This window comes from Elaeis guineensis, chromosome 3 (genome assembly GCF_000442705.2).
Source record: "Elaeis guineensis isolate ETL-2024a chromosome 3, EG11, whole genome shotgun sequence".
NCBI classification, from domain to species: Eukaryota; Viridiplantae; Streptophyta; class Magnoliopsida; order Arecales; family Arecaceae; genus Elaeis; species Elaeis guineensis.
This window is the reverse complement of record NC_025995.2, coordinates 77,656,710-77,800,888: the sequence shown is the minus strand read 5'-3', so window position 1 is coordinate 77,800,888 and position 144,179 is coordinate 77,656,710. Positions and strand designations below refer to the sequence as shown.

Below are 144,179 nucleotides of genomic sequence, written 5' to 3'. Positions count from 1 at the left end.
TTGGACGGCACAGGGACGGATCTCCGTGAAGAAATTTTCGGCGATTGCCGCCGTTTTGCCCTGGGATTCTTTGGTAGGAAGAAGGGAGAAGGGTCTCCCCTTTAAATAGAACCAAAGGAGAGGAGTTTGACTCCTCTCCGATGAGGTTTCCAACTCCGATTAGGAGCCGGTCGGGAGAAGAAGACTCCCTGCGGGAGTCTTCATCGTTTTTTTTTTTTTTGGTTTGTTTGGGCTGACTGGGCTATCACATTCTTCCCCTCTAAAAGAAATTTCGTCCTCGAAATTTTTTTGCTTGATTCTTCATAGTTTCTTACTTGAATCTCATCCACAATTATTCTAATTCTTGATATAAATTCATTCTTAAATCATTTCATAAGAAAAAGTTGGTACATCAAATATCTATCTGAAACGGAACCTTCATTTTCTTATTTATCAAGATTCACGTCTCAAAGATTTTCAATATTTCAAGATTTCGAAATTATGATCTTATTTCCTGTAAAAATTAATATTCAATATCTCATGACTCAAATTAAAATCAAATCTATCTCTTGTGAATAGAAAAAGGTCAATGTCTCTATTCTTGCATAAGAGCTTCATTCATCATCATTCATTCATTTATTTATTTATTTCAAAATATTAACCACCCTTAATTTTAACCCATCATAAGATAGGAAAATATACTTCTATGAATCATATGATGACATCTCAATCAATCAAAATTTTAAAATATTTTCTCTTATTCGTACTTTCAAAGGTTGAAGATTTATCATTTCAATCTCATTCTCAAACTTTTGATATTTTATTTCTTGATGCAACTTTATCATTAAGTCATTTCATAAAGATCAGTATCACCATTGTTGATTGAATCAATATCACTATTTCTAGTCATCGAAATTTTCTTACTCAAATCCTCAAACTCTTAAATATTCTAATTCTTGAAGTAAATTTTATCATTAAGTCATTCCATAATGAAAATCAATAACTCAAAAATTGATCTAAATCAAAACTATATTTTTCTTATAATCAAAATCAATGTCTCTATTTTAAGTAAGTATATCAATTTTCTTTATCTAAACATTAACAACTCTTAATTAATCAATTCATTATCAAATTAAATTATAAATAACTCCAATCCATCTTTTGTAGAATAATCGTCAATATCAATAGATAATCTCAATCTTTTTCATTTAGTCAGAGAAATAATAATAATCAAAAGAGTTCTAACTTCAAATTTCATTATACCCTGAAGATAATTATTTGAGTATACTAATCTAAGATCGAAATCATCATTCGATAAACAATCTCAAATTCTTCCTAAATAATAGAGGATTGTAAAATTCAATTTTAGGATAGAAAAAATTTATCTCTAAATATTCTAAATCTAAAATAAAAAAATCAAAAGTCCACTCATCCTAGAATTAGGATGCTAACTATTTTTGTAGCACAGTAAGTGGAAGCACCGCTTTTAAAAATTATATTAGGATATCTAAAATAATTCAAAATTTTAAAATATTATTCTTTCTAATATCAATAAATTTCTCATATCAAACCATATCATCTATCATAATTTTTTGACTCAAAGAATCAACATTCTTGACTTACTCAAAATAATCTAGATTACCATGCTTCCGCTGCGCACTCTGATCTAACAATCAAAATTTCTTAGGTTCACCAAAAAAAGTTGGATCAAATTATTTTTTTATCCTAAAATTTCAAATTTCAATTGAAATCAAAGATTAACTTTCGATTCTCATTCATACCTTTACTGGTGTACAATAATCTTGATTAACCCTTGAGTCCAATATCATATTTAAACCATCATATAGATTTACTATAATCAATATGAATCAAATCTCAATTCTCATATCAATTCAATTCGATAAATTTTCAAACCAAAAATCCTTATAAGTCAAATTAATGAAGAAAAAAATACTTCGATGCTCCACCAAATTTGGACATAATCTTAATATATAAGAACTTCAAATCATTATTTTTTTTTCTAAAATTTCTATCATCAGGATCTTCAATATCTATCAAATATCCTTTCATAAAAATCATACAAGCTTCAAAAATCAAATCTCCATTTAATAGTAGATTCAATTAGGGATCTCGTTAACAAAAGTAAAAGAACTTCATATCAATTTCTAAATCCAAAAATTCTGAATTGTAAATTCACATGGATCCCTTAATCTGAAATAAATATAAATCAGATATTTTATCTTAATCTAAAGATATCAATTTTTCATTAACAACCTCAACAATAACATTAGAAAATCTCTTGATCAATTTAGATACGAAATTTTTAAATTGAAATTTCATACACATCATGTAGTCTCCAAGAGACATAATAAGATCCATTATTTAGATCTAAGGATGATGATTAAAGATTCCAGTACGATGAATATTCTACAACCTCATAATCGATTTCATCAATAAGAAATAGATTTCTTTGCAATATCCTCAAATATGCATTCATCCTAATATGCCACTTTATATATAATCCACATACCAAGTTCACTTTTGATAAATATTCCAATCAATCACCATAAAAAAAAACTTTCTTAGCCCATTCTGGAACAATATTTTATCATCAAATCTTTATCTTGCCAATAATAGTCAACTTCTCAACTAGAAGTAATATCATAGTATTATTTTCACATCGAATTTGAACTTACGATTCACTTGAATAATCAATAATCAAATTAATAACCACAATGCATAATAAAATTTTATGTCAACCCTTTTGTGATTACTTTCGATCAAGATCTAACTAATCATATTATGATCAATAGATTATCCATCATATTTCAAATGCTATATGTCATAATCTCTTGTGATCCTTTTATACATAATCTCAATATTTAATCAAAATTTATAAATATTTCTCCCACTACAATCATCAAAGATCTACACTATAATGTCCCTGGTGTCTATCCACTTACACCCATTCTATCTCTGATTCTATGTTTCATAATTCATCCACTTATGCTCTGATACCACTTTAATTGTCACGCCCCCGACCCGAGATTTGTGAATCGAGGGTCATGGCAACCGCCGCATACTCATAGAAGACTCTTCTCATAAGCATGCAAGGCATCTTATCATGTTATCTTAAAACAACAGCGGAATAATTAGCCAATAATTTAAATCCAAACATAACTACCTAAATTTCTTTCTTTAATATCTCAATAAATTTAACAATGATTCATGGCCGTACATCAAATTCAATAAGACTTTCCACCTAAAATAAAAGTATAGAAATTCTGCTTCTGATCACTCTTCCATTCATATCTTGTATCATCTTAATTCCTCAACATCTGTAAAAACAGTAAAATAGAAGGTAATGAGCTAGACAGCCCAGTAAGCAATGATCACTTTCCGACAGATTTCATCAGGCATTTAAGTAAATAATCATTTATAGAAAATAAGCATATAGAGTTCATCAATTCGAAATCAATTTCAATTATGCAATATAATTCATGTCAAGTTCATTTCTTTTTCGAAAATTCAAGTTTCTTTCGGGATTTCAATTTCTTTTGTTCTTCAATTCTTTTCGTCAACCATGAGCTATGACCATATTTTCCCTGTGGCAGGGTCATAATACCACGTATCTGCTTGCGGTAAGCTGCAATCATCTGGCAGCCATGTCCTTTGGAACCGCTGGTCTCACTGGCGGTTTGTCGCTGGTCTCTCTGGCGATATGTCGCTGGTCTCGCTGGCGACATAAACCCTCAGGACAATCAATTGCCAACGTATATGCCCCCATTGGCAGGGTCCTTTACATAGTCAGGTTGTCAATTCTTATTGTTTCTTATATCATAATTCTTCATAAATCATGTTTCATATTCTAATTTCGATAATAAAACATATAATCATGTAGTATCGAAATCAATCAATATAATGCATCATGAAATCAATATGTTCAATCATGCTTCATCATAACTTTTCAAATAAGATATTTTCATAACAAAATACCATTCATCCAATTCATGCATCGTTTCACAAATCATGTCAGAAAAATACATTATAATTTATCGATAAATCTAGAAAAAGTGAAACATTACTTACCTCAAACGTATTCCAATAAATCCACATAATTCTATAAATTTTCTTCCAAAAATTCTGTTCGTAGATCATATCGCGATATCCCATGATCAAACATCCATAATCCTATACAGAATCAATTTCAATAATTAGAAAGAATACGAATACCATATTTCAACAGTTTAAATTGGGTCCGATCATCTAATTTCATCTAATCAAAATCTAATTAGGACCTAAACGATCCAAAGTTTGACTATCAGATCAAATCGGATTCGAAGTGATAGGATCGAGATTTCTTCATCGATTTCATAAAATCAAGTGGAGAGAGAAAATCAGAGGAGAGAGAATTCATGAGGTACAATTCGAATTGATCAAGTGACACAATCCACATTACGATTGGTCCAATATCTCAATTGGTGAAATCAACATGATCAAATCAAGTCATGGCTAGATCGAAATCATGGATAATCAAATCTAAAGATTCATGGTCTGATTAAGGTGGGTGCTAGTACGCTGTCTGACAATCATGGATCAGGATTCTTCGTTAGAATCAGATCAGGACTATTGAAAGAATTTTCTCATTGATAAATCGATCAAGAGAGAGAAATCGATCGAGAGAGAAAAATGACTTTAGAGAGAGAAAATTTTAGAGAGAGAAAATTTTAGAGAGAGAAAACTCATCTTGGATTCTTTAGGCAATATGATTCAACAAATTCGATCGATCAGATCAAATCATGCTAAGATTATCATGTGGACAATTCAATAAGATCATGAGAAATAAAATCTAAAAATACTTGATCTGATCAAAGTGGATGTCGGTGTACCGTCCGACTATCACGGATCAAAAATCCATCACGAGGATCATTTAAATTCATCATCATTCTTCTCAAAATTTTAGAAATCTTAAGAGAGAAAAATAATCTAGAGAGAAGATTCTAGAGAGAGAAAGTCCAATTCTAGAGAGAGAAAATACTAGTTCAGGCTGAAGAGAAAGAGGGAAGAGAGAGAAACTCTCTTTCTCATATTTTATTATTTATCTCATTATTAATTAATTTTATTTTTCTCTTTCTTCTTTTCTTTCTTTCTCTCTTTTTTTTTCTTTTTCTTCATGGAAGAGAGAGGAGAGAAAATCCTATTTATTATTATTTATTATTATTATTTTATTTTTCTTCTTTCTTTTTCTTTTTTTTTTTCCTTTTCCTTTTTCTTTTTTTTTTCTTTTTCTTCTTTTTCTTTTCTTTTCCTTCTTCTTTTCTTTTTCTTTTTCTTTTCCTCCTTCTTCTTCTTCTTCTTTTCTTCTTCTCCCGTGGACTTGTTTTGGGCTGAAACAGGGGACCTTGAGGTCCCCTCGTTGGGTGGCCGGCCGGCGGCACAGCCGACGTGGGACGACCATCGGCAGGAGAGGAGACGTTCCGACGGCAAGGGGCGGCCAAACCGGTGGTCGACGGTGACCACCGGCAACGAAAAAATGGCAAAAAAGAAGATTCTTCCGCAACAAAATCCGACGACTCCGGTCGCCGGCGAACGTGCACATCGGCATGAGAAGGAAGGGGGAGGAGAGAGGAAGGGGAGGAGGCTTACCTCCGTCGCCGGCGAGGCTTTTCCGACGAGAAATTGGACGGCACAGGAACGGGTCTCCGTGAAGAAATTTCTGGCGATTGCCGCCGTTTTGCCCCGGGATTCTTTGGTAGGAAGAAGGGAGAAGGGTCTCCCCTTTAAATAGAACCAAAGGAGAGGAGTTTGACTCCTCTCCGGTGAGGTTTCTGACTCCGATTAGAAGCCGGTCGGGAGAAGAAGACTCCCTGCGGGAGTCTTCATCATTTTTTTTTTTTTTTTTTTTGATTTGTTTGGGCTGGCTGGGCTATCACATTAAATTGGCAATATCACAGTTTATGGAAGAGATTTGGGGTTGAGGAGTACATGTTCCCATTAGACTCCACGAAGAAGGGCGATTTTGACCGAGAGTCATCTTCTTCCCCTCTCACTCTCACAACTGACGTGTGAGCCGCGTGAGTTCACCTCTCCTTGGGCTGGGCGAGCCCAATACCAAAGCGGGCTGGTCTTTAAACCAAGCCCGGTTCATCCAATAGACCGGCCGAAGGACCAGGCTTTGTAGTTGTATTTGTTATTCAAGTTCTTGAAATGATTTTTCGAGATGCCAATAGTATGTTCAGCTTTTGAACGGATAAGGAATGGCAAAGGTTGAACAACCCTTTAGCATTCATCTCATTGTTCTTTTAGATGATACCGGCTACCATGATGGGGAGAAATGAATCCATGAAGTGTAACATATACTGCATCAACCAACTCCTGCGATCAAAGATAATTTTTGAAGATATATTTGAAGTATATTAATATTTGATGACTTCTTAAGGATTTTACTAGGAGGAACAAGCAAGGCATCTGGAGGAGGTATGGCTAGTGCATCGTTTTAAAATGGTGAAATCTTTTAATTGCAGAGCCATTCTATCTAGTAGAGACTTACATGAAACAACAATCAGGATTGCCGACACGTGTGCCGCCCAATAATCCTATGCAATTCTAGGGGCACCATTTTAAAATTCTGCCATCTATGGATCAACAAATTCATGGAAGATAATGTTTAAAAGCATTTTAGTATATTGCTCATTTTACCTTGAGGTATGGATAATAATAAGGATTCATCTCAATTTCCAGATGTACTTGGATACAATATGGAACAACACGTCCTTCAAATCCAAAAAATAGCTTTCAATGCTCCATTTAAATATTTGCTCACTATCTCCACAGATCTTATAAGCTTGATTCCTGTAACCCTATTTTTGATATTATGTACATGGGAATATAGCCAGTTTTTCTTCAACAGTTTCATGAATGGAATATCTTAGAAGCTTATGCTCATTAAGTAATTTTTGTAGTGACATAATTTGTAGGTCCCTCATGCAAAATCCTACGCAGGTCTGTATTTATAATTCGCCTATTTAGTATAATGCCCTTTTTGTTCTCGTTATTTTACTTGGTTCTGATAGGTCATTTTTTTTCTTTTTCTTTTTCTTTTTTTTTTTGTAACAGAGCTTCTGATAGGATTTGTCGGAAAGGATGACAAATGCAATAGATTTCTATCATAAACTTCGTGCTAGGATTAGAGATAGCCTTTGAACTTGATCAAAGTACTCTTGCATGACAATGTACCACTCAGGACATGCTTGTGGATTCAAATGATTCAGTGATGATAGCTGATATGTCAGCACATTAGATTAATATTGTACTGCTCTGTATGCTCTCTCATTGGATAAAGGAGGGAGTGTTTCTGTTAAAGATGGTAGCTTTATAATGTACTCAGGTATAGCATTTGTATTGAAGGTCAAGAATATGAATGCTGTCTTCTCAACAACAACAACAACAAGAGGATCCAATTACCCATTTAGCTTTCCCATAGGTCTTAATTAGCATGTAATTTGTGATGCCATAATTAGCACAAACATATTGGGTGGATGTCTGGTCAGGACACCACCTCTCAAGATTCTTTCAGTACCACGCGATGCAGCAGAAAGAAAGAAGAAACAAAATAAAAGAAAAAATAATCAAAATACGTGGATCAGCCACAAAAGGGTTCGCCTCCACGGGACATGCAAACTTCATTATGAAAAAAAAATTTTACGAGAGGAGATCTCACCCTCAACTCTTGTACACCCAATTCTCTCTCACCTGAAGTTTCCCTCACAAAAGCTCTCTCTCTCTTGGAAGACCCCCTGAACCCCTGAAGTGCCTGGCGACCACTATCCAGAAGCCTCCTGCTCCTTCTCTCTCAGCGCTTTCGCCTCTCTCTCTCTCCTCTCGGGTTCGTACGGCTCTGTACGGCGAGAAAACCCAAACCGCCTCCTCTCTGTTTCACGCACAGGCCCTTTTAAAGGGTTAAACAGAGGTTTAAACCTAATTAGATTAGGTTTAGAAGTCCTTAATTAACCCAATCAAGTGTCTGAACCGTCGGATCAAGAAACAGATCAACCCACGCCCTTCGATCGCGATCGGTCCACGGAATAGTACCGTGGACCACACGAAACGTGTGGGAAACGCCCGCGCAGTCCACAAGCCCAGTCGTGGACCGCCCGGTCCACGGTGGACCGGGGCAAAGGGCCAGTAGGCCGCTGGGCCTGGGCCGGCCCGCTCTCGCACGTGGGCCTGCGCACCCGGCTGGGCCGTGCACCCGCCTGGGCCGTGCGCCCGCCTGGGCCGCCCACCCGCATGGGTCACGCATCCCGCGCGCCGCTGCCGCCCGCCGCCGGTCGCCGGCAGTCCTCCACCGCCTCGAATCTCATGCCGACTTCAAAAGCTCGTATCTCCTCCATCCAAGCTCCGTTTCGGGTGATCTTGGTCTCGTTGGACTTCATTTTTCGCCGCGAACCTCGTTGTGGGCTCAATATGGGTTGAATCTCGAGACGTCAAATCCTAACAATCTCCACCTCGACTCGATATTTGGCCTCTTCCAAACTCTGAGAGTTTCTGGATCTCCCCGCTTTCATGCCCTGGGGCAATCGCCTGCTGATCATGGATGGACAAATATGAGAGTCGAGCTAGGCTGCTCGATCCTATCTCCGTCGTATGCTGTGCTCCTCCTGACTTGAGACCTGCTCGGGGCATCATCCTGCGGCAATAGGAATCTCACCTTGCGACGTCGCCTCTCGTCCTCTCGAGTCTCCTGTCTCGTGCCCGATCCGCCTCCTGGAGCTCCACCTCGCTCTGGGCTCCACCTGGCTCCCGAAGCTCCACCTCGCACTAGGCTCTCTGCCAGGTAATAATGTCCTCTGCTCCCCTTCTTCCCCTCCAGCACAATCCTATCACCGCGTAACACCCTCAGGATTCCTCCACCAGCTACCATCCTGTAGCCTCTCGAATCCAGTCTACTAAGTGAGATAAGATTCCGTCTGAAATCGAATATGTATCGGACCTCCCCCAATCTCCTCACTGCACCATCATGTGTCCTCCAGCTGACTGTCCCAATACCTCTGATCGCACAGCTCGATCCATCCGGCAGATATACAGTGCCCTCACTGTTCTCCAGAGAGTCAAACTACTCCTCTCTGCAACATACATGATAGGGGCATGCAGAATCTAATATCCACTACTGGATAGAAGTAGATACCTCATCAGATATCTCAAAGACATCTCCATCTAAATCGCTGCCGACCGTCGCTACAGCAGCCACCATCCGATTTTTAAGTTGAGGGCAATCTCTGGCTAGATGCCCCAACTCCTCACATCGATAACACCTAGTTTTGCTCAAGTCCCTCCTGGACTTGGACCGCCCTCGTTGCGATCTCCTGTCGCTCCGTCTACCGCCTCCTGCTCCTCCAGAAGCCACAAAAGCTGAGCTACCGCCATCTGAGCTCGAAGCTGGGTTCTCCCTCCTGAGAACCTCGTTCTGGAGTATCGTCGTGGTGACCTCGTCCATCTTGATAGTGCTCTTCCCCACTAGAAAAGCAGTCACCAAGGACTCGTACGAAGGGGGAAGCGACGCCAGCAAAATCAGTACCCTGGTCTTTTCCTCAACATTCTCACCAACGCTGAGAAGGTCGGTGAGGATCTTCTGGAAGTGGCTCAGATGCTCCTGCACGCTTTGTCCCTCAGTCATCCGCAGTTGGTAGAACTGCTCCAGAGGAAAAGTATATTGGTGAGAGACTTCGTCATGTACAACTCCTCGAGCTTCGACCACAGCACCGTCGGAGAAGTCTCGCTCAGCACATGGATCACCACCTCATCCGCCAAGTACATGCAGATGGTACTCACCGCTTGCATCTGTAGCCGTTTTCAATCTCGCACCTCCATGGTGGTCGGCTTCTCATCGCACAAGAGAGCATCGATCAACCCCTGTTGGATGAGCATGTCCTTCACCTTTGCCTGCCACAAGGAGAAATTGCTCTTACCATCAAACTTGTTGATCTCCATCTTGATTGTTCCTGTCTTCTCCATCTTCAGTCTTGCTCACCACCGCTGTAATCTGCGTCCTTATACCACTTTGCTCTGATACCACTTGTTGGGTGGTTGTCTGGTCAGGACACCACCTTCCAAGATCCTTTCAGTACCACGCGATGCAGCAGGAAGAAAGAAGAAACAAAACAAAAGGAAAAACAATCAAAATACGTGGATCAGCCACAAAAGGGCTCACCTCTACGGGGCATGCAAACTTCACTATGAAAAAAAAATTTTACATGAGAAGACCTCACCCTCAACCCTTGTACACCCAATTCTCTCTCACCTGAAGTTCCCCTCACAAAAGCTCTCTCTCTCTTGGAAGACCCCCTGAACCTCTGAAGTGCCTGACGACCACTGTCCAGAAGCCTCCTGCTCCTTATCTCTCAGCGCTTTCACCTCTCTCTCTCCTCTCGGGGTCGTACGGCTCTGTACGGCAAGAAAACCCGAACCGCCTCCTCTCTGTTTCACACACAGGCCCTTTTAAAGGGTTAGACAGAGGTTTAAACCTAATTAAATTAGGTTTAGGAGTCCTTAATCAACCCAATCAAGTGTTTGAATCGTCGGATCAAGAAACAGATCAACCCACACCCTCCGATCGCGACCGGTCCATAGAATAGTGCCGTGGACCGTGCGAAACGTGTGGGAAACGCTCGTGCGGTCCACAGGCCCAGCCGTGGACTGCCTGGTCCATGGTGGACCGAGGCAAAGGGCTAGCAGGCCGCTGGGCCTGGGCCGGCCTGCTCCCGCACACGGGCCTGCGCGCGCCTGTGCCGCGCGCTCGGCTGGGCCGTGCGCCCGCCTGGGCCGCCCGCCCGTGTGGGTCGCACGTCCCGTGCGGGCCTGGGTCGCGCGTCCCGTGCGCCGCCGCCTGCGGCCGCGCTGCTGCCACCTGCCGCCGGTTGCCGGTGGTCCTCCGCCACCTCGAATCTCATACCGACTTCAAAAGCTCGTATCTCCTCCATTTGAGCTCCGTTTCGGGTGATCTTGGTCTCGTTGGACTTCATTTTTCACTGTAAACCTCGCTGTGGACTCAGTGTGGACTGAATCTCGAGGTGTCAAATCCTAATAAAACATATCTTGAGAGAGAGAACCATGAGATGGCCTTAGCACCTAGACAAGCAACTGGCATGCACCATCCATGTCAGCAATCAAATGGGATATTGCCATCTGAATCAGATGTCTTGCATGCTCCATCTATGTCATCTAGGACCTTTCATCGCATCATAGTTCCTTGCATGACCAGCGACATGGTCACCCCCTGTGCTTGTCTCGCCATGTTGGCATGCCACCCTGCCATAAGAATTCCAACAAGAATCCAATAAAAATTCCTTATGTTTGGAAATAATGAAGATCTTATGTTTGAAATAGAATATAATTTTAAGCATGGATACTCTCGGTGCATGATTTGCATCAAAAAATTGAAGTAAATTTTAGTACAGGGGTAAAATGATAATTTTAAAATTTTTTAAAAATTACTATTTTATAGTAAAAATTATTAATTAATCTAATTAATTAACATGTATAAATCTTACACAAGGATCTAAATATGATATATACATAGCATGCATTTAAATTTAAAATTCAAACTTCTACAGTAAATATTTTACTGTTATGTGTTCAGAACACATTATCTTTGTGCGGATAGTCGATTGCCGTAATCTGATTACCGTCGGGAGGATCTGATCATCCCAATATAGTCACACAATATATCTGGCCTCTATGGATCATCCATACGAAGCTCTCGGTCTGATCGGCTCCTCACGAATGCTAGTTCGTCGCAGAATCCTTTTAACGATCGATGTTGATCGAACTCCTTCGATCTTGATCTGTCGACTCTTTGGATGCTTCAAATTATCAGTAGATGTACTTGAGAGGTTGATGAAGCTCTCTCTAAAATTTGGTGGGCTCACGATACTCGTAGCTCACTTTCTCACTTCCCGAACCCTAAGCAGAAACCCTAGGATACTCTCAGAAAAGCCTGCGCCTCTTTCTGTTTCTTTTCTTTTCTCTTCTTTTCCTTTCTTTTCTCATGCATGAGACTTTTCTCATGCCTCCTTTTCTCTCTAGGATCAGATTAGCGCACGCCCTATCTTCTCTTCCTTTTAAAAAGAGAGCAAAACGCGTCTTTGCAGCATTTTCTCCGCGTGAGAGGATAAAGATAAGTGGTTGCTCATTTAAATTCAAATCGAATTTGAATTCAAATGCCAACCAACTCATGTTTATCCACTCATGGCGTGAAAAGAGAGGGGCGTGGGCTACATTGTGCGTAGATAATTTTCACGAGAAACCTTTTCTCGTGTGGAAGAAGTGGCGCACAAAATAAAGGGGTGGCGCATGGATTAGTTGCCCATTCAAATTCAAACATTCTTTGAATTTGAATGGCCAACAAACTAAACTTTATCCAGATAAATGGTGCACAAGAGAGGGCGTGGGAAGGCTTCTGCATGGGAGAAAATTTATGAGAAGTTGTTTCTCCTGAATTCAAATGGGCACAGATAAGTGAGGTGGCGCAAGGAGAAAAGGTTAAAGTGGTTTCAACCTAATTGAGCCAACCTAACCAAAATAGGTTAGGCACAATTAGACTAAGTTAAACCCAATTAAATTAAGCTTAATTAAGCTTAATAAAATTTTAATCAAATCAGAATTGACTAATCCCAACCCCTGATCATATCAGGGATCAAACCACTTCGACGATTAGGTCAACTCTTAACCTAATCGGGTCAAACCCAACTGAATCCAATTCAATTGGACTTGATCCAAAAATAATTACTCAATCAAATTGAGTTAATTAGTGATCAAATCTATAATTAAACCTCTCATAAATACTGAGTCTAAATCCAATGGGCAATCGGGTATCAGAGTCCATCGAAATGAAACCCTGATCAAAAAGTCCCAAACCAGTGGGACTCTTGACCCCGGTACCCAAAATGTGTAGTACTCGTGATCAGAGAATCCTAATTCTCGATCACAGAGTCCCAGACACGTAGGACTCAAAGTCCACGAGCATTAGGACTCTTCACGAGCCATTAGATCAGATAGAAACCTCTAATGTGTGTGACCCCGCAGATTCGAACCTAAGCCGGTAGCACAGGAATCAATTCCTGTACTAATCGAAGTGACCATCTAGCAATGGTATCCGACGTCCGAATAGGTCGAATAGTCGCAATCACAACACTCAGAACCTATGTGAATATGGTTACTATATAATTCATCCCTTTTGACCCTTGTGTTTAGAATGACTTAGGGTTAAACTGTCAACCTTGATTAGATCATCCGAATCGTGCTCAACTCAAACAGTCCTGTGACTCCTCACTAGGACTACCCTGGCTAAGATTTTGCTAAATTAAAATATGACTGTACACAGCTCCTGAACTGGACTGGTCAATCCCATCTTGACACACGCACCGACAAGTCAAGTATTTGACTACACCCAGCAGCCTTCCGTCACTGAATTAGAAATTCAGGTAGTCTAGTGCCTAAGTACAGTGAGTTACTTGTAAGTCACCGTAGAGGTCTCAGGTCGGAGGGACAGTTATACCCATATCCCATCGGAGCAAATCTTGACAGCAGAAATAGCTCTGGAGTTGGTCACGTTCAGTGCAGATGTACCCTTACATCTCACCTATATGCCATACCAGTGTCTCCACACTCCTTGGTTAAGAGGACAACCAACCTATATGGCACACAATGACCTACGCTTGATAAATATTATTGTCCTTGATAACAATGTATCATTTGGTCGCAAACAGGTTTAAGGACTAAACGACAAATCCTCCTTTGTCGAGTCTAAATAGTCCTAAGGACTTCACCACAATACAAGAGTTCATTAGAAGATGAAACATTTTGTGATGAAAATTATTAAAATAATTTTTATTTATTTATAATTCATATACTAATACAGAAAGGAGTACAACCGTCAACAGGCTGACGATTGACTTTGGGATACTATTCCCAACAATCTCCCACTTGGTGTAAAGCCAATCGGTGCAATATCTAATACCCATCTTCGACTTGAAGTCATCAAACTCCTTCACCGCAATGGCTTTAGTGAATGGGTCGATCAGGTTCTCCTTCCCGTCGATCTTCTGAAGGTCGACGTCACCTCGATCCACGATTTTTTGGATGAGATAGTAGCGACGCAGAATATACTTCGTCCGCTGGTGTGCCTTCGGTTCCTTCGCCTGAGCAATGGTTCCAGAGCTGTCACAGTAGAACAGAACTGGACCAATAAGGGAGGGTACTACTCCGAGCTCGATGATGAATTTTCTCAGTCACACCACTTCTTTGACGGCATCTGATGCAGCGACATACTCTGCCTCGCAAACTGAATCAGCCACTGTGTGCTGCTTAGAACTCTTCCAGCAGATAACTCCATCATTAAGGGTAAAAACAAATCCTGACACACTCTTGCTATCATCGTGATCAAACTGAAAACTAGAGTCTGCAAATCCTATAAGTCTCAAGTCCGATTTATCATAAACAAGCCACTGGTCCTTAGTATTTCTTAAATACTTCAGGATGGTTTTAACAACCTTCCAGTGATTCTCTCCTAGATTAGATTGGTATCTACTCACTACCCCTAGTGAGTATGCCACATCTGATCATGTACATGTCATGATGTACATGATAGATCCCACTACCGAAGCATATAAAATTCTACCCATATGCTCTCTCTCTTGAGGTGTTGTCGGACAATCCCTCTTCGAGAGAGAAATTTCATGGCCTATCGATAGATAGCTTTTCTTGAAATTCTTCATGTTGAACCTCTTCAGCATAGTATCAGTGTACGTGGACTGGGATAAGCCAAGCAACCTTTTAGATCTATCCCTATAGATCCTCATCCCTAGGATGTAGGAAGCTTCTCCCAGATCCTTTATGGAGAACTGTGACGACAACCAAATCTTTATTCCCTGTAATGCAGGGACATCATTCTCGATTAAGAGAATGTCATCCACATACAATACAAGAAATACTACTACTGGACCATTAGCCCACTTATAAATACAGAGCTCTTCTCCATTCTTAACGAAGCCATACATCTTGATTGTCCTATCAAAATATATGTTCTAACTCCGGGATACCTGCTTAAGTCCATAAATGGACCTCTATAGCCTACACACCTTAGACTCATCTGTGGATGTGAACCCTTCAGGTTGTATCATATACACCTCTTCGTCCAGCTCTCCATTTAGGAAAGCTATCTTCACATCCATCTGTCAGATTTCATAATCCAGATGGACAGCTATCGCAAGCATAATCCGAATGGATTTGAGCATTGCCACAGGAGAAAACATCTTGTTATAGTCTATACCATAACGTTGACGATATCCCTTGACAACCAGATGGACCTTATAGGTCTCTACCTTTCCATCTGTGCCCCTCTTCCTCTTGAAGACCCACTTACACCCTATGGGTTTTACTCCTTCGGGTGGGTCAACCAATGTCCACACATCGTTGACCTTCATGGACTCCATTTTGAATTTCATGGCTCTAGCCATTTCTCAGAGTTAGGTCTCTGCATTGCATCCATGTAGGTGATCGGATCCTCATCATTTTCATCAAGTTCGATAGGATCGCCATCCTGGATCAAAAAATCATAGTATCTGTCCGGTTGACGTGGTACTCTACCAGGCCGTCTTAAGGGTGCAGGAACAATGAGCTCCGAATCTGATCTAACCAAATTCGGTTCAGGTTCAGCAATTTGTGTCGATTTTTTCACCTGTCGAACTTCCTCAAGTTCGACCTTAGAGGCAACAGTCCCTTCACCAAGGAACTCTTTTTTCAAAAAGATTATCTTAAGGCTGACAAACACCTTTTGCTCATCAGCTAGGTAGAAATAATACCCTTTGGTCTCTTTTGGGTACTCTATGAAATAACACTTGTCAGACCTAGGTCCAAGCTTGTCCGTAAATAAATGTTTAACATAAGCCGGACACCCTCAAACCCTAAGGTGCGAGAGTACTGGCTTACGTCCTATCCATATCTCATATGGTGTTTTGGTTACAGACTTACTCGGAGCCCTATTTAGAAGGTAACAAGTCGATTCGAGCGCATATCTCCAGAGGGAGATCGACAGACCAGCAAACCCCATCATGGATCGAACCATGTCCAACAAGGTCCGATTCCTCCTTTCAGACACACCATTATGCTGTGGTGTTCCAGGAGGAGTCCACTGAGAGAGAATCCTATTCTTCTCAAGATATGTCAGAAACTCATTGGAAAGGTATTCACCTCCTCGATCAGATCGAAGAGTTTTAATACACTTTCCAGTTTATTTTTCTATCTCATTTCGGAATAGTTTGAATATTTCAAATGACTCCGACTTATGCTTTATTAAGTAGACATACCCACACTTCGATAGGTCGTCTGTGAAGGTTATGAAATAGAAATATCCATCTCTTGCACTTGAGCTCATGGGTCCACATACATCAGAATGTACCAGACCCAAGAGTTCACTGGCTCGCTCACCTTTTTCAGTAAAAGGTGACTTGGCCATCTTTTTAAGAAGACAGGACTCACAGGTTGGAAGTGATTCACAATCACCAACTTCAAGAATTTCTTCTTGAGCCAACCTGTTTATCTGGTTCTTATTGATATGACCTAGCCTACAGTGCCAAAGGTAGACTTCTAACACATTATCTATTCTAGAGCATTTACCGAAGGTTTGAACCACATTAACAGGCTGTGATAGTAAGCAAATTCTATTATTTAATTATCCAACAAACATTATAACACTATTCAAAATGATATTGCAAATATTTTTTTTATTAAAAATTCATAACTGTACATGGCCAAATGACCTACAGAAATAATATTTAATAAAAAACTTGAACAATAGTGACATTCACTCAGAATTACATTACGAGAATTGATTATAAGGTTCATGATTCCTAAAGTTAGAACTGGAACTTTGCTTCCATCTCCAACGTTTAGGAACCTCTCGCCTTCATCAAATCTCCTACTGACCTGCAGACCCTGCATCAAATTACAGATTTGATAAGGGCTTCCGGTATCCAATACCCAGACAGTAGTATCATAAATAAAAAAGTTGCAAGGTGTTATCATATAATTACCTTGCTTCTTCTTCGGCCTATTCGGATCCAGGGAGGCAATGTATAGAGGACAGTTCCTCTTCCAGTGCCCCTGCTTCTTGCAAAAGAAGCACTCCGCCTGGCTCTGGTCAAGCTTGCGCTTCTTGGTCTGACCTTGTGCAGACGTCCCAGCATGCGGTTGTACCTTCTTATTCTTCTTCTTCTTGTTCTTCTTCCCTTTCTTAAAGGATCGACGACCAAAAGAAGACCCTCCCACAACATTCACCGACTCCTTATGGAGCTGGTGGTCCTTCTCAAAATTCTGCAGCAACCCCAACAAGCCATGGTAGTTCACTGCAGGCTTTGTCATCTGAAAATGAGTAAGAAAGGGGAAAAAGAACTTGGGCAAAGAATTAAGGATCGCATCCTTACCGAGCTGCTCGTGCAAGGAAAAGCCCAGTTTACTTAGGCGCTCAATCATTTCGATCATGTACAGTACATGATCGGTGACTAAGGCCCCATCCCTCATCCGAGCATTGAAAATGGCACAACTAGTTTTATGCCTTTCAACATCGTCAGACGTGCCAAAGGAGTCGTTCAACATTTGAAGCATCTTCTGCGGCTAGACGTTCTCAAACCTATGGCTGAACTCATCATTCATTGCTGCCAGCATTATGTACCGAACGGTGGTGCGGTCATTGAGCCACTTCTGGTAAGTGTCTCGGACCGTCCCTCTAGCGTTCGGAGCTGGCTCCTCAGATGCCGGATCCGTTACTACATAAAAGATCTGCTCATGCTCAAGGATGATTTTTAATTTTCAATACCAGCTATCGAAATTAGATCCCATGAGCTTGTCATTATCTAATAATGACCGAAGCGACAGGGTAGTGTCCATAGCTGCATAAAGAAAAATCAGACCTTTATTAGTACATAAATTATTAATACTAAAGATTTGGACTTTAGTCTAAAGTTTCTCCTAGTATTTTTATGAACTGGTAGCCTCAACCTCCAATTCGAGAAATTACTTTAATTCCTTAGTGGGTACTAGAATCCACACAGACTACACACGAGCCCAACTTTGGTTGGTCAACCCATGTGCATCTATGGGTAGGTTCATAACCAGTTGTTTCTCTAAACAACTTCTAGTAATTTATTTTGCCCCAGAACCTAATTAGTAGGCTTTGGCCTCCACCAAAAAAATCTGGTTTGGTCTAACCATTAACATGACTTGATTTGGTGAATCTGACCAATAAATGATCAGACCCGACTTTGACCGGCCAACCTAACCACCATCAGAAAGACTCATCCAAATTATCATACTATGAATGATAATTCCATTAGTCAATAAGCACCAAGCTTTTGGGCCTCCAATGATTATTAAACTAATGGACTCATTATCACTCACTTAATGGGAGGCTATGACTTAGTTATCACTATAACTTAATCATTTTTAGGGACCTAATAATTTCTGAGAATTTTTATTAAAGGATAGAAGAGAAGAAATTAACCAGCTAATTTTAATCCTCCCACTGACTTCACCAAGTTAGATTAAAAAGGATTTAATTAAAGCCAGCATTAGAAGCACCTAAATCAGTCACACTGATTTATCTAATGACATGGGTGAGCCCTAATCACCAAGTGATCTAATCAAAATCTAACTCACCAGGTTGGCCAGGTAAGTGAGATCAGTGGTGGAGATATGCCATTAACTCGTCAAAGATCGAATCAATGTGAGTAGCTCCCACTTAAAAATTACTGGTCAGACTGCCGAACTTACCTTAGACACCAACCGGTTTATTAGTTTTAATTTGATCAACTTAGTAAATAGAGTTCCATCGCGTAGTCATGAATTAAGTCCATCTTGGTCTAGTTAAAGATATGGACCCATTCAACTACAACTATTGGAGTTGAGTCTAGAGTATCCTTGACCTAATCTAATTCAACTTTTGATTAGATTTGACCAATTACTCTAATTTAGTCCATTTCTTTAAGCTAACCTTAGGTCTAACCCAATTATGGACCTAATCCATCTAACACATTGACCCACAAGTTTATGCAATTGTCTTAGGTCTTAATTCATAATTCTAGACCAACTAGACAACACTGAATTCTTTTAATTAAGTATTTGGACTGATGGGTTAGGGTTTGGCATTTCGAAAATAATTTTCAAATTTGAAAGATTTTATTTTCTGTTCACCAAATGTGTTGACTCATTTCACAAACGGATCAGCACATTTCATAAACAGCAATCCCATTGCTAATTACGTAACAGAAAATAACTCAATCAAAATAAATCATGAATATTTCTTTAGATCTAATCTAACACATTCATGATAAATTTTACAATTGAACCTTTATAATTAAGTCTTTTCGCTACTTCGTCTGTATGGGATATAATCGCATCGGCATCCCTACCGTCATAGGAGAACCCCATCGAATGGGAGGAGAGGGCCTTTAAATCCTTCTTTTCTCCTATGACCAGACGACTATGGCAACCAACCCAATTAGACTACTTGCTACTTGGATCGAGTATATCTAAATATACCAATTTCAAAATTTAAATTTCAAATTTTAAATTTTAAATTTTGAATTTTAAATTTCAAATAAATTTCAAATTTCAAATTTTTGAATTTCAAATTTTGAATTTTAAATTTTAAAATTTCAAATAAAATTTAAATTTTAAATTTTAAATTTTAAATTTTAAATTTTTTAAATTTTGAATTTCAAATTTCAAAATTCAAATTTCAAATTTTGAATTTCAAATTTCTAAATTTTGAATTTCGAACAAATTTTAAAATTCAAATTTTAAATTTTAAATTTTAAATTTTAAATTCAAACTTTTAGATTACTACTTAATCTACGCAAGTAAATGTATATCATATTTTAAAACTCGCTCTGATACCATTTGAAGTAAATTTTAGTACAGGGGTAAAATGGTAATTTTAAAACTTTTTCAAAATTACTATTTTACAGCAGAAATTATTAATTAATCTAATTAATTAATATGTATAAATCCTACACAAAGATCTAAATATAATATATATATATATATAGCATGCATTTAAATTTGAAATTTAAACTTCTACAGTAAACATTTTACTGTTATGCGTTCAGAATACATTACCTTTGTGCAGGTAGTCGATCGTCGCAATCTGATCACCGTCGGAAGGGTCTGATCATGGTAATATAGTCACACAGTATATCTAGCCTCTGTGGATCGTCCACACGAAGCTCCTGGTCTGATCGGTTCCTCACGAATGCTAGTTCGTGGCAGAATTCTTTTGACAGTCGATATTGATCGAACTCCTTCGATCTTGATCTGCCGACTCTTCAGATTCTCCAGATCATCAGCAGATACACTTGAGAGGTTGATGAAGCTCTCTCTGAAATTTGGTGGGCTCACGACACTCGTAGCTCACTTTCTCACTTTCCGAACCCTAGACAGAAACCCTAGGACTCTCAAAAAAGCCTGCGTCTCTTTCTGTTTCTTTTTTTTCTCTTCTTTTACTTTCTTTTCTCATGCATGAGACTTTTCTCATGCCCCCTTTTCTCTTTAGGATCAGATTAGCGCATGCCCTATCTTCTCTTCCTTTTAAAAAGAGAGCAAAATGCGTCTTTGCAGCGTTTTCTCCGCGTGAGAGGATAAAGATAAGTGGTTGCTCATTTGAATTCAAATCGAATTTGAATTCAAATGCCAACCAACTCATGTTTATCCACTCATGGCGTGAGAAGAGAGGGGCGTGGGCTACATTGTGCGTGGATAATTTTCATGAGAAACTTTTTCTCGTGTGGAAGAAGTGGCGCACAAAATAAAGGGGTGGCGCATGGATTAGTTGCCCATTCAAATTCAAACATTCTTTGAATTTGAATGGCCAACAAACCAAACTTTATCCAGATAAATGGCGCACAAGAGAGGGCGTGGGAAGGCTTCTGCGTGGGAGAAAATTCATGAGAAGTTGTTTCTCGTGAATTCAAATGGGCGCAGATAAGTGAGGTGGCGCAGGGAGAAAAGGTTAAAGTGGTTTCAAACTAATTGAGCCAACCTAATCAAAATAGGTTAGGCACAATTAAACTAAGTTAAATCCAACTAAATTAGGCTTAATTAGGCTCAATAAAATCTTAATCAAATTAGAAATTGACTAAGCCCAACTCCTGATCAAATCAGGGACCAAACCACTTCGGCGATTAGGTCAACTCTTAACCTAATCGGATCAAACCCAACTGAATCCAATTCAATTGAACTTGATCCAAAAATAATTACTCCATCAAATTGAGTTAATTAGCGATCAAATCACTAAATAAATCTCTCATAAATACTGAGTCCAAATTCGATGGGCAATCGGGCATCAGAGTCCATCGAAATGAAACCCTGATTAAAAAGTCCCAAACCAGTGGGACTCTTGATCCCGCATCCAAAATGTGTGGTACTCGTGATCAGAGAATCCTGATTCTCGATCACAGAGTTTCAGACACGTAGGACTCAAAGTCCACGAGCATTAGGACTCTTCACCAGCCATCAGATCAGATAGGAACCTCTAATGTGTGTGACCCTGCAGGTTCGAACCTAAGCTGGTAGCACAGGAACCAATTCCTGTACTAATCGAAGTAACCATCTAGCAATGATATCCGATGTCCGGATAGATCGAATAGTCACAATCTCAATACTCAGAACCTACATGAATATGGTTACTGTATAATTCATCCCTTTTGACCCCTGTGTTTAGGATGACTCAGGGTTAAACTGTCAACCCTTATTTCAACTTATTCTAATTCCAAGTGCAAACTAAATGCATTCTTATTTTTTAATTTAAATATAATAAAATACTTCATACTACATTAGACGAGGATTGGAGGACTAGAGTGCTCCAAGACGATCGAGCTTTATTTGTATCCTTCTAAGCGATAGCTTGATGACCAGGGAAACAATTGTGGAATGCTCGGTAGCTTAAAGCAGCAGCAAATCGGTTTCAGACAGAAGTCAGTATTGACGTGCGGGCAGGTTCATCCAAATTCCACAACGTTAACATCATCATTTTGTCCATATCATCTACAAGTAAATATTGTGAAGGAATAAGGAAAAAAAAAAAGGGAAAAAAATGCCAAGAGAAAAGTACAAACTAGTGTGATAGATCAGACAAAGCTGAAAATCTGAATCACGGATTTTAATCTAAACATTCTAAGATGTACGCAGACCAAAATACAACTGACTTGGATGTTTCCATATTACAAATCAAGGGAAAGCATCGACCGAATTGTTCTCTTTTTTTAGTTTATGCATAGACTGTTTATTTTTTATTATGATATATTTATATATAACTACAATGAAAAACTAATATTTTTCTTAGATTAAATTTGAATTATTATAACAATAATCACTAAAAGCGATTACATCAATGTAAAAAAATTGATATTATAATAGTTAGATAAGGTATTACAATCATAAATACACATTTATAAATGCATTATAATCACACATAATTATTATATAATGTTCGTATAACATAACGATGATTATTATTATAATATTATAAAGATAACAATAATAATTTTAGCAATAATTGACTATATATCCATCAGACTACATTCCAAGCAGCGAGCGTATTCTCTTAGACTACTTCCCAATTGCTAGAAATTTTTGAAATTGAATCTGCCACCAATTTTGGTGCAATTTCAATTATAAGTTTTGGATTAACTTTTTGTGCCTTGAACTCTAGCTCGCACTTGCAGTTTGCAAATACAATTGCAGGCATCCAAACACTTATTTCGAGCACCTGCAATTCAATTGCAACCAACTGTAACCAAAGTCTACCAATTGCAGGCAAACAAATAGCCCACCTGGTGAGATGATTTGACATAGATTTTTCTTGTTTTACTTTATATATGATGAAATAACCACTCATGGTGGGCAAGTTAGCTCAATTATGCCTACAAACGCATTTGATCGACGCCCAGAATTCACAAAACAACATGAAGGGGACTTGAACTCATAAGGTAGTTTGGCTACGACATTGGCATCTCCAAATTTGCTGGAGAAGCAAGACCTGCTCCAATGATTGGTGATTCCAATGTGCAAATCCATCGAGAAAGCCAGTGGTATCCTTGCCTGGTGATCTTATTGTGTAATTCCTATGTGCAACTCTTTTTCTGCATGCGAAATGATACTCCAATAAGAAAACAGAAAAAAAGGGTGAATGAGAATAAGCATTGGAAGCATACAAGAGCATCTAAATTAGTGTTCTGGGCCTCTGGCAGATAAAACTTTAACCAGATATTCAAGTGTTAATGGGGCTCAAATAACTTAACAACAATATCATTACAAAACAAACTACCTGTTCCTCTTGGATGAAGAACTGAATAGCTAGAATTAGTCACAATGTAGATGATACGTAGTGCCAAAATAATTTATAGAAAAAATTACATATATTAATACTAACATTTTTAAGCATTCTCCTACAAAAGATTATCTCAAGTGAGGATATGACATAATTGGTATATGTACTAAAAAAATAAGATTTTAGCCAAAAAGATTAGCTAGATAAAATTATGTGGGTTCATTAGCTTTGTATAAGCATTCAAGATCTTTTCAATGAATAATTGATGTAGGATTAAACATGAACACGCATAGGCCCTCAAACACTCTTCCTATTTAAGTCTTAGTTTCTTCACTAGACTAAAATCCAAATCTATTCAAATCAAATCACAAACACCATGATGTGCTCATAGTTAATCAAAATGGGGCTGTACTATAGAGTCCCCTAATTTATATAGATCATGGGTCAAGTTTGTTGTGATACCATTTCTAACAATCAAATCAACGACTGAGGATCTTACTCACAAAGATTAGCTATAAGGTATTATTTGAATTCCATAATCTTATATAAGTACCTAAGATCTTTCTAGCGAATGATCAATATGGGATTAAACATATACTTGCATGGATCCTTATATGTACAAACTTGATATACTGGATCTCTAGTTTGAAATGCTCATGGAGAGAATGAGAAATTTTTCCTATAAAATGAGCTTGACTATATTGCATTGACGACTAAAATCTTCTTCTATCATAGGAAAAGGATGGCACCATAACCATACAAATAATACATACATATATATGAACTGACATACCAAACAATGAATAATGAGAGAAAGCTATAACTAGATTAGTAAATAAATATCATGTAAAGCTAGCAAATTTCATATCCGTTCCAATCAAAATTGGAGTGAACAAACGATTGCAATAGATCATCAAAAGCAGAGATAGGAACAAAGATAGGTAAAGAATTCTTCTATTTCCTTAATTCATAAATCAAATTCAGATCCAACGAATGCAGTGGAAAACTTTGTACAAATACAAATTCTAAAGGTCATGAATTTATAAATCAGTTGTTTCATAAGACAAATTTAGATCCAAGGAACACTCTTGAAACTTTGTGCAAATGCGAAGTCCAGGGGTTGTGGACTTATAAACTATACTTTACATTTGGTTAGCAAGAATCAAAAGGAATTTGAACGAAAATCGGAATGGAACGAAATCGAAGGTAGAGAATAAAAATCATGATTCCATTATTTGGATGTGAAAAAAGAATATGCTGTAAAGAAATATCAGTTCAATTCTAATATTAATTTAGAATTCTAATATTAATTTAGCTAGTGATACATTAAAATTTTATCTATTAATTATTAACTTCTATTATCTTTTATAATTTCTTTTTTATTTTATTGCTTAATTTCTATATTTTCTTAAGTCTTTTCTATTATTATTAAGATTTATAATTTTCATACACTATTAGTTTTTATTTTTTTTATTTTACTCTACTTGATATTTTATTTTTTTAGTTTCAAATTTAGTTATTCTCATTTTGTTATACCTTTATCGCTATTTTATTCATTAATTGTAATTATCATTTTCTTATACTTTTAATTCTATATTTTTTGATGTTGCTGGTTATTTCCTAAAGTTTTATTTAATATTTCTATTTAATTTATCATTTTCATTGACTTTCTATTATATATCTAATATATCTTTTTATTTTATATTCAATAATATCTAATAATTCCTATCTTATTTTATCAATGATTTCATGTAACATGCAGCGAACAATTCTCATTTATTAGTTTAAGTAACAATTAATATGATATTATAATGCATGTCACATGATTCTTTACTAGTTTTAGTTAAATATTAGTTAGATTGTTACATATGTTTATGCCGTAGTCATCGATATTGACTCATCAAATATATTACTTGTTGCAATTTTATACCATAAATATTACTAATTAAATCATTTTCCAAAAAAATCATTCATTCCCATCCACATGTGATTGGTTATTCCTCTCATTTAAGAAGAGAGATAACTCTACTGGTAGCTATAACTGCAAACACCCTACAAGATGAACAGCACAAGTAGTGAAGGGACAAGATTCTTGTCAAAAGAGACTTGTCCAATCATGTATTACATGATTCTCTAATGAATGGATTAAATTAACCACACAACTTAAATGGTCAAACCTCTGCTGATTGCTTTCCATGTTTTTAACTTTTAAAAAGCTGTAGGTAGAAGACTAGCAACTGAGATGAGTTCTTTGCTGAGGAATGCTTGTAGCTCGAAAAGAGTAGGCGAATGGAAAAACAGGAAGCTAGCTGGATCGCTTTCTAATAATTAGGAGGTGGAGATGGAGAATGATCAAGAGAATCAGCACATTGGAGAAATCGTTCATAAGACCCCTATGGAAGACTACCAAGCTCCATGCATGAGATCATTCAAGGAAACTCATGCCGAGTCTAAAGTCTGATTCAAATCTTAACCACCCTATGAATGATGTATCGAAGAATGATGAAGACGACATCGATGATTCAGAGATATTCCTGGAGTTTGAATCTCTAAAGAAACAAAATGGAGCCTTCCTGGCCCTTGGGCAAGAGCAGTGATCATGAAATTGCTGAAAAGATTTTATGTTGTATCTTGGCCATGACTTTTGCATCATTCATTCTGACCATGCAGGTCATATGAATGATGTTCATGCTGATAGACCATGTTTCATTTTTGATCATTGCCGACATGCCCAATGATGGAGGCCAGAATTCCAGCCATCCAAATGATCTTCCGACACAAAATCAGAGTACAACAAATTAGAGGACTACCATTTCAAAACCACACTTCCACCAACCATTACTTTCTTTCCATGAGCATGCTGGATGATTTCAAGCGGATAGACAAAGAATTCGTAATCCCACAGTCCCTAGCTCATGTTTTGATATATATATTTTTTTAAACTAGCTTAATGGACCACAGATTTGAGAGTAGCAACCGGATCCACCATAATAATAATCAAGATCCTATAATCATGAAGACAGAGGGCAAATCATCCGCATGCCCACACAAAGCGACAAGAATTTCAAGCATGCCAACATGAAAATGGACGGTATAAAAAGAAAATCTTGTGTTGATCAAAAATGGCTACGATGTCAAGTTAATCCTCGTAGAATAAAGGAAAGCACCACATTCCATCCATGGATGCTTGTTGATGACGAGACATTGTCACCAAGCAAGCGAGCACCTCAAAAAAAGGATGGGGTTGTATCTTTCGCTTGAAAGAAAGATTCAATCTTCTATGGCACAACTTTACGATGGGATTACTCCCGGGTGCTTACACACAAAAGATATAACCTCATTCTTGAAAGAATAATTCTTTGTACACCATATTTGATGCAGAAAAAATTCACCATCTCATTTGATGGGGCCACATAACCACTGCAACCCAATGCGCATTTAATATCTACGCTCTATTTTTTTATTTAAATTTTTGAATAACAAAAATACTCCTCAATTTTTGAAAAAATTATAACATCATGTGATCATATTATGACATCCGATGGTCAAATTAGGATTTCCTGCATAAGAAGTCATAATTTGGTCATAGAATGTCATAAAGAAAGGATATTTTAGTCATTTAATTTCATAAATTTTGACGAAAATAATTTTCTCTCTTTATGATTTTTGAAAGAAAAATTATGACATCTTGTCTATAGGAAGTCATAATTTGACTGTAAGATATCATAATATGGCCATAAGATGTTATAATTTTTTTCAAAAAAGAAAGAATATTTTTATCATTCAAAATTTCAAACGAAAAAATAGAACTACAGATATTAGATACGTATTGAAAAATGATGGCTACATGATCCAATCAGATAAGATGGTATATTTTCTATATCTGATACGGTGTACAAAAAATTTCACATCTTTGAAAAAAAATCTAGTTTAAGACCTTCTCACGATTCCAAGTGACAAAGATCCACGAGAGTCGAGATCTTCCGAAAGCAGAATAGGTTTCTTGCCACCATCACTGATGGCCGATTTAGAGACCACGATGAGTAACCGATTGGAGGTCTAAGCCAAATCCCAAGGTAATGACTTGTTTGGCCAAACTTTTAGGAGAAAAAAACTGCTTATTTTTTTAAAAAATACTTATTTTGAAAAAATAAGATGTATGATCAAGCTTATTTTAAAAAATAATATGCTTTTGAGTGATAGCAGAAGCATTTTTTCTGCCGTGGGGAGGAAGCAGAAAATTAAAGTTTCCCCTTAGAAGCATAAGCAGAAGAAGAAAATTAATTTTTTTAAGATAAAAATACTCTTACTCCAAATTATTATTTATCATAATTATTTCTATTTATTTTCACATAACCCTCCAATTATTCTATTCAATATGCATTATCTTTGATTCAATTGTATTTATATTGATTAAAATTTTTAATATATTTTTTATTATTTTATTATTTATATTTTAATTAAATAAAAATAAAAATTTAATAAAAATTAATCATAATAAATATTTAAAATTATTTATCTATTTAAATAATATCAATTTGTAAAATAAATCTGTACATGTCTTTTTTTTTTTTTTTTCATAATTTGGTAGTTAAAAATATTTTTTTTAAAAAATTATTAAATATAAATTATTTTTTAAATATTAATAAAAATATTTATCAAAATTTATTTCAAAATAAATTAGTTTTCACAGCTTTACCAAATAGGTCCTAAAGGCCACAATTAAAACTTAAAATTATTTTGTCCTCTTTCTGAAATACTTTTAACCATGGTTGGATTGGTAAAATGTCCTGACTAGTTAATCATAAATAACGCTGCTTTTTTTTTTTGTTTTCCGGTAACGAACCAGACGTTAATCAGGTACCGACAAGGGACCAAACGCAGCCTAAATCTCTCTCCGACTCTCTTTCCCTAAAGAAATCTCGCACCCTCACAGATCCCGCTCCAATCACTCTCCCTCGTCCAATCTCTCTCTCTCGCTCGCCCGCTCGCTCGCTCTCCTTCCGGTCTCTCCCCACCACCTCCCCTCTCTTGCCTCCGCCATTTGCCACATCCCCACCTTTCTCTCTCTTATTCCAGTTCTGATATAATTTGAGGGATGGAAAGAAGCCTACAAATTAGGGATCGATCTCAGGGAGAAGATGAGCGGAGACAAAGATGAAGAGGAGCTGCTGATTAGGAAACCAAGAGGAGGATCTGCGCATCCAAATAGGTAATTGTTTATACCTTTTTTAGATTTTTCTTTTTCTTCTTAAAGAAACTTGAAAACTTGCAGCAGTCCTAACCCCAATAAAATATAGTAACGTATATAAATTAGAATTTTAGGTGTTTTGGAGCTCTTTTATGTGTGTTTTTTCAGCGATGAGAAGCGTTTTTTCCGACACGCGATTCGGGATTCTCGGAATCGCGTTTCCTGGCCGAATCAGGTCGTGAGCCGGTAAAAATGCGGTTCCGGGCTGGTAGGTGCAGCAGGGGTTTGCTGCAACTAAAGGTCAATGACAGGAGGAGAAAGGCAAACTTTACACAATTTATTGATGACCAGTCTTGATTTTGTTGCACCTTATCTCATTTAATTTTATGTATGTTAGAATTCAAAATAGTGTAAACAGGGAAACGAAAAGCCAGTAGATAAGGTGAGTGGAGGATCCCCATTCTATCAACGTAGGGGCGTTTGATTCCTTACAGCTAAAGGTATGTGGCAAGAGGAGTTGCATACATGGGAAATCGCAGTAGTTGTAGTTGCATATGGCTGGATTTCTTTTGTTTGGATGCAGGTATTGTAGTTGCTGCAGCGTTTTTTTTTTTTTTTTCGGGTTTTTGGGTGGGGGCGTGGGGGGTGGGGGGGGGGCTGCAATTAGAATTTGCAAGAACAAAAAATCTACATATTTCAATTGACTGGAAGAGGTATTATCACCTTTAAATAGAGTTGTGATGTTATCCTTTACTCCTATGTTTTCCAAAGGGCCATACTCTAAACAGGCAAACCTGTTATGGTGAGACGTTCCAAGTTATGCATCTCTTGAGCATTTTATCAAATATTTTTTGTGCATGTATTCCAGAAGCCTTTTGAAGTAAGACCAAATTTGAGGGCATGGACATGGATTCGTTAAGCTTTTTAGAGTGCGAGGAGGCAAGAATGAACCTCAGAGCACATGTCAACTGAGGTATTTTTCATGTTGATCTGGCCACCTTATCATGCTTCTCCGTGGAAGCGGTGGCCTACTCCAATGTTGAGTATTCCCAAGGTTTTAAATCCCGGGCCATCCGAGTTTCCTGAGGAATGGGAGTTGTATCCTATTCTGACACATGGGATGGGGAATGTCCTAGGAGACGTTGATCGAGATGCTGGTGCAATAGTGGGATGTCTTGACTTGACACTTGAGATCGTACCTCATTCGTTGTTTCGTGAGATGCCCCACTAGGATTTGAAACTTAAGTATGCTTATTAATGCACATGGAGAGGATGCCTGCCACGGTGACATGTCAAGCCAGATGGAGGGATGCTAGGATATTCAGAAGAAGCCTAGCCCTTCACAGGCTAACCTGTTCTCAATATATCGTGGTGTTTGAATTTATTATTAATTTTCTTGGACATTTCACTGAATTCTCGTTGTGCGTGTTGTTGGACCCATAGGTAGCAAGAGTGGTTCTTGGATGGGGGATGGAAGCATTGTGAGAGCTAGGGTAGAAGGATGATAGCTCAGAAGGAGGGTGCTCGGATAGAGGGATAGGAGGACACATTGTCACTTCAGGGTTGGGGGACGGGGGTGAGAAAACTGGATGAGAGAAACTACCTGAGCATGCATGACTTAAGTTGCAGCATCTCGTCCTACAACCAATCGGATGTGGGACAAGTTGCTACATCCTGGTCTGATTTGGCTTCTGGAGTTGCAGCAACCCTCTGAGCTATAGCTATCCAAACAGCCCAATCACCATGAGCTGCACTTGGACCTGCAGATAGCCCAGTTGCAAGGAAACAAACTTGATTTTTGAACAATGACTATGAAGTCATTCATATTAGAGGAAGAAAAGGAAATTTTACTTAGACATGTGGTGTTACCATTAGACATTTTGGGTTTGCATTACATATTGTTTTCCACCATTTGTCCCAATTAAGGCTTTTTTTCTGATGCTAGCTTAAAGTGGACTCTTCCTCACCACTACTTTGGTTTGTGTTAATTTTGTCCTTCCCTCCTTTTTGTTGCCCTGGATGCAATCTGCTCTGCTTTGCTTACCCAGTCTTCTAATTTCACAACTATCATAAGGGACACCCAGCTTGATTAATTTGTTAGGACATGCCATTATCATTTTGATCAAAGGATGACTTTATGACTCTAGTTTGAGTGGTATAGGTTGTTTTGTTAAATTTGATCCTTGGAATAATTCCTGCTTCATATATTTAGGGCCTGTTTGGACATATTCCTGCAGGAATTGGGCCTGTTGGCCTGCCTAGCCTGCATCTTCTAAGAGCACGCTGAAGTCTAGCCAAACTCCCAGCCTATGGGTTTGTTAGTCTACAGGAAGGGAAAATGGACCTATGGAGTTTTTTTTTCTTTCCCATAGGATTCAGGCTGGGGGGTGTTGGGTTGACATGAGCCATGCTCAAATGGGCTTCCTAATCGACGAGTCCAATAGAAAATTCAGCCCAAATCCTATTTGATTACCCAAACAGACTCCTAATAGAAAATATGCTAGCATTTCCAAATCATACTATTATGCTAATAGGATGCTAGAGTAAACTTCTCAAGTAAATTGTTGCTTCTTTTTTTTTTTTTGGGTTCTCTAAGCTGCTTATGCCATATGCATTTTGTTCCTTTTTCTTTTTCTTCAAGTTGCAGGTATTTAGAAATTGTTCAACAGGATTGTCATCCATGACTGCCATTAACGAGGGGATCCAATTTTGTATTTTTGACTTAAGAAGGGGACAACATGAAGGGCAAGAAATTGACAAGATACTATTCTTTTCCCCTTCTGACTGTCCTTTTCCAACGCAGCTATCTGTAATAGGACTCTGTGAAGGAATCATTACTTTTACTAGGTCAGTATCAATCATGTAATGCTTGTAATGTTTTGTGCAGTTTTTTGTATTATCTGCATCCTTTTTTAGGTTCCCCCCTTTTTTTTTGCAACTAATACAGGAAAAGTACCTTGCTTTTTCTGTACTTTCGTTCTGTCCATAATCTATTAAGCTGAAGGCTTCAATACTTTGGGAAACTAATTCAAGATTATACTTGTGTAAAGCATTTCTGTCACCTACTCCTTGCATTTGTGTCAGATTTATTTCAGTATATGTTATCTGCATGTCTAAATTCACAAACATGCATGTGTGGATTTGTCTGCATTATTAAGCAATGGAAATATTTCGATTCTTGGTGATTTTTTTTTCAAAATTTTGCTCCTTATATTGGCTTTCAGATGTAGACAGGGGGCAACAAAAATGTGTTTATGTGAAAATATTGTTGTTAGAGGAAGTAACAAGAATATCATAGGAACAAATTACAAAGGAATATCATAGACATATGATGATGAATGATATTGAAAACACAAAAATTGGTAAAAAAATGAAGCAATTTTATTCCAAATTGGTACATAAACTCTAAAGAAGTAAATATACTTGATATATTTTTTGAATGGAAAGATATCAATCTAGGTGGCAAAGTAAAGATATGAAAATTTTATGCAAGCCAAAAGTGACAAAGCAATATCAGTTCCACCATAATATTGGTTTATGTCACATGTATTAGATGAACTTTTGTTGGCATTGTCATAGAAAAGACAGAATATTTTCAATATAATTATAAATAAAAATGATTAAAAAGATATCTTGCCAGTTATGTGAGTAAGAAGGCATTTTTGAGCATAAATTTGTGTCAGCTATTTAATTCAAGATTTCATGGACATGGTGTGAAAATCAGAGTTGGCTTACCAAGTGTTTTAATTTGGCAAGAAGATAAGCATAGTAGACACTAGACGGTAACATGTATGCAGATATCATTGATTTGTCTAATAACTTGTTATCAGTATGTATGAATAAAAAAAATCACTTGTGTTTGGCAGTTTCTTGGTCCAAGTAGTGATAATGTGCTGACTGCTGAACATCAAAGCCAAATAATTGTTCTTGCAAGATATATTACTCTCTGTTCCTTGCATGCAGTGAATTAGGTTGTATATCCAATGTAATTATGTCTGGAGGGTCTAGAAATTGATTCTTTGATCAGTTTAGTGGAGCTCAAATTTTTACCTGCTCTGTTTTTCTTGCTCATGCACCAGGAGTTCTTGCTGTTCTCGTGGAAACAAAAATTTTTGTGAAATTAGAGGCCTGCATCTATTTGGTGGTTTACTTAGAGGAGAAAAGTGCTTGCATTTGTAGAGTTGTATAATTTGGAAAGCCTGTGCTAATGATGATTCAGTACACGTATACAACTTTTATGGCCAAAATGGAGAGGGTGGCCGAAATGGCCTTCTTCTTTTGTGGCATTATGGGAAATGATTATGTTTGCTCTTTATTTCCCTTGTTGTAGTGGTGATTGCTTTTGCTTCGTTTCTTTCCTTTCTTGACATGTATGTCATCAGTTTGCTTTCTTCTTTCTTACTCTTTTTTCTTTTGCCTAAACATTATTGATGCATTTTAGTTGTTTTTTTATGTCTCCCTAAAATCATTTCTCTGCAGAATTTTTTCTCCTGGGGCTCCATGTGAGGTCATAGAAGCAGAGAGACATTCTCACGTGTTTTATGAGGCTGAGTCAGATATATGGATGGTTGTGGTATGGCTTGTTTCTTTTAGATGGTTGTCGGCTTATGATATTTTTGTTACTTGGCAACATTATCTCTATTTACAACAGAACCATAGATTCTAAAATATTTACCCTGCTGCAGTATCAACATTTGAAAATGATCACCATAGGATCTAAAGTTTGGTGTAGCTTATCATATGCCCAAGACAGGGTGCACACTGTTTTTTTTCCTGCTGCCTTACCATTATGCTGTGCTTTGTTGGTTGGATGATTACATGCATAGATAATGACACTTGTTTTTTCTTATTAGTCATCCTTATTGCTATGGAGAAAGTTGACCTATGTTTTCTCGATTAGGATTGTATTTAGCTTTCTTCTAAAATAGTTATGACTACCAAAACAAAGCCTAATCCTATGTATATTCTCTATCTTGCTTTTTGATTATATCAAGCAGAAAAAAAGCTCCTTCTATATCTAGATGCTTGATCTGAGTGATGAGGTATCAGCTTCTAATATACGCTCTATCTTGCTTTGTTATCCTAGCATAGAAAGCTCCTTCTTTCATGTGGATGCTACCGGCCAGTAAGCAATGAGTTCCGCTTCTAAATTTGGAATGTGGTCCTGCCTCCCCAACATAACCCCCCTCCCTCCCCCTCCTGCAAAAATACACTTTGCTATCATAGGGTTGGGCAGATCTTTAACTGTTCTGTAGATAAAAAGATAATCATTACAACCCAAAGGTGAAGTGGGGAAAGTTGAAAGAAAATCAGAATATTACCAAAAGAAAAAAGGATTCTTAACTTTCAATTTTTCAAATTGAGAAAAACCAATCTGTCCAGTTTCAAGATGCCAGTGACCAGTCAATGTATAGGAGAAGTCTCCTTAAAAATTCCAGCATCCATCATTTTGTTGGTTACATGCATGATGCCCTGTAGATTTGAAGTAGCTGGGTGTTTACGGATACTGTCAATTTCAAGAAATGTAGCAAGTCATGCTACAAATTCCATGATGGCTGGCTGACATTTTTTTAAGAATATTTTTCAGATCTTTCAGATGCAACTTTTTCATTGGTTGGAGGAAGCCATTACCAGTGATGAGTTTTGCACCATTCACAAGTACCTTTTTTCTGCTTGGATATTTGGAGACCAATCTTTATGGAATGCAAAACAGAGCTAAATTGACCTTGTAGTCCTCAATGCTGTTGGAATTTCATGTCGGGGCATGCATATATGTTTTAAATTTTTTTTTTCAAAATAATGCAGCGGAATAAAAGATTAAAATATCTTTTAATCTGAATCATGCATGCATAAAATATAAAACACAACGATCTACTTCATATGCTGAAATTGAACACATACTGAATTTTTGCTGAAATTCTATATGTGATCGAATTACATACCTGTTTCGCAATTTCTTTTTTCAAATCTGCATCTAGAAGAGAGTAGGTTCTCCCTTAGCTGCGTAAGTGTTCGGCTTCTACAGCTATCCACTCAAGATCAGTCTGGAATAGTTTTCTTTGATGTCGATCTTTCTTCTCTAAGAACAATCATCCTGCGAATCTGAACGAAATCTGGATCGCGATCAACTCTTTGATCCTTTTCTTGATCTTTTCTTCTCTTCTTTTCTTGCTCTTCTTCTTTTGATTATGAAGCAATCAAGGTCTGGAAACCGATAAGCAAAGGGAGCGCCCAAACTCCTTTTGGGCGTGGAAGATAGAAGACGCCCAAGCTCCTTGGGCGTTGGAGCTAGAAGAGAGAAGAGAGGGAGAAGAGAAAGGGGGCGTGGGGAGGACTTATGGGAGGCGTGGGCTGCTGGAAATTAGAAGTAAGGAGTCTTAGAGAAGGTCCCTTTAAATAGGCAAAAAGTTTGAATTCTATTCAAAACCAAATAGTCTCTTAATACAAGTCCTACTTGCATTAGGAATCTTTATTTTTTTATTTATTTGACCCCCTTTAGGAGATCTATTAGGTGCCAACTATTGGAGCTTTTGCACCCACTTTTTCAAATGCCACATAGGGTCGAGGAAATGCCCCATGCTGGTTCCACACGTCCTTTTATAGGTGGGCATGCTCAACTTGATCAAATCAAATGATGCCCAATCAAAAAAATTGATTAAGAGTTTGATCCCTTAATTCATATGATCCAAAATCTTAGGCACCCAATAATTGAAGCCCAATAAATCTAATTCATTTAGGTTATTAGCAGGTAATTAACTTGAATTAATCTTATCAAATAAGTAATTCAAGTGCAAAGAGAAAATTGGGTTCAACCTTATGCTAGCAAGGTTATCTTGAACTCAATAGGGTTTCTTTAAATCCAATTGAGACTTCATAAGCCCAATTGCTTATTCCAGGTCTAATCCCTTTGTTGTGTGATCCCATAGGTTCAATTCTATCTGATAATAAGATATACAATGATCTCTATCATAGTATCATTAAAACTCTTTTCAATAGATCAGAACAATTTCATTCTAACTCATCAAGGATTGTCGATCCTGAGCAACCCTAGTGAGCTCTCACAATTCACCAATGACACTTAGCAGTATGTAGTATCAACCGAGTAGAATCAAAAAAGAATCTCAAAGTGTAGTTAATATATAATTCAGTTTATTTATCGTGAGTTCCGACTAGATGGCAGGTCATGGATAAATTGTCAAACCTCATCATCAGTCATATGATAGATTCGATCAGCTCAAGTCTAATTATGATCCTCATAGAATTTTTTTTTCATCAATCATATTGTTGTAGTCACAGACTCTTGGACTTAACCTCTCAGATCCCATAGAACTACTCTCTATCAAGATCGATAGATTCCATTTATATGCGTACTCTATTCCTACAGTGGATCAACTATCACCAACATCCACTATAAGATCTCAATGAGGTCATGTTTATGTGTTAGTCAAACTCCAGCAGCCTCACTGCGAGCAGTCATACCATCACAGGTCAATAGACCACTCACACAACTACAGCATCGAGATAATCACTGATGATTGATTAGAAATTCAAGTGATCTCTCGTATGGTCACACTCGATACTAGTTGTTCTTTAACAACTATCCGTACTCATCGCTTAGTGTCTCTATATTGTAGATCAGAGACTCATCTATCCCGAATGAAGTGATCTGTGCGTCGGTCTATCCGGAGCGATCACCATCCTCATAACGATACTATGATCGAAAGTATTTAGAAATTAATTACACATGCCTCTAATTCTCAACATCTTTAAGAATATGTGTCGAAGTATTAATTTCATGGATGATTCAAGGACACATTACTCTTGAATGAAAATTAAACTTGCCCATTTATTGATCAAATCAATGTATCAAGTACAAAATTATGCCCTAGACTTATTACAATATGTCAGCCAGATTGGCTTTTAAGACATACATCTAACAATCTCTCACTTGGACTAAAATCAATTGGCCATTAATCTAAGTCCTATCTTATCAAGGCGGATTTTTATCTTTGGTTGGTTAATTGCTTTGTCAGCGGATCTACCACGTTATCCGCGGAGTCTATTCTTCGCACCTCGACATATTTTTTTCGAGATAATTGCTATAATATGGAACCGTCATTCGATATGTTTTGATTTTTGATAGACCTTGGCTCCTTAGCAAGTGCTATGGCTCCATTGTTATCGCAATAAAGTGGTATGGCATCCGATGTCATAATCCAAGCTCCGCGACGAATTTCTTAAACCAGAACTCTTCTTTTGTAGCATCCAAAACAGCAACATATTCAGCTTTTGTGGTCGAATCCGCTATGATGGGTTGCTTGGAACTCTTCTAGTTGACTGCGCCACCATTGCATGTGAACACATATCCTGACGTAGACTTTCTATCATTAGGATTAGACATGAAGTCTGAATCAGTATACCCCTCGACTCGTAATTCAGACCTCCTTCAAAGATCAAGAACAAATCTTTAGTTCTTCTCAAGTACTTAAGGATGTTTTTCACAGCTATCAGTGCTCCTTGTCTGCATTCGACTGATATATGCTTGTGACACAGTAAGATAATATCAGGTCGAGTACACAGCATGACATACATGAGGCTCCTATAGCTGAGGCATAAGGAATCCTACTTATACGCTGAACTTTCTCAGATATGATCGGATACATCGTCTTGGAAAGACTAATATCATGCCTAAGAGTTAGAGTCCTCTTTTAGAGTTTTTTATGTTGAACCTCTTCAGCATTTTCTGTATGTACAATTTTTGTGATAGGCTAGTATCCTTTTAGATCTATTTTATAGACCTTTATTTCAAGAATATAGGATGCTTTTCTCAGGTCTTTCATGAAGAATTTTTGGACAACCATCTTTTGATCGAAATCAGTATGGAAATATCATTCCAATGAGGAGAAGATCATCCACGTATGATACGAGAAATGTTATTGCGCTCCTACTGATCTTCTTGTATATACAAGGTTTCTCTTTATTCTTGACGAAATCAAACGATTTAATCGCATCATCGAAATGAAGATTCTAACTCCGAGAAGCTTGCTTTAATCCGTATATTGACCTTTGCAGCTTACAGACTCGGTGATCACCATCACTAGATGTGAAACCCAAAGGCTGCTCTATATAGATATCTTCCTCAAGATATCCATTCAGGAAAGCAGTTTTCACATCCATTTGTCAGATTTCATAATCATAACAAGCTGCAACAGCAAGCAGAGTGCGGATGGATTTCAGCATGGCTACGGACGAGAAGATTTTTTGATAGTCAATGCCTTCGCGCTGACTATAACTTTTTGCCACGAGTCTAGCTTTATAGGTCTCTATCTTACCATCGGCAGTTATTTTTTTTTGTAGATCCGTTTACACCCAATGGGTACTATACCTTCGGGTGGATCTACTAAGGTCCATACTTGATTCGAGTGCATTGAGTCAATTTCTGACTTTATTGCATCTAACTATTTCTCGAAATTGATGTCAGACATTGCCTCGTCAAAGGTATTAGGATCATCACCATGATCCTGATCTCCCATGAGGAACCTTTCCTTTACTTCCTCCGTAAGTATACCCATGTACCTTACAGGAGGTCGGGATATCCTGTTAGATCTACGAGGTGGTGGAGGAACATTAACTACGGGCTCATAAATAATGAGTTTCTGAGGATCTATAGCTTTTTGCTCTTCAAAAATTTTCTCTTCAAGGTCAACTAACCTCCCACTACCACATCCTGGATATATTTTTTTTTAAGAATATGGCGTTTTGACTCACAATCACATTGTGATCTTGTGGAAAGCAGAAGTAGTATCCCAATGATTCTTTTGGATACCGTATAAAATGAGCTATTACAGATCTATCTTCTAATTTATCAGCTATTTGTCTCTTGACATAGGTCGGACATCTCCAAGTCTTAAGATAACTTAGACTCGGCTTCTTATCGTACCATATCTCATATGATGTGGTAGGAACAGATTTTGATAGAACCTTATTCAATAAATGAATTGTAGTTAACAATGCATGTCCCCAAAGATGTAAAGGTAAATCAATAAAGCTCATCATGGATCTGACCATATCTAATAGGGTTCTATTCCTTCTTTCGGATATCCCATTGAGCTGAGATATTCCAGGAGCAGTCCACTGAGAGATTATGTCGTTATCCTTAAGATATCCTAAAATTTTTGACTAAAGTATTCACCTCTTCGATCAGATCGAAGAACTTTAATGGGTTTGCCTGTTTGTTTTTTTACTTCATTTCTAAATTTTTTGAACTTTTTGAAGACTTCAAACTTGTGTTTCATCAGATACACATCCGTACCGTGACAGATCATCGATAAAGGTGATGAAGTAGCTATAACTATTATTTGGTCTGTACATCAAATGGCCACACACGTCGGTGTGTATCAAGGCAAGTAACTCAGTGGTCTTTTCTCCATATCTTGCAAAGGATAATTTGGCCATTTTTCTTCGAAGGCAAGATTCACAAGCTAAATATGACTTTGATTCAAAAGAGCCAAGGATCCCATCCTTTTTCAATTTGTTTATCCTGTCCTCTTCAATATGGCCTAGTTTATGATGTCACAAGTACTTTTGGTTAATTTTATCTCTGGATCTCTTTTGACTTATGATACTCACTATTTGCTCGTTTAAATTCACATTCGCATCAACATGCAAGTGATAAATACTGTCAATTAAAAGATCACGTGCAATCAATTTATTTCGTAAATAAATGAAATAAAAATTTTTATTAAAATTAAAATCAAAATCATCCTGTGATAGCACAGAAACGAAAATCAAATTTCGACTAGCTACAGGAACAAAATAACAGTCTTTCAAATTAATATAAATCTTGACGGTAATCGAAGAGGATAAGTGCCAACGATTTCTGCAGCAATTTTTGCTCTATTGCCGATCTGAAAAATCATGTCATCTTCCCTCAACCTCCTACTTTCTATTAGATCTTGTATTGAAGTACATATATGAGCACTCGAATCAGAGTCCAATACCCAACTAGAAGTAGAAGAAACCATAAGGTTAGATTTAATTATGAGCATACTTTCTGAAGATTTATCATCCTTTTTTATTTTCAGGCTCTCCAGGTAGAGTGGACAGTTTTTTCTCCAATGGCTATCAGCATCACAGTGGAAACATTTTTCTTTTGCTTCAGCTTTCTTTGGAACGTTCTTCTTTGGCTTGTTCTCTTTCTTCTGCTTCTTTACGATTTACTCTTTTTCTTCCAACCAGACTCTCTTGGATGAAGAAGTCCGCTCTATAGCGATAACAGTGCCCCTTGAACTCTTCAAGATTCTCTCAGTAACCAACATATTGACTAGTTCAGGTATAGTGCAATCAAATTTGTTCATATAAAAATTTACAATAAATTGACTATATGAACTCGTAAGGGATTGAAGGATCAAATTCATCTGTAATTTCTTTTGCATATTAAGCTCGAGCTTCTCGAACTTCTCAATGTTCTTGATCACTATCATACAGTACTCATGGACAGACTGCCCTTCGTGCATCTTCAAATTGAAGAGTCTCTTGGACACTTCGAAGTATACTGTGCGGCTTTGCTCACCATATAACTCTTGTAGGTGAGTGATCATAGCCTTGGCAGTGGACATATGCTCATGCTGGCTCTGCAACTCATTTGACATGGAAGTCAGCACATAGCACTTAATCCGACTGTCTTCATCCGTCCACTTTTAATAAGCTGTTCTTTACTCAGCAGTAGGATGATTTTGTAACATTAGGGGTTCCTGGTCGAGTACATGGTTTAATTTTTCGGAAGTCAGGACAATCTTGAGATTTTTAAGTCAGTCTTTATAATTGATTTCGGTCAAATGATTGGATTCAAGAATGCGAGCTAGAGGGTTTGAAGCGGACATGGTTTAACTGTGAGAGTAGAGATTTAAGTTAGACTTTTGTACTTTAAATTTATATTTTCTTTAGCAATTTTAAGATACAAACAATTAGTCCCACTATTTTTCTGCATCTCTCCACTCCCCAAGTGGGAAACAAAAATCTTAACGCAATAATTGGATTTCTAGTGGGTGCTGCGGTCCCACCGATGTCATGTACCTCACTTAACAGTTATTGGTAACACGCACACTGATGCGTGGATAACTCTTTGTCCAGATGTTTTCTAAGTATATTGCAGCGACTTGATCTCTAAGTCATGTGGGCTCACCTAATAGTTATTGATCATATTTTTTTAGTTAAGTTTGATCCACCGTTCACAAGCAGGTGCAAAGCCGTCATTGGGACCCCCACCTAATAGTTATTAGACTCAATCCCATCCTTATCCTGGAGCAACTCGTTGCTAATAGAGTGGTTGCGTGTTTCCTGTGCAACTGAACCACTGTAACCAGTCGAGAACAATCAACACCAGTATCACGCCTGCACTTCTACAATGGTGGAAGACCTATGGACTTAATATTTATGGGAAGTTTGGGTTTAGATCTCATCTAATCAGTCATCATATGACCGATCTAATTGACATGGGCTAAACCAAACCGTCAAGCAATTTTATTCAAGACTCAATCTTTCAAATTGATCAGGTAAGTAGAGATCGGTGGGGGTCCCCCGTTGTTTTTTTAGACATCAATAAATTGATCAGGTCAGCGAATGGAATCAATTAAATAATCACTTCTCAATAATTATCTTAGACACCAATAGATCAATTGGTCCAAATAGATTAGCTTAAGCAAATCAGGTTCAAGCCATCGAGTCGAATTAGGTCTTTGGATTAATCGATTCTACATATGAATTTAATCGATTTGATCAACAATAATTGTATGATCTTATAACTTAATTTATCTAATCCTAATCAACACTTGACTCGGTTTGATCAATTATTTAATCGAATTAGACCCATTATGTTCAAATTCAAAACTCTAGATGCAATCTAATTACATGATCTAATTTTTGATTTTTTCATGACCAAAATCCTCATACACAAACACAAATTTCAGATTCTAAAATTAAATTTCAGATTTAAATTCTTTGCATAAAAGGTAAGTTTTAAATCATGAAATTAATTTTCAGATTTAATATATAAATATATATCTTATATATGTATGTAAAATTTAGATGTAAACAAAAATTTAGATCATAATATAATATCATATATCTCATATACAAATTATGAATCATATTAAAACTAATTTTCAGACCTAAATATGCAATCATACATCTGATATGTGAATCATAAATCAGGTCAAAATAATTTTCAGATTTATGCATGCATCTACATATACATGGATTAGAAATCGATCTAGAATAAATTTCAGATCTATGTATGCCTTCTCATATCAAGTATATGAACTGAAAATTAAATCTAAAATAAATTTCAGATTCAAAGCAATCATTTATACATCTCATGTATCAAGAAAAATCAGATTTTGAAATTCTTTTCAAAATATGTATGTCAATTTCATGTATATGAAATCCATGGCTCTGATACCACTGTTGGAATTTCACGTCGGGGCATGCATATATGTTTCAAAAATTTTCTTTTCTAAACAATGCAGCGGAATAGAAGATTAAAACATCTTTTAATCTGAATCATGCATACATAAAACGTAGAACACAAGGATCTACTTATGCTGAAATTGAATACATGCTGAATTTTTGCTGAAATTCAATATGTGATCGAATTACATATCTGTTTTACAATTTTTTTTTCAAATCTAGATCTGGAAGAGAGTAGGTTCTCCCTTAGCCGCGTAAGTGTCCGGCTTCTACGGGTATCCATTCAGAATCAGTCTGGAACAGTCCTCTTTGATGTTGATCTTTTTCTCTAAGAACAATCACCCTGCGAATCTGAACGAAGTCTGGATCGCGATCAACTCTTTGATCTTTTCCTTGATCTTTTTTTCTCTTCTTCTCTTGCTCTTCAAGGTCTAAAAACCAGCAAGCAAAAGGGGTGCCCAAACTCCTTTTGGGCGTGGAAGATAGAAGACGCCCATGCTCTTTGGTCGTTGGAGCTAGAAGAGAGAAGAGAAAGGGGGTATGGGGAGGACTTATGGGAGGCGTGGGCTGCTGGAAATCAGAAGGAGCCTTAGAGAAGGCTCCTTTAAATAGGCAAAAGGCTTGAATCCTATTCAAAACCAAATAGCCTCTTAATACAAGTCCTACTTGCATTAGAAATCCTTATTTTCTTAGTTATTTGACCTCCTTTAGGAGATCTATTAGGTGCCGACTATTGGAGCTTTTGCACCCACTTTTTCACACGCCACATGGGGCCTAGAGGACGCCCCATGCTGGTCCCACACATCCTCTTATAGGTGGGCATGTCCAACTTGATCAAATCAAGTGGCGCCCCATGCAAACAATCAAAAAAATTGATTAAGGGTTTGATCCCTTAATTTATTTGATCCAAAATCCTAGGCACCCAACAATTGGAGTCCAATGAATTTAATTCATTAAGGTTATTAGCAGGTAATTAACTTGAATTAATTTTATCAAATAACTAATTCAAGTGCAAACAGGAAATTGGGTTCAATCATGTGCTAGCAAGGTTATCCTGAACCCAATAGGGTTTCTCTAAACCTAATTGAGACTTCATAAGTTCAATTGTTTATTTCAGATCTAATTCCTTTATTGTGTGATCCCATAGATTTAATTCTATCTGATAGTGAGATATACAATGATCACTATCATAGTATCATTGAAATTTTTTTCAATGGATCAGAACAATTTCACTCTAATTCATCAAGGATTATCGATCCTGAGTAACCTTAGTAAGCTCTTACAATCCACCAGTGACACCTAGCAGTATATAGTGGCAATCCAGTAGAACCAAAAAAGAACCTCAAGGTGTAGTTAACATGTGATTTAATCTCTCTATTGTGAGTCCTGACTAGATGTCAGGTCATGAATAAATCATCAAACTTCATCATCAGTCATATGTAGATTCGATCAGCTCAAGTCTAATTGTGATCCTCATTAAAATTCTTTTCCATCAATCACACTGTTGTGACCACAGATTCTTGGACTTAGCATCTCAAATCTCATAGGATTATCTCTATCAAGGTCGATAGATTTCATCTAGATGCGCATCCTACTCCTACAGTTGATTAATTGTCGCCAACATCCACTACAAGATCTCAATGATGTCATATTTATGTGTCAGTTAAACTCCAGCAGCCTCACTGTGAGCAGTCGTGCCATCGCAGGTCAAAGGACCACTCACACAACTACAGCATCGAGACAATTACTGACGATTGATTAGAATCCAAGTGATCTCTCTTATGGTTGCGTTCAGTACTAGTTGTTCTCTAACAACTATCCGTACTCGTTACTTAGTGTCTCTACACTGTAAACCAGAAACTCATCTACTCCGAAGAAAGCGATCTGTGCGCTGGTCTATCCGGATTGATCATCGTTCTCATGACAATACTATGACCAGGAGCATTTATGAATTAATTATATATGTCTCTAATTCTCAATACTTTTGAGAATATATATCGAAGTAATAATTCCATGGACGATTCAAGGACACATTACTCTTGAATGAAAATTAAACTTGTCTATTTATTGATCAAATCAATATATTAAGTACAAAATTGTATCCTAGGCTTATTACAATGTGTCAGCCAGATTGGCTTCTAGGACATACATCTAATAAATGCCTCTGTCTTGTACCCAAGCCAGGATTTCCTCTACCAGCACCATCTATTTCTAAGTTTTGCAAATGAATCTCTGGTTTTCTGCAACAAAAGTGTTCATGTGGATGGATTTAGCACTAGGCATTTTAATTGACAAGAGTGAGGAAACTAGGAAATCAGATCTAGAACTTGAACTAGTTTAATTATTCTAAAACTGTTGATAACCAAGAGGAAACTGGTGGCTGGTCTGTTTCCTTGTAGGACGATAGCCTTAAAAGAAACTCCGATTCAACCCTTTCAGATTCCACAACAAATAAAGAAGATGGTACTGATTGAAACACAAAGTTTGCGGAGTTAGATGTGGCGTTCCATGACTTTTCCAACCTTTGTTTAAGATATTTCAGATGCTCCATTTCAGATGCGAATCTGAAGCATGATGAGTATTTTTAAGAGATTGTGACCACTGAACACATGATCAATGGTTCCTTGGAACCTTAATGAGAAAGGAGTAGGACACATTCAGAAATCTGGGTGAAATCCATGACCCTTCATAATGGTATCCAGAGGGCCTACCAATGTCTTCTCTCTCATCATTTACCTTGGTCTTTTGCTTAGTTCTCATGCTGCTCTAGGATATTATTATTTTGTTCCTTTTTTTTTTTGAGCACTGGATAGGGCTCCAGCCAATTGCAGCCAGTAGTTTGTTGACTGAGAGGGCCATAAAATATATGCAATATGGATGAAGAATCAATTAAATTTTATAAAGATAACTTTTTTTTTTTGGGGGGGGGTATTGGAACAGGTATACCTTATTCTCATGCTTCTTGTTGTTGGCATCTGTTGCATGGATAACTAATTAAGTTGACTTTAAACTTTAATAACTGACAACTCTATTTAGTATCTTTGGATGGTTTTATTTTGTTTCATTTTATTGTTTCAGCACACTGTTTAAATACTTAATTAGTTGTTTAGGCAACTAGTCTAGAAGTCTGATTCTTCACACTGACAGCATATGTAACAATAGCTGGAATAATTACTTCATGAGAAGATGATTCTACTATATTTCCTAGATACACTGCATGGTTCAGCTAAATAAAGGATGGCATTAAGATGGTAGGTTTAGCAAGGGAAACAAGAAAGATCCCAACATTTATAGTGTGGGCCTTCTCTTTTGCTATTTTTTTTTCTCTGATGGCCATATACTTATTGGTGTGTAACATCTGTGGTTTGCATTTGTGCATGCGTGTTGGAAGTTGGTGAAGCTGGTTCATTAATCTTCACAAATATGAAAACTTGGGTGTAAATGGGGCATAATTGGCATCTAATTGTGGCATAGTAAACAAGTTCCTGCTATCTAATTGTGGCATATGATGGATAACATCTTTGGCAGCTGGCCATGACTAAGGGGGGTATTCTAGTGATCATGTCACTGAATTGGTTGCTATGTTATAACTAAACTTTCAATGGGCCACCAGATTGTCAACCTGCCTTTTTAAGGTCCTCATATATGCTTTTAAGTAAGTGCATCCACCTTGGCTTAGCTCTGTTTCTTTCTTTGTTTAAGAGAGAAACAAGAGAAGTCTAACAGCTAAAAGTTGGAGTGCATTTATCATCCATGGTCTAACATAATTCAGAAAGACCTTGATCACATGTATCACAGTTGCTTGGTGCTGGTATATGCTAACTAGAGAAAAGGGAGCACGTGGCCTGTTGTTATGACTATGTCCATATTTCTTCCTTGTCCTCCTTTTCTTTTCCTTCTCTTCTCCCTATAGATTTTATGTATATTTTCTCTTTTCCTTTCATGGTTTTTTCTCTGAATTGATCCCTCTAATATAACAATCTATGCAGGATTAATTTGATCCATCATGTTAAAATCTGGCTTTGCATGATAGTAGAGCTAATGATCGTTTATCTGTTGACCTATGTTTTATATCTCATCCATTTTTCATTGAGTTTATGGGTTTGAATAGAATATCTTTCTGCATCTTCTTTTTTTTTATTGTTTAATATCGACATGTTCTCCTTTCATGGATTTCTTATTGAGTTTGTGGGTTTGAATTGAACATCTTTGCACATCTTCCTTCTTCTTTGTCATGTAATATCTACATAATTTGTGTCAGACCTCATCATGTTTGATTCCCCCCACCATGGAATAAATGTGCTCATGCCAGGGAAGTTGTTGGTGAGGACGTGGTAAGGTTGTCCCATTTGTGAAACATAGTTATTTGTGAAAGACACATTATCATTACCACAAACAGTGAAACATAATCCCTGAAAGGAGGTATATGATTGCAAAAAAGTTAAGGTGGTGGAGATGGTGGCTGAGGCTTTCCTGGAGGATGTAAATGAGAATGGAGCTAAATATGCGTCTGTGGTCAAGTCAGCTTCTCCTCCCACTAAAAGTTCTATGTAACCTATGCCACTAAAAGTTCTATGTGTTTGAGTAGACATTTTGGATGGAATGAAGAACCAATTTCTCCACAAAATAGACCAATTAAACACTGGGTCATCATGTGGAGCAACCTTGAGGTTCTTGTTGCTCGGTGGAAATGCAAGCACAGGTGCAGCTTTCATCCCAGTCATAAATTTCCTATTTTCTTCATCTAACATTCTTTCTTTGTTTTTATAAGCAAAGAGGTGGTAAACCACCTCTCATTTTGTTGATAAATGAAACGGGCAGAAACAATAGCCAAAAGAAGAGAAGAGAGAGGAGGAGAGAGTGGGGAAGCTGGCCGAACACTGTTAGCCTGAAACAAACAAAGAACCAACGAGTGAAAACCCCAGATCAATTGTGCATAAAACAAGGCCGGTGGCCTCCACCACCACCAAAACAAAAATCTTCACACTAGAACTAGAAGTTCACATATATCTATTAATCCCATTATAGATAATAGAGCCAGCAGAAATCAGAAAAGTTGCTCTCCTCAGGGTCTCTTGGAGGTGAAACCATACTTGTTGACATAATCTGCATGAAAGATCGCCACTGCCTTATAGATACGGTGTAAGATTTATCAATTCAGCAACAAACAGCTTCATAGAGTGTAGTACATCCATAACTGATCTCATCATCTTCAAGATAGATCCAGGCATTCCTTCTAACCGTACCATGCAGTGGCACCTGACGCTGGCTCCATGTAGTCTAGAAGGACCTGATGGACCTTGGCCACCTCTAACTTCAGTCATAAAACATACTTTGTTTCTATAGCTTCGATGCATTATTAAATTCTAAAGATTATGTTTGAAGCATAGTCTATAATTCTATGTCATCATACTTTTTAGCATCACTGCCCTCCATCCCCTAAAAAAAGAAAAAGAAAAAAATAGGTCAAAGTCACCTGGGTTATCAAGCATCTACTATATGTTGTGTAAACTTGCTGCTCTTTTCAAGCACTAAATACATATGTAAATCATAAGTCTGAGATGATATTTACAGTTCTTTTTAACTATTAGTGCCCTTCAATAGACAATGACCATAAATCTGTCATGCCTTTATAGTTCCATAAACAATAATTCATCTTCATTATTGTTTTTTTATGTGATCAAGTTTTCTTTTGCTTGCCTTAATGTCAAGAAGAAATTACCGACTTAAATTATAACTTTTACCAGTTATTTGTTAAATGTGCTGTCAGGCCAATGATCATGCATCCATTTTGTAGCTTTTTTTTTCCAGTGATTGTTTTCCCCATTTCCAAAACTGTCTATTTAAATTAAGTTGAACTGTGCTCCATGCACAAGAAAGGTTATAGTACTTAGTCATTGTACTGCTCATTCCACATGTAGGAAATCTATAACATGTGTTTGCTAGTAACATGCACCAACCGAAAGATACACAAGCTTTTCAGTGTCACTAAAAATACACCTAGCCTGTTTGTTCTTGTTGTCAACAAAATTACTCCTATGGTCTTAATGATTAAGAAACATTCCTGTTTCATAATTCTAGCATAAACTACAAATCCATGGAAATGCAGTCTGTTTCTGACAAACGCTAAAAACATCCTAACTTCATCATTTTAACAACTCAAAACTACAAACAGATAGCTAAAGAAATTGTGTATAAATGTAAACCAACATGATACCGCAACTAAGCAAGTACATATTTATGTTTTTCTTTTTGTGTGTATACACATAGATATGGTATGCATACCTGTACATAATCGATTAATACAAGTTAGGTAATTGAATGAACCAAATGATGATGAGTAAAGGAAAATAATTCACACTAGTAATAACTAATAAAATCAGAAATCCATATTTCACCTACTAGGTGTGGATTGCAATTATGTGATTCGCATTAGGAAATATATAGATGTTTGAGATATTGTGAAACAGGACAGATCAGTCTTGAGAACCATGACATGCAAAACCTCATCAAACCAGCAGTTTTCATAAATGTTTTGGCCTTTTGGGTTTCCCAGAAAATCTATGAATATTTACACTCACATGATTAAATCAATAACTCTGTTGGTGATGTCCTGAACTTTTGAATTCATATCCATTCCTTGGATCAGTTACAGTTTAGGAGAGAAATAACAAAAGGATCCTATGGTTAGAGTCCAATAATATTTCAAGGCATTTCATGAGAAGGTGCAGAGACATAGCTGAATAGAGATTTTTACATCTGACTCCTTGTAATCTCATTAGAGATTTTTATCTTAATCATATAAATTTCCTGTATTTTTGTTGCATAACTTGAATTGTTTTTGTCAATTTCTGTGGGCAGTCTCTTATTTGCTAGAGTTGCTTCCTTTTTGTAACTGACTTTTATTAATCTCACTAGTTTCTTACTTCCATTTTCAGCACAGGTATACACTATTCACAAAGTTAGAATCAGTTCTCTTGACATAATACATTCTTCTTCTCTCCTATCTGTATCTTTAAACAGTTAAAACTAAGAAGCAAGAAACAATAAAATCAAAATGGTCAATACACTTTATGGGCCTCATTGATTGCCAGGTTTTACGAAAGCTGGGTCCTTCAAAATTGTGAAATGAATGACTTTTATAGAATTCTTGTTTGGTTGTTATCATAAAACTGCTTGCGAAAAGCCAAGCAGCCCTTCTAATTACCGTCATCTCACTTAGCCCATTCAATAACACCACCAATTAGAATACACATTTGTCAGCATGAATATTTTTGTATGGGTCTGTCAGCTATGTGGTTTCATTATTTGTTTTTCCTTGCATGTAACTGTTTTAGAATCTGCTGTTTGACCTGATAGACTTCAGCTGATTGTGTTGTCCATCTTTCTGCACTTGATGATTTAGTAATGCATTATGTTTGCTATTGCAGGTAGTAATGCAATATTCATACCTGATTTACATACTCTCTCCCTAAGTAGTTTGAACTGAGAAACAAGAAATAATAAAAGAAAAAAGCCAGCTCACTTATAGCTACCTCTTTTACAGATTATAACTCAAGTACAATAATGGCCAAACCACCAATAGAATATGTATTTGTATGAACGAATGTTTGTTGCAAGTCTGTTGGCTACTTGGTGTTTTTACTTGTTGCTTCTCACCTGTAACTGTTTAGATTCTTTAGAACATGTGCTGTTTGACCTGATGGACTTTGCTCATTGCATTCTGCCATCATTAATGATTGTTGTTTAATAATCCAATATTTTCTGCTACTGCAGGTAGTGGATAAAAATAAAGATGCTGAATCTATTTGGCGAGGTGATGCCTTACGAGATGTACTTAAAGAAGTACATTCTCTATTCACGATGTTTCATGGATCTCTGCGAGCTTTACTTGAGAAACAACCAAGTGGTGAACTTGCTCGTAGTCATTTATATTCCTTTATAACAGATTATCTAACTGGTATGAGAAATTTCTGTCTCCTTTACAAAATGATAATGTATGGCTGTCATTCATATTATTTTCCTTTATGTTGTACAAGATTGAATTATAGTGTTCTTGTAGGCTATTTTTGTTCTATTTTCCCTGCCTTGCAGTCATATCTGAGACCTTAATCTCCCTCTAATCAACCTACTTTCCTTGTAGAAGACTTTCATGTTGGGAAAAAAATTCAAATGCCGTCCTTCCGTGACTGTCTGAGCGAGCGCAAAACTGTTCAAATGCTGACAATATCACGGGAAGTCGCAATTGAAGTTCAGGTATGCTACATTTTTTAACAGAAAAAGTGTTATTATGTTGCATCAAAATATTCCAACAACCCTTTGATCAGCATGTGTGCATAACTCTATTGTTTCCTATCTCATGTATCCTATAGCTGTTTCTGTTGGACAATGTTTACATTCTTTTTCTTTCTTATTAATACTTTCTATGCAATACTGGTGGTATGCTTGAAACCTACCAAGAATGTGTTAGACTTTCACATTTTCATCAAGTCACCAAGCAAATAATATTAGACTTCAATTGAAATAAGACTGCACATAGTGATAGGACTGCTACCCTAATTATGAAAGAGGAAACAGATACCTCTAGTAGGTAACTTGGAGTTTGAATAGGAAAAGTTTTAATTAAGTCCTTTCATTCCATCTTCTTTTCTTTTCTTACTTTGTTTAACTGAATTTTAGGAGTCAAATATGAATTTAAAACAGCTTTTCATGCATGAAGATTTCGTCTGCATTTACTGTCCCCTTTCCCTTGTTGTGCCTTCTTTCTTGATCTTCTTTCTTTACTTTCCCTTCATTCATCTTTCATATTTCTTCTTACATCTATATGAAATGGGATGACAACTGATTTTTCTTTGAAACATCATCACCATCATCATTTTACATGATCACCATGCATTATAGATGAGTAGTTTTACCATTCAAGATGCTTTTTGCTGCACACAAGAAGCTTCAAGTGCTACTTTATAAAGCCAGGCGAGAGCAACCCGAATTGTATCGATCATGTTATGGGCTGCTACTTCATGCCTTTTAAAACATTTATGTTGGAATAGAATGCCTTGAGTTGGATATAATGGGGTAGCAAGTAACAGTCATGGTTATTTACATGCCCTCTTTCATCTGCTTCATAGAATCATGACTTTATGTATCAATTTATAGTTTCTTCAAAATCTAAACCTAGTTTTAGTGCTTAGGTTGCTGAAATCATGGAGTGTTAGAATTGTTTCCCTTGTGTAAATTCTTATAAATCAGTTGGGTTTTGGCAGCGATGGCAGGGTTAAATTAATTTTCAAATGAGTTGATGTCTAGTTCTTGTGTGGGCTTGGAGGAATGCTTGAAATGATACCTACATTCCTCAAGTTGTTTGTTATGGGGTTAGTGACTGGAATTTGCTCATAGATTCATTGAGCTTCTTGGTGTCTACCAGGACTTGCTTCATCTGACCAAGATGCTGAAGACAGGGCTTAAAAAGTTTTGTTGGAACTTTGATTTGGTTGGATAAATAAATCAATGAAGCTTTCCTAGGGTATTCATCATTTCTTTCAAGCAAAGAAGGTGAAACCAGAACCGGGACCGGTGTCAGTTGGCCGATGGTATGAGCTGGTATGGGTCTGTATCGGACCGGACCGGGGTGAACTGATACAAAGGAGAAGAGAATTGGGGAGGAGAAAAAGAGAGAAAGAGAGAGAGAGAGAGAGAGAGGGGAGGGAAGAAAGAAAAAGAGGGAAGAGAAGCCATCGGAGGGCCTCTGGCTAGTCGTTGTGACCGTCGGACGGCGCAATCAATGCCTGCAGTGCCGCAAGCGTGAAACAGGGGTGATCGCCCCTATTTCACGGGATTTTTTAAAAAAAATCTGGATTACCAAGTGAATCCCTATTTTTAACTTTTTTTAAAAAAATTCTCAAACATAAGTTAAGCTGGCAAATTTATTGCCAGCTTCACTATTCATCGGCATTTTCAAAAAAATGCGATGAAGGAATAGGAGCAGTCGCCCTTGTTCCACGGCTGTGGCTCTGTTCATGGATTTTCCGCCACACGCGGCCACCTGGTATCCTCCAGTAGCCTTTCCGTTGGCTGCATGTTCCTCCAGTACCGTCACTCTCCCTTTCTCTCTTTCTTTCTCTTTCGTTTAAATGCCCTATCGGATGACACCGAGCTGCGGAGGCCTTCACGGCCCTCCGATGGCGTTGTCCCATGTTTCCCTCCCCTCCTCTCTCTCTATCTCTCCCTTCCACTCTTACCTCTCTTTCTCTCTTCTTCGTCCGATGTTTTGATTTATCCATCCGAACCGTCCTGATTTGCCAACGATACGGCTCGGAACACTCTGAACCATCCAGTTTCGGATGGTTCGGCGAATGCTGCTTTCAAGATTGAGTTTACTTTTTTGGTTTGATTTAGAGTGACACAGGGCTACAAGAAAGGAATAGATCTATATGACTGAACCTGTTCCTTTTTCAAGTACAGATGGGGTTTTAACTTCACTTTTTGTTATTTCTCCCTATGGATCTTTTGAGTATCTAGCAATGTGTCAACATAGGAAAGATGCATTCTGGATCTTTTATATATATATATATATATATATATATATATATATATATATATATATATATATATATATATATATATATATATATATATATATATATGAGGGCAATGAGAATTAGGGAGTAGGGAGTAGTGGAAAGGAATAAGGTATGTGAAAGAGTAAAAAAGTTGCTGCATGGTTCCCGTCTCTGACTTTTCCACTAAGAAAGGACTCTCACAATGCCTAAAATGGGACTCACATAGCACCTCTCTAATTTTGTTTGAGTAATGCACTCATTGCTTTGTTTGGTTGCAATAGTCAGCCTTATCATCATGCCTCAATATAGAAAAAGAATGTATGCCTAGGCCTCTTACAACTTTGACTCCTTCAAAAATTAGGAGAAAATTTTCTGCTGATATCTCAATTCTCACATCATAACCACTGTAGAACTGATCCCACAAATTTAAGGAAAAAAGGCACCCACTGCATAAGGACTCAATAGTTTTAGTTGTACTTGTACCACACAGGAAAACTCTCCTAATTAAGATAAGAGAGATTAGCCCTTCACCAAAGACAATGCTATGATGCATTGGCCCTACCCCTGCAGTGCATATGCAAAGAGTTTGTCATGGCTCCCTAACTCTCCTCTTTGGTGCTGAATCCTACATCATCATGCCCAGTGTCATCGATTCTCCAGTATCGACAATATTTTTCAGAAGCTGTCTTCATGCTTGAGATTTGGTTTCTTCTTCAGCAAGCGCCTCTACATCTTGATCTTAGTCTTCTTGCTTTTTCTTAGTTATGAATGACTCCTTGTAGACATACCATCTATGAGTGAACGGATGCTAATCTTTCACAGGCTTTTGTTGTCATGGAGAACCATCATCTCAAGGGTTATCATTCTTCTCCATCCTTAATTCATCAATTGCTCCCAAACAAGACCTTGCCTCCACCTGGCCAATCTCCCCCTGCTTTCAGTCTTCCTCTTTGGGCTGATTTGCACCTTTTCTTCAGGCTCAAAGGATCTGACAAGAGAATGCTGTTGCTGGACCACCATGATGATGCTCCATTAGATCACATCATGAAAAATATCTTCCCTGCCAGTCAAGGTATCATGCTACCTCTATCCTTTGATCATCATAACCTACACTAATGTACCTCGGTAACTTTTCTCAACTTCAGTATGCTTGTTTTACATCAGAATATATAGCACCCAATAACTTGGAAATGCTTGACAGTCAGCCTGTTTCCCAGTAGTTTCTTGTACAGACGAAAAAGTCCAATGGATTTCTAGCAACCAATTGAGCATGTACAAGACCGAGATATTTTTCAGCATGTAACATTCATTGGCACTTCTCTCTCAACTAGCAATTCTTTCTCATTGCCATCAAGGTTTTAAATCTCGTAGGACAAGATTGTCCCAATTTGCACATGAAATGGGATGTGCTCCTCTGTCCCACCCGATCCTGACACTAGGATGGGGATGTCCCAAGATGTGCTGATGGAGATGCTAGGATAATGGTGGGATGGTCCTATTCCGACACTCAAGTAGCACCCTATCTTGGTGTCTTGCCAGGCGTCCCATCAGGATTTGAGACCATGATTGCCTCCTTGTTGCTTTTTCATGCATTGTGTTCCAGCAATGTTGCTTTCTCATGCATATGGAAGACTTCCCTAGCATGGCATGTTCTCTATCTTGAAATTTCTACAACTTTTTTTCCCTCCTATTGTGGGTGATGGATTAACTTTTTGTGCTTTGAAATTGTCTAACTGGTAAAACTTATGGTGACAATAGCTATTTTGCTAATTTACTGAAGTGATCATAGAATGTTGCATTTATTACCAAAACTGCTAATGAGCCATAGTCACTTGTGCTCTCGGCAACATACATCATCATAACTCATCATATACACATTGCTATGTTAAAATTATAGTAGAAGGCTGTAATTGAATCATTGAATGCATTACTCATTGACATGCTTTGTGCATTTTGCAGTCACTTGTCACAGTAATAGGATCTTCTTGCACTGGAAACACAATTTGCAACTCCATGATACTATTTCAAGATCTGCTGGTGTCAACAACACTCTCTCCTGTACGGTTGTGTTTCCTCTTACTTTGGATTTTCAATTATTCTTGCCAGTTTGTGAATTGCGAGCAAATGTGTGCTGGATAGTATGTTTTTTTTCTTTTCACAAGATATTTACCCCATATTTTGCATCGTAGGATGACACAACAAATCTGTTTACTTATGCTGTTATGAGGTTAACTCCACATGCTTTAACTTCCAATACAAATTCTTGGTCATATTTGCGGAAGGGAACTTCTGCACCTAGTGTTCCTGCAAACGCTGCTGTATCAAATGCGGGATCAGCATCAGAAGGGTATCAACACAGATCTCGTGATACTTCCCCTGGAGGACAAAGTCAGAGATATCATATACCAAGGCCTTTGCAACGTGACAAATGGTCTAAAAGAAAGGATGGTTTTGTTGTCACTGATGTTTGGGGTGCAGAAGTTGGTACTTCCATTCCTTTGAGCCCAACATTGTGGCTCCAACAGACAGAGGAGCATGCATATCTTTGTGTTTACCAGCATAGGAATCTGACCATTATACTTCTGATTCCTGTTTGCTCATTGATAAATGGAGAGAAGGGCATAAGTCTGGTGAAAAAGCAGCTTCTTGAAAATGTCAGTATACTTTCTGCAATATATGCTTTTCTTCTTTTCTACTTGTGCCTCCAGTCTTTTTCATGACTGTATTTCTTCACCTGCATTACCTGTTGTTAAGCAGATGAGGGCACTTAATTTTTTACATAGTTGTAGTAGCTGATGTCAGCCATTCTTCTTTACTTTTCCTCCATCTTATCAACATGCGCATGGACACACCTAATAATTATTTATTTTGAAGTATAAAGTACAAGTTCAAAGGGAACAAATACAGCCAGAGTGCAAAGATAGCAATAATGTACAGCTAAATCAATAATAAAACCACCAATTTTATGTTCTGATTTTCTATATGTATATGCTTGTGTCATTTAAACTTATGGAATTAATTATAGCTCCAAATATCTTCATGTTGCATTTCTTACTGCTTTTTGCATGGATAAAGTCAAGGTTATTGATCAAATTATTCATGGTGTCTTGAATCTGTACCAGTTTTGAATAAGAAAGCAATTCTTTCATGATCATAATTACTGATTCGCACCTTCCATGTGGTGGTTGTAGCACTTTGTAATGGGAAACTGTACTTTCTTTTCTTTGTATCATAAAGCAATTATAGAGTGCTATCATGGCTATAGAATTTTACATGACAAATTACCATGACATGAATGTAGGCTTTATAATTTGTTATGGTTTGAATGGAATCCCTTTCTGCATTGCTTCCCATCAAAAGCTTTATTGTCATTGTTAGGCCTTGACATACATTGTTGACCCTTTCCCTATCAGTTTAAGCTTTTGGGGTCTGTTAGTTAACCAACATGGCATTGGAGCTCAAGTTTGCTAGAGGTCACAAGTTTGAATCATGTCCATGCAAATTATTTATTTAATGAATCTAGTTGTTTCGTTCTAGTCATTGTTTTCTTGACTCATTTCAGTCATTGTGGTCTCTCCACATGCATGGTTCAAACCTCACATGAGTGGGAGTGTTAAGCCTAATACACATGGGTGACCTGTTCCCTGTCAGCTTAAGCTTTTGGAATCTAGTGGTTATTTAACAGTTATGACAAATTTCTTTAGCTCGTTTTGCACAGCTGCCATCCATGTTATCTCATGTTTTCCTCTTGACTTCTAGATCCTAAAATAAGGACCTTAGATATTGGAACTTGCAAATATTTTCCATATTGTAAGCCCATAATGTAGGTTCTCCACCTGGGTTCTCTGTTAGCACAATTCCTATACCTACTCTAAAATGCTTAATCTTCATCTTATCCCTTGTGAGAATCGCACTTTCGCACTTAAGCTTTCTCATATTGCTTACTTTGGGTGCTTGCTCCTTTTTTATTGAGCATGTTCAAGTTGATTCATTCCTTCATTTCTTATTTGATTTGTCTCCATAATCTATGATGGTATGGTACCTCTAGGCATTTAATTTGGACTATGCCTCAACTTCATTCCTATTGTGCGATTAAAATTGCACTCTGCTGTGAGGATTGCTCTAGTAGGTGTGCAAAAGGGAGGCTTCTACTTATACCGGCCTTGCACTGCTCAGAATTCCATGTTTGCCAAGAATCCACACAAGATTTAGGTGGAGCCAATCATAAGTTACTACGTTAAGTAATGCACAAGGCATGTAAGATGTATTTATTGACAAGCACATGTATGTGATGCATTGCTTTTCGATGATATCTATTATACTCATAATTTTAATTTTTGTCATCTAAAGATTTGTTCTATAATTTCGAAGTAGCGAATGAACCTCATTTTTCCATCTCACCAGCCTGATGCTTGACCGCTTTCTCTAATTGTTTCAGGTGTTAGGCATTGCTATCCTAGATAAACACATTGATGTGTGTTATCTATAGAGTAGACTATTAGATATGAAGGCTTAAACATTAAACTCAAACTGTGAGAGGAGTTTATAGCTAAAAGAAGTACAGAACTTGGTGTTAACCTAACATATGTTCATGCATTTGAACTTTCTATCTTTATTGGGAATATGCATTGGAACTGCAGATTTGTTTAGCATCAAGGGAAAGGAATTCCGAAAAAAAAATGGCTATAAAGTTTTATATTTGTTTTAACAAATCGAGTAAAAATATGAGGGCATCTCTGATAGAATAGAAAGGATCGTTGCAGTGGAAATGCACCTTCAAAGTGTTGCATGATCTTGAGATTTCATTAAAACTTGAGAAAAACTTCTCATGACAGCTAAGCTAAGCATTATGGTATATACGAGAACATTGGACAGTGAGATGACCAAATCAGAGTTAGATAAGCTTTGGTATAGTTGAAGACCTGCGGTGAACTCGTGGCAAAACTATGTTGGGCAATGCTGCATTTGAAGAGTGGTGGCACAAAATTAAGTGTTTGATATGGTTTGTGCAGGTGATATGTGAGCCACAGACAAGGTTGATGAAAAGGGAGGCCATAAACACATCAAGGGTCCTAATAAGAATTAAAGACCCCAGAAAACTACAAATGTACCGAGGATTTATTTGAAGAATCTTCCAGTGTGGTGCATTTGCATAGAATACAAAAAAAATGGCGGGAGCATGTTAATAATTCCAAACAAATAGGATAAATTCGGTTTTTATTTTTGTGATTTATGTATTAGTTGATATCTTGTGGTACATAGCAGCTGAGTTTGGGACAACTGATGACTTTATTGTAAAAATGTGAAATTTTATTTTCTTACACAGTCTTTGCCAAGGATTGCTGTGTCAATACTAGGCCCATATCCATTGCCCGGCAACATGGTTTTGTACGATCCTGTGCCGTCCTATGCCTGGCCTATACCAACATGGTAGAGAGGGTGAGGGAGAAGGAGAATGGGAGAGAGGAAAAGAGAAGGGGGAGGGATGGAGGGAGGGAGAGAGAGAGAGAGAGAGGGGATGGGAGGCGGATGGCTGGAGGAGGTGATGGAGGGCCGGGGGGGGGGGGGGGGGGCGCGATGCGGTGGGGTGGAGGAAGGGCTTTGCCATCTGGTTCCCCTATTTCATTAGAAACAGAGGTCTTGCAGGGGGCCTCTTTTTTTATTTAGAAGAAATTAAGTGAAGTTGGCAGCCCCCTTGCTGACTTCACTTAATTTCTTCAAAATAAAAAGGAGCCCACTCCAAGATCCCTATTATTTGAAAGAAACAGGGAAAATGGAGGATGGAGACTTTCCTCCACTCTACATCCCTCCCAGGCCCTCTGCCAGCATCTTACGGCCATCGGCCTCCTTCTCCCTTCCCCCCTTTCACTTTCTTTTCCTGTCTCTTGTTCTCCCTCTTCCCCGCCTTTCCAGTATTTTAAATGGAGGGGTGGAACCATGCCGGTCCCCGCCCAGTTTGGTATTTGGTCTTTTGGCATTTTTTCCTCTCATGGATCATGGCTCCTAGTTAGCAGTCTAGTGGTTTCAGTGGTATTTGTCAGTGAACATGCATTTACATAATGATTATTTATATGTTGTCTTAATGAGTCGATCATGCTTTGCTGATATATAAAGTTGGCATTTTATAAATCGGAAGAGTAAAGAGGACATTGAAAGTACTCATAGTTATAAATATAGGTTTCTGCTGTTTATCATTGTATATCAGTCTACTCTCTACCTTTATATCTTGCTTCTTCTTCCTTCCTTTTTCTTCTTTTTTTTTTTTTTTTTTTGGAGATGGGAGCATCTATTCCCTATCTCCACCCCATGACATCCCACTCGATCTAGACCAAAGCCCAGCCTCCTGTGCAGACTGAGCTATTTCTCTCAGGACTAAGGCCTTTTATAATTGGGGATCGAAGCAACGGTTAACACCCTGCACAATTGAACCCCTGCCTCTTGCCTAAATCAGAACGGTGATACCATCTGAACCAACATGTAGTGGTTTTATATTTTTTTTACATCTCTCAATGGCCAGTCATGCACTTGCATATCCTGCATAATACAGAAAGATGTAGTTGTTTACAGCCTAAAGAATACATATATGATTCGTCATGATCCTTAGGTGCAACTTATATTGGTGAGTCTAGTGATTTCTTGGTTATCATGGCATAAAGCAGAATTGTGCCATCCTGGTCTCATGCATTCACAACCTAATAGAACATGAACAGTTGTCTCTTAGCTTTTCCGGTTATGTATGATGTGTTTGTACACTTGTTGGTGATGATGCCGCCTCAAAAAGTTTTCTGGAAACAATGATCCTGATATTAGTACAGTTGCCTACCATTAGTTGAAGCTGCCTCTTTTTCTTAAGAAGGTTGAATTTTGATGCATCAGTATGTTTTTCAAGTCTAGCATAAATAATTTGAGATTATGTTGCTTAATACCATTTAATTAGATGCTTGATTTTTTAAATGGTTTGTCTAAGAGAAGGTCCTGATTGCATCACTCTTCCATATTTTTGCCCCAGGGTTACCTTTCTGTCCTGGCCTCCTTTTATTTCTGATATCTAGTATTTAACAATTTCTAATGCTGAAACTGTGCTGATTTATTTTCTTTTACCTTTGTTATTCTCACAGGCATCACAGAAGATTATAAATGTTGAAGAGAAACTATCCAGAGGATGGGGTGGTGAAAATGCTTATCATGTTAGTGGTTATCGCTACTTACTTGTAGACCGCGATATGGGTATATCAAGGACTTCCCCCCCAGGAAAAGTCACGACTCTAACAAAGGTTTGTGCTGTAACATGTTGTCATGCACTCGTGCTCTATATATAACTGTTACCTTAGCTGATCTGTCTCATTAAATAGATCCATCACTTCCTACCATCCACTGTTGGGAGTTTAAAATTATGCAGAATTATTGATTGATTACCATGCACGTGCATTTTTGACTTTCTCAAATCCCTATCATCTATTCTTTGTTGAATGATCTGCTTTATCTATAGTTTCCATTCAAAACTGCTGAGCCTTATGCTTCTCCCATGTTCTATCATTATATTAAGGGTATGTTTGGAATGTCCTGGTGGGATAGGCTGGGATTGCAGCATAGAGGGTAGGGAGAATGGATGTAGGATAGTGGAAGAGTGAGAGGCTGAGAGCATGGTTCACAGCACCCGATCCCCATGGGATCATAAAAAAGACCTCTTTAGTTCTTTATCATATCCTACAAGGTCTTTTTCCCTATCCCACCCAGAGCTGACCACAGGACTCCCCACTTCCTGTCCTGCTTCCTCACTCTCTTCATGACCCTCTAATCCCAGCCTACCCTGCTGGAAGTTTCCAAACAGGACCTAAGAGTCTGCTTTGTCCTGCTATATGCTCTAGGATGATCTTTGTTCTACATTGTGGGTGCTTATCAGTAGCTATCTTGTTTTATCCTTATTTTTGTTTGTCTCAAGGTCCTTGGGTTACTGGTTGGTTGTGCAGGCTATAAAAATAGTGTTTCTCCTTATTTGGGTGATTTCATGTTTACCATAAATGATAATTACTTAAACATTTGAGGAGAAGGCCCGAACCGGATTCTGAACTTGAAAAGACTCGATTCGAGCTCAGTTCTAGTCTTCGGTACAACTCTCAACAATTGGTTGATCATAAAGGATGATATAGTCAATGACCAAAGTGCATTTTAGGATGGTGCATTTTATGTCTTCAATGCTGTGGAAATATCTTAAATCGAAAGATTTTTTGGAATTGAATATCCTCTATGGTGGGAATTTCAGACTCAACTTTTGGGAAGAAAAGTTTGATACTGCAATACTAACTATTTCTCCTACATGATGGCTTAGAATGAAGAACTTATGATTTGAAGGAGTTCTTAAGAAAATTATTGGATGGTAAAACATCAGTTAATCCAAACTTTTACATGGTAGGGTTAGATCTATTCAGGGATGGCACTAGGTTGTTAACATGGGGGCACATTAAGTATTATATCATCGTGCTAGTTAACATGGAGCACAGGAAGCGTCGTATCATCATGCCCTTCATTGTTGACAAAGGAATTTGGTTGGCATTGTCTAAGAATGTTTTAGAGGGAGGATGACTCTTCACTCCGATAGAAGATATCTCTAAGGGTTGGACAAACCCTCCCCAAATAAGCCATTTAAGTAGTCATAAGGAGATTTTTAACCCAGTGCTTCGCTATTTGCTTTTGTGGTTTAGAGCTATGTTATCTAGGGGAGAATCAAGAAATACCTAGAAAACACGGTCTGATCTTATGAAAAGCTAAATGTGAGTGTGGTGACACCAATTTACTTATGCCTCATGTTTTTCAAGCCGTTACAGCAGCAATGCAGGAGGGAAATTTTTATGTGCCATCATTATTTTAAAATAGTTTAGTGAAGAAAACAATAGATGCGTTAGATCCTCGTTCATGATCCTGCCAGTTTCTCTTGTGAATCAACAGATTATGGCATGTTATACCAGGTGTGCGTGGAAGAGTATTAGGATTGAGGTTGAGCCCATGTATATGATAGGAAGATTTTTTTAGCACAGGGGGTAGATTTGTAGTCCCTTTTAATGTTAGTTTTTATTTTTATTTTAATTTTTTGCATTTAAACATAATATTTTTCTCATATTGTACATAACAGCTCTATTTATACATATCTACAAATTGAAGTAATCTTTTCTTGTTTGCATAAAAGCACTTCTGCTAGCCTTCCATTCCACCTAGAATCATGGTTGCAAGGTTTTGGTTGAAAGAAAGTTGAACCAAAACCAGAATGCTTCACCCAGAGATATTCTGAAATTGAATTTGTTTGAGAGTTTAAGACAAAGAAATAAGGACGTATTAAATGCATGCTCATAAATTATTTCTTGAAATAAGATTCATTAAAAGCATAGAACTTTTCTCTTGAAATCATAGTTTGCATTACTGGACTGTAGTCACTGTACCATGCAGTACAGAGCATACCATACTGTACCGGTAAGGTATCAACACTTCGTACAGGGGCTATGTAGTACCTATTTTCACTAAGTACTGGGTGTGTCAATTGGGTACTGCTAAGGGGTTCGGAACTGAGATTGCAAACCTTGTTTGAAATCAAATTGTTTTTTTAGTTCTGTGATCCACCTCCAATCTCTGGTGTTTAATGCTGTAACTTATTTTTTGAAGAGCTCTGCCCCTTGATCTTCTAAGCATTGATGATTCTACAAATTCATCTAGAGATGCCCTTGTTTGAGGAGTAGGATGCCATTGTAATGCATTTTTTTAAAAAATTTGTGGATGCCAGCACATCCAAGTATATAGGAAATATTTCAGTTCTATTGATATTTTTTATTTCTAGCCATTTTAGATATGCTGCAGCTTTGGAATCAAAGGAAAACAAGATATTTTATGGCGGTACAATTTAGTAGTATTATGATTTTTGAAGAAATAAGACAGCATAGAATTCTTATCCTGCAGAGTGAACTCAGCATTGGAGCAACCAACCTGCACTATGTACAAGTTCAATACATGTGCTTTAACTGGGCTCTTTCTGTGCATCTTGCTTTGCAGGACTCATTGCTTGCCCTTAATAAGCTAAGAGAAGAGGTTGATTTGGAGAAGTCGAGAGCAAAGAGGGATAAGCCGGACTATAGAAAAGATTTTGAAGTGTGTATTAGAGCAAGAAATAATGCTTGGATAATTGCCAAGGTTACAAGAGGAAGGGAACTTTATATGGTTCTGGAGAAGGCCAATGAAACACTTCTTTATGCATCCGATGCTGTCGAGAAGTTCAGCAACAGGTATATGTTTTGTGGCTATCCTTCAGGAATTCTTTTTCCCATTTGTTTTCTCTTGTGATTAATAAATTGTAAATCACATGTTGGTTTGCATAGATTAAATATAATTCTACACTTGATTTTAGACTGTTTCTTCAAATGACGTCTCTAATCCCAGATAGATTATGCTATACTAAAGGAATCTATTTGTGGCCGCCTAACTTTTGCAACATCATTTGTGTACTAGCTGTTTCAATTGGTCTTGCACCCCAGAATCTTGCACCTACCTAACCTTCGATTAATGAGATCATGCCACTATTAGATTAGGTGTAAGCTGTTGGCTTTTCCTCCCTGTTTGAATTGTTAGATATAAACATCTAATCTTTTAGTCATTATATTGCTAGAATAATAACTAGATTCATCTTTGTGCAACAGAAGATACCAGCTCTTCAATATATTTATAAATTATGTTGTTTTGAGATTTGACACCCTGGTTCATCATTTGTCACAAGCCAAGGAATATTTTCTGGCACATTCTTAGTGCTGGGTAGCAACTTAGATACTTCTCAGTCGTTGCAGTGAATCCATTCAATGCCAGTTCATTGCTTAAATTTGTTCATTATTTGAATACTGATAAAATTTTGCAATGATTTCTGAAGGTATTGTGATGGAGCATTTTCTTTGGATTAGACCAAACTCAAGGTTTTTTAATCAGAGAAAAAAGACCAAGCTCATGGTTTCAAGAGACACTAAAGATCCAAAGCACACCCCTCCCAAGACCAATTTATGACTGCATCAATGGGACAGTATCCTGGCCTAGTACCATGCTTTGCGTTGATGGGTTACAGTTCTGATTTCAATTTACAAAGGTCTTTTCAGTATTGTGGGAGTGTATAGAATGTGGAACACTTCATGTCTCTTCCATCTCTTCCGTATTGTGGGTGTATATGATCTGAGCATCAAGTTTAGCCTCTTCGATTCATCTTCATCAATTCCTACTTCCTGCACAAAGAAACTATTATGACCTGAAGTAATAGATGCATTGGTTGGATATTATATATAATATCTGGGTTGGCTTCATTACAAATGAACGTAAGACTTGGATATCCTGGTGTAGTATATATTGGAACTTTGCACACATAATTAATTAACCTGAAAGTGAAAATACAAGTTCTAAGCAAGAAAGCTACAATATTTTCCAGCAATACTGCAATTGTATGGAGACTCCAGTCTCCCTCACCAGCTCAGGATGTTGCTGGGAAGTTCTTGGTGGCACTTTTGCAAAAAGAAATGAAACTAGAGATTGACAACCTGATAAAAGGTCATATATTTACTATTGACCTGAATATAGCTGCTTGAAATAATGCTAGTATACAGGAATCTATAGGGTATAACTGACAAGTCATACAAATTTTATTGGCATTTGGCATTGAGCGAAAATAGAAACATTAATAAATGAAGATATGTAGTTTGCTAATAACCATGAGATGAAGTTAGAGATAAATCAAATAAAGTGAAGCTGCAAGGAAAAATAACATCAGAGCCAATGGGAACTAATCTATTGCCATTTGGTATTGCAAGAATATCTTCTCCATCTTTCATCCGAAATGAACTCAGAGCTGATCATGGACAAGGATTGGGCACAGAAAATGTCAAGTGTTAAAAAGGCTTGGGCTGAAGTCCGAGGCAAGGCCCATGATCAGCTCAGGAGATGACATATTACAATAAGCAAGTTAATTTTTTTCCTTTCTTGTGCCAACTAGAATTGAACTGGTGGTTGGAACCCCTGTCCCCAAGGTTGCACAGGAGATTATTAGATAGACTTAGTCTATGGTACATACTATAGACTGAGGTAATGAAAAAAAATACCGCAGTAGTGTTTTGAGGTGGCTAAAGAGGTTTCTTGAGGCGGTTGCAACTGTTGTGGCATTTTTTTTTTGTTGGCTTGGTCTATGGTATTCATTGTAGATTAAGTATTACCTAATAATTTTTCATTGCACAGCGGAGAGGTTATGATGTTTCCTCAGGAGGGAGAAAAAAGAACCCTTGTTTCACATTTAAAATTGGAGACAAAAGACAAGATGGTTGGCTATTAACTTACCAGCTTACCATGGCAGACAAATATAGCTGATTACTACATTTCCAATATCAGTTCTCCTGGAACGAAAAAGTCTTCCTGGAGCTTGATAATCTGCCAAGTTGTAACCATGTAGTTTTACTTATTGCCCAGAGAAAAAGGAGGAATGAGATATCAAAATCTCTATTTTTGGACAAGGTACCACTAGTTTCTATAGAATTGATCATGTGACAAAAAAGTCACAATGCACCAACCAATCATAACATTGTAGAAACAAGATTAGCACCATAGGCATAGGGTGCAAATGAGCCGAGCAACATATGAGCTGCTCAAGCTCGACTCGAGTCCAAGCACGATTCGATTATTACCAAGCTTCAATTGAGCTTGAGTAGTTTTTTAAGTTTGAATAGCAAAATATCTGGCTCGAAGACTCATGAGCCTAATCGAATATATATTTTTTAATAATATTATATTTTATTTATATATATTATTGATTTAATAATTAAAATATTATATTATATTATATTATATTTTGTTTAAATTTGAATTTGAGCTCGAGCTCAAGTATGATTTAGTTGATATTTGGGTCGAGTCGAGTTGATCTCGAGTATTGTTTATTTTTTATCGAGTCGAGCTAAACTTAAATATTAAGATTCAATCAATCTCAAATCAAATTTGAGTTTGAATATTTTGAATTTAGTCAAGCTCGAGTCTCTAGCTTCTTGACTAACACCGGCTCCATCCCTATTCAAGTGTAAGATTTTTCAAGTGTGTCAAGAAACATTGCTTGTTTATACATGACAAAAAATGAGTAATACAAAATTAACTACAAATGCATAATGTGTATGATAGGGCTATCTATAAGACGTTTCCAAGTGCACATCACAATCCAATCAAGGCCCAATATTCGACTTTTGCTCCCAAAAAAATTTTATGCAAATATAAACAGCATTTTTGGTTCATGACAAAGTATCATGATATTTAAAAAATTGCTTATATAAATAAATACAAAATGGAATATGCGGATCAACCATGAATAATTATTGTAGGTAGCCCTAATATAAGTTCTATTACTTTTTTTTTTTTTTGATAAGGCAGAATGTTCACACCCTTTTGGTATGAATACATCTAATAAAATTAGAAAATAAAATATCACATAGTCCAATAGGAATAGAAAAATGGTCAGTTGATAAAATATTTCCTAAATATTTTTTCATATAAAAGGTGACTCAGTCTACTAACTTGTTCGCCTTCCGATAGACATATCTCACCCCCAAGTAGACACATCCTCTTAAAGCACCTCAGATATCATGCAAGAGGGGGTGAATAGGCTGAGTTCCCCTCCATCCCTGAATCCAACTAATGACCGTATAGGAATCACCCTCAATGACTAAATGGTCTACCTGTTGTACCTGCCTCGCATATGTGATCCCTGCCCAAGCCATCCTCAATTCTGCTCTAGGCATAGAAATATCCAACATCTAGTAGACCTCGGCTACTACCAACCTGGAGTCCGATCCCCAGAATTTATTTTCAAAATAACTCTACTCCTCTTATCCATTGGAGGTAGTTATTTGTTTTGACTCTTTGGTTTTCTTGACCAATAGATGCTTCATTTACTTTGCTTATCCATTGAGAGAAGTTTTGAATTTTCTTGCTACTATATATTTTTTCACAAAGAGGAATTCCTTTCATTTCTATAAATATGGTATACTCCATCAAAATTGGATAACTCTTCCTTCTCTTCTTTCTTACAACCATACTCTTTCTTTCTAACAACTAATGTTGCTTTTAAAACTAGCAAAATGCAAGGATAGGAAGTATAGGCTTTGTATTCTAAGGATAATATTTTCACAAAATCACTTGCATGGTGGGGAAATAACTATATTTAGGAAAGTGCTTTAAGTGGTATACCTAAACCAATTATTTATTTCTATTTTTACAGATTTTCTTTAAATTTGGTATATGAACTTCTCCAAAAGTTCTAAAAATAATTATCTTTCTCTACAATAGCTACCCCGTGACGATCAAATAGATTGATTTGATGGGCACAATTTCAAGAGATGGCTTCTCAAAATCCATTACTTCCTTACTATGCAAGGGGGTGTATGTACTTTGAACACCATATCTAGTAAATTATTTGAATGTGGTTCTCATACACCATAGCAACTTAAATGGTTAAAGAATAACTATATTTATAGAAACATGATTTTACGTGCTATGTCCAGTAACCTTTTTGACATTTATTAGTACCATCAGATGGCATTAGAATTGTAGAATGAACTTTCAAAAAGATACTTGACCAAAGATGCACAAATTAAATAATATTTGATTAACAAGCATATTGAGTTCGAGATGTTTGGTGAGAAACCTATTATGGAGCAAGTTAATGATTTGCATGGTATAAGATATTGCCAAAATTAGAGAACCTATGACTAAGAATTTTCAAGTATTCACCATTATTAGAAAATTACTGAGAAATTACAAAAAAATGTTGAAGCATAAGCATCATCTTCAAACTTTGGAAGAATTATTTCAACATATTCAAATAGTGAAAGAGCTACATGTTCAAGAGAAATTGGAGTAAATGCAAAATTAAGTCAGTCATTCCAATTTTGGCACTAATATGATAAATTTGGTAGATACATCTTATCTGAATAGCTCTAAAATAACTTACAAGAGTAAGAAAAGACTTGATAAAAAAAAGATCAAATTTTCAAGAGAGATAATAATATAAAGAAAGAAAAACAAAAGACGAAGGGCCCATATTTTATTTATAGAAAGATTGATCACATGGCCAAAGAGCACTGATATCATAAAAGCCAACGAAAATTATATAAAGTCAATAATGTAGAAGAAGATCAACTTGTGAGAATGATTTTAGAATTCTTCATGGTTAATGTAGATAGTGGATGGTGAGTTGATTGTGGAACAACTTGACATGCCACTCTTTATAAGAATATGCTCAAATCCTACAAAGTCATTAAAGATGATAATAGATTTTATATAAAAAAATCAGCTACAAGTTTGATTATTGGCTATGGAATGATGGATCTTTAGCTTTCAGCTTGAAGGACTCCCACTCTTATAAAAGTATATCATAGACCTAGAATGCAAAAGAGCATACTTCTTATATTTTTATTGAGCCATCATGGTTTTCTTGTGATTTTTGAATCCAATAAAATGATCCTATCTAAAAATGGATAATTTATCAGAAAAGGATATGCTAAGGATAGGATATATCTCTTAAGTACTATTAAAAATATTGATATCAATTCTTCTTATGTGTGTGTTTTGCATAATATTTGGTATGATACATTAAGCTATGTTAACAAAAAGACATTAAATAAAATAGCACGACTAGTATTGATTCCTAAAACTAGTATTATTACTTTTGGTTTTAAATGTGAATATTGTACAAAAGCCAAATTAACTATGAAATCAAATAAATCTAAGTAGATCTTCTATTAGAGTTAGTACATACTGACACATGTGATGATAAAAATATTGAGCTAAAAATATTTTATAGCCTTTATTGATGATTACTCAAAATTCACTTATATATATTTATTAAGAACTAAAGATGGAGGTTTAGAAAAAATTGAAATTTATAAGGCTGGAGTAAAAAATCAATTAGCAACAACTATTAAAATACTTAGAAGTGATAAGAGAAGAAGAATACTTGCTTATTGAATTTATAAAAAATTTTGTGAAGAGAACAAAATAATACATAAAAAAGTACACTTTATACATCCCAATAAAATATCATAGCAAAATGAAAAAATAAAATATTACTAAAAATGGTTGGTGTTATGTTAATTAACTCTATTTATCATCCAATATGTGTGGAGAAGCTTTATTGATTGCTTATCATATTTGTAGCAAAAGATTACACAAAAATTTTGATGAAGCGTTATAAGAATTAGAGAAGAATAGAAAATCTAATTTAAATTATCTTAGTATGGGGATGTCTTACATATGTTTTAGATCCTTCATAAAAGGGAGAGAATTTTTTCTAAGGGTATAAAATCTATATTCTTGGCTATGCTAAAAATAGCAAAGATTATATATTTTTAAATCTTAAGATAAACACCGTAATTGAAATTATGACTCTAAAATTTTTTGAATATTTAACAATTAAATATGCTAAGTCATTTGATATTGAGAAGAAATTAGATAAGGATAGACAAAAAAATATAGGTGATAATTTTTCACAAGATTGAGTAAGAGAGGAAACCTTAAATGACTCTAGTGAATCTAAAATGGATAGTGAAACTTTAGAACAAAAATTTAGAAGAAATAAAAAAATAAAATTAAAAAATATTTAGATCCTAATATGTTTTGCTTTAATATAGAAAATCCTGAAAATTATAAGGAAGCCATGTCAGATGCTAATAAGTAGAAAGAGACAATGGATGATGAGATTAAATCAATTAAAGAGAAGAATACTTGGACTTTAACAAACTTACCACCAAATACTAAAATCTTAGGAAGTAAATAGGTATTCAAGAAAAATTAAAAATAGATGAAAGCATAGATAGATATAAAGCAAGATTAGTAATTAAAAGTTTCAAATGAAAAGTGGGCATTGATTATTTTGAAACTTTTTCCAGTTACTTAGTTAAATCTATATGAATAATGTTAGCAATAGCTTCAATATATAATTTAGAAATATATCAAATGGATGTGAAAATAATTTTTTTAATGGAGATTTAGAACAAGAAATACATATAGATCAACCTAAAGTTATGTTGAAAAAGAACAAGAATATTTGGTAAGCAAACTTAATAAATCGTTTAAGCTAGAAATTAAGTATGGTTTAAGCATAACAAGATAAATGATTGTGTATTTACCAAAAGTACTCAAAATTCTTGTCTAGTGATAACCTTCTGTGTTGATGATTTGTTGATATTTGCTTCTAACATCAAATCGGTAGATGAGATGAAGGAATATATTTCTCAAGCATTTAAAGTTAAATATTTAGTACACATTGATGTCATTTTAGGTATTAAAGTAATTTGTTGTGATGGTAAAATAATTTTATCTCAAACATACTATGTTGAGAAAATCTTGAGAAAATTTAATCATTTTGATCGCAAGCTTAATAATGCTCCTTTAGATCCTCATCATACTTTAATACCATATAAAAGGTGAACCGGTGGCACAATCTGAATATGTAAAAATTATTGGAGGTTTGATGTATCTAATGAATTCTACCAGACCACATATTGCATTTGCAATTAGTAAGTAGATTTACTCATAATCCTAATTAGAAGCATTGGAAAGAATTTGATATAGGTTTAGGGTATCTTTTAAAGGTACTATGAAATGTGGTTTATATTTTCCTAATTTAAACTATTATAGTGATGTAGATTGGGTTTCTAGTAAGATAGATTCTAGTTTCACTAAAGGTTGTTTATTCACACTTGGTGGACTTGTTGCTTGATCATTAAAAAGTAAACATGCGTCACAATATCTTCAGTGGAATCAAAATACGTGACTGTATCACCAGTAAGTAAAGATTTAATTTGGATGAGGTAATTTCTAAGATATATTCTTTTACAGAGGGATCGATGCAACAAGTAGCTATGTAATACTATAACAAGATAGCTATTCACTTGGCAAAGTGCAAGAGATTCATAAGTCTATCTAAATATATTTCAAGAAAATATCATAAGTCTATCTAAATATTAAAGGCTTCACCTATATGGTCCAAAATTTATGAGGTCGGCCTTTAGGTTCAAGCACTCGAATCAATGTTGACGCCGATCCATGCAGTCTAATTTACCTTCAATGGCATTGCTTCATTATTTTATGCTGAACTGATGTCCCTTATTATTGATATCTCACTTTCTTAGGATTTATGGACTGATTAGCTTGTGTTCGCACATACAAAGCGTCCGAAAATTTCACTTGCTGATGTATACCCTTTGGTTCATGGTCAATCCTTCCGTCCGCATCCATTCTCTTTTCACTGGATCTAGCAATTGAAGGTGCCTCTTCGCATTAAGACCTTTTGGTAGCAGCTACAATGGGGGAAATTGCCTACTAATTAAGGACCTGGTCGTTCAGTATTCTATTATTCCTTCCCAAGCTTATTCATGTGATTTATGCCCAGGTCTCCTGGAAGATTGCTCTCATGTGTTTTGGTTAAAGAAGCTTGGACAATTCTTGGGCATATGTTTCAACAATAGTTCTACTTCTCTAGTTAGTTTGCCTGCTTCGTGCCAGTGTATGGAGCAGACTCCGGGGGATCCGAGTAAGAAAGCAGTTGTCGCTTGTCTTGCATAGTAATTATGGCTACACCGCAATGATCGTATCTTTAATCAAGATGAGCTTCTGCTGTCAATAGTGTGCAAAGTGGTAATGTACTCATTCATTGATTCGTCTCCTTCTTTTTGAATCTTCCTATCTCAACTATAATTCTTGAAACCCCCTTTTGTTGGAGTCTTTAAGATCAACTTTGATGCATCGGTTGTTTCGGATAAGGCGGTAGCAAGATATATGATTAGAGATCATTGTGGTAGGTTTGTTATGCTGAATTATTAGCTGCTTGGCTTGGCATCAAGGCAGTTATGCAAGACCTACACATTTCTAAATTCATATTAGAAGGCGACTTTGCGACATTCATTAATTGGTGCAACACATTCCTCTCTTTCAAAATGTCCAAGTTTGGCTGCACACTGCTTCTTCCATCATAATTTTGCATATATTCAAAGAGGCTAATTAACTTGCTCATGATCATATCATATGTTATATCAAAAAACTTGCTGATCATATGGCAAACACAGCATTGCAGGGCGAGTTTTCATGGTCTTTTCCAGCTGATCTGGATCCTCATACTAAATTAATTCTTTATGCAGATGCTTATGGAGTTCAGTATTATCTAATGTAGCTCCATCAACTTGCCCATGCTGTCTGTCTTTAGGGGCTTTGTGCCGTAATATATCTAGGCCACTCCTTGTACGTGCCATTTGTTGATGTAGATGCACGTTGCTATCCTTTGCGCCTGCATGGACCACACTGTACTTTTCAAGTGGTTCCAAATCATGGATTTCACTCACCTTCCTCTCGTTGGTTTCTTATGGCACATCTACTACTTATCACACCCAGGTTTCGTACCTTTGTTTTTATATCATGACCATGCCCGTCTTCAAAAGCCTATGATTTCGGGGACATCCTCGTTGTGCAGAACTTCCCTTCTTTTACTGAAATGGGACCGCTGTTTCATCTTTTCATTATGCAGGATGGATTACCAGTTCCAAGCTGTCTCTCTGTCTACCCACCTGGCTGGTCTACTTATATATGTATGCTTCCATGTAATCCTTGGGATGAACACCCACTTGAGGTCAATGCTTGTATCTTTCGCTGGCTATGGGCTTAGTTCATTTAGAGAAAGCGGGGGCAAAGTGGTATATTCCAGACCTTGGAAAAGATTTTGAAGTGTGTATTAGAGCCAGAAATAATGCTTGGATGATTGCCAAGGTTACAAGAGGAAGGGACACTTCTTTATGCATCCATGCTGTTGAGGAGTTCAGCAACAGGTAAATGCTCTGCAGATTCTTTTCATTCCTTTTCTTGTGATCAGTAAATAGTAGATCACAAGTAGGTTTGCGTAGATTAAATATCATTCTTCTGCTCATTGCTTCGACTGTTCCAAAGCTATATCTGAAACTTATAACACTTGATTGAAATTGTTCTTCAAATGTCACCACACATCTCGGATGTGGTCTATAGTAAAGGCAGGCATGTACCTGCAGCCTCCAAACCATTGCATCATCATTTGTGTCCCAGTTTTTTCGGTGTGAATCTTGAGACTGTCTGAAATTTGATAAATGAGGTTCTACCACCACGAGATTAGGTGTTAGCTATCAGCCTCTCCTGCTTGTTTGGATTGCTAGATAAAAATATCCAATATTTTAGCAACAATACAGCAAAATAATAGCAAGTTTCATCCTCGTGCAATAGAAGATACAGTCCCTCCAATATATTTCTTAATTACGCTTTGTCCCAAGCCAAGGAAAATTTTGAGGCGCATTCTTAGTGCTGGATAGCAACTTATATACTTTCCAGAGGCTGCGGTGAGTTCATTCCATTCCAGTTCATCGTTTCATCTTGTTCATTATTTGTATATTACTAACTTTTTGCTTTGATTCCTGAAGGTATAATGAAGCAGCGCTTTCTTTGGACTAGACCAAGTTCAAGGCTTCAAAGACACTAAAGATTCAAAGAAGACTCCTTCAAAGACCAATTTATAGAACTACATCAACATGACTGTCTCCTGACCTACAACCACTTGCCTTGACAGGCCGCAGTTTTGATTACAATTTACAGAGGCCTCCTAGTATTGTGGGAATGTATCGGATGTCGAACACTTTGGTTATATGTCCTCACTATGTCAAGTCTACTATTGTCATGCAACATTTAAAAGAAGGGGGAAAGATGCGAACAAATGGTAACTACTAGTTACAAAATAATGTGTTTACATGCAGTTCAAGTATGCTGGTTATTATGTGCAGTTGTTTCTTGATCTGCAACTAGATATAATTTCTGGCCATCAGATATCATATCTACATCAAGAATCCTGCCCCCATCTTCTGATAGTATGCATGAACCTGAAGACTTTAGCTGCTCTCTAGAGGATCTAATGAGCTCCTCTATGGTGCATGGGATCCATAGCACGACTCCCTCTCTTCTTGCTTCTTTCGGATCCCACGGGTGAAAAGGAAACACTGTGCACCTCCTTGGATGCATTTTATCTGCATTGCATCAAGTCACCAGTAGATATTTTAAAAAAAAAAAAAGGATAAATCAAAGTATATAAGGAATCAAAAAGTAAAGATTCATGGATTATATTATTGATATTTTGTAAATGAAGGATCATTTTATTTATCTTCAGGATGCTGCTTACAATATTCTACACCAAAACGGAATCCTAATACTGAAGTAATATGTGTAAGAGTACTTTAAGAAGGTTCAGGACTATAGGTGATCTGAATGTTGCTATGGAGTACCAAAGGTCATGAGTAAAAAGTTTTTTGCATTAATTTGTTGTCTTTGACAGGAAGGGAAAGATCCTTACCAGATTTTACAAAGTGAACTTGGTGGATTTTGTTGAAAGAAAGCCTGAGTTAAACAAGTGTATCAATGAGCAATTGCAAGAGATATTTTCTTATGTTGATGTGAGACATGCAGCTTTTTGCACCAAAGTAAAGCTCATTTTCTGGCTTGAGATGGTCATATTTTCTTTTTTTTCAAATTAAGAAGGCATGTGTTTTGTGGTCATATCAACTCTTCAAATATATGGTCCATGGAGTATTTTGAAAACCAATCTTTTTTGGTCCGAGCTTTCTTTCTTAGAGCCCTACTTTCATAAAGACTTATAAGTCATATGGCAGGACATTCATTCACTTGACTAAGAGTAAAGCAGAATCAACAATTCTATGATGAAACTAAATCTTTCAATGCCAATAGCACTGTAATTATAATAACAGAAAAATGAAGCTACCTTGAACTTCCCGAGCATGTTCAGGAAACTTGGACAGCTCGTCAGACTTTGCACCTTCTAACAGCAGCATCAAGGATTGGTTTCCACTCTTTCGTCCTTCATCCAATGGTGTAGCTCCCCATCTGCAGTATTAGCAGCTCATTTGATAGGACAGTTTTATGTACAAGGTCGATTGTGCCAGAAAAAATTGAATGAATTGTTTTGTGTGAAAGGGAATCTCCCTAATTAATGCTCAAATCTGTACTAAGAGCCAGAACCATTGGCATATCTCAATTAATGGCCAGCTTTTAACTTGGCATTTATTGTGACCAGATCAGAGGTCACAAATTTTTCTATAAACATGATTACACACAAGAGTTCAAAGAGTTGCACACAGTCTGGTGTCCTTTTTTCCTCCTCTGAAAAGAGAACCTTCACAAAGGGTGGGATGTTTTATTATATCACAAAGAACAAAATACACGGGGGATGAAACAAGCTGTATCCCTCAACAACCTAATAATTATGCAAACTAAATGGAATGCTTTACACCAAGAAAATATAAAATGAATGCAGTAACTCATTTATAAAATGAAAAGCTCCAATTTATCCAAAAGAGCTAAACCCTTGATTTTGTGAGGGAAACTCTTTTCTATTTTTTTTGAAATTTTAACTGTAAATGAATCAACAGTACCAACTCCATTAATTGGGTTAATTACAGTATAGGGAGTTGCCTTGCCTGATTTATAATATGAGCTTGTCTACTAATAATATTGAATCCACATGATTATGTTTCAATCCTTGAAATGATCTTATATCAGTTCATTTAATTATCCATGAATTTTATACAAGGACTATATTATATCATTTAAAAAATATTTTTGATCAAATGATTCTCAAGTTAACTCAAATGAATGGGTCATTATCCCATTGGATTATGAATTTACAAAATATTTTCGGTGTTATTGATACTAATTAATTATTTTGATATGCATCTCAGTTTATCAATATCATTTTAATGAACATATGCAGCAAAATGATCATTTTCTGCTGGATCTTGTAAACTTATTTATCTAAGTTCTAATGAAAGGTTTTTAAAAAATGAAAATTTTAGCACATACAGACTAATGTTAAAACTGGGAAATCTATAGTTGGTGAAAGTGGCTAATATAATATAATTTATCATTCACTACTAATTTTTTTGGTGCAATTAGAAATTGAGTCCGGATCCTTTCCAGCTTAAGCATGAAGTAGAGAAGTCTCCATGGATCCAACAAACTGCTGCAAATGGGTCACATTGGCCCATTATCCAACCCAACCCTACATTTAGAACACGACCCAACCTGTTCTTGAAGATCTGTGGGGCTAGGTCAGGTTCAAATATTAAATCGGTTCAATATTTTAGGTTGGGTTTGGATCTACATGGTGATAAACAACCATACAAGAGGCTCAATGCTATATCAAAAAGAGGAAAGTAGTGCCATTAATAACATTGAACAGTTTGCCACTTGGCTAATGTGACAATAGTTCAATATCCTACTTGTTGGTAACCAGTCAAAATACTGTCTTTAGATATAATCAATAAGTATACATGATGAAGACTTGAGGTTGCTACAGCAAAGGAGAAAGTTGTAGTTTTGGAATGAATATAAATAACTAAAAGATGACGATGACTCGAAATAAAGAATGGAGTAAAAAATAATATTATATAAAAGAAAAGCAAATAATATCACCATTTCAGAGCAATTTATCCATATCTCACATGCATAGAATGCTTTTAAACCTATCTAAAGCAAAACAAGCACATTTCCTAAAGTTGCAGTAATTCAACAATGTATATCAAAATTCAAGATGATGTTTCCGATGCTATACATAAATATATAGGGTAGAATTAGATAAAAATAATAGGAACATGTAGAATGAAGGGTGAAAAAACATTATTTCTTGCAAATCCTAGTTTTAGCAATAAAAGCCATTAGAGAGGATTAAGTGGTAACGCCAGTAGAGGACAAAGTGAAGGAGAACCTCACTAGATGTTTTTGTCATCAGGAATACAGGCCTTAGAGCCCAGTTCTAAGGTGTTATTGGATTTAGATAGTATGGTCACAAACAAAGAGAAAGGTATAAGGATGTCAAAACTGAAATCAGCACAAAGGATTCAAAGAAAACTCACTCTCGAGAGATTCTGAAAGGAACCAAAAATGAAATAGGATCCCTAAAGACGCTGAAATAGATGAGCTAATCTTGTTACATATGCTTCTTGTCATTTTAGTTCCATGTATCATGTGAAAGATGAATTGCTAAAACAGACATATTGCAACACAAGAATCTATTAACTTTAAAAGTCTTCCTACATTGATATCTAGAGTTTACCATATGAGGGTCAATGTTTTAGTTCTAGGAACCAGCCACCCAGTGGGACCATACCAACATGGGTTAGTATGGTACAGAACACCCCCTAACTAATGCATAATATACTATTTGAGTCAACATAGCACTCGTACAATGTGTGCCCCATACCAGCAATATGTTTATGTACTTAAAAACCTTGGTCATTCGAATAACTCTCTTTATCATTCCTTTGCTGTTACTAACTTCAGAGTACATAATCCATTTTCTATTATGTTGACTACGTGTAGACTCAGATATTTGTACTTCATATAATTATCAATCAGCTGTACTCCATGTGGCTTCATGGGAACTTATAAGAGAAACCATATCATAGACAATTTTGGTAAATCATGTCAATTTTAAGATTTTAGAGCAGCTAGTACAATAGCCGCATGTTCATGCAAGAATTAGCATGTCGTGTGGCCACAACTGTAGTGTTAAAGTGCAATATTCTATCAAACAAAATTGATTTTAGATCCATCAATTTAGAACAATTTCAGAGCACTAATATGGTATACTACTGCAAGTGTTGATTATAAGAGAAAAGATATATCTTTTTTAGAAAAATGCAGAAATATATGACATCCTGATTCCAAGAATCTTAATTCCTAGTTAAATAGACAATAGACTAGTTCAAACAATGATGGTAAAAAAAATTAAAGGCATAGAAATCAAATATTCAAATCATACCTGTCCATAGCAAAAACACTTGCCCCAGCCTCTAAAAGTAACTTTGCTATAAAATATAATCCCTCAGAAGCAGCTATATGCAGCGCTGTGCGGTGATCATAGTCCTTTGAGTTTGGATCAACACCGTAAGATAAAGCTCTTCTAATAAAATCTGAATCCCCCTTTGCAGCAGCTGTACAAAGGTGGCTACCAGCATCTTTAAGATTTAATTGTGCACCTCTACTAAAGAGTAAAGAAGCCACTCGATCATGTCCAACCTTGACTGCCTCAAACAAGGGTGTATTTCCAAAGTTGTCTGATGGACATGGATTTGAATGAGGTGTATAAATTAACAGAGGACATTGTGATGTCTTAAAAATCCACTCAAAATGAAATAAAAAGGGTCCAACAAGGGTACCAGAAAGGTTAATGTTCACGCCTTCTTGAATGAGAAATAGAGTGATATCTTCATGCCCTTTTGCTGCTGCGAGATGCTGATAAGAACAATCAATTAGGCTGACAGGCTTCATAAAGGTATGAGTTCAACATAACGTGCTTCCAGATTCATAACATCAAAAGGATTATTTTTGTTAAGACAAATCAATGAAGTAATTCTAGCAAAAACAACCATATACAGGGTATTGCACAAGACATTCAATCAATGACTACAGAGATGTCTACCTGTAATGCTTGCATAACATATAACGAAGGACTTGAGTGCCACGGCATGGAGCATGCGAGACAGCACCCACCACAGCATCCCATTGACTGAAATGCTTAACCAGTGGGGTCGATACACAGGGTACAACAAGAGACATGCGTGCCCCATGCCAGCACCAGCACGGCTGCTGCATGGACCAGCACTGCAGCCTTGTACATAACATCTATAGAAAGAGGAAATCTAGATAGATATGCACATGAAATTGCAGGTGCTTTAAGTACACAGATCATATTAATCTGCACAGGCTTACCAGACATTTAACAATGGCCTACATATAAGAAGTGGGGTATGTGATGCACATATCATGCAGATGCTTGTCACCTATATAAATTTCATCTCTGGTAATAGGTCTTTATATCATGTTATAAGAAATATATGTTAAGTTAACCAGGACAAAGACATGGTCATTAGGTCTAATATATATATATATAATTACCATTTTGCACACATACAGCCTAATCAGATTCAAATGTGCTTTTACTGCTGACTCCAAACCAAACTTAAGATACAGAAATTTGTTTCAATAGGTCCATACCAAAGGTGAGCGTCCATCATAATCAGTCTTATTAGGATCTGCTCCTGCTTGGATCAAACCTTTAAGGTAATGGAGATCTCCATAGAAAGCAGCATTGTTTACTCTTAAAGCAAGCTCGGCTTCTTGCTTACCGATATGGAATGTAATATCACCTTCTAGTTGCTTAATTCGAATGGAATCATTACCCTGAAATTTTGAGGAAAAGATGTGGGTTAATTAGAATTTCACAAAACAGTGAACATTTAAAATCTTATAGAAGCAGATATTTCTGCAGTTATGAGGATTGAAATCAACGTCTCTAACAATTGGCTAAAGGTTACCAGTATTAGTGAAGGATATTAGAAGCTATGCAGGTAAGACTCAGCATTTTACAAAAGTTCCAAAAATGAAATTACCTCTAGAAGGTTGCTCAAAATTTTCCGACCATCAACAAAGTAAATTTGTAGAATATTTGTGAAGATTTGTTTATCAATTCGCAAAAGTCTACACAATTCACAAACACGAACAGTGTAAGGCTGAGGAATGTTGCACAGAATCGCAATTTCTCCAAAGGAACTGTTGGGCTCCAGTTCCAAAGGTCCATCTTCACCAATTCCTACTCCTTCCTGCACAAAGAAACTGTTATGACTGTTCTGACCTGAAGTAATAGATGCATTGCTTGTGTATTATGTCTAATTGCTTACAGATGAACTTAGATATCCTAGTGTAATTGTATAATTGCTTGATATTATGTATAATTTATGGAAACATAATTAACCTGAAAGTGAAATACAAGTTCTCACCAAGAAAGCTACAATATTCTCTAATTGTGTATAGACTCACGCAAGATTTGGGGGGGGGGGGTGCCACTTTTGGAAAGAGACATGAAAACTATAAACAGATAAACTAAAAAAGCTCATTGATTTATTGTTGACCTGAATGCAGCTGCTGGAAATAATGCGCGTGTACAGGAATCTACATGGTATAACTGACAAATCATACAAATTTTTATTAACACTGAGAAAACAATATTAAAGAATCGAAATTTGTAGTTTGTCATGGACTCAGCCCAAAAGCTTAAGCTGTTAGGAAGACCAGGTCAGGCAAATAAGCCCATGTGGGACCCTCTTTATTGGTCAATATGGGACTATGACAATCTCCCCCACCCAAGATTGTGACACTCATCATGGTTGGCTCCTAATCAAGAGTCCTACTTGACCCTAGAATCCCTTAGTGAGCGGCCCACATGACTAATAAAGATTGTAATGCACAGTAGATCTGACTCTGATACCACTTGTCATGGATTCACAACCCAAAAGCTTTGCTAATAACCATGAGATGGACCTAGAGATAATCAAATAAAACAAAATTGTAAGAAAAATAATATCAGTGCCAACAAGAACTAATTTATTGCCATTTAATAATGCAAGAATGTCTTATCCATCTTTTTCCTGAGACAGGATATACTATGATATGGAAGTTAATTTCTTCCTTCATTGTGCCAACCAGACTTCAACAGGTGGTTGGCACCCATATCCTTAGCAGTAGCTCTCGGAAGAGGTTATGGTTTTGAACCAACATGACAGTGCTCCCACCATTATTCACAGGAAAAGGGAAAAAAAAACTGTTTCATATTGAAAATTGGAGACAAAAGACATGATGATTGGATATTAGCTTACCAGCTTACCATGGCAGACAAAATATAGCTGATCTACTGCATTTCCCTGTTCCAATATCACCTCCCCTGGAAGGAAAAACTCTTCCTGCAGCTTGATAATCTGCCAAGTCATAACCATGTTGTTTTAGTTATTGGCCCAAAGAAAATGAAGGAAAAATATCAAAACCAGTGTTTTGGAAAAGGTACCACTAGTTTCTATATCATGAGACAAAAAATCACGGCACACCAATCAATCATAAGATCATAGGAAACAGGAAATCAGCATCTTAGCCCCTCAAAAATAAAATTTTCCTGGCATATCGAGAAACATTACTTATTTAAACAGGACAAAGCATGGGTAATATTAAATTAACTACACATACACAATGCATATAGTAGGGCAATGTATTGGATATTTCCAAATGCACAATGCAATCCAATCAGGGCCCAATGTTCAACTTTTCTCCCAACAAAATTTGATGCAATCCTAAACAGCATTTTCGGGTTCATGACAAATTAGCATGATTTTAATAACATTGCTCATATAAATAAAAACAGATGAAATAAGCAGATTGGCCATGGATAATTGCTGTGATCAGCCCTCATGTAAGTTCAAGTTGGAAAAAGAATGCTTTCTTTGTCCACATTTCTTACAGGAAATAGGAAAGTCCTGCTTGACAAGGATGTTACAGATATACGTGGAAACACACAAATATAAAGAACATTCCAGGAAATTGTTAGGTTATAATTTCTGTAGAAAGAAAAAAAAGATCTTTTAGAGATACTTCAGTATAGGTAACATATTAGCCATAATGCCATATTGTAGTATTGCATTTCCATTTATTTTATTCACACAAAACATGGGGTTTTGGCATTTTTTTTTTTATTTTATATATTGCTGTTTTGGACTGTAATATTGGATTGTTGCACTCATAAATGAAAACAAAGAACCATGTTCCAAAGTTTTACATAAAAATATTATAAGTCCATAGATGAAAATTGATCAAGCATCAATAATGTCCACTACTGCTAATTTTCACCATCAGAACCATCTATTCAACAGAGAGATCATGGCCAACAGTATCCACTACACTATTGCTGAAATGTCACTTGCTGGTTGCTGGAAAAGTTTTTGAGTTCTGGTAAGACTATGGGGTTTTTGGCTGGTTCTTTCCTTTCATTTTTTATATATGGTCTTGTTGACTGGTTATGGGGCCTTCACTAGCTTTTGCCATGGAGTGACCAACAAGATGGCCATGTATATGCCATATTCATAACATTAAATTGTCTAATGAAGATTTATACGCATCAATAATTACGGCAAAGGATGAAACCAGATTGCTTTGCTTCAGGAAAATGTCACATGGATGGAAAGTATTTATGTTACATATTTTCTGAACAAACATCATGCGTAATAATGCAATCTTATCAAAGTGTGAAGAATACCTGAGGCAAATTCATTGGTTATGTCCCCTAATTTTTCTTTTAAGAATTGCAATTTAACCTGATATTAACTGTTTTCATTTTTATTTAGGGCTATATCCATTTTGATATCAACAATGTTAGATGAAAATTTGAGAAAATTGCACAAGAGAGAGGAATACCAGAGATTAGAGAGACAAATCAAAATTAATAAAACAAAAATAATATAATTATAGAGAAATTTATGAAATTAAGGAAAGAAGAAAGATAAGTGGTGAATTTCATTGACCAAAGAATCTAATAGAAGATAATGAAATTACAATCTTAAAGCATGTCATTCAGTTTTGGATTAAATACAGAGAAATTTGGGCAACATAGGAAGGGAAATGGCACTGCTACCAGGTGATCTATTGATTAAAGAGAGAAATACATATGAGTTTCAGTTAACCGATTTATTTTGTAAGATCTTAGTCTGAAGAACACTATTAGAGAAACATTGCATGAACCCTTTTCCATCTTCTAGATAGCACACTGAGGAATCTAATTTACATTGACTTTTTGAGTGGGGTCTATCATTTAAATGGGCAAGGAGTCTTCAGATTCATCCCTATGAGGGATAGAAAATCCTCTTTAAGAGATCAAATTCAGTATCATGAATTTCAGTGGATCTCCAGCCTCTTGACTTCTCTTTCTTAAGTTACCAGCAAAAGTATGGTTGGAATTAGTCAGCATAACATGTAATCCTCATATAACCTATGTAGCAGTAACCATGATGGAACCGCACATATTAGCCAAACTAGGAGGTTATGGGAATAAGTGGGAGTGTGTGAGAAGAAATTTATTTTAAGAAAATGAAAACAATCTAGAAGAACTAATTTAGCTTGATGCTAGAAAGGGAAACATCAAGTCATCAAGAATAAACGAATGTTAATAAATTAAAGTTAATTTAGCTGACAGATAAATGTACATTGAAGTAAGATATTACAACAAATGACATTAAAGATTAGTACTTGCAACTTGGAAAGGCCTAAAAGGTACTTTAGACAACAAAAATGGCTATCCCTAGATCCATTTGGCTACATGTGACTGTGGGAAGAGATGCATTTGAGTTTCTCAACTTTGAGTACTTGTGCTGGCTATTTTGTTTGACAGAACTGAGTTTGTAAAAATGATAAAACTAACATCCTCAACTATAGCCTACCATAGCTAGATATGATCAAACTTTCTTTTAAATCAAAGGATGAGAAATCCTATTGTATTCATGTCAAAAATTGTTAATCAAATAATGTTACCATTATCCTGGCCAACTAAGTCAAGACTAGTTGTAAAGTTTGCGTAGGCACTTCCAAGTTGCCCATAGTGAGTATTAATTTTTCAGCTAAAATCACTTCTTAAAAGTGGGTGATAATGTTGAATTACATAAGTTACTTGACTTGCTTATGTGCATAAACCTGGACTTCAATCACTTACATGATTATGTAACTTCCATCTCTATTTTCATGCAACCGAAGTGACATTAGCTCCTTACAATTGCCAAAATTGATTTAATTGTGAATATTGATGTGGAAGTGTAATAATGTATATTGCATATAACAGTGCAAATAGGTGAAACATCAAAATGATTTTATGATAAATTTGAATAATAGAATGTAATTTATTGGGATCTAATTTGATAATGAGGTCATGTTTAGCATCGATAGCTAGGAGAACACAGCATGGCATAATATTTTGACAATGAAAAATTTTGAGAGAGCTATAGTCATATATAATCAAACTGGAACTAATGAAGTTATGCTATTAGTGTGTCCTATGGTTACAGCAAGCAAAATGACCTGAAGAAACTATTATTGAGATAGTAGTATGTTCAAATGTTATATAGATCAAAATGTTTGGAAATCAAGAGCTTCTCTATGAAAAAATGAATGCCAATAGATGATAATCCTAAAATGGACTTCCTTAGGACTAGGAAATAGTAGAACAGGAATTAGTACAGACCAGAAAAGTAGGACTGGTATCTAGTGATTGTGGAACCATCCCAAACCACATGATTCAGGGCATACCGAACCGTATCGATAAACTAGAATAGTTCCAGCAAACGAGACAACAATGAGGGGGGAGGGAGAAGGAAAGAGAGAAAAAAAGAGAGTAGGGAGGGAAGGAGAGGGAAAGGGGAAGAGACTCCAAAGGCCTTCAAAGCCCTGCTGAGACCGTCGGAGGGCCGCTGCCCCCTGCTGGAGGGCCAAAGGAGAGCCGACAAGGAGGGGAAGCATAAGGAAAGAAAGAAAAGGTGAAAGAGAAAAGGGGGAGGGATTAAGTGAAGTCGGCAACTGTTGCCGACTTCACATGATATTCCAGAAAGAAAAACAAAATAGGGGCTTTCGCCCCTATTTCGATCGAGCCTACTTTAGCCCTCCAATGGGCGAACAGCCCTTCAGTAGCCTCGGCAGACCTTCGGAGCCTCTCTCTTCCTCTCCTTCCTCCTATACTCTCCCTCTCTCTTTTCCTTTCTTTCCTTCCCCCTCCCCCTCCTCGTCGGCCCTCCAGCAGGTGCAACAACCATGTGGCGGCCTCCAGAGGCTCTCTTTCTCTCTCCCTCTACTTTTGTCCCCCATACTCTCTCTTTTCCTTTCTCCCATTCTCACTCTACCCTATTGTGTCAGTTCGAGACTGGTATGGGAATGTACATGAGCGTACCGAATCATACTGCTAGCCGACCAATTCAAGCTCCAAGACTAGCATAGCGAACCTTGATGGTACCAATTAGATGATGCAAAAATAACTAAGAAGGTGCTGAACAACTAAGGTACCATAGCATGCAGAGTCAGCCTAAGCTTGTATTCAAGCATCAGGAAAGAAGAATGAAAAGCCTAAACTAGCTTAGAAGAAATCTTGAGAAAGGATCTAAAAATATTGTATCAGCTAGGAGACAAAGAAACTAGGGCCTAATCTACCTGAATAAACCTAATAGAAAACCATCAAAATGATTTTTGTTACCATGAGGACATAGATATTTGTAAGAATAAATAGTAAAGGGGATTACAATTTGAAAACAAATGCCACCAGCGACCAATTCAAGCTCCGAGACTAGCATAGCGATCCTTGATGGTACCAATTAGATGATGCAAAATAACTGAGAAGGTGCTGAACAACTAAGGTACTATAGCATGCAGAGCTAGCCTAAGCTTGTATTCAAGCATCAAGAAAGAAGAATGAAAAGCCTAAACTAGCTTAGAAGAAATCTTGAGAAAGGACCTAAAAATATTGCATCAGCTAGGAGACAAAGAAACTAGGGCCTAATCTACCTGAATAAACCTAATAGAAAACCATAAAAATGATTTTTGTTACCATGAGGACATAGATCTTTGTAAGAATAAATAGTAAAGGGGGATTACAATTTGAAAACAAATGGTTGGGCAAAGGATTTTTCATTATGGTTAGGATCATTAAAAACCACAAATAAAATGTTTATAAATGAGATTGAAAATGTACACAACATTTTACTATCAAGCATTCATGCATGAAGTGCTAAAAGGAGCTAGCTTGGTCACTATCAATGATGTAGATATCTGACAAAATACACAAATTCTAATCAAGTGCAGTATGAAAAATATTGTGAAGATTATAGTAGATAATAGTTATAAAGGACTAACAACATCAATTGCCCTAATTCTTACACCCAAATTAAAAATGACATGACCATTTATGTTAAGCATGAGAGTCATCATGCAAGCTAATGTCCAAGATTTATTGTTCACTAACAAAACTAGAACATGCTGAATACAAAGATGAAAGGACTGCTTAGTTAGTGGTGCGTGAATTTAGGTGGAAGGGGCAAAATAGCACCAAAATCAACAGAACTTGGATGAACATCATAACAAACTATTTGACAAAGGTTGCCCTGACATAGGACAACTCTTTAACGAATACATAAACAAGGATAGATGCTGCCAATCTCAGATAAATGTATAGGTTTTTTTTTTTTGCTTATTATTGGTAATGGTGAAAAAATATCTGATGAATTGATGTGCAAACGCAGTATTTAAAGCTGACTACTTTTGTATTGGTTCAATTACATCAAAGTACAAGAAAATAGGCAAAGCAGTCCTACAAAATTAGCACATGTAGGATAAACTATAAATTTACTTATAAGTTGCATTTGGTTCTTGGATAAAACCTAGTCAAGGCCCTAGTTATCCACTTAATCATCCAAATAGCCTCATTTTTTGCATAGTTAAGTTTAGCCAATCAAAGCACTTTAAACAATTAACCATGGTTAAAGTTATTTCAAGAGGGCAGCAGTAATTGTAATCCCTGCCCAACCCTCCCATTTCATTCCCAAACTACCCCTCGGGTGGTTAAGAAACTTTCCTTGATTTTTTTTTACCTTGGCTAGGATAGGCACACAACCCCTTTTCACCGTGGCCCTCTTCTATCTCTTCCCCACCTTCTATATGGGCAGTGTTGTATAGTCTCTACAGTCCTAACTAGCTGCTCCTAGCAATTAGCATAGTACCACCGACCAACGTTATCTGAACCATCCCAAACTAGATGGTTCAGGCCGTGCCAAATTGTCTCGAAAGGAGGGAGAAGAAAAAGAAGAGGAAGAGAGATAATGGAGGGGAGAGAGAAGAAGAGAGAGAGGAGGAGAGGGCCTCTAGCGATGAAACCCCAAAAAAAAAAGCCGAAATAGGGGCAAACCCCTGTTTCACATAACATGAGGGTGGAGCCCACCTCCGGCCCCTCGGCATGGTCTCGACGGCCTTTGGCAACCTCTCCTTCTCTCCCTTCCTCTCTTTCTTCTCCATATGATATAATGGTTGGTAGAGATCCATGTTTGGAATTCCCTACATTCTTGTGTCAAGAAACCATGTCTATATGGATCCCGATGATGACCTTCATGACTGAGTTGCAAATGAATTTAATATTTCCATGTTCTGTTCTCCATATGCTATGTATTATATGCTACATGTATTATCTCTTTGAAGAAAAAGGAAGGCCAATCAACAAATGCTGCCTATTATTCTCATTTTTACAATCATGTGCAATTGAAATTACTTTTAAAATTTTCATCAGATAAGATAATATGGAAAGCAGGATCCATTGGACGTCAGTGCATGGTTTATATGATGAGTGGAGTCCTTAGCTATTTTCATAAAAATGTAGACAATGCATAATGTCATTCTTGTCCATATAGAAAAAATAGGCCTTGAGTATGCTTTTTGCAACCAAACACCATCTCTACCATCTCAGCAAAAAGGTGTGGTTAACTGAGGAGCAGCCAAACAAATTTAACAAACCATGTTGTTAACGAATCAAGTGGTGACCACTGACTCTTAACTTGAGCCACCTTGGTTAACTATCCAAGAACCAAATGCTGCCTTAGAGTGATTATTATGATTTAGTATAATTCTAATCCAAGGTCTAAACATTATTATAGGAGTTACATGTCAACTTTCATCATAATTTTTATTAAAATTGCCTTATCATTTAATCATCATTAGAATATAATGATCCTCCTCCATCACTTTTTCTCTATCCATCTCTTGCCCCACTTATCTCTAATTTGGCCTTGTCCCTCATTGTACATAACTAAATCATCTCTCGGTTGTCTACCATGCAGTCCTTCGAGGTCAGTTAATATAATAATAAATAAGACACAAGCAAGCTAAGATTGTAAAATATTTCAAGTTTCATAATTTCAGAAGTGCAGATTTTTGTTTTTGTAAGCTGTAAACAAACAAGAAAGTCAGGGTATACGAACACCAATTCTTTAAGAAATACAAATAGGAGTATTGCAGGACCAAGACAAGATTATATACAAGCAAGCATCATAGAAAATGAAATGAGAAAATCTTGAAGATATGGAATAAGATATTTTAAGTAAACAATTTCCATGTCTTCAAAACCTTATAGAACAAAAAGTCCATATACTTGGCAAACTTAGTATTATCTGTACCTGTCACTTATTTGAAAACAAATCAGATGAGGCACTTACAATCTGGTGAATGAATTCGGCTGAGCATCCCTTAAACAGGGGAACATTTTCGATATATGGTTTGTATAGTGTCTGTGATATCTGCAGAAGAAACTCATCACATGAATCAAAATATTTCACATTAAAATAGTAGAACGTTAGCATATTTGAGAGTACTTGAAGCAAGTTTGGCTAAGCCGGAGACTGGAACTTATGCTACAACTTTAAATACTTAGAAGGTTCTTAACATTCTTTGCTGATGGAATATTCAACAGTAAACATGTATATTAAAAAGGAGTGCATGTTTTTGTTTAGTGTCTGGTAATGAATCAGTATGCAGGACAGCTTTCCAGAACCTAGCACTATTGGCTTTCTGTTAGCCACCAAAACAAGAGTTATGCTATAGGTACCAAGGGAGAAGCAGGAAACACTTCATATGATAATTTTGTGAATGACATTTTATAAGTTAAGTGGAAACAAGTCAGATAAGAAACTGAGGTAGCGGAAGAATTCCCACATAAGTGGACTATGCTTATGTACGCTATGAAGCATGCATTCTTCATACATCATATTCACAAACCTTAGCACGAATTGAAACTGGGATATCCTGAAGAACTGAAGCCTCTGTGTAGCTGCTTTCATATTGTAAGCGTACATGTCCTTTGATCTGGTCACGAATATCCTTTCCAAGTTTGTTTCTGTTCATGTATTTAATTAATTCTTTCATTCTGTCCCTAAACCTTTCTGTCTTTGATCCTTTCACAATCAATGCAGTCATGTTGCCAATAAGGTAAGCTCCCAGAATCATATCAAAAGAAACATAAATCATGATGAATACCATCTCCCTGGGATTAACTGCATGTATGTCTCCATAACCTGCACCCATGGAATAATCACTGAGCATCTTATAAGGATTCAATGATATGAAACATATTACAAAGAGACCTATCAGGAAGCCCGTTGAATGTTTTTTGAACAGCCCTTTTAGAATATCCATAATTACTGGGAGAATATTTACTGATGAAATGTTTGATTAAAAAAATTCTTTATTGTTCTTAACCTTTCCATAAGCCATACAACTAGAATGCAAGAAACACTATCATATTCTCTTTCAGCACACAGTTTTACAGAGTCACAATAGTTGATGCTTGGAATTCTATACAGAGAATGGTCGGAATAATGATGTTATGGCATATTTTCTTACCAACAGTTGCCATTGTGACAATGGCAAAATATAACGATGTTATGTAACGCTTTGCGATATCCATATCCCTGAAGTGCGAATAGCTATAATCACCCAACTTTAAGCTCCCTATCCATGTATAGCCTTCCATGGATGCTGGCAAAGTTGTTGCAAGATAGTAAAATATACAGGCAGCTGTATGCGTGCAGTAGAGCTCCACAACTATGAGTTTAACAATTCTTGTAAACAAGTAGTTGATGCGGATATCTTTCTCCATCTTCTGAAAAAAATCTGTGACTTTGCGCACCCGAGTTAATCGAATCCATAAAAGGTACCTCACTTCCTCTTTACGTCCGCATGCCTGGTTGAGCATATTAGGAAGAAGAACATAATGAGAGTGATGTTTAAAACATGTATAAAAGCAAACAAAAAACAAACTACTTCAAGAAGCGTGAGAGAGGACAAGTTTAAAAAACTGGAAATTAATATTCTAGATACCTCTATTGTTTTGATATATACCAAAACCACCCACATTATACTATATGTAAGAAAAGGGCAGACAGACAGAGAGCATACCCTATAGATAGCATCCCAAGGAAAGCAGCCAAGTAAGTCGAAGACGAAGCTCGACTTCGCGTACCGGACAGCAATGGAGGTGGGCTCGTAGATCATGCGGTAGGTGTGAGAGTCACGGTAGGCGACGAGGAACTGGACGAAGATGTCGACGAGGAAGGCCACCTGGCCGGCGAAATCGAGCCAGAAGAGGTTGTTCGGGAGCCCCCTGAAGAAGCCGAACTCTATCGGCGTGAAGAAGGACGAGTACAATGCCCATACCAGTATAAACCTCGTCCACAGCTGGTACCACCTGCACCACCATTCCCGTCAACTTTAAACTCACCGCGAATAAACCAACCCTGATTGTCCGCATAAAACTTTTATGCGGTCATCCGCATATGAGAAAACATATCAGATGTGCATTGTTGCTGCTGATGATATTGCTTATAATGGTCTCCAGCCTACCTTCCATTATCTGGACAAATAATTAAAATAATAATATAACGAAATATTAAATGGGAGCTGGCAAGCGGCGGTAATAGGTCATCCAATACGTGGCGACGGGCAGTTTTCCGTACACGTGGCAACGTTTGAATAGTATTATTATTTAATGGCCTAGAATCGCGGGGACGAGAGACTGGTCCAGAATGCAGAGGCACACCTCCTCATCAGGAAAAGGAGCAGTTGAGCATCCAATGCGACATTGAGACGCAGGTGGGCTTATCAGCGGTCGAGCATTGGCTCGGCAGCTCGGCTGGGGTCAGTTGATTCCACTTAGCAAAGCCCATGCAAGGTAGCCCGGCCGTTCCGGTCCCATGCAATGTTGACCGTCCACCGAAGTGGATCTTTATGGTGCATCTTTTGCACCATAAATGATGCATCACACCCTTTCCATCCAGAAACAAACAACTCTATTTCAAGAATGAATGAGATGCATCCACTCCAAGATGAATGATATGGGCATCTTTTGCGCCATAAGATGATGTATCATCACATCACATCTTTTTAAGAAACATACAATCTATTTAAGAGTGAACGAGGTTCCTCCATCTCCGAAATGAATGATATGATAATTATTTATATTATTACATCACACTCAACGTTACAAAAACTGCACACGAGTGGACTCCTTGCAACTCAAATGTGCTCGTGGGCTGGCTTCTCAGCCTTAGAAGCTGAGTAGCTCATATGCGAATCTCTCTGTTGTTCCTTAAGTCAGGGATTTATTAATTGTTAGCGGGAAAGGAAGAAAAGAAAAGTTATACATTTGCTGTACAATTTTGTATGTGAGATTTTTTGTCAACACAGGAGTTGCAGAAAGTTGACAGACAAGTCACATGACTGATGCATAACTTTTTGGTTGCCGTGTTCCTTTAAAGATTTTTATACAATTATCAACATGTCTCAGTTCATAACTTGAAAATATGCTCTTTTTTGAAAATAATTCTAAGCAACGAATTTTTTTTTGAAAAAACAAAAGCCCATTGGAATAGAATTGTCATAGCGATGCCGTTTTATATATCTTGTAAAAGAGCTAATCAATCGGATGGTAATTGGTAGGTATGAGAAATATAGGACCAGTCCATTTAATTTTTCACAGTCTACCTTGCCTGGAAAACAAGTCCAAAATACTTGAAACCAAGCCATATCGCTGGATATGACTTAAATAACCAGCTTCCACCTCTTAAGTATAATCATATAAAATCAAACCTCACTAATTTCTTTTTCGTCCACCGACCTGGAAATCTTCCGTGTTTAACTTCGATTTCATCATCTATGCTTCCCGTTTCACTCATCCAACATCACGTTGATACAAAACATCAAATCCACCGAAAATAGAGACCTTAATTCGCCTCATAACCGTCCGATCTAAACGTAACACCATTCTTGGAAATCAGACGGACAGGATCGATCACTTCGAGCGCCACGCCGGATTGCCGTGCACGAGACTCGCGCACCGAAACGATTCTGTTTCTTCCTTTTTCTTGGATTGTAGAGAACTCAAAAAAAGGAAAGGGGATTGAGAAAGGAGTGGCGCAGCGTAACGGATTATTTAATGGTAAGTTGAAGGAAAGGAAAAAAGAGGGAAAAAATGGAAAGGGAAGAGAGAGAGGAGGGAGAGAGAGGAAGAGGAAAAGGAGATCTCAAAACGTACCGGTTATCGGGTTCGATGACGAAGCGCTCGAGAAGCTTCTCCTGGCTGGTCGCCCGGCGGCGGCGGAGGGGGCCGAGGGCGAATTCGGAGGTGAGCAGGAAAAGGCGGATCCCCCGCGACGACGCAATCGGCTCCTCCAACTCGTACTCGATCTCCGGGGACCCATTCTTCGCCCGTGGCGACATCGCCGCCGCTCTCCGGCGCCCAACGCCACCCACGATATCTAGGATCTATAGAATGCCGCCACTGCAGCCGCTGCCGGCGTCCGATCGGATCCGGCGATTCGAAATGGATGGCTGGAGTCGGCGGATCACGGGTGGGGGGAGGTGAGAAGATTCACGTGAAGAGGCTTCCAAGGTGATGATTATCGAAGGGAAGAGAAGGACAGCCTTATCTAAGAGGAGTTCGAAGGGTGGAAGGCAATTTATAGGCGGGAGCGGGTGGGATGGGAGAGGAAGAGGGAGAGAAATAGATAACTGTTTAAGCTTAGGGGCCTTTTGGGCCGAACGCACAAAACTTACCCTTTTTTTTTTTCCTAATTTTAAAGTTTTCAATTTTTTTTAAATTTTAGTGGAACTACGTACAGGATAGGAAATTAAGCATGATATGTATAGCTAGAGTTTCCAGAATGTCCCGTATCTTTTTGGATGGGGACCGGTAGCGCTTGGTTACCCGAATAGAATTACCATGATCATAGATCTAATGATCTAAATATTCATAAATAATTAAAATTTTTTAAATATTCATAAGTAATTTGTTCAATGATCCGTGAGACTATGTGATTATAGATCATATAATATCAAAATTATTTATTATATATTTTATAAAAATATATTTATTAATTATATAAATATATTATAAATAAAATATTAATTTTATATTTATTAATAGATAAATAATTAATATATTTTATAAAATAAATTTATTAATTATATAAATTATTAATTTTATAAAATATATTAATTAAGATAATATACTAAATATTTTTATTATATAAATATAAAAAATAATAAAATATTTTATTCTAATTTAAACTTATCATCAAATCATAACATGACAATAATATGACTAATATTATAGTATAATATAATATATACCATAAAAATAATATATGATATAATATCAAATTATAATATTGATATAGTATATTAACAGTATGTTGATGATCTAATTTTTTTCGCTAGAATGAGAGATTTTTATGCTTAAATTTCAGTCTAAGATTACTATATGGGATAATTTTGGATTTGGATCTCCAAAATAAATATTCTATTACTGAATTGGATGGTAGTTCGAGGAGTGAGGATGATTTGAGATCATTGTCATATGCATCAGCATGATGCAATCAATCACAGTGATCTCATCATCTCGATTTATATTATCTTTAACTTAAGTGAATCATCCCATACAGTATGACCCCTAATCATAAATAAAGAACTCGTTGGTTCAACATCTTCAAAAAAAATATTTTTTTTAGAAATAAAATTATTTAAAAATAAAATTATTTCCCCAGCCTTTTAAGGTAAAATATGTGTATAATGGAACTAACAGAGTTGGCATAATATATTACTCTGTAATCAACCGTTAAACATTTTTTTCGGAATTGTAAAATATTTTATTCTCAAATACTCACGTATGTATTTATTTTAGATTGATTTAATAACTCAATTTTTTTTAAAAAGAAATACAGCTATTTGTCACCATCTGATCTGGGGGGCGCAGGAGGAAGGGTGGGGATCGGGTCACCGGGTGTGAGGATGGGGAAGGATGGTGCATCAGTGGCCAGGAGGGGCCGGTTGGGTGGCTGTCGAGACGGGGACATGTGGATGTCGGGCAGGTAGGATGGGATAAGGGAGAGGGAGTCAAGTGGAGGATATGTGCTCTTCGGAAGGAAGGGGAGAGAGTCCGAATGAAATTATTAAGCCGAAGGATAAGGATTGGACCAGGGTATTAGATTCTAATGCTATGTCTATGTGTAATTGCACGATATTCCAATGTGTGTTGGAGGTGAACTTGCTAGGAATCACGTCAAAAGCATGGATTTGGCATCCACTTGGGACATGGCTGTCATATATTGAATATTTTGACATTCGAAAGCAAAACTTTAGCAGGTTCCAGTCACACTATTTAATACCTGATCCTGCTTATGGATCTCAAAATTCATGAACTATTGCAGAATATCCAAGCTGAAACCTAGTTTCCACTTTATAGTGAATCCGAGCTGCATCCGATGGTCCAAAATAATAATTTTTTAGATGTTGGTAAGTTACTGTGGTGGGACTCATTACCAAGTGGCCTGGTTAGCTTTATCAGCTCGAGTAAAAGATTGATTAGACTCAGTCCAAAAGTCTAGAATTGAGCTTCTATTCATGACCCAGGTTGAAGGCCTGACATAATTTTTAGAGTTATCTGGCAACAGACTAAAGTAAGTTATGTAATAAAAGCTAGATCGAAATCTAGAATTTTGAAATCAATTATCAATTCGAAAACTAAGGCCTAAGGTAATGGTTTTAGACAATAAGGAACATACTCAAAGAAGGGATAACTAGTAGCTTAAATTCTCCACTACCAAAGACCCCATCGACTAACACCTGCAAGATGCTTTACTACCAAGGGCTCCACCAACTAGCTAATTTACTAATCTCCAAAATCAACCAATGTCACATAGAATCTACCACATAGAGAAAATACCAAATTACGCTAGATGAAAAAGATTTTTTATTATTTTTTAAATAATCAAAACTGAGTACCGACATTGTATTTATTGGCTCTAGGGTCCCTTACAATGCTAGAGACATCCTGAAAGGTTGAAAAGAATTAAGTAAAATAACTCATGAGCTAACTAAACTAGTCTATGACAACACTCTCGATTTTCTAGAAGAAAATCATTTCGGTGGTGACCTATCTACGATTAATTGCCTTCTGATGCCATTTATCACACTATCAAATGATGCAATGGCGTAAAAGATAGCCATTAGTTGCCTTGGACTCAGAGCCTATCTTAATATAAGATCTGAAACACTCTAACGGTACATGATTTTTGTCACAGACGGCAACAAGGAGTTCTTTATCTAAATAATTTAAAAAAAAATTATTTATAAAAATAATATAATTTTTAATTTATTTATCAAATTAATGCATATCTTATAAAATATCATTCAGAATAATATTTTATAGTATCTACGTTACCATCCTTTTTCATCTTTTTTTCACGTGAACGATGAAAAAAAATAAACTCGCCGTTTCAAATAGTATTTTTGAAATCACCATTTCAAATGACGTTTTCAAAAATACTATTTCAAATGACGAGTTTATTTATTAATTCTACAAAAAAATAAAAAAAATAAAAAAATAAAAAAAAATTAATTTTAATTTTTTTAAAAAATAAAAATTATAATTTTGATTCAAATAAAAATCATCATTTCAAATTAGTATCCCCATTTCAAATTATCTTTTTAAAAAAATATCTGAAAAAATTGGTATAAAAAAAATATCATAAAAAAAATTAAAAAAAATAAAAATTATAATTCTAAATTTTAAGAAAATAAAAATTTTAATTTTAATTCAAATAAAAATCATCATTTCAAATTACAATCCCCTTTTCAAATTAATTTTTTTAAAAAAATATCATAAAAGAAGAAAAAAATTTAAAATTATAATTTTTATTTTTTCACATTTTTTCTCATTTTTTAATGATATTTTTTATTTTTTTAATTTTTTAAGATATTTTTTTGAGTTATTTTTTTAAAAAATAATTTGAAATAGGAAATGTAATTTGAAATGATGTTTTTTATTTGAATTAAAATTAAAATTTTTATTTTTTTAAATTTAAAATTATAATTTTTATTTTTTTCTCTTTTTTTCTTCTTTGATGGTATTTTTTATTTTTTTAATTTTTTAAGGTATTTTTTTGGGATATTTTTTTAAAAAATTAATTTGAAAAGGGGATTGTAATTTGAAATGATGATTTTTATTTGAATTATAATTAAAATTTTTATTTTCTTAAAATTTAAAATTATAATTTTTATTTTTTTCAATTCTTTTCCCTTTTTTATTTTTTTAATGGTATCTTTTATTTTTTTTACACCAATTTTTTTTTCAAATATTTTTTTAAAAATATAATTTGAAATGGGGATACTAATTTGAAATGATGATTTTTATTTAAATCAAAATTATAATTTTTATTTTTTAAAAAATTTAAAATTATAATTTTTATTTTTTTTATTTATTTTTTATTTTTTCATTTTTTTTTGGAGAATTAGTAATTAAACTCGCCACTTGAAATGGCGAGTTTAATTTTTTTTCGTCGTCCATGTGAAAAAAGAATGGAAAAGAGGTGGTGATGTGGGCACTATAAAACGCCATTTTGAATGACGTTTTATAAGATTTGCATTAATTTAAAAAATAAGTTAAAAACTATATTATTTTTATAAATAATTTTTTTAAAAAAATTATTTAAGTAAAGCACTCCAACAACAAGCCATATATACTTTTTGTCTCTTAGATATAGCTTTGTCTAAACAATCATTATCTTTTCTTCAAAGCAACAAGTGTATAAAGAGGTGAATCAACCTGCTAATTGATTTGCCCCTTTCGATCGTGTACCCAGAAAAAATTAATAATCGATTGCTGACTAAACTACCAACCTCATGGGGTTAGTGAGGGCTGACAGAGCTGCTTGTATCATTGAAGGAGTTTGTTAATGACTCTTCGCTTGCCCAATCCCCCCGAAACCCACCAAAAGAAAAGCTTGACTCAAGCTTGGTTCTTTCTTCTACTCTACTTAAGATTATTAAAGTAATTGATCTAAAATCGTTTTTTCATGTATTAAGAATGAGACTTGATTCAAATCAATCAAATAATAAGCAAACAAGTTTGATCTGAAGCTTTAAGCTTAAAATAGTTTTCAAACAAAGCTTGATTATGACCAAGCACAATCAAGATTGGCATGGTTCTAGTTACCAAATTTGGATTAGGGACTAAGTGACTAGAGTTAAGGTTGAAAGGTCACACATACCTAGAAATAAGAGTGCAATTACTGAGTTAACACATCTATTTTTTATTTTTTAATTATTTTGTGAGGAAGGTATGCGATGTGGAGTAGCTTTCTCCAAATTACTCCTGACTGCTCAAATCTTGATGAAGGCAAGATCTAATCCCAGATTATTTGATTAATTGCCAAAGATGCAACCTCTAGATTAAGAGACCCACATAATAATGTCGGGAGAATAGGATAGGCCAAACAAGTTGACTGGCTTGACCTATGACCTGAAGCTCTAGTAGATCTTATCACTTGATGACCCAATTTTTCGAACAAGTTGTTCTACTTATTGGGTCAAATGGTCAGAATGTCCATCCTCCAGCAAATTGACCTAGATTCCATTTGCCTCAATACTAACATTGTTTATTTGATAAAAACACAAAAGGATGTTAGAGAGTAGGGAAAAAGAAATTTAGGACTCAATTCATCTTCACTCTTTGCTGTTTCTTATCGCTTACCACTACTCATTATTGCTTGTTGCCTATTGCCATTACTTGGTGGCAAGAAAATCGGATTGCTCTCCTCCTGGGTAATTTTCCTCTCTTCTTTAGTAGCCCCTTTTTTGTTTAGATTTTGGACACAACAATTAGCCATTGGTTAGCCACAAGTCATTAGTCACCAGCCTTCGACATTAGGGTTTGATGGAACTTTGGGGCTGGGAGGGGACCAGCAATGGTTGTTGGTAAAGGGAGGAGAGAGAGGGTTTGACGTGAAAATAATGCTTGAGGTGGCAATGCTGGATAGCAACCTCATCATAGATGGTGAAGGAGAGGAGTGGAGATAGTGCAGATAGAGATGAGAGCTAAAAGGTGTGATGAGTGTTGGAGTTTAGAGGTGTTGGGGAAATCAACCGACCCCCACTCCGACTCTACATCGATCGAATGAACATACTACTCTGACTCATAATCGATTGATCGACTGACAGTCGGCTATTATCGATCAACAATAAATGGCTTGATCAACCTCTGACTGAAGACTATCGGCATATTAGAGTTACCAACCAATGCACATTCAGATCTTCTACCGACTTATCAGTATTACAAATATATAGTCGGCTCATCTGCTCAATATATCCTAACTGTTATGAATGGTTATCGACTACGTATTATGATCATTAATGAAATAAACAGTCCACTAACTCCACGATTATGGTCCAATAATCTAGCCCAAAAAAAGCAGACCATGTGCTCGACGGTTACATCAGAATCATCTATAAAAAGAGAGGTAAACGAGCAGCATGGATACGATAATTTTGGACCAAAACTCTGCCACTCAATATTTTTAGCTGTTCACCAACCCTCTCTCTAACTTAAGCATCGGAGAGTCTCCGTCGGACATAATTTCGGTCTGTGAGAACTTTATCTTGTAGGAGCTCTTCACCGGCGATAGGCGATGGAGAGTTGGCCGCAACAGATTGGTGCGTCAGGTAGGGATAAAACTACAGTCAATCATGCCAAGAACCAGAACTTAGCATTCGACTAAATCGGCAAGGCAGTCTTTCCATCGAAAAGATGTTCCTCCCTCACCTCTGGTGGTAGAGCTCAGTTCCTCGTGTCCTGTGGTTACCACGGATGCAAGATTGCTGCACTCATACAGCAAATAAAAGTTTTGACGAAGATGGTTCAAAGCTTCCAACAACAACAAATCTAGCAGCAGCAACAACTGTCAGTGGAGCAACTGGTAGCTCAGTTAGTGCCATCTAGCACAGCCACCATCCTCCACGACGCTCACCCTCCTCATCTCCAGAGCGACCATCTCGACACTCCTATCGAGATAGACAACCACATTCTCGGCACTTACTGTGCTACCCACCATTCATGACGTTCTCCCTCTCTTTTTTGTGCACATAGTATCAAGAAGGGGAAATGACTGCAGATGCTTTTTGCTTCTCCTTCTTCGAGTTCTTCAGGGGGTTCCACCTTCAAAGTTTTTCAGTAACGGCGACTTGACTACTATGAATGTAAGTTTTGAAAAATTGATCGTCAGCTCGTCCAACTTCAAATGGAAGATCGAAAGTCTTCCAATGACTATGACTTTCACACTGCCCAGTCTCTCAGTGTATTTTGGATGAACTGATTTTCTCTCGATTTAAAATACCGCAGATGGAGTCATACGATGGCTCCACCGATCCGATCGACCACTTGGAGAGCTATAAGACTCTCATGATGATCCAGGGGACAACCGATATCCTCTTATGCATTAGCTTTCTGGCAACTCTTGGAAGGCTACTCAAGCCTGATATTTCGGCTTCAGTCGGAGAGTATTAACTCTTTCGAGCAGCTTGAGCATTCTTTCATAGCCTACTTCAGTATAAGCCGAAGGCCGTCACGATATCCGACAGTCTCTTCTCAATCAAGCAAGATAAGACAGAGACATTGAGAGACTTTGTGGCTCATTTCAATACAGCCATGCTTGAGGTCAGGGATCTCAACAAAGACATGGCTATATCGGTCATGAAAAAGAGTCTGAGGGATTTCAGATTTACTTATTCTCTCGATAAAACTCTCCCTTGGACCTATACTGAACTTCTGGAACACGCATACAAGTACATTCATGTAGATGAAGCTGCTTCTGATAGAAGCCAAATAGATGGAAAAGGTTAGAAGAAGTAACAAAAAAAAGTGAAGCTCGATTGAATCAAGTAAACTAACTGTCAACAAAAGAGCTTCACCTCAATGATGGAGTTCGAAGCCAAACAACTACGGTAGATATGACTCCTACACTCCTCTCTCTGCTCTGTGTGTAGATTCTGATGGAGATCAAAGAAGAGGAGTACTTACGACACCCCCACTAATGAAAGCACCATCAAGGAGTCGAGATAGGAAGAAGTACTGTCGGTTCTATCATGATCACGATCATGATACCGAACAGTGCATCCAGCTCAGGGATGAGATAGAAGCCTTGATCTGATGAGGCTATCTCAAAAAATTTTAAAAGATCAACCGACTCAACCTATTGCTGACTGACAACCTCAGCTACAAATTGAGGAGATTATCAACAATTGACTAACTACAGGAGTAATCAACATGATCTCCGAACGACCAAACTGGGGGGCAACTTCGAAGAAGAGTCGGTGAAGAAATGATGACTCAACAATATAATAACTTTTTTGAAAGAAGATGTTCGAAGAATTCAAACTCTCCATGATGATGTTTCGTTGTCTCGACAATGATAGCTAATTATGATGTAAAAAAAATTTTAGTAGATAATGAAAGCTCTATGGATATTTTATTTTACTCGATTTTCTTTCGAATACGACTACCGACTGATCGATTTAGAAGAGTCTCAACATCATTGGTCGGTTTATAAGAGATGCAGTTATTGTAGAGGGAGAAATTACTCTCCCATTAACCGCAGAAACTGAACCACAATAGAGTACTATTCTCGTGACATTCATGATTGTCCGAGTTCTCTCGGCTTATAATGCCATACTCGGACGATCTAGATTGAATGCTTTGAGAGCAATAGTTTCAATTTATCATCTACTAATCCGATTTCTGACAAAAAATAAAGTCAGAGAGATGCATGAAGATCAACAACTTGTCCGATGCTGCTTCTTAGTTTTCACACAAAATAATCAACCTGAAGACTCTTTATTTATCGATAAATTAGATCAAAGAGAAAATGAAGAGAGGGGTGAACCAGCTAAACAACTGGTTTTCATCTCATTAAAAAAGAAGATCCTGAGAAGACGGTCCAAATTGGATTGTAGCTGTCTGATCCGAGCGGCAGTAATTAATAAATCTATCAGAACAAATATCGATATTTTTGCTTGATCGGCTACTGATATGTCAGGCATTCTTCTGGAAGTAATAATCCATCGGCTAAACATTGATCCAAAGGTTAAGCCGATGAGATAAAAAAAAAATTTTTGCTCCTGAAAGATAGAAGGTCATCGACGATGAGGTCGACAAGCTCCCGCAGCTGGCTTCATCAGAGAAGCTACCTATCCTGATTAGCTCATCATTGTAATGATGGTAAGAAAGACTAATATAAAATAAAGAATCTATATCGATTACATAAATTTGAACAAAGATTATCCGAAAGATAGTTTTTCCTTACCAAAAATTGATCAAAAATTGATGTGACTTCGGAGCATCGACTCTTAAGCTTCATGGATATTTTTGTAGGCTACAATTAGATTTGGATGGCACTCAAAAATGAGGAGGATACAGCCTGCATAACCGATAAAGACATCTACTGCTATAAAGTAATGCCTTTCGATTTAAAAAATACTAGAGCCACATATTAACGGCTAGTTAACAAAATCTTCAAAGCACAAATTGGGCGAAATATGAAAGTTTATGTGGATGACATACTGATGAAAAGTCTTCAAACCTCAGATCATATTCGAGACTTGGAGGAAGCCTTCAGCATACTTCGACGATATCAGATGAAGTTGAATCCGACTAAATATGCATTTGTAGTGACTTCTGAAAAAAAATTTTAAATTTCTTATATCACAGCAAGGAATCGAGGTCAATTCAGAGAAAATAAAGGCTATCATCAACATGAAGCATCTAAACTCAAAGAAAGAGATACAGCAGCTCAACAGAAGAATCGCCACACTCAATCGATTTATATCAAGGTCGACAGAAAGGTGCTTGCCTTTCTTCAAAATTTTAAGGCAAGCAAAAGACTTCTCATGGTCAGATGAGTACTGACAGTCCTTTGAGGATCTGAAAAAATATCTTGTTTCTCCATCATTATTTACAAAATCAAAGGTCGGAGAGATTTTGTATCTCTACTTGACGACATTGACGGAGGTGGTTAGTTTGATACTTATTCGAGAGGATAAAAATCAGATTCAACGGTCAATCTACTATACTAGCAAGGTGCTTCACAATATCGAAGTGAGATATTCAAGAGCACAAAAAATGATCTACACTCTAATTATATCATCACAATGACTTCATCCGTACTTTCAAGCACACTCCATTATTGTCTTAACAGATCAGCCGTTGAAAGCAACTTGCACCGACCTGATACATCAGGTCAAATGACAAAATAGGTAATAAAGCTTGATGAATTTGATATACAATATCGCTCACGTCCATTAATGAAGGCACAAGTTTTGGCCGACTTCATCGCTAAATGTACAATATCTGATAATAAATCTGAAGATGAAGCTGATGACAAAATAAAACAGACCACGATTCCTGAACTTGACTCAACATCGGTATGGACGCTACATATTGATGGAGTATCTAATGCACAAGACAGCGGAGCTGGTCTTATCCTCACAAATTTCGAAGGAATTATAATAGAATATGTCCTTTGATTCAATTTTAAAGCTTCGAATAATCAAGCTAAATATGAAGCACTCTTAGCTGGCTTAAAAATTATCAAAGAGCTCGATATCGATAGTCTGAAGTTCTTCACCGACTCACAATTGATTGCTAGATAGATTAAGGATGAGTTTGAAACCCGAGATCCTATTATGATGAAGTATCTTCAGAAGGTGAAAGATAACTTCAACATTAAAGTATTTTGAAATCTTTTACATTTCAAGAATAGAGAATGCTCGAGTCAATGCACTTTCGTGACTCGCAACTTCTTCTTTCAACTCACTGATCGGATATTCATCGAATGTTTTGAACAACCGAGTATCGATAAAGTTGAGAAAGTGCTACAAATTACTGATGAACCAAGCTGGATGGATCCGATCGTCCAATACTTAGCTGATGGAACTCTTTCTTGAATCCTTCAGAAGCCAAATGACTTAGATGGACAGCCTCTTAGTAAATTTTAATGAATGATCATCTATACAAAAAATCATTCTCTTTTCTTACTGAAGTGTTTGGGACCAACAGATGCTAACTATGCACTCAGGAAGGTCTACGAAGAAATTTATGAAATCACTTGGAGGGCAAATCTCTAGCTTACAAGATCCTATGACAAGAATACTATTGTCCTACCATGAAGAAAGATGCAGTTGAACTTATCCGAAGGTATGAACCATGTCAGAGATATACAAATATACAATACCAACCGACAAGTCGGTTGACATCGATTGTTGTACCATGACCCTTCGCACAATAAAAAATAGACATACTTGGTCCTTTCCTCCGACATCTGATAAGAAAAATTTCATAGTGGTTCGCCATCGATTACTTCACCAAGTGGATGGAAGCTGAACCTCTAGCATAAATCACTGAGAGCAAAATGAAAGATTCATTCAAAAATCAATTATATGTAATTTTGATTTACCACACACCATCATTACTGACAATGATCGATAATTTGACAATCAAAATTTCAAAGAGTTTTGTGTAAAATTTTATATTATGCACAAACTCACATCAGTCGGCTAATCACAATCCAATGGAGAGATGGAGGTAACCAACTAAACGATTCTGTATGGACTCAAAATTAGACTGAATGAAGCTAAAGATCTCTAGATGGAAGAACTATATCCGATCTTATGGACATACCGAACGACTTCTCACATACCAATAGAAGAATCACCATTTAATCTAACTTATGGAACAGAAACGATGATCCCACTTGAGATCGGATTACCATCAGCGAGGATAGAGCAATACAGTGAACCGAGCAATTCAAAATGATGGAGAGTCGATTTAGATTTACTTTCAGAAGTCCGATAGTAAGCTCAAGTTCGGATGACAGCCTATTGGCAAAGGGTAGTTCGGTATTATAATGCAAAAGTTAAACCGAAGGTCTTTCATTCCGAAGATCTGGTCCTAAGGAAAGTAGAAGTCTCAAGACCTCTTGACCAGAAAAAATTATCTTCGATCTGAGAAGGACCTTACAGGATAACCGAAATACTCAGACCAGGCATATATCGGCTAGAAACTCTAGAGGGAGTAACCATCCCCCAAATATAGAATGCTGACAACTTAAAAAAGTATTATCAATAAAGCTGTCCATGTATACATTATTCAGAATGAAATATTGAATTTTAGAATCACAAGTTTCAGTAAACTACAAAGTGGTAATAGACCGATGGATGTACGGTCAATTTCTATCGACTCTATTTCAATTTTTTACTGTAAAAACTGATGCATCGAATATATTTTAGCTTTCACTGTAAAAGATAAAATATCGATTGTATCTCGATACCGAACATATTTTGATTTTTCACTATAAAGCCGATCCTAGTTGAACGACTATTATGCCGACCTAGTCTTAACTAAGCAGAATACTATGCCAATATGATCCAGGTCGAATTGAAATTATACCAACTCGACTATGGTCGGTCGAAGGATATTTGACTTGCCACCGATTATCAAATAACCTGATGTACTAAACCCGACTAAGTTGAACGAAGGATATTCGATTTATTATCACTTATCCTAATACTTAAGTACGTCAATGGATGTTTGACTAACGAAAGAATTCTGTAATCACTATCAGATGTTTGACTTGCCGATCGATATTCGATAATTGACAAACAATACTACGACATTGCAGATATACAAAGAAAGAGTCTATACTTGAAAAATTCTTTCATTCATTCATTGAAAAGAAAGTTACAAAATTGGATTAAAGTCCGATTACAAAATATTTTGATTACAAAAAGAAAATAAAAATTACATCGATCATCAGTTGCCATCTCCATCTCTTTACTTCGGTGTAGCATCTGAGACTTGAACAACTTCTGGTATTGTCGGTGCTCCATCTTCTGTCGGTGTGGCTTCTTCAGCAGCTCCATCTTCCGAGATGGGAGGGATGATGCTGCTCAAGTCAAGATCTAGATATAATTTTTTGATCGTATCTCGACCGTCCTTGTACTCGATGTAGTAGGAGGCAAACCCACCTTCGAGGATTTCTTCCTTGAACTCTTCAGAATTTTGAAGTTCTTGATGGCATGGTTCAGAGCCTCCCTTACCAACTCTACTTCCGTTCTCACCAGCTCTACGTTAGCTCTTGTGGAAGCTGATTCATCATTAGCCAGTGCCAACCTTTTCAGGGTGGCCCGATGTCTTTCACGTTCGGCTTCGAGTTCGATGATGCATCCATCCCTCTCCCTTCGAAACTGATAGATAATATGCTTCTTGCTCTTGATCTTCGACTCAAGAGACAAGATGCCTTGACAAGCTGACTCAAGTTTGGCTCCAGAAGATTCAAGATCGGCGATCAGATGGGAGACTTTCTCCTGAAGCTTCACTTCCCGCTCGATCGCCGTCCAAAATTGTTCAAGGACAGCCATCTTTTCAGCATTGGTAGCCACCACATTATCCATCCATGTCGATGAAAGTCAGCAACCTTCTGATAGCTGACCTCTAAGTCGAACATGTCGTGTGCCAACTGCAAGCAGAAGATAAGTCGGATCAGATCAAAAAAAAAAAAAAAGAAGGTGTAAAAAAAAAACTTACTCTGAGCATCAATGGGTAGAAAGAGGAGAACATCTCCGCAATAATTCTGTTCTTTCTTTTCTCCCGATTAGGTGAGAGAAGAGCAGCTTCGATGAGCCGCTTGGCTAATGCCAGATTGGCCCAGGCCGACTCATCCTCAGAAACTCTGATGTCCAGATGAACAGTGTAACCCATCGATGATCTGTCGTCTGTCGAAGTCGTGATGCCTTTCTCTGATCTCCTGTCGGCAGCCCCGTACTTGAAAATATAAGAAAATCAGAATTCGATTGTGCTCGGGAGGGTTCCACTGGAGGAATCATCGGTGCAGCTGTCGATTGGTCTGGCTCGATCACGACTTCTGCCTCGACCCAAACCTCAGTTGGTGGAACTGTCGATGGTGCTACGACAGCTCCGTCTTCTTCTGCCACCCCACCCTCAACGGATGGTACTTCAAAGAGCACTATCGTGGCCAACAGCACCAAAACTGGCTCAGAAACTGACATCGACGGTACGTCAGATTTTCTTATGATGGAATAGGAGCCCGACCCTTCTTCGATGGTCGGAAAGGTCCAGCTTCAGATGCTGCTCTCTTCTTGGAGAATACTGACAAATATTGATGGTGATACTCGGCCCTCAGCTGCATAGTTGCAATCGAAACAAGAAAGTCAGTACCATTTAGAAACAAACAAAAGAAAAATAAAAGTGATCGACTATGCTATACCTAAAGTGGTGACCAAACTAAGACCGGCATCGTAGAGAGCTTGTTCGTCATCAGCTTTCTCTGTGGTGGGACCGTCATGTCCTTCAATCGGTGAAAGTCTTTTCGATCGTCGATCTCCACCCAACTATTCTCGTTGGGGCCGGTCCTTGGATCACCCTAGCATGAAGGGAAGCCCCAGGGAAGAGAAGAAGCAATGAAGAAGAATTGATTCTTCCATCTATGAATATACGATGGAGGATCGGTGATGAAGAAAAGGCCTTTTCTTGGGTTGAAAAGCCACCAACCCTTGACCTTAGGATGGTGATAGAGAACAAAGAAGATACGAAAAAGAGAAGGACGAGGCTTAATCGATATTAACCGACACAACAAAGTAAAGCTAATTATAAGTCGGACCGAGTTCGGTGCCAGCTGAGCGGGGTAAAGACCATAATAGTCGAGTAAATTTGGATGAACTTCAAAATCAAAAATCGAAGATCCGCTCGAGATCTTTGACATAGAAGGCCATCTAGCCCGAAGGAGGGAGTTCACCTGACCATTGACATCAGATGCAAAGAGTTGATATTGCTTCGGGATATGATATTATTTTCGGAGCCGTTCAATATTGGGTTCGGATAGTGAAGAGGTCTCCACTTCTAGATCCGTTGGAGAGTCGTTGACCGGATTCTTCGACCGACTATCCCGAGAAGAAGAAGCCCTAGCCATGGGAGAAGAAGACTAAAGAGAATAAAAAGGAGATGGACCCAAGAAGGAAGGACAAAAATACTAAACCTGAAAGCTAAAAACAAAAAGATGGAGAAGGAACCCTGATCTTTTGGTGCTAGGGCAACTTCTCGACAGAGTTTCTACAGTAGAGGATGAAGATAAAATGCAAAGTAAAAATTTGACAAAAGCAATCTTATATATATAGAATCCCTCAATGACCAGGATGGAAGCGATCAAATTGGAGTCTCATCAGATGATGACATGTAGCAATATCCGGACCGACCATTGATCGAACGATTCGATACACCTGCTTCTGATCGTGCCACTTCACCGTCATCCGCATGAACAGCTCCAATACACTGACATTCGGACATGTGGCCAAAATCTACTAGTCAGGATCATATTATCCGACATCGAATTATCTTCCTGAAATGACGTCCGATACAAACATCTGATATCGAATTATCCTATCGATATGAAACCCAATAATAATTTTGCAGCCACTGAAATGACAAAACAGTCGAAGAACTCTCGTATTTCAAAAAATTCATAAAGGACAACAACTGAGTCGGGGCTCGAGATAATATATGATGACTCCCTTCGTCCAACGTGACAAACCACATGATGATATATACATCGGACCACCTTAGACTTGGAGTTGGGAATAACTGTTGGGGCAAATCAACCGACCCCCAACTCCGACTCTACATCGATCGAATGAACATACTACTCTGACTCATAATCGGTTGACCGACCGACAGTCGGCTATTATGGACCAACAATAAATGACTTGATCAACCTCCGATCAAAAACCATCGGCATATCAGAGTTACCAGTCGATGCACATTCGGATCTTATTTCAACTTATTAGTATTATCGACATATAGTCGGCTTATCTGCTCAACATATCCTACAACGGTTATCAACTACGTGTTACCGTCATTAATGAGAATAAATAGCCCACTAACTCTACGATTATGGTCCGATAATCTAGTACCATAAAAAGCGGAACCACGTGCTCGACGGTTACATCAGAATCATCTATAAAAGAAGAGGTAAACGAACAGCACGGGTAAGCAATTCTGGGCCAAAACTCTGCTACTCTCAATATTTTTAGCGTTCACCAATCTTTCTCTGACTTAAGCATCGGAGGATCTCCGTCGGACACAACTTCGATCTGTGAGGACTTTATCTTGCAGAAGCTCTTCATTGGCGATAGGTGACGGAGAATTGGCTGCAACAAGAGGCTTAGGGTGGGAGAAGAGGGGCTTGGAGAATTCTGTGATAATCCCTGGTTAACTTATGTTTCAATTGCTGCCCATGAAGGGTTGCCGGCTAAATTGGTCTTTTAGGATCAATGGGTCCTAAATATTTCTATGTAAACTTGGGTTGAATCAGGTTGAAAAATGTCAATTTGATTTCAAGTGTGCAAGCATAGCAACACAGACAAAGATGTTTTCCGCTAGAGCTTCTATCCTAACCTTATCAAAATCTAGATCGAACCTTAGCCAAATATGTCTAAATAATGAGCACCCAACCAAGCCTCACCTAAATGCTATGTATACCAAACTGAACCAACACAAATTGTCTTCTGCAGAAAAATCAAATTGTAGAGTTGAGAATTGGGCTCAGATTAAGCTGGCCTTAATTTGCATATCTTCATGGTGATCAATTAATGGTGTGTTACATATATATATATATATATATATATATATATACCAATTATTGCTCCACTACTTCGTACATTTATTCACCTAAGTTGACAATAGTTAAATTTTACCGATCATGATTATAAACTGCGAGTCATGGGTTAGCTCGACACATTTGCAACCCAAGGCCCAAGATTATAAATCATTAGGTTCCGACTACATTTGAATTCCACCACCCCTGCCCGCATTGCACCAGTCTAACCAAACGAACCACGGCCGCTAGTTTTTGACTCGAAGCCACTAGTTACCAGTTTTGCACCTCTACTCGTGGCACGTAGTCATTTACCGGAGGTGCAGCAGGACATAACTTGAAACATGGCATAGAAGGATGGCGTTATTTTAATGCCCTAAAATCGTGGGGAATAATCATTGGTCGAGAAAACTCAGACCCACTTCATGCTTGGAAGAGCTGTGTCTACAAACAAAGGAGAGGTGAGTGGATTTCCAACGTGATATTGAGACCCACTGGCCTCTCAGGGTGCTGAGGATGGTCTTCTCCAACTAGCAATGATAAGTCATTTGGTCCCACAAAACCAAAGAGCATGAGCCCTCAGCGATGCACAGGCTGTCTTGCAGAATGCTTTATTCGATGGCCATCGAATAAATTGGTCAACAAGCATACATACCGCATCATACATGGCGTGCTTTGTTTGACGGCCATTCATCTTTTTATCGCAGCTATTAATGGCGCACATCATTTAGCGGTGAGACCATGCACCATAAAGAATCCTGGTTGCAGACCAAGATTATCACCCACACGGCCTTATATCCAATTTTAATGAGATGTTAAATACTAGTCAATGCTTTTACATCTTAAAAAAAGGCTTCCAAACCAACCCTACTATCAAAAGTGCAAGAAAGCTCGCCACCTTTCATGTATCATGGTGACGGATGAGTCACGTACCACAATCCCACTACATGCACCGGGTGGTAGAGATTTGCCTCCCATTTTCCTTAAAAAAAAAAAAAAAAAGCACACCATCCCGCTGCAAGTTGCATCAATACCGCGCATTATATCATATGGCATGCGGTCTTTTTCCGAGAAAGAAGACAAAACACTATAGGCCTTGGAGCATTACTTGATATGGGGCAAAAAAGAAAAAAAAAAAAAAAAAGAGAGAGAGAGAGAGAGAGAGAGAGATAATTATAGTTTTCTCATCTAAAATTAGGTCCGACTTCAATAAATCTCTTCTAGTTTGAAAAATAATATTTAATCTATCTATAGTCAGATCTGTCAGATACAATTTTATTTCGTTACTCATCTGCACGGTAATATAGTAAGATCCTTAACAGAAGCATCACGAACCTCTTTGAGATCCTGATTCACATTCTTGAGGAATGACTTCTTCAACAATGTGGCGCTCCTCTACCACCACTAGCAACTCTAGGATTTCGATCAATACTGATTAGATCTCTGCACCTAGGGATTCGCCTTCATTTTCTTCTCGTCTTGAGTAGCAATGATCAAATCCACGACATCCTACAATGAGATCACTTTTCAGATCACTTTTTTCCGATAATCGCTTACCCCACATACTGAATCCAATCGCAACAACAATGCCATCAGCATCTCATTCAATACCCTGAGCCACTCCTCATCCCTCTTTATCACCTCTTTCACTCTAATCTTCCTCTCGATCTAGTCCACCTCAGCTGCGATTTATGGACAAGCCTTACGTTCTTCCGCACCAAGAACCTATGGAAGACCTTCTGGATTTTGACGATGACTCCCACCTAGTTGACCTCCGTTGGTTGCTGCACGGCGGCTAGCTTCTTCACTGTCTCCTATTCCTCTTGGGAGCTAACAAAGTGGATAGGGATAGAGATGACTCAGGGCTTCACCGTGGTGGCGAGGCCTTGGTTGGAAACATAGCTATAGCGAATTGGATTCCATCGACTAGCAAAGAAAAGACTCCCCATCTCTCTCTCTCTCTCTAAAATCATTGTGAGGTTTTCGAAAGCTGAGATTTTTTCGGATGGTTTGCATTGGGGTAGGAGGTTGGGTCTAAATAGTGATTTGGGTTGGAAAATTTTGGGAATGGAAACATTCTGAGTGCAATCTAAAGAGGGTTCAGAACCCACAATAGCATCCACTCTTTCCCCCATTATTGTTGCCATGGATGGCCATTCCGTCTTCACCATGATCACTATGGTTAAGAGCGTTAGTATCTCATGGATGGGGAAGCTATGAAAAGAATGGAGGCATGTTCTCTCACCGTACAATAAATCAATCATAAATAATGAAGAAAGAAGGGGATTCGACTAAATTTGGGAAAAAAAAATTACCAGCATGTGGTGCGATCAATATTTGACTTTTGACGGCATCTTTTTCTATTCCCTCTTCCTCCTAGCCCTCAAAAATTCTTAAACAAATTTTACTATATAAGTAGATAACGAAGTAAAATTGTATCCGACGACTGACCATAGGTGGGTTAAGTGTTATTTTTCAAACCACAGAGGTTTAGTGAAACAGACCTAACACGATCATCAAATTTTTTTTACCCTGCTTACCCATGAGGGTTGATTTAATTTATGGATTGCACCTTTTAGAATAAATAATTTAGATGTCAAATAAATCTTAAATCCAAGAAATTTGCAACCAATATACAGCATTTTTGTGATGCTTACTCCGCAGCTTACTTGCCACAGCTGAAAAGAAAGCACAAAAAGAGCTATGCATTGGCTGTATAATAGTTTTTGCTATATTTTTGTGTCAAATACTTTTGTTTCTAGAAATATGCTATGTGGTGATGCCTTAGATCGACGCCCATCTTATCTTCTTCTATTCCCTCTTCCTTCTAGCCCAGAAAAATTCTTAAACCCATTTTACTATATAAGAGATAACGAAGTAAAACTGTACCGACAGACTGACCGTAGGTGGGTTAAGTACTATTTTTCAAACCACAAGAGGCTTAATGAAATCGGGCTAACATGGTCATCAATTTTCTTTTTACCCTGTTTGATCCATGAGAGTTGATTTAATTTATGGATTACATCTTTTAGAATAAATAATTTAGATGTCAAATAAATCTTAAATGTAAGAAATTTACAACCAATATGTAGCATTTTCGGATGCTCACTCGGCAGTTTACTTGCCATGGCTGGAAAAGAAAGCACAAAAAGAGCTATGCATTGGCTGTATAATCGTTTTTGCTATATTTTTTGTGTCGAATACTTTTGTTTCTAGAAATATGCTATGTGGTGATGCCTTGGATCGGCATGCTCAACTTTGGGCAATTGAATTCTTGCAGCCAGTTTAAAAAATAACTTCATCATTATCCAAATAATGACCCCAAGTTTCTTCTAGAGCATACAAAACCTTCATATAGAGGGGAAAAAATTAGTAATGTCCTCACCAATCTTTTTCTTTCTTTCCCTTGCTGCAAAGCACTTCATTAAATGAGTAATATCAATGTTTGTGTGATCGCAGAAGGAACAATTAGATGCCCTAGATCTTGGTAATAAGTCTTATCTTAATATCTTGACCATCATGTATAATAAATGCACATCAATTCGAAATCCTCATTCTAAATTGGATGTCTTATATACTTGGTTTCTATATTATTCACTATAATATTTGGATCTTTATGTTTAGCATATATGTCTCACCTCAAAAGCTAAAATTTCATTAGAACGTTGAACAGGAGGTGGGGAGAAAACTAAAAACAAAAAAAACAAAAGATCAAACGAAAGTAAAAAACCATGAGATCACATAGTAGTACACGTATATCTACTTGGACTTGCATAGAGACACAAGAGATTAAACGGAATTTTAAAGAAGAGAAGGGTGGTACGAGAATTGAACTGGGAAGTTAATATTGTATAGTACCAGTTATCTGGGAGGATAACGCAGCGGTTGAGAAGCTTTTGTTTGCTGGTGCACCGGTAGAGTCCAAGGCTGTTCCCCTGGGACGATCGATGCCATCTTCTCCTCCACCTCCCCAACCTCATACTCCTGCGAAGACGTAATCTGTTGCTTCTCACCAAGATCTGTTGGTCGTCCAAATCCACCAGAATGAAGCTTGGTGATGAGGACCAAAGGAAGGAGAGGAGGCTCAAGGGAGAATCGAAGGAATGCAGGGGGTACAGGCGGGAAGCTCAATGAACCGTTGGAGTTCTGGATATTATATGCGAGAAATAAATACTGCGGGGCCGAGGACCACGTCAACGATGAGCTCCGCGCTATGAGGCACGAAGAGCTTGGGATTCCGCAAGGACTCGGTTGCGTGCGCTCATTGTCTTACGTGGCAAAGGAGAGCTTGGAGTTCTTGAAGAAAGGTTCATAGAAACAAACGGCTGTGATTGGCATAGTATACAGAATATAATGTTTTCATGATACATACGATATTTAGAAATTAATATTGTATCATATACTGCGTGCACTACGTGGCAGTACACTATGAAATGTAGCCGTTTGCTTCACTTGCAGTTTATTATATGAAATGTAGCCGTTTGCTTCTGTCGCAATGTATCAAGATAAATGCTTGATAAATAAGATCCATGGCTGTTGGAGTTGGGTAAATAAGCTTTTTCCAGTATTAAAATATGTCTCATCTATATGCAATTCAAGGATGCTGACAAGGATCTGGTTTGGTAGTACGTGTATTCAGTTCAGTTGCGGAGTAATTCGCTCTTTTCTTAATTTTCAAAAAAGAGTAACGATAATTTCAGTTTCTGTTTTGAAAAAAATAAAAAAAGGTTGGGTTAATCTGGGGACCAACCGTATCTAACTGTCTAATTTTGTGAGTTTGACATCAGTTCTCATATTGTGCATGAATGATGCTCCATACTAATTAATTTAACCATGATGCACCATACTAATTTAACCATGATGCACCTTACTAATTTATCTAGTGCATCGTTTTTTGATGACCATCTGGATTTGAGTTGTAGATTGTGTATTGAAGTGGACCAAGTCCACGGAATCAAATATAATGAATAGAAATTCTTTTTACCAAAAAAAAAAAGAAAGAAATTCCTAACATTTTAAGTTGCTTTCAAGTTTCTAGATGAGCATTTATCCGATATGCGCTTTCCTTTTGGTTATGTGTAACTCAGAGACATTACCAAAATCGAGTATTTATGGAGGTTTTTAGCATGACTTCAAGAATAATTTATGACTGAAATAATTAACTTCTTTTGAAGGGCAATGCCATGCACCACCGCTCAACTAAACCTCTCTCTTCTGTTCAACTAAAGGTATATTTCCAATTTTATACATTTTTATGTGTATTAGTGATACGTTCTTGTTCTTTTTTTTTTTTTTAATCATTTGGCCAACAAGATCCAAACAAAAGTAAGGAACAGGGAAAATTGTCAAACAAGACAAGAGAAGAAACTTATTTTTTTTCAAAACTGGACTATCGAGATCCAAATTTAATTTCTCTGGTCAATGATTGATAACCATGTACAGCTCTTTATCTTGAAAAACATACTCATGTACATCTGTACTCATACGTATGTCATGCTGTCAACATTTTTATTTCTTTCTTTTATCCTTTGGAAGAAGCGAGGGAAATGAATCCACCCTGATTTCATGAAGTAAATGAAATGTTGTCTCCCTTTTCTACACTTCTTATCTACAAACACTTGTAGCTTAGCTAGTTTGATTATTATATGACAACATTTGGGAGTCGTTGTCAAGGTCATCAGTTTTCTTGTCTGAGTTTATCTGGGAATATGGCTTTTCCCACCATTGGTGGGAGGTCAAGGTCCCTCCTCGCAATATATGGGGTGCTCTTTACAATTGATCCCTCGTTCTAAGACTACGTCCAAGGTTTTTTTTTTTTTTCGGTAAATTGTCCAAGGTTTTAAAAAGGAAGAATTGGTTCAGCTTGGAATTTTAATCCCAGGTTCAAACTCTATCCAAAATCCCAGTACTGTACAAGGTACCAGTTGAGTAGGCAAGTTGGCCACGCATTCTTATCCAAATGGAAGTTTCTATAAGAACTGGTGAGGACTCACCTAAGCCTTCACATCAACTCTTTCGGTCTACATATAGAGGTGAGTCAAGTTTTTGGGTTTCCACCTTATTTTATAAGATTTCAAGCTTCTAGGCATCCTATTCTCTCCACATTTTGTATATACCATTGGGATTGTAAGGTGATGCAAAGAAGTAATGCCAGAAAGGATTCAAGCTGTTCCGGATATTATTATTATTATCTTTTCCCTTTGCTTGTTCTCATTACACGTCTTTAGATAAAACACCTGGTCCTCAACTAACTACAGATGTGAAAAATATGCTCTAATATCATCTTAATTACATTCACTGGGTCCTGATGGGAATAGTTGTACATATATTCCAGGTATCCTTCCGAAGTCCATGAGCCTTCTTGACATAAGCTTGTTGCACCAATTGCCAACATGAAATTAATAAACAGCAATATTATAAGACAGGCATCACTATCGAGGTTTATGCTTTCCTATCCATGCTGTGTCTCAGGACATGCAATATTTGGAGCATCATCTACAGAGATGTTAGCGTTAGTGGATCTCATGAGGTAACATGACTGAGATTCAAGGATATATTGCCGGCTAAATGGGGTATTCTTATGTGTTAGCGGATTCCAAGCACGAGTTATTTATTTAGAGGGCGATCACATGAGAGTTATTATTATTATATATGGTAATACTTAACTTATTTAATTTGATTCAATCTAATTTAGATCGATTAAAATTATTCATTATTTAATAGAATAATTAAATTTAAATTTAAATTTTGATCTATTTAATATTTTTGATTTAACCTACATCTGATCCAACTTGATGGCCACCCTCAATTATTATATAATTATAAGGGCTGCCATAATTTCCACGTGCATCATGCTGGTATTTATAAAATTGGCTTCTAATTTTTGAAGATAATTGATTATTATTTATTTTTAAAATTTAATAAGAGATTTTTAATATGATATAGGATCCATTGCAATGATGAAGTAGGGCTCATGATCATCTCGAAAATAGATGATGTGATGGTTATGCATCCAGGAGGGTACAGGATAATGGTTCTACTTGCACACGCATGTAATTCTCTAATAGGAGCCATGCATAAATCCTGATGCCTTTTTTTTTTTTTTTTTTTAATAATTTTCGCATTCCAAGTTTAAATGGTGGGCCATACTGAGCCTAGGGTGACATAAAGCTGAGGTCGTCGGCCAATCCAAGTAAGTAGTTTTGGTCTTCCTTTCGTTCTAACGTGTGGCTTTGGAGGCTAAAGGAGGACCACAAATTGGCAGTTGGCTACTTTTCTTCTTTTTTTTTTTTTTTTTTCGATACGGTTGGCTGCTTTTCTTTGGAGGAAGCCAGCATTTCCCGTGCTGGGTCATGGGCATAACGCTTTAGACCACGATTCACCCTTCCCACTTGTGGCTTCTTTTTGAGTTTATCTCATCGGATGTTTTATGGCGGAAACAAAAAGAAGGCAACTTTGGATAAAGAACAAAGCATTGCTCAAAGCCTCAAATGCAGACCATATAATAGCCACTATAATCTTAGTTCCTTGTAGTATCTAGTGTGGCCTGTATTTAATTGGGCAAGGTTGAGTTACCCTAGAAATTGTTGAAGCCAACAATTTTCGAATAAATTAGCATTTTGCACGTGAGATGCACGTGCAAGGATATGACTTATATAAAAATATATTTTTTAGAAAATATATTAATTTATAATTTTTTATCCATGAAGCTCTTTCATTATAGAAGCTTAGTTCTATCAAAAAAAAAAAAAGTTTAGATAACTGAAACTTATAAATAAAGAAGGTAAATGAGAAAAATTTTATTTCTGTAAAATTTTATAAAATATTTTCTTCTGTGATGAGAGTAGAGAATAAGAGTTCAGTTTGTTTGAAATTTATGGTGTCGTAACCTCAATTTTTTAATTATTTTTTTGAATTTTAGGGGGGATAGAACTTTATCTCTATATGTTTAATCAACGTAGAGAGAGCTCTACCATTGATGCAGTAGTTGTCAAATTATTGGCATCTTATGCTTTTGTGAGATGTGCTGGATGCCTTGTTGTGTGAAACTATCCTAATTACATTTAAAGTAAGAGAGAAATCTTTATGGGCTCACTTTCCTAATAGCTTGATTAAGAAAGCTCAATCGTAAATGCTGATAATGCAGGACCGGGGTAGTATCTTTTGCGTAAAAAAATGATGTACCTTTTTTCACACATATCCAATAGTATAGACTGTACAACAATTACTTCAAGATCTGTGCAGATGGATGACTTAAGAAATTTGAAGTGCTTTGAGAGCCAAGCGGAGTGCCATCCAATGGTCTACATCGTGAAAGAAGAATAATCATTCTTTCGCATAAATTAAGATACAACCTGAACCCTCTGATGTGTACCAAAACATCAGAAAGAGGTATGCATCAATTTATGGTGTAGACCTATCAAGCATATAGCTTGTGAGGCCCAACTTGTTTAGGCCGATGATCAGCCCGATTTTAAAAGAACGCTTGAAGGCCCATCTTCTTGATTTGGAAACAGGAGACTCTCCTGTATTTGTGTTATAGAGGAGGAAGAGTCCTCCAACTTGGCTTCATTGGAGGCTAGAAAACCCTAGCCTTTGCTACTACTTAAGAGCTCCCAAATCCATATTCTCTCTCACTGAAGATCATCATAGAAGCCATCTTTTTTCTCTCTCTTTTTCCTTTCTTGACTGTTGGTGATTAGGCTTACTTACTGTGGCCACCAAAAACCAACACTGCTATCTCTGGTGAGTTCCTTTTCTTCCCTTGTTATTTTTTTGGTTTTGGATGCCGCCATCAAGGCAGCAAGAGGCAATGCCCCTTCCCATTTTCTCTCTCGGCTTCCCTATGTGCAACCAAACTTCCACCAATGCTTGACCACCTCGGCCATGCCACAAGTGCCGGACCACCTCCTATTCTCCCCTATCTCTATTTTCTTTTGGCAATGGAAAGCCCCAGTTTAGGCTTCCCATTGAGTGCCTTAGGAGGGAGGGAGGGAGGGAGAGAGAAAGAGAGGAGAGAAAGAGAAGGAAAAAAAATAAGAGAGAGAGAGAGAGACCCAACCTTGTGAACCTACCTTTTGCATCAGTCTCCCAGTTCATTTAAGTCCCAGATCGGCCCCATAATAATCGATTGGGTTGTATAGATCGTGCCCACGACCAATCCCAGTATGAGGCTAGATTGAGAGTCTCGTACTTCATCCTAATTTTTCTCAAATTGAGGCTAATAAGATCGTAAATTACTTATGCCAGAGCCTTCAATATTGGAGGACTACTAAGCCTAGGGATCGAACCTCAAAGGCTGTGCTGTTTGATTTGATTAGGACTATAAGTCCCCTTTATTTTTTGAGATTTTTGTTAATGCATATCATATATTTTAAATTGGAACTTACGAAAAAAGATATATATTAAAATATCTAGAAATTAGAAAATAATTTACATTATGCATGCTCTCATGAAAATATTATTCACATGCATGCATGGTTAGATGCATGGGATAGAGGGCTCATAGTACTTGATAGCACAGCTATGCAGTAGAAGGGAAGGAGCCTAAATCAACCCCCTTCTTTCGTTTTTATTCAAAGATACAAAAGTACAGTACAAAGAGATGAGACTAAGTAGCTATTATTTTGATGCGGCCCTAACCCTATCTTTGTTAAAACCAAAAACCCCAAGGGCAATACTACAGGAAGCGAGAGTCGAGTTTATTAGTTAGCTGCAAGGTTTATCGTATGCTCATCTCTTACTAAAAGTGGGAGATCCTCTTCTTTGGTAGCAAGTTCCTCGTTAATCTCTCAGGTTTGATTCGTAAAGTTTCATAATTATTTTTTTGGAGTGCAAGTGCCAACACAATCATGAACTGTGCCCATCAAAGCAAAATTTAGCAACCCCAGAGAATGCAAGAAAACACTTAGCAAAGTTACATCGGTGGCCTTCTATTATGAAATCGCATCTATTATGTCGATCCAGCACAATCAAAGATTTCGAAATTCTTTCTAGTTATTAAGTTAGAGAGGGTGCACCCGTTGACTATGTGACTAGACTTGCCTGACCTAGATGGACATAGAAATTATAGATTAAGCATAAGATGCCTGACATGATTATTGTGAACTATAAATTTGAAATAAATTGATTTATCTATTTTAATATTGTATAACATTTAGAAAGGAGATTATGCGTGCTCAGCTTTGCATGAATTTTTAAATAAAAATTATTTGTTACTTTTTTTGGAGATAAGATGTAGTACTTTGAATTTAAGATTATTATGAAAATAAATATGATTATGTTATAAGAAGTAGTAAAAAAAAATCTCAAGTTAGACTATGATTTGGATCTACCCAACGAGACTAATCATTAACCACACATTAAAAACTAGTTTCTTCTGAACCTAGCTAGTTGGGAGTGATCACTGACAAAGTTAATTTTTCTGGATCTAACCTTCGAGGCTGATCGTTGACATATGCTGATGTATCTCATATTTACTTTTCAGGACTAGTCTCTTTGTCTTATCATGGGGCTAATCATGGCCATATGAATTAGAGCTAATTTTTTTTTGGAGCTAGCCAATGGGGCTGATCATTGGTACACACTGATGGATCACATATTTTATATTTAGGGCTAATCTCTTCTGAATCTTGTCACAGGGCTTACTATGGTTGTAGTCACCGATGATTGAAAGAAGATTTTATTCTTTACTATCATACATGGCATATTTTGAAAAAGTAATTATATTGATATGTTTATCAAATTGCTATAGGTAAAATAAAATTTTAATTTATGCTTGATCCTTCAGAACTATTAGAAACTTAATGAATCTATAAAACTCACTCTCTCATTCTTTTTTTTTTCAGATCCAAAAGAACATATGGGGCTTGGGACGGATTGTGAGGATTATAGGACTTAGATGCCATTTGCTTAGCTTTGGTTTGAATAAAATTTAATTTGGACCTTGCATTATTCATCCCTATTAGTCTTTATGAACTATTTTTATTGAATAAATTAGAGGATTGCTTTTATTACAACTACCTAAATTTGGATTGTTATGAATATATATGAATGACAAGGCAGACTTTGCATTTTTTGTAAGATTAAAACCTAAGGATGTGCGGTCATCGATCATATGCCTGGCTCAGATCATCAGATTGGGGTGTGACAAATTAAGTGGTATTAAAGCCGACCTAGCCATAGCCTATATAAACTAAGAGATATGCAGCATGGATTCATTGGAATTGATGATGGATCAATCATGGTGTTTATAAATGGATACATAGATTTGGACTCTTAGCCTGATAAGGATACTTGAACTTGAATGAAAAGAATATATGATAACCTGTGCAAGCATGTATTTAGTCCACATCGATTATTCACTGAAAAGATCTTAGATACTTATAGAAGGCTAAAGAATCCAAATAATACATTTTAATTAGCCTTTTTGGATGAGATCTTAGATCATTACAAATAGTATCAGAGCCGACTTAACCTATAGCCTGTGTAGAGTAAGAGATATGCAATACAGATTCATTAGAGCTGACTACGGGCAATCATGATGTCTATGAATGGATATATGAATTTAGACACTTAGCCTAGTGAGGACGTCAGAACTTAAATAAGAAAAATAAGTGAGAATTCATACGAGTGTGTGTATTTAGTCTCACATTAATTATTTGTTGGAAAGACATTGAATACCAAGATCAAAAAGTCTAAATAATACCTTTTGGTTAATCTTTTTTGGGATGCGAATATGGTGTCTAACTGAGTAGTGGCTTTTGTTATGGAGCATTATAGATCACTTTTTTGGATTGATATACGAGAGTCCCCCAACCCTCTTATTTTACTTTCTGATTATTTTGGATGTATTCATACTAGAAGGGTTTGAATGATCCTATATATATATATAACACCACATATATTGCTACTCTTGCTTCCACCAAATTAGGGGTGCAATCAAGCCGAATCAAGTCAAGTAACTAGGAGCTCGAGCTCGAGCTCGACTCAAGTCAAAATACTCAGGCTTGAAACTCAGCTTAAGATTAATTGAATTTTAATATCTCAAGCTCAAGTTTGACTTGATGAAAAATAAAAAAACTTGATATCGACTTGACTCAAATATTATAAATTAAAATAATATTATTAAAAAATATATATAAATTTGAATAAGCTCGTATGCTTTTGAGTCAAGTATTTTGCTACTCGATCTCGACTCAAAAAATTATCAAGCTTCTTGTGCTCGATAATAACCATATCGAGTCGGGCTTGGACTCGAGTTGAGCTCGAGTAGCTCGAGCGACTCAACCCGCACTACAATAAAAAGGTTTATAGTTGGTAAACCATGGCAACAGATAGAGTCATTAAAAATTATTGTAACATATTATCGCAGTTTGGTGAGCATTGGTATAACTAAGTCTATACTAACATAATTATAACTATCGCTATATATACGATCAAAATCAAATATTTTTAAAATAATCTATATTTATAATCATATTTTTTATAAATTAATAATAAATATTTTTATAATCAAATATTATCCTCTTAAAATTATATTTGATTATAGTATATATATAAAGAAATCGAGCATAAGACCTATTAGATAGTTACCTATACTTAGCCACCATGATAATATTAATTTATAATATAGAATTATGATTTATTATACTTATTTAAATCTTATTCATATTATAAAGTATATTTATTTCAAATATATTATGATATTTTAATTTTAATAATTAATTATTTTTATAAAAAAATCAATCCTCTTCTTTTTGAAGGAAAATAAAAATATAGATTACTTTATTTTATTCTTTATAATATTTTGAAAATTTATTATTTAAAATATTTTAAAAATATAAATAATTTTAACATATTTCAATAATCATAAATATTTTTTCCTATGTTCTTCAAAAGTTGTTAATTCATGATTTTTCTTATTTAGATTGTAATTAAAAAAGTAATGATATTTAATATATAACATTTTAAAACTTTATATTATATGATTTATATAAGTAATCTTTAATTTTTTAATATATTTTAATACAAATTAGATTGGATCAGATCTAAATTTTTGATCAAATTTGCTTTCATGTAGATTTTTTAGTAATTATGTCATAGATCATTATCTAATTATGATATTGTGCATTCAATATTGATAGCAAATTTTATATCAAGATTTATTTTTATTTAATTATTAAACTATCTTGACTCATATAGTTGAAATCATATTAATTTTAAAATTTATTAAATATATAAAATATTTTTTCTAGCAAGTTTAAATGTATATTTAGTCATTAAATATTATCATCATAAAAAATTTAAATTAGTTTGCAATGATACTAATTTATCATAAAAATAATTCATAAATAATTAATAGAGCCGATAAAATATGATCTGATCCATCAGTCCGATCTATGTTCGATCCACCACAAATAAGTTTGGGTTTAGACTAAATGGGTTTAGATCATAAACAGATCAATCTATTTAATCCGTTTAATATTTGGATCAGATTTAAATTTTAGATGTCTGATCTATTTGATCCGTTTAATATTTAGATCGGATTGAGTCAGATAATCCATTAATATGTTTGATATGTTTAAAATCTATTTAATATATTTTTGATCTATTTAATTCGATCAGTTTAATATGTGTAATCTATTTAAGACCTACTTAATCTATTTAAAATCTGCTTAATCTGTTTTTGATCTATTTAATCTAATTTATTTAACCTATTTAACTCATTTAATCTATTTAATCTAATTTAGTCTATTTAATAAATAAATTAAATGAATCGAATCAGATTACCTGTTTAATAAATAAGTTAGGTTCAGATTTGAATTTTTGATCATTTAATAAATAGATCAGGTTTGGATTGATGATTTTTTGATCTGAACTGCGTGATTCGATTCATATATTATCCAACCCGACCAATTGCCGCCCCTAATAATTAATAGTAAAAATTATTAGTTATATAATGATATATAGAGGATAAAATTTATTTCATTGATAAATAATTAATATTCAATAATAAAATTATAAATATTATCAATTAGATTCTATTTACTATAAAATATTATTCTTATATGATACCATCATAATATTATAAATTTTAGTAATATCTATAAATAACCATCATAATATTATAGGTTTTTTTATTATAATTTTTAAAATCATTACAGTAGAATATAATTTTTTATAATAGCTGTATGATACTACTACTACATACTAAATTTTAGTGATATTCTTGATAAAATGATACAATATTATATATTTTTTATAATATTTTTTAAAATCATCACTCGAGAGTATTTATAGTAATATTTTTTTTGAATATTATTAAAATTTTATTACTATAAACTATTTTTGTTGTAGTGCCGTCTGCACCCCTACACCAAACCTAGTCCAAGAATCGCAGACACCCATGTTGTTAGCCAACCAAAAAGCCAAAATAAAATTGTGACTACATGCATAATGGCAACACAAACAAATAAAAAATACCACTTGCATAATAACACGATAATGCTAAATTTTTTTTTTCGAGCAGAGGATCAATAAAATATGCGTTGAGACGTCCAATTTCTATTCTTGTATAGGTCTTGACAAACTGCTATTGCAGGGGTAGGTATGAGACATCCAACAAGGACTGCTTCACTTTATGCTAAATTTTATTCATCAGAAGAATAATAAAAAACACTAGGATGATAAGCCCACCAAAAGCCAACTATCAAATTGGCCTAATGATTCATTTAGACTTTAAAAAATACTGGCAAATAAGGCTGTCCATGTATCAAGCACAACAAGTCAGCTCGTAAATTTAATTGTTAGTTTATTCTCTCATATCGTCCATTTTGCTTATCGATTAGCTCATTCAAATAAGATGTAGGCCAAATATTTTTTTGGACAAGACAGTGAGTTAACTAGATCACATCTCATTAATTGATAAATGAAATAAGAACAGTGCCAATTAGAAGTCAGGGAAGAAAAAGCTTTGGCATAGGTCCAATACTATCTTTATCTACTATTGCTGCAAGGCTCCAGAGGAAAAAGGGTGAGATCGGTGCTAGACCAAACTGGAGAGCTATTGAGAATTAGATCGATATAGATCACTAGTGAACCTGCAAAAGAAGTTTTAGGATCAGTGGAAACCCTCTGATTTAGGATCCTTCGATGCTTAAGTCAGTAGGGCCTTGAGAACAGATAGTGAAAATAGAGAAAATAAAAGATTAGAAGAGAAGTTTTGGATGGAAAGACTAAGAGATTTTGATTCCTTTCAGTGGAAAAAAAATTTAGTAAAGTCTGACTCTATGAATTGAAAACTTATCTTCGAAAAATATCTTGCCCCTTTTTACATAGAGGAGATTTGCTTAGGCCGTTAGGAGAGTTTGTTAGACCATTAGAATTTTGTGAGGCTGTTAGTTTGTTATAATAAAATGGCCAATTGTATGAAGTTATAGGTGTTTGCCCCATAGTAATTAGTTGTAATATAGTTGGAAGATAGTTGTTGTGGGGTTGGACAACAACCACAACAGAGCCTAGAGTGACTGTCGTTCTTCTAGATTACATCGGTTATGGACCAATGTACCTAGTAATAGATCGGATAAAAGTTGAGCTAATCATAATATTTTTATTGGATCACTTAGATCAATACAAAATTGGATTGAGAGTTAAATCAAGTCGGCCAACAATCAATCTGATCTGAAAATAGATGATTTCACCATGTGGTTAGAGGTTGATTGACTGTACCAACACATGCCCCCCACTTTTTAAATCCAAAGTGAAATTTTTCATATCAGATGTAGAAAGTAAGTTGAAATATCTCATTCGATCTCTGCTATCAGTAATAAATACGCTGTATGATGGTTGACTGTATTAATTTTTTAATCATTTAAGATGGTATGTCCCTTTTCGAAAGTATCTCATCGGATCTTCCAGCAATTATGAGGGTCTGGAGAATCAAAAACCCATTATTACTTGGAAGATCCTACCGATCTCAGCTGATTCTCTACTTGCCATATTCACTCTGTCATTAGCTATTTTGACTATCACATGGATTAGGCTTGTATGGCTTAATCAGAAGGAGGTGCGTTGAAAGATCTTTTATCAGAATTTTGGATTGCAGCCAAGTGGCATTGATCCAATGGCAAACCTAGTTGATCTGGATCGTTGATGTGCTCTATAAATAGACTTATACTCCGCTTAAAAATCATTTACTATTTTCTCTATATGGAAGCCTTGTCGAGATTTTTCAAGGCTTTTCCAACATCACCGGAGCCAGAGAAGAGGTTCTTTGGCATCATCGAAGTCAGGGAAAAGACCATCAGAGCCAAAAAAGAGTTTTCAGAAGCTTCCTCGGAATCTCTTTTCTATCCATTAGGTAGATTTCTTTATCTTGATCTCCTTTTTGTGCGGTTTTAGGGTTTTAGGTTTCATTTGTTTCTGTTTCCTTTTTAGGATAGTTTTCTCCTTCTTTCTTTTTGTTCACTTTATCCTTTCCGTTTTGCCCCCCTTTTTCCTTCTTTTCTTCAAAAGATGCCTTCCGATAGTAGCGAAACAAGTCAGGATGACTGTATCCCCCGATCAACCCAACCTCAGCTTGAGTTCAAAGTGGAAAATCCATCTCGAATGACAGTCGAGGTCAGTACTTCAGATCGAAAGAATCTAGAGTCTCCTATAAGGGGATTCTTGAATTACTTCGCCTTGGTACTAAACAATCCATCTTGACTGATTTTGATCTTTAGGAACATAAAGATAAGTATTTAATTTTTGAAGAATTTTAATTAATAGCTCCAGATCAGGATAATAGGGTCATTGAACCTCCAAAAAATTATATCGCATTTTATGATGAGGCACTTAAGTCTGGACTTCAGTTTTCCTTACATCCTTTCATTAGCAATGTCTTAGATTTCTATAGGCTTCATCCAATCCAAGTAACTCCCAATGCTATTAGGATGATCATCATTTTTATCATCTATTGTCAGTTTGCTATCATAGAACTTAGGATTTCTCTTTTCAGGACATTGTTCATCCTGAAAAAAATACTCTTTTGAGAAAGGCTTGTGATATTTTTCACCTCGACCTATGTGTAAGTTCAGTCCTGTCCTTCCTTCTTCCATTCATAGTTGGAAGAATCATTTTTTTTTTGTTTCTTCGAATGTCCCATGGGGTTTCAGTTGTAACTAGTGCAAACTTGAGACCAAATAAAACTCCAACAAAGAAGTGTTGCCTGGGCTACTGGGTATGAAGGTACCCAAGCTAAGCCAGTTGGTAAATGACCAATCCCTCTTTGATGCTGGCATCAGCTAAATCTCTCCCCAAGATGAATCTAATATTGATTTCTATTCTTCATTCTTTCTTTTTATTCCTCTTTTCTTCTTCCTTTTTTTAATAGATTTTTTTGTTGCAGCAATCATGAAGTTCGATCTCAAGAGGTTGGGGAGGCAAAAAGTAGGAAACCAGACCATCCAACCTACCACCAAAAGGAGCAAAGGGACTACTACTAGTCCCAGATCAGTAGATTCTAGATCTTCCCCTATTCCAGCTTCATCTCTAATGATCAATCCTTCTCCGATATCTGTAGTACCACCGCAGCTAACATCAAAGACTTAACATGATAGAGTATCGAGGTGGCCCATCCACTTAATAAGGATGTGATCCCTTGCCAAGGATTGAGCTCTTTCCCAGTGCCACCTCTGACATCGATGAGACTAGCTCAGACAATAGGGCAACATAAGCAACCCACAGAGTCCTTTGTTTCTTCTCCTTGGTCGAGAGAATTGATCTCTTTTAGGTGTCTTTGCTGGAAAAGATTTGATCGGGATATACTCACAGTAGTCCTGCCTCAAGATCTAGATACATGGAGGCAGGATTGTTCAATAGAAGATATAGTGAACCATAGTTATAGCGACATGCTTGATGTAAGTTTCTAGAATTTGAACTTCTTTTCCCATGCTTTTCACATCGGTCTCTTATCGATCTTATCTTCATTACACAGATGGTGCTATATCTAAAACAAATGCATGAGAATTTAATTTAGCTGTACGAGAATAAAAATCTTTGGAGGAGGGACTTAAGGCTGAATAGGAGGCCAAGAAAGTAGTTGAGGAGGCTATGAAGATGGCCGATAAGAAGGCTACGAAGGAAGCTAAGACCACGGAGGGGTTGAAGAAGCAACTGTAATAAAAGATGAATCCACTAAAGGAGAAGAATCAGTAGCTTCTGGACAACTAGTGTAAAATAAATGATAGGAAGACAGACTGTAGAAGGAGGCAGAGAAGATCTCCAAGCTTGAGGCCAAGTTGAAGGAGGTTGAATCAATAGTTAAAAAATATGATTTGGCTCTCCTCTCATATCAGCGACAACTCGAGAGGGAGAAGAAGCGAACTTCAAGGGCTATTAAAAACTTCAAGGCTTCAGATGCTTTTCAAAATAAAGTCACATAAGCTTCTGGAGGATCTTTGACTTCAGATTTTTTAGCTGTAGAAATTTAATCACGAAACTTTTTCTTGATTTAGATCTAAGCAAAGTTATCGTCGAAGCAGCCATCGCAGTATCAATCGAGGTCACCTCCATGGAGGTGAGCGAGGTCATCTACTAGCCGATATCGGATGCCACTTTGGTTGCTGCTGAGGTGCCCCAATCAGTGATGAAACTGACTCCTCAATCTCACATTGAAGTCCTTCCTGTCAAGGTCCCAGCTCCTTCCATAGAGATTCCATCAACTCCTGCTGAGGTCCCAACTGTTGAAGTTATTCCCAGTAGAATCTCTGGCAGCTAACAAGAGGCTAGCTTCAGCTTTTGCTCTCAAGTCTGGTGGTCCTCAGACTAAAGCTTGACACTATCTTTGTATTTTTTTTTTCTTTTTTGATTTTTTGTACCAGCCCGACATGGGCTTTGTAAAGATTCTTGACATTAATAATAAACAAAAGTTTCCCCAAGTGTTTACTTCTTTTTCACACCACATGTTTCTGACTCTATTTAATCCGATTTGGATATTAGCAACTTAGAATCCTAAGAAATTTCTAAGTATTCATAATAGGTAATCACTTGACTTTGGTCAGATGAACCATAAAGGAACATTATTCGACCTCGGTTAAGTCAATCATAAAGCTAATGGCCATAACTTAATAAACTTAAGTCGTTGATATAATCTAATTTTTAATAATCAAATTGGTTAATTGGAAACAATCCAATTCTAATAATTGAAACATCCATAATAGAGGTTTAAGAATTACCTCTTGAATTTAGAATGGTAGGTTGGGCCTCCTTAACCCATGACACCTTCTCTTTTTTAAGGGCATGTCATTTTGGATATTTATCGGTCATAAATTTCTTTGATCTGATATCAAAATGTCCAACTTGTAGATCTAAATATTTCATATCGGATTCTTGCAGAATTGAACCTGAAATCAAGTATATATATTTTTAGCAAATGTTTGCAGAGTCTGATCCGAAGATTGGGCGTCCCATGTCAGATCATCTGTGAGGTACAATTTGAAGATCGGATGTCTCACTTGAGTCATTTATGAGGTCCAATCCGAAGATCGGGTGTCTCACTTAAGTTGCCCGACTTTGACGGAGATTCTCATAGCTGGAGTTTGGCTTCTCCCGATCTCATTTGGACAGACCTAAAATTTTTCTTTGTCCTCATTTGGCCATACTTCTTGGCCTCATTTGGACATATTTCATCCATGTTTGGTCAGAAATCATGACCTCATTTGGATGAAATCTTTGATTCTATCCTTATTTGACCAGACATCATGGCCTTGTTTGGATATATTTATCTTCATTTGGTAGGAAATCATGACCTCATTTGGATGAAATCTTTGATTCTATCCTTATTTGGTCGGACATCATGGCCTTGTTTGAATAGGTTGTCCTCATTTGATCGTCTTATTACCAATCTAGTTTGGATATAATCTTCATTCGTTGTCATCCTCATTTGATCGATTTATTACCGATTTGATTTGGATGAGAAAATTCTTCATAATACTTAGATAGAAAATCCATCTCTATTGGGATAAAATCAAAGATTTTATTGAAGGCTTCATTGATAATACATCCTGAAATTTTTAGCATTTCAAGTTTGTGGAATAATTGAGTCATCTAGATTTTCAATTCTATATGCTCCTAGACGAATTACTTCGATAATTCGGTAGGGTTCTTCCCAATTAGGGGTGAGTTTTGCTTATTCTGATGGTTTTGAGATTTTAGATCGATGAAGAATAAGATCTTCTTTATAAAAAAATTTTAGCTCTACTCAAACATTATAATATCTAGCCACTTTCGATTATAAGTGGCGATACAAATCCGAGCTCTCTCTATGATTTCATTGAGTAGATCTAGATCAATTCTCAATCGATCAAACTTACTTTTCTTATGAAAATTTTCTATTTTGATCATCGAAAAATCGATCTCCACTGGTATTATTGCTTCTGCCTCAAAAGTAAGTTTAAAAGGTGTTTCTCTAATTGATCTTCGAGGTGTAGTTCGGTAGGCCCAAAGAACACTATAAAGTTTATCTACCCATAGCCCTTTTGCTTCAATGAGCCTTATTTTTAGACTTTAGAGAGTAGTCTGATTAGTGACTTCAGCTTCTCTATTCAACTATCGATGTCCCGCGATGTAAGCCGATGGTCTATATGAAGCTTAGAATAAAATTTTTTAAACTTTTGGCTATCAAATTATCATCCATTATCGATGAATATGACTCGAGATAAGTCAAAATGATAAATAATTGACTTTCAGATGAAGTTTTGTATCTTTTTCTAAGTGATTTACACCAGAGATTTGGCTTCCATCTCTTTAGTGAAATAATTAATAGCCACAACCAATTTTTTTTTTATCCCATTGCCATTAGAAAATATCTGAGGATATCCATCACCCATACAATAAAAGACTAAGATACTGTAATGGAAATAAGTTCGACTGTGGGCTAATATTGAATATCAGTGTACTTTTGATATTGATCACATCTATTAACAAGATCGACAGCATCCTTCTGAATAGTCGGCCAATAATAATCTTGATGAATAACGTTATACGTCAATAATCTGCTCTCCAAATGATTGCTATAGATTCCTTCATGGACTTCTTGTAGAGCATAATTAGCTACTAATGATCGTAAGCATCGAAGTAACGAAAATGAATATGACTTTTATATAATCTATCATCATGAATAATGTATTAAAGAGCTTGTCTTTTGATCCTCCTGACTTCAATAGGATCAGTTGGTAAAATTTCTTTAGCAATATAATCCATTAGTGGATCAATCCAACTTAACTTATAATTAATCTAAGCAATTGGTAAAGCTTCTACACTGAACCTTTCAAGGACATCAATAAAAATTTTTTGATTTCATTCGAAAAATCCCGATGTGGCCAAATGTGATAGAGTATCAGCTTAAGCATTTTTTATCTCAAAATTTGTATGACTTCCAAATCTTTAAAATTTTTAGATAATTCTTTCACATTCTGCAAGTATTAAGACATTATAAGATCTTTAGCTCCGAACTGACCTCGTATCTGTTCGATGATAAGTTGGAAATTGATAAAGACTTAGAGCTTTTTGACCCCAAAGTTTTTAACCAATTTGAGCCTAGTAGTAAGTGCTTCATATTCTATCCCATTATTTAAGGTGTTGCAGTTAAATCTCAAGGCATGCTCAATGATAACACCTTTTGGATGGGCGAGAATTAAACTAGCTCCACTTTCTTTCAAATTTGAGGCTCTATCAACATGCAATATCCAGTTAGAATCTTCAACAATCTCCTTTAGACATTTTAAGGTCAACTTTTTGTCAGAAATAGAATATTTTAACAATGAAAATGACTAATACTTGAGCTTTCAGTGAAGATTATGTTAGATGTGTGCTTTAGAAGCCAGATTAGCTGACACATGTACACTTCTGGAGTATAATTTCGTAATTAAATTTTGAAATTAATAAAATTTAGATTAATTTTTTATTCATATTATATGTACTTTATTATGTCCATAGATCATCCGAAGAATTATATGTCCAAAGAAAGTACATATATAATTAATTTCTAAATTAAACACTAATTACATATAATTTCGATCAAAGAATCGTTATGAAGATGGTGATCAATCTAGATAGATCGGTGCATAGATCACTTTCTTTGGACAGATGAGTCTCGAGTTTATAGTGTAGAGATATTGGAATGAGAGTACAGTTGATTATTAGAGAATAACTAGTATTGAGCGTGATCAATATGAGAAGTCACTAGGATGGCTACCCACTCATTGGTAATTTACTCATAGTTGTAGTAGTATAGATAGTTCTTTGACCTGAGGTACCTGAACTATTCACAGTGGGGTTGCTACTGTTTGACTGCACAATCACTTGATTATCTAGCCATTTGAAATTTTATAGTATATGTTGGCTACAGTAGGTCATTGTTGGATTAGAGTGTGCATCAAGATGGGATCTATCGACTCTGATAGATAGAGAGAGGTCCTATATGGATTATGAGATTGAGTCCTAAAATCCATGACCATAGTAGGTGAATGATGAAAAAGAGTTTTCATATGGACTCGAGTCAATTGAATCTGACATATGACGGATGAATGGATTTGACGAGTTATCCTTGACCTGCATCCTATCGGGACTCACGATAGAAAAATCGAACTACATGATAACTGCACTTAGAGATTTAAAATTTTTATTCTACTAGATTGCCACTATATACTGTTAGGTGTCACTGGTAGACTGTGAGACTCATCGGACATTATCTTGATGATTGATGATCCTCGAAGGGCAGAATTAAAATTATTCTAATCCATCAAAAAGAGTTTCGATGATATTGTGATAGAGATCACAGTATATCTCATTATCACACAGAATAAAATCTACGGGATCACCCACAAAAGAGTTTCTTGTTTGATCAGATGACTGATTAATGAATTATTGATGGATAAAATTATCAATTTGATTGATGATTAATCCTATATAAAAATTATAATAAAATAATTTACTAATGGTTAGTAAATTAGTAAAAAATTAATTAGTAATTGGATTGCTAATTGACTCAATTTGATTGAACAATGAAGTTCGGATTAAGTCTAATTGAATAGTATTCAGTTTGATTGAATTGAGTTAAGCTCGATTCCAAGGGAGATTAGTTCCTAATTTAATCAGGACTTGGCTTAATTAATTTTTGATTTTATTAGAATTTCATTAAGAGATTTGATTCCTAATTTGATTAGGTTCATTATCTTTTTGTGTTTAACAAAATGTGATTTGGTTTGGAACTAAATTGGAAACTACCCTAAAGTCCAGATAGAAATGGACTCTTCCTCCCTTGCACCATCCTATTCTGGATGCCTCTTTTCTTCTTGCTAAAATTGTTTTTGCATGAAGTTTTCCATGCCAAACATTATTCTCACCCCTTCTCAATGCCTAAGTAGATATGGATGGAAGTTGGTTCAAGTTTGAATTCAAATCTGATTTGAATTCAAGTTGGAACCTAATCTCATCTTGATTTGATTCCTTATTAGATAAGGATGATCCTTATCCATTTTTAGCCGACAACCATAAATGGTTTTCAGCTTTTGGGTGTGATCTATGATTGTTTTTCATGGTGAGAAAGTGTTTTTCACCGAGTATCTGAGAGGAAAATTAGGGGGCGTGCGTGAAAGGTGTGGGCATCTCCTTTTGGCCGATAGGTAACCCTAGGGTTCGGGTCTTTTAGGGTTTTTAGAAGAGAGAAAAGAGAGAAAAAATTATTTTCTCCCCTTCCCATCTTCTACATTCTCTTTTTCCTCCTAAGAACATCTTTGTTCATCTCTGGAGGAATCTCAGAGATCTGAAGAAGGTATCATTTTAGCCATCAAAAAGAGTCTTCTGTAAGAGATCTAGCACCCCGGTGAAGATGGAGCCTCTAATCGGGCAAAGCACCTCATATGGATACCTGTGGAGGTCAGACACATATGCAACTCGATGAGGACCTCATCAAATTATCCGAATCATCGATCATGGTAGATTGCTATCTGCACAAGTTATCGAGATCTGATCTTGATTTTGTGTTTTGATAAAATCTGATTTAATTTCAGCATTACAAGAATGTGAACGATCCTGTTAGAAGTAGATTAAATCTACTTAAAGCATGCGAGATAGATTAAATCTGTTTAATATGTATCTATTTTAATTTCAATCTATTTAATCTGTATCTATTTTAATTCTACTACATTTATGAATTTTAAATGTTAAAATTTTGCATACTACAAATTCTACATGCATAACATCGGATGTGCGAGATCTTTCAAGTGATATCAGAGCCACAGGTTGTTGTTTCACATGCGATTTCAAATCTAAAAATCTGATTATCAGATCTGAAATTTAAAGTAATGCATGAGATTAAAATTAGATTTTATTTTGATGCATGTGATGTATTTTTTTCGGGGTCATGATAGATCTATGTTACATGTGATGTAATTAGATTAGATCTTTATTGCATGTTTACAATCTGATTTTATTTTGATACATGAGATGTATGCTTGGCCTATGTTGCATGAGATGCATGATTAGATCTAAAATTAGATTTAAAGATTAGATTAGATCTAATTTAAACATGTAATGATGATCCTATTCTTTTATGCATATTCGATATGTGTAGCATAGTTCATTGTCTTAGTAACCTGCTACTCGGAATGGATGTACCACCAAACTATCCGATTATAGAAGTAAGTAGAGTTTAAAGATCCTCTCTTTCTATTCAATGGGATGCTTTTATGGCGTGTAGGGGTGTCATATGAATACATCTATGAAGAAGAACTGCAAAAAGAAAAACTTAATTTTCTATAAAATTTTAGATCCAAAAATCTTAGGTTTTGATGCATAATTTAGTTGTTTAGGTTTTAAAACTATTTTAATATCTAAATTAGAACTATTTGTATGCATGGATCGAAAATTTTTATGACACCTACTGCTCGTACGTCTGCTGAGTTGACTTGAGTTCTATTCGAGTTGACTTGAGTACCTAAGGAGTTGATTCCTTTCTTGTTGGAGTCAACTCAACACCCTGTAGAACCGACTCGATTTGCAGAAGAGCCGACTCGAATTAGCAAACTGTGGCATGCGGGTTCTCTATTCATCATAGGGAACTGACTCGATTTTGACTCGATCCGACCCATCATGATGAGTCGACTCGAATTCAGTGAGTTGACTCGAGGGTGAGCAGAAAATTATGCATGTGATGCAATCTTGTTCTAAATTGTTTAGACATCAGATTTGACCCATGGACTTAATTGAGAATTAAGATATGAAATTAAACAGATCTAAAATTTATGAATTTAAGATCTAAGTTAATTTCATAATACATGGGCTCAGAATGTGGGTAGCTCAATTAGGTCTAGTTTAAGAGGTTGATCAAATCGAATCAAATGTTAGTTAGGATGGGTTCAAATGTGCTCATGACCAATTCAAAGTAGTTGTAAGTTTGGTTAGATCGATTTATAGTCATATGTTATCGATCAACTTGAGACCTAATTCAATTCAGTGGTTCGAGCTCGGATCAATAGGTTAACCTGATCGATTCTAATCAATCGATTTGGTATCTAAGGTAAGTACATAGATGGTGGTTCTTTAATTAGTTTTGCTATCTTGAATGCAATGGGGGACCCCCACATATCTTAACTTATTTGGCTATTTTGGGAGATTCGTCTCTGTATTAGGTCAACTTATTGACCTCGAGCTAGCCCATGCGATTGGTTAGTCATAACTGTTATGACTAATTAAGAAAGAGACTAAATTAAAACTCCTTAATAATATTAAGTTGAGGGGTCTTCCATCATTGTAGAGTGCCATGTCCTCTTCGATGTTGACTATTCTCGGCTAGATATAGTGGTTCAGTTGTATCAAGGGAGAAGTAACCACTCTAAATATGAGATGAAGATGGGGTTGGTCCAAGATCTGTCAGGTGAGGGTTCAATAATGGTTTCACTCACGCTCAATAGTGGGTCTGACTTAACTAAAGAATGAGGTCAAGATCTGTTAGGTAAGGTCTCAGGACTTAGAGATCCAAAGTATGCTTTACTTGAGAAGTATTGGGTAAAAGTTATCCACCGATTGATTGACATATCATCAAGATCTATCAGATGAGGTGGTATACCAATTGGTAGGACTGCAGTAGTTACTAGGAACCTTAACTCACGAAGGAGTTTCTACTTCCTAATCTGAGGAGTGTTAGCATCTGCAGAAATAGTGAGAGCTCCAATGAATAGTGGGAGTAAGTATATTTTTTAAATAACTTTTTTAAAATAAACTAAAATCAATTACAAAAGTCTAACTTGAAATTTCTTCTCTCTGTAGAAAAACTATCTGCTCTAATTGACTAACCCACATCTTAATCAACGAATGCCAGGTTCCAAATGTAAGGATTGGCTAAGGGACTTGAAAAGTATTTTAAGTTATGAAAAGTTAGGTAGTGTTTTGGACCAAGAAATATTGACAGGGACCTCGAAGAGTTTGAGGGACACACCTTTAGAAGGTATATCAGACCTACTCGAGATGGAGACTAACCTAACAATTTCTTTTATTACCAGTTAGGTAATAGACTCTGATTTTAGTGTACACTTGTGTACTTCAATGTAGGATCTTAAAGAATATAGAAGGTTGAGGCTAGGAGAAATGACCCTATGTGTTGGTAATGGAGCAAAAATTGCTGTTATGGCCATAGGAATATATCTTCTTCGACTACCATCTGATTTTTTATCTAGAACTGAGGGACTATTTCTGTGTACCTAATGCGAGTAGAAATTTGATTTCTATTTTGTGTTTAGCACAAGATGATTATGAAATCAGTTTCAATAGAACCATTGCACTATTTATTTTGAAAATAAAATGGTTGCACGTGATCCTTTAATCAATAGTCTCTATTATTTGCATGTTGATGCAGATGAGTCAATCAATTCATCTGAGCAAGTTGTGAGTACCATTAGATCTAAGAGATCCAGAGATGAGGTTAATCTAAAGTATATGTGGCATCTTAGGCTAGATCATATCGGAGAAAGATTAATAGACTGGTGAAAGATGTATTTTAGACTCATTCTGGATGAGTCGATTCAAGTCTGTGAGTTCTACCTTCAAAAAAAATAATCAAGCTACCCTTGTAGGACATGGAGAAAGGACCACTCAGGTACTGGCTCTAGTGCATGCTAATGTGTGTGGCTTATTTGATGTGCCAGTCAGAGGAGGTTATCTCTACTTCATTATTTTTATCGATGATTTTTCTCGATATGGATATGTGTATCTTATGAGACACAAATCTAAAGCCTTTGAAAAGTTTCAAGAATTTAGATATGAGGTAGAGAAGCAAACTGAAAAATGACTTAAGGTACTTTGATTAGAAGAATACCTAAGTGGAGAATTTTTGGTCACCTCAAAGAAAATGGCATTATCTTTCAACGGACTCCACCTGAAACACCTCAGCTCAACGGTGTTTTAGAATGGACAAATTGGATCCGATTGGATGTGGTTCGATCCATGATGAGCTTCACCGACCTTCCTTTATTTTTTTGGAGACACACCTTAATGACTGTCAATTACTTAATCAATAGGATTTTCTCTAAATCTGTTCCTACTACTCCATATGAGATATGGTATGGTAAGAAGCCAAATTTTGATTATCTCAGAATTTAGAGATATCCGGCTTATGTCAAATGCAATAGGCGGAAAAGTTAGAGGCTAGATCTATGAAAGCTCATTTTATTAGGTACCCAAAAGAGTCTTTGGGATATTATTTTTACTTTATGAAGGATCACAATATGATTGTAAGTCGATATGCCAAATTTCTAAAAAAGAGTTTATCCGGATGGAGATAGTAGGAAGAAAATTCAGTTCGAAGAGAGTGTCTCTGAAGAGCAACGAACCATAGAGCTTGAGGAACCCATTCACCTCATAGATCCAGTAGGATACACATCCTCCAGAAAGATACATGGGTATGTTGGAAGGAAATGTAGAGTAAACATTCCTCATGGGTGATATGGATCATATTGATGATCTACAACCTATGACAAGGTGATGTTAGACATCGACTCTGAAAAATAGTTAGAAGCAATGAGATCAGAGATGAACTTAATGCATACCAACCAAATCGGACCTTAGTAGATCCATCAGCAAGAATAGTTTCTATTGGGTGTAAATTGATCTTTAAGAGAAAGATCGATTTGGATGGAAAGGTGGAGATCTTTAAAACGAGACTTATGGCTAAAGATTATAGTCAGTGCGAAGGTATTGACTATCAGGAGATTTCTCATCAGTTATTATGCTAAATCGATTCAGACACTGCTTGCTATTGCAGCAGCTCATAACTATAAGATTTGACAGATAGATGTGAAAACTATCTTGCTAAATGGATATCTTAAAGAAGATATCTATATGAAGCTGCCTCTGGATTTAAATTCAATGATGGAGATCACAAGGTCTGCAAGCTGCAAAGGTCCATTTATGGACCAAAGCAAGCATCTCGAGTTGGAATACTTGTTTCAATGATGCGATCAAATCATTTGATTTCATTAAGAATGAGGAGAAATCATGTGTGTATAAGAAGGTCAGTGGGAGCATGTCACATTCCTCATATTGTACATGGATACATCCTCCTAATGAGAATGACATTTTCATGATAACTTCTGTAAAAGTATGGTTATCCAAAGAGTTCTCCATGAAAGATCTTGGAGAAGCATCGTACATTTTGAAAATTAAGGTCTATAGAGATACACCTAAAAAGATGCTAGGTTTGTCACAGTAACTGTACATAGAAAAAGTACTGAAGCAGTTCAGCATGGAGATTTTAAGAGGTATGCTATCCTTCATGCATGGAATTCTTCTCTCCAAGAAGATGTGCCCTAGCACATCTGAGGAGATACAACGTATGAGCAAGATTCTTTATGCTTCTACTATAGGAAGCCTCATGTATGCTATGCTATATACACGACCTGATATTGCTCTTGCTGTGAGTATCACAAGAAGATATCAATCGAATCTAGATGAAAGCACTGAATTATTATGAAAAATATCTTTAAGTACTTGAGAAGACTAAGGATCTCTTTTTGATCTTTGGAGGAGGAGACTTGCAGGTACAGAGATACACAGATTTAGACTTCATGTCTGACATTGATGATAGAAAGTCTACATTAGATTTTATATTTCTATATAATGGTGGTGCAGTTAGCTGGAAGAATTCTAAACAATCAATTATTGCAGATTTCATTATAGAGGTAGAGTATATCGCCATGTCGGAAGCTACTAAAGAAGTATTTTAGTTCAAAAAGTTCATTACGAAGCTGGGTGTAATGCCATCGGATGCTGTTCCACTCTTCTACGATAATAATGGTGCTATAGCATTTGCTAAAGAACTAAAGTCTCATCAGAAATTCAAGCATATCGAGTGGCGATTTTATTGATTCACGAATACCTTGAGAAGAAGTTTATCAAGGCACAGAGAGTTGACTCCACTGAGAATGGTGCTGATCCACTAACCAAGCTGCTAAGCCAACAGAAGACTGAAGCTCATCTTGAGAAGATGAGACTTAGGTTTGTGGCCAATTAGCTTTAGGTTAAGTGGGAGTTTGTTAGATGTGTGTCCTAGAAGTCAGATTGGCTGACACATGTACACTTTTGAAGTATAATTTTATAATTAAATTTTAAAATTAATAAAATTTGAATTAATTTTTTAATTATATTATGTATACTTTATTGTGTCCATGAATCATCTGAAGAATTAACAGATGATGGCATATATTCTCAAAGAGTTACGAATTTGAAGTACGTGTCATTAGTGATTAATTCTAAATGCTTCCAATCGAAAGATCGTTATAGAGATGGTGACCAATCCAGATAGATCAGTGTAAAGATCACTTTCTTTGGATAGATGAGTCTCGAGTTTGTAGTGTAGGGACATTGGAGTGAGAGTGCTGGTAGTTATTAGAGAACAACTGGTGCTGAACGTGATCAACATGAGAAGTCACTAGATTGGCTATCCACTCGTTAATGACTTACTCATAGTTGCAAAGGTGTACATAATTTTTTGACCTGAGGTATCTCAGCTGTTAAAAATGAAGTTGCCATAGTTTGACTGCACAATCACTTGGTTATCTAGCCATTCGGAACTTTACGGTGTATATTAGCTATAGTAGGTCCATTGTAGGAATATGATGTGCACTAAGATGGGATCTATCGACTCTGATAGATAGAGAGAGATCCTATGTGGATCATGAGACTGAATCCTAAAATCCATGACCATGGTAGGTGAATGGTGGAAAAGAAGTTTCATAAATTTTCACATGGACTCGAGTCGATTGAATCTGACATATGATAGACGAATGGGTCTGACGAGTTATCCTTAACCTGTGTCCTATCGGGACTCACGACAGAAGAATCGGATCACACAGTAATTGCACTTAGAGGTTCAAAACTTTTATTCTGCTGGGTTGCCATTATATACTGTTAAGTATCACTGATAGATTGTAAGACTCATCGGATGTCATCTTGATGATCGATGACCATCGAATGGCATAATTAAAATGGTTCCAATCTATTGAAAAGAATTTTGATGATATTGTGATAGTGATCATAGTATATCTCATTATCAAATAGAATAGAACTTATGGGATCATACACAAAAGAGGTTCTTGTCTGATCAGATGGCTGATTAACGATTATGATTCGTTGATGGGTAAAATCATCAATTTGATTGATGATTAATCCTATATAAAAATTATAATAAAATAATTTACTAATATGGTTAGTAAATTAGTGAAGGATTAATTAGCAATTGGATTGTTAATTGACTTAATTTGATTGAGCAATAAGGTTCAGATCAAGTCGAATTGAATAGAATTTAGTTTGACTTGAATTGAGTTAAGCCTGAATCTAAGGAAGATTAGTTTCTGATTTGTTCAGGACTTGACTCAATTAATTTTTGATTTAATTAGAATTTAATTAAGAGCTTTAGTTTCTAATTTGATTAGGTTCATTATCTTTTTGAGTCTAACCAAATCTGATTTGGTTTGGAACTAAATTGGAAACTACCCTAGAGTCCAGATAGGAATGGACTCTTCCTCCCTTGCGCCACCCTATTCTGGATGCCACTTTTCTTCATCCTAAAATTATTTTTGCATGATGTTTTCCATGCCAAACATTGTTTGTCGCCCCCTCTCAATGCCCAAGTGGATATGGATGGAAGTTGGTTCAAGTTTGAATTCAAATCTGACTTGAATTCAAGTTGGAACCTAATCTCATCTTGATTTGGTTCCTTATTAGATAAGGATGATCCTTATCCATTTTTAGCCGACAACCATAAATGGTTTTTAGTTTTTGGGTGTGATCTATGATTGTTTTTCATGGTGAGAAAGTGTTTTTCATCGAGAATCTATGAGGAAAATTAAGGGGCATGCATGAAAGGTGTGGGCATCTCCTTTTGGCCAATAGGTAACCCTAGGGTTCTAGGGTTTGGGTGTTTTAGGATTTTTAGAAGAGACAAAAGAGAGAAAAAATTGTTTTCTCCCCTTCCCATCTTCTACATTCTCTTCTTCTTCCTAAGAACATCTTTCTTCATCTCTGAAGAAGTCCGAGAGATCCGAAGAAGGTGTTGTTTCAGCCCTCAAAAGAAGTCTTCTGCAAAAGAGCTTGCACCCCGATGAAGACGGAGTCTCTGATCGAGCAAAACATCTCGTGTGGATATCTATGGAGGCTGAACGTATGTTTGGCTCAATGAGGATGTCACATCTCCGATCCGAGATTATGAGTCGAAGGTCATTGCAACCATCGTATACTCATAAGAAATTTTTCTTATAAGCATGCAAGACGTCTTATCATGATATCATACACATAAAGTTAAATAAATTTTTATTTTAATGATCAAATCTTAGTTCAAATAACAAATCAAACTCACTGTCAAAAAGAAAAGTAATTGTCTGACAAAGTCAATACTTAAAATAAAAATCTTGCATCAATTTTGAAAAAATCCTAAATCAACTAAGCTAACCCATCTCTAATCGCTGTCCCAACCGAAATCCCACATCAAGCTGATTTTCTGGATCTGTAAAAAAAAAATATATATAACTCATCATGAGATAAATAGCCCAGTAAGCAGTGTATACTTTTAACTAAATAAATCAAACAATAATACTGTACATATCTGTTTACTGATAATAACATAATCAATATGTAAATTCATGAATTCATAATTTAATTCATCACACTATCGATCATATATAAAATTTCAATTCATCATAATTTCAAATTATGCTTATCATCTTAATTTCATCAAATTTCTTAAGTTCTTCTTACCAACCATGAACTATGACCATATTTTCCCTGTGGCAGGGTCATAATACCGCGTATCTTCTTGCGGTAGGCTGCGAATCATCTGGCAGCAAAGTCCTTCGAAACTGCTGGTCTCACTGACGGTTTGTCGCCGGTCTCTCTAACGATATATCGTTGGTCTCGCTGGCGACATAAATTTTCAGGATAAATCATTTGCTAACGTATATGCCTCCATTGACGGGATCCTTTATATAGCCAGATTGTCAATTTATATCATCTTCCAATTCATATATTATTTCGATAATAATATAAATAAGTGATATTCGAGTAAATCAATCATATCATTCTGTATGATCATACATCATCATAATAAATTTTCAACAAATATCTTCAATCATAAATAATTTTTAATAAATATTTTCAATCACAAGCATGTCATGAATTGATATGATTCAAATTTATAATTTATCAGATAAATTCAATAAAAGTAAAATACTACTTACCTCAAAAGAAAATTCAAACTAGGGATCCTAGAAATCTTGAAAATCCTTCTCTGAACCTGATACGTCAAATATTATATTTTTGATCAAAATTTTATCAAATAAAAAATAAAAATTTTTAAAATCCAATATCCTCACATGGATCGACTAGATGACAGCATCCAGATTTTTTTGGATTGATTCATAGAAACACTTCTTGTATTTCTTTTATTATTATTATTATTATTTTTAAAATCCATCAATCCAAAAATCCAAGAGAGAGAGTAGAGAGAGAAAGTCTCTCTCTCCTTCTCTTTCTCTCTCTCTCTCTTTTTTTTTTTTCTTTTTCCTTCCTTTTTCTTTTCTTTTTCTTTCTTTTCTTTTTCTCTTTTTCTTTTTCCTTCTTTTTTCTTTTCTTTTTCTTTTCTTTTCTTTTTCTCTTTTTTTTTTTTTCTTTTTTTCTTTTCTTTTCTTTTTCTCTTTTTTTTTCCTTTTTTTTTCTTTTCTTTTCTTCTCGTGTTCTTCCCTGGCCGAAATAGGGGACCAACTGGTTCCCTCCCTTTGATCGACCGTCCGGACCGCAGCTGGCATGATGAAAGCCAGTGGCAGGGGGGCAACCCTCTCGAATTCGGAGAGGCTAAACTGGCGATCGGCAGTGATCGCCGACGTTGAAAAATCAAAGAGAAGAAGAGACCAAACAAGGGGGTCCCTTCTCCGATGAAATCCGGCGACACCCATCACCGGCTGTTGTGCACAGAGGCATGGGAAGAAGGAGCGAGGAGAGATGAGAGAGAAAGAGGAAGAAGGGGTTACCTCAGTCTTCGGTGATCCCATCGGTGGGAAATCATGGCGAGCACGAATCAAGGGCCACAGCTTCAATCAGAGAAATTAGGGAGGAAAAGAGGGAGGAAGATCGGTGGAGGGTTCTTAGGAAGGGGGAAGGCCTTTTTATAGAGAGCTCTAGGACCTCTGATGGTCCTAGGACTCTCGATCCATGGTGGCTCATCGGTGAAGAAGACTCCTATCGGGAGTCTTCTTCCCGATTTCTCTATTTTTTTTTTTCAATTGGACTTGGGATTGGGTCTTCTCAATTGGGCTTTGGGCTTGGGTCATGACATTCTTCACCCTTAAAAAAAATTTCATCCTCGAAATTTGTCATACCTGTGGTCTCGAAGAGCTGGAGATATTTTTGCTTCATTTCTTCCTCTAGTTCTCAAGTAGCTTCTCTTTCCGAATGTCGACTCCACTGTACCTTGATATGAGAAATATTACGATATCTCAGCACTTGTTCTTTACAGTCCATGATCCGTACAGGATATTCTTCATATGATAGATCCTTTTTAGCTTGCAATGGTTCAAGTTCCATGATGTGACTTGGGTCTGGTAAATATTTTTTCAACATAGAAATATGAAAAATATCATGTACTCCGACAAGTGAAGGTGGTAAGGCAAGTCTATAAGCCACCTCACCAATTCTTTCCAAAATCTCGAACGGACCCACATATCTAGGATTCAATTTATCACGAATGCCAAATCTTGAGATTCTTTTTGAAGGAGACACTTTGAAAAATACATGATCACTAATTTGAAATTTTAATTTTCGTCTCCTGTTATCTGCATAACTTGTTTGTTTACTTTGTGCTGCCCGAAGTCATTCTCTAATTAATTGAATCTTCTCAACTGTTGTTGAATAAGTTTGGGATTCAATATTCTCCGCTCACCAACATCATCCCAGTGAATCGGTGATCGACATCTTCTACCATATAATGCTTCATAAGGTGCCATACCAATGCTAGCCTGAAAACTATTATTATAAGCGAACTCAATCAAAGGTAGATGCTCATTTCATGAATTTTCATATCTAAAATATAAGTTCTCAACATATCTTCTAAGATCTGAATAGTTCTCCCTGACTGGCCATCAGTCTGTGGATGAAAGGCTGTACTAAAGTTTAATTTTATTTCTAATACCTTGTGTAAGCTTTTTCAAAATTGTGATACAAATCTGGTGTCTCGATCGATACAATGGTCACTGAAATTTATGTAGCCTTACAATTTTTTTCATATATAATTTTGCTAGTCTTTCCAAAGTGAATCCAACTCTAATTGGTAGAAAGTGTGTAGACTTTGTCAATCGATCCACAATCACCCAGGCTGCATCATTTTTACTTGGAGTCTTAGGTAGTCCAGTTACAAATCCATAGTGATATGTTTCCACTTTCATACTGAAATATCAAGAAGTTGAAGTAATCCTGTAGGTCTCTGATGTTTAGCTTTAATTGTTGACACATCAAACATTGAGCCACAAATTGAACAATCTCTCTCTTCATATTATTCTATCAGTATATTTTCTTTAAGTTTCTATACATCTTAATACTTTCGGATGAACTGTATAATCGGTCTGATGGGCTTCCTAAAGTATTTCTTGTTTGAGTACTGAATCATTGGGTATGCAAATTCTATTTTTGAACCTTAACGAACCATCATCATGTATCTTGAATTCAGATTGAACTCCAGCTTCCACTGAATCCTTATTTTTATTAATTATGGATCATCATTCTGGTGACTATAATTCTTTCAATGAGTATTGGCTGAACCCTCATGTTGGCTAATCATACTGTTGAGTCATATACTCGAATGTTAATTTAATTTTCTTATATCCTTCAATAATTGACTTTGATGTGTGATTAAAATAACCAAATTTTTCATGAATTTTCTACTAAGGGCATCAGCGACAACATTAGCTTTTCGGGATGATAATAAATTATTAAATCATAATCTTTCAACAGTTCTAACCACTTTCTCTATCTCATGTTTAATTCTTTCTTCGTAAAAATATACTTCAAACTCTTATGATCAGTAAATACTTCACACTGTGCATCGTATAAATGATTCTCCAAATTTTAGGATAAAAATCACTGCAGCTAACTCCAAATCATGTGTCGGATAATTCTGTTCATATGGTTTCAATTGTCTTGAGGTGTAAGCCACCACCTTACCATATTGCATCAATACACAGCCAAGTCCTTTTTAGATGCATCACTATATATTGTAAATCCTTTATTTTCTGTTGGTATAGTAAGGATAGGGGCCGAAACTAATCGTTTTTTAATTCTTGAAAACTCTGTTCACATCCTCGATCCACTCGAATTTAACCTCTTTCTGAGTAAGATGAGTCAAAGGTACAGTCATGCGGAAGAATCCTTCTACAAATCGTCTGTAATAACCTGCCATTCTCAGAAAGTTCGAATCTCAAAAATATTTGTAGGTCGTTCCACTGCATTACAGCTTTCATTTTGTTGGATCCACAAAAATTTATCTTTAGATATGATGTGTCCTAAGAAGACTATTTTGT

At 36.4% G+C, this 144,179-nt stretch overlaps 2 protein-coding genes and 1 pseudogene across 9 annotated transcripts; 1 reads left to right on the top strand and 2 right to left on the bottom strand.

Annotated features, from left to right (window-relative positions):
* Positions 1–28,208: 28,208 nt before the first annotated feature.
* On the top strand, positions 28,209–63,907 carry LOC105032654 (vacuolar fusion protein CCZ1 homolog). 7 transcript variants are annotated; one of them, XM_073253842.1, is made up of 10 exons: positions 28,209–28,571; positions 31,198–31,397; positions 33,030–33,123; positions 49,794–49,977; positions 50,164–50,273; positions 54,536–54,634; positions 54,766–55,230; positions 59,695–59,850; positions 62,615–62,844; positions 63,480–63,907. In XM_073253842.1, exons 2-10 carry the CDS (start codon positions 31,231–31,233, stop codon positions 63,508–63,510), a joined length of 1,536 nt encoding a protein of 511 aa, XP_073109943.1. In that variant the 5' UTR covers positions 28,209–28,571; positions 31,198–31,230; the 3' UTR covers positions 63,511–63,907. The 7 variants fall into 7 exon arrangements, with proteins under 7 accessions (XP_073109943.1, XP_073109940.1, XP_029116914.1 ...); XM_073253839.1 differs by having other exon boundaries at positions 28,210–28,571; positions 50,161–50,273; XM_029261081.2 differs by having other exon boundaries at positions 28,210–28,571; positions 31,192–31,397; positions 50,161–50,273.
* Positions 63,908–73,121: 9,214 nt separating this feature from the next.
* LOC105032653 (potassium channel KOR1) lies at positions 73,122–92,072 on the bottom strand. 2 transcript variants are annotated; one of them, XM_073253835.1, is made up of 12 exons: positions 91,623–92,072; positions 89,489–89,777; positions 88,934–89,273; positions 88,310–88,605; positions 87,751–87,831; positions 80,356–80,454; positions 79,093–79,302; positions 78,698–78,883; positions 77,860–77,935; positions 77,463–77,757; positions 74,406–74,527; positions 73,122–73,656 (listed from the first exon to the last, which is right to left on the bottom strand). In XM_073253835.1, exons 1-12 carry the CDS (start codon positions 91,805–91,807, stop codon positions 73,391–73,393), a joined length of 2,445 nt encoding a protein of 814 aa, XP_073109936.1. In that variant the 5' UTR covers positions 91,808–92,072; the 3' UTR covers positions 73,122–73,390. The 2 variants fall into 2 exon arrangements, with proteins under 2 accessions (XP_073109936.1, XP_073109937.1); XM_073253836.1 differs by lacking the exon at positions 91,623–92,072 and adding an exon at positions 91,206–91,600.
* Positions 92,073–111,942: 19,870 nt separating this feature from the next.
* Positions 111,943–144,179, bottom strand: part of LOC105032659 (cytosolic isocitrate dehydrogenase [NADP]-like) — a 74,031-nt pseudogene continuing 41,794 nt past the window's right edge.

Coding starts and splice junctions, on each gene's coding strand:
- LOC105032654 (XM_073253837.1), top strand. Junction 50,274..54,535: donor AAGTCGCAATTGAAGTTCAG/GTATGCTACATT, acceptor TGCATTTTGCAG/TCACTTGTCACAGTAATAGG. Junction 55,231..59,694: donor AAAAGCAGCTTCTTGAAAAT/GTCAGTATACTT, acceptor TTATTCTCACAG/GCATCACAGAAGATTATAAA.
- LOC105032653 (XM_073253835.1), bottom strand. CDS start 91,807: ATGTCGCCACGGGCGAAGAATGGGTCCCCGGAGATCGAGTACGAGTTG. Junction 89,274..89,488: donor CTTGGGATGCTATCTATAGG/GTATGCTCTCTG, acceptor ATGCTCAACCAG/GCATGCGGACGTAAAGAGGA. Junction 88,606..88,933: donor TGTCACAATGGCAACTGTTG/GTAAGAAAATAT, acceptor CCATGGGTGCAG/GTTATGGAGACATACATGCA.